This window comes from Nothoprocta perdicaria, unplaced genomic scaffold, assembly GCF_003342845.1.
Source record: "Nothoprocta perdicaria isolate Ctin4 unplaced genomic scaffold, notPer1 scaffold_27, whole genome shotgun sequence".
Classification (NCBI taxonomy): domain Eukaryota; kingdom Metazoa; phylum Chordata; class Aves; order Tinamiformes; family Tinamidae; genus Nothoprocta; species Nothoprocta perdicaria.
In genome coordinates, this window is record NW_020455499.1 from 4,074,016 (window position 1) to 4,218,194 (window position 144,179).

The 144,179-nt window shown below is 39.0% G+C and overlaps 2 protein-coding genes across 2 annotated transcripts in view; one reads left to right on the plus strand and one right to left on the minus strand.

The window, feature by feature from the left end:
* Positions 1–15,339: 15,339 nt before the first annotated feature.
* On the plus strand, positions 15,340–98,698 carry TMEM163 (transmembrane protein 163). The gene is made up of 8 exons (XM_026040891.1): positions 15,340–15,513; positions 20,615–20,734; positions 64,948–64,991; positions 66,085–66,176; positions 80,844–80,940; positions 93,227–93,338; positions 96,569–96,710; positions 97,719–98,698. The coding sequence occupies exons 1-8, from the start codon at positions 15,354–15,356 to the stop codon at positions 97,777–97,779; spliced, it is 828 nt and encodes a 275-aa protein (XP_025896676.1). The 5' UTR covers positions 15,340–15,353; the 3' UTR covers positions 97,780–98,698.
* An 8,797-nt stretch (positions 98,699–107,495) lies between these two features.
* The window catches only part of MGAT5 (alpha-1,6-mannosylglycoprotein 6-beta-N-acetylglucosaminyltransferase), a 103,999-nt gene continuing 67,315 nt past the window's right edge, over positions 107,496–144,179 (minus strand). The window contains exons 9-17 of the mRNA XM_026040847.1: positions 143,433–143,567; positions 137,400–137,533; positions 133,938–134,071; positions 124,196–124,345; positions 118,271–118,417; positions 114,841–114,957; positions 113,979–114,053; positions 111,494–111,651; positions 107,496–110,424 (exon numbers count right to left, since the gene is read on the minus strand). Coding sequence (XP_025896632.1) covers positions 110,226–110,424; positions 111,494–111,651; positions 113,979–114,053; positions 114,841–114,957; positions 118,271–118,417; positions 124,196–124,345; positions 133,938–134,071; positions 137,400–137,533; positions 143,433–143,567 — 1,249 coding nt within the window. The 3' untranslated portion in view covers positions 107,496–110,225. The remainder of the gene's footprint in view (positions 110,425–111,493; positions 111,652–113,978; positions 114,054–114,840; positions 114,958–118,270; positions 118,418–124,195; positions 124,346–133,937; positions 134,072–137,399; positions 137,534–143,432; positions 143,568–144,179) is intronic.

Genomic DNA, 144,179 nt, shown 5'->3' on the forward strand with positions numbered 1-144,179 from the left:
CGAGTGGAAGGTTGTGAGCAGATGGGAACTTTCACATGCAGAATGGCTTTGGTGACAGAAAGACACAAATTATCATTTGCGGACCCATACAAAAAATGTTAAAGACCAGGCTCCAAAATGTACCTGCCCTTGAGCTACCCACAGAACTTATATTCCATAACATTTGGATGATATGAGATCACAAAGATCGTCAGAAAGGATAATATGGACATCAGCCAAAGACTATACTTGCTAGGTCTTCTATAGAGCTGAACTAAAATGCACAGAGACTTCTTTCCAGGAAAAAGGTGGCATTCCTGAAGAATCGGATGTGCGTAGTGTGCCATCTGTTCATACAGTCTAAGGACTGCGTGGGAAAAAGAAGTGAAAAATCCAGACCACCCATTCACAATGTTTTATTTCTACATTTTAATATATTTTTAGATATCATAATTAGTTCTGGAGGGAATTTTGGTTTAATCAAAAATTTGTACTCCTTTTGGTTTGGTGATCTGGTGACCTAAATTTTGAAATATTTTTTCTGAACATTACAATAGCCAAAACAGACCAATCTTCACTGTTTCTTCAGCAATACTGATAATTTCTTATGGGGAAGAGTATTCATTGTTAAATTACAGTGAATTTGAACTGCGATTCATTTTTGAAATTCTAAGTTTGGGATGCTACACATAGATTTTGAATTTTTTTTTTTTGCAAATAATTTTTCAAATGTAGAACACAAAGGAGTGCTGAAAGTTACAGCAAAATTTGGTGGCAGTCCTTGATTCCCAGGGTTCTCCCCACATTTTCAGCTCAGGTCCATTTCTCCTTCTTATACACAGTACAAGAATCTGAATTCCATGCTGCCCTGGCTAGTGAACTGCTGCACCTCATCTTTGCATTAATAATGAATAATAGACTTAAATTTACATTTTGGTGGAATTTCTACCAAGTAACTTCAAGAGGCAAATTTAGGTGTAAGGGTAAAAAAATCTAGGAACAAATTCCACAACTCCGGATGCCTGAAAAGAACCGATCCTTACAGGGACTATAAGAAAAAGCATGTGGTCAAATTTCAGGTATTCTAGTATTACATTTGGGATGAAAAGGAAGTGAAATTTGTCCATTGAACAGCAGGGGCACTTGGCAATTTCAGCAATTGCTTATGCATCTTGGGAAATCTTTCCAACTGAGGCCCTGGAAATAGGAACATATATTAGAATAAAATCTCCATCTGCCTCAGTATTCCTATATACAGAGTATGAGTCTCCAAGAGGGAATAAAGAATTGGCATTTATTATACTGATTACAAGTCAATTTGTGTTTTTGATTATGACTGCCATTTCCATGTTTCCCTTTGTGCTTTATCTGATTATTTGCTTTTTTTTAGAAAGAAAAACATGATAAAGAGCTCTTTCAGGATAATTTTGTTGCAGACTGTCCAGACCAGAGCTGAATAAATGGAGGACAGAAATTCAGAGTTTTATTTCACTAGAGCAACAATTTCTAACTGAAAGCAGCATTAGACTCACTGCATTAAATGTTCTTTCTCAAAAGCTATTTAGCTGTTCTTCTGAAAGAATTACAGGATTTGAAATTCGAAATCTTCAGACTGGAAGTGAAACATTCGTTGTAATTGTTTGTAAGAAGACATTTCCTCATCCCAGTTGGGGGGGGGAAAAAAATGACTCCTTAAATAAAAATGGTTAAACTCTGCAGACAGCTCTACTACACATTTACACTATCAACACATACCATTTCCAAGCAGGAGTAACATAGAAAAAAGAGGCAAATTTTGGATGCTGATATTTGAAAGTGCTAATACGCTTGTGCCTGTTCTTCAGCCCTTCCAGACTTGCATGCCTTCCTCAGGCACATGTGTTTTAAATTGCATTTTTGTATGTTAAAAATGGCTATTTACACATATACACAGAATGAGAAAAAACACCTGGAAAACTCTGCATTCAGTAGCTAAGAATGTAAAGGATATGTCCTGTTACAAATGAAATAAATGTTGAGCCGAATGCTTATATTGGTTGCTTAGCAACTGGTTGTCCTTTGGCTATGCGGGTGACTATGCTGGTCCTCTGGGACTGCCATTGCAGAGCACAGCTCCTGAGGCTCTACCAGGAGCCCATCCTAAGCACGCCACATGCAGAAGTCTGTAATTCGGTTTTTGCATGGCTTCAAGTAATTAAACTTTCTCTATAAAATTAACCTGCTGTTGACAGAATTTAATCTTCCTCTAGAACGCCAGAGAAGATAGAATATAGCGGATTTCCCTTCTACTGAGGAATAAAAAATAAAATGCAGATCCCATGTAGCATTTCTGTCTGTTGAATCCCAAATCTCTTTACAAAGTCACTGTGGTCATCCTTGAAGGGAAAATATTAGTATTAGCATAGCTACACCAAAAATACATTGAATTACAGTCACCAGTAAAGTCCCTAGGTCTCCCTAAAGGGTGACATTGATATGCCCTATTCCAAAATGCCAGGCTGTCTATCCACCATGCAGATTGTCCAGCTACTTGGATTGAGGTGTCTGTGTTTTAGATGCATCTACAGAACACAGCAGAAGACATACATAAATCTCCATTCTAGAGTCAACTGCATTTGCTCAAGACTACAGCAGTGCAGGTATAATGCTCATTAAATATTTTCTTTCCATCATATGAAGACGAGCAAAATACATTTTTCATTTTGTTAATCAAAACTCTTGGCAGAAACAAATCCCTGGAAGAGCCTCTGTGATATATTAGAACTGGTGCTGGCCTATACCCAAGACAGTTTTGCCTTGCAGAGAGGTTGGGCTTTTAGGCCGAGCTGTGATGCTGAACGATGCAGCTCTGATATTTCCAAAACCTATTATWTTCGTGTGGGGATGCTGCAAGGATGCACAAACTCTGACTTCTGCTCGGCTGGTGGCCTCTCCAACACACTGTCAGTGCTGCCCCAGTTACGCCACTAAAATTTACAGTGCAAAGATGGCCAAGACCACGGGCTCCTCTGGCAGCATTTTGCACCGCGCTGTCACTGCCGGCCTAGCAGGGTTCTGCTGAACTGCAGAGGGATGAAAGCAAACAATGGCTTGCGTGCCAAGTTCCTGACAATTCACATGCTCTGTGCCATGCATGTTAGGAGTTTATGAACCCTTATTTATTTTGGACCTTCTAAAAAAATCCTAAATATTTGAAACTTAAGCAGCATCAGAACAGARATATATGATCATCTTTCAAATGATGAAAACACTACAGTCTTATATTTATGTGCTACGGCTTTTGCCATGATGGTGCTATGCGCTCATTTCAGTGAAAGGATTTTGGGGATTTCAAATCTAAATCTTGAATAGCATAAAATACCTCTAAAATTATAAAATACCTCTAAAATACCTCAAGATTGTGATATCTTCTTTTCAAATATTATTTGTAAGATTCCTGAATATTAGTATTGCATGGGTAATAAATGTCTCGGCCATTATAACCCTGCAATTTATGATTACTATGTATAAATATTGCAAATTTATATCAAAAACAGGTAATTTTCCAAAATCTGAGAACAACTAAAATAGAATTTTCCTTTTCTGATCCAAACCTTTTTGTAGATCCAAGCAAATAGAAGAGACTCTATTTAAAAACCTATCAGTCCAGGTGACGCTCTTGTTGCAGTGGGAGCAACCAGACTGATACCAAGAGCAAAAAGGACTGTCAGAAAGAAGTCTGCATCTGCAGATATTAAAAAGCCATAATTCGCAAGTTAAAACTCCATGGTTACATCTGAGATTGGTACAATTATTTCAAAGTTAGGTGTCTAAAATAAACAAACACTACCTGTTGTCTTCTAACATCTTTCCTCCTGTGCCAGATATGCATATTCCCATCTTTTATTCCAAAGGCCTCACTCTGTCACTATTTGGGGGGGCGGGGAAGGACGTGTCTACATTTGGATATTGGAATGGTCTTCTCAGAGCTTTTGTTTCGGCTTCAGAAAAGCAGCCAAGAAGCCAACAAAAACCCTACTGCCTAAATTTGTTTGTCTGCATAAAGCAACTAATTAGTACAGCTGGCTCCAGAACATGGCAGATGTGCTTATTTCTCCTCTGCTACTAGGACAAGGCTGATAAACACAGTTCCTCATATGTCCTCAAGGCCTGTTTGAACATGAAATTGTATGTTCTATGACTTCTAAAAAGTTGTGCTTCCCTCTCACCAAAGAGATCTCTTGCAAGGAACTGAGTTGAAAGCCCTGGCTCCCAGTAAGTGCAGTGAGAATTGTCAGCCAAGGATACAGACTAACGATGCCTTCACTGAGTTTCTGAGAAGCAGGAATATTGATATCTACATAATCACAGCAAGGAGTGCCAAAGCAAAGACCTTTCCAACTRTGCAGGTATTTATGATATATTTATAAATTCCAATGTTTAGTATTTGGTATGGAAACTGTATTTACTCATTCATCAGGAGGAGCGAGTTTGGCAGAGAAATGCCAAACAATTTCTACAAACGATTTCTGGAGCCTATTTTTCCTTGCTGAGTTCAGATATTAATATTTTCCTATGTTTAAGTTTCAGATTTTAACCCCTAAAAATACATTAACTCCAAAATTGATTTATGTCTCAGAAATGTTTCTTATGAAATCCACAATAGGATTTTAAAATTATCAACTAGAGTGAGAATACAATTCAGATTCTTTTGAGAGTTAAGAAAGTTCCAAATATTTAAACTTTCACTCAGTTTTACTAATTCCAGTTCTTCCACAGAAGCTGCAACAGCAATCAAAGGAAACATCTGGCCTAATGATTATGACTTTAATGTGTACATTTCACAGGAAATGCACTGAGCTGTATAAAAGCAGGTAGTTGTGAATGAGAGACTATCAGGAGATGGTAATATCACTCTCATTCTTCCATTGCTGTTGGCCCCAAATGAAGATTAGCATTATGGAAAATTATATGATGGTCAGCTTGACTTGAAGCAAATCTAGGACAAGTGCTGATATGAATGATGCAGAGGTACTAGTGTGTGTGTGGTTATAAGTGCTTTTACAGTTGAATTTGAAGGTTATGAGGTAGATCAGAGCATATTTTTATAGCACAGAAGATGCCATACCATGCGCTGCTCCTCATGCTCAAAACTGTGATTCAATAAAGGTTTTCAGAATTTCCTATTAGCAGTTCCTTATATTAGGATAACTTAATAAGCAACTGTTAAAAGRCTCCCTAGCAATTTCATTAATAAGTGTTAACCAAACAGCAAAATTAGTATCTAGATTTCTCTACAACTTTCCAGATAACTTCTTTACTTTGCTAGAATGACAAATGCTTTGACTTCTGAATATATACAATGGGACTAAGCATTTCAATTTGCTCTTGAATGATCAAGTCATTTAGAAATACGCAGCTACACATTGACACAGCGGATAATTAAGTGYAGTTTTGACAGTGTATGGGGTAGATGTTCCCACTTACTGCAGTCCTAGTGTAATAGCTGTGAAGACTTAAATAAATAACTTGAAAAGAAGGTTTAAAAAAAAGCTTTATCAAACCAATCATACCAGATAAGACAAGGCTATATATTAATCACATAGGACCACCTCTAAAAATAATGCAACAACTAAAAGAAACAGTATTGCAAATCCTGCTTACGCTTAAAATGTCTATATAACAAATCAGTATCTCATGGCCAAACCCATCATTGACTTGAAAATTCAATGATTTTGGTAGGCTTACCCCGTGACTGAATTTAGTCTACTGTTCAGCTCTGCATTATATTCTTAGCTCTGCATTATATTCTTTCCTGCTGACTTCTGTGAGTTTCAGTAAGTAGAAAAGGATAGAATACTATCCATTGAACTATTTTTTTTCCCTTTTTGGAAAGCTATTTGTTAACATTTTTAACAAGTACAAAAGTGTCACTTAAATGGATTTGAAGTAAAGATCTCTTCATTTCCCTGATAAAATACCTTCAGTTTGCCTTTCCTGGGAAGGGTTCCATCCCAAATGGAAAAATTGCTTGAATCATGTTCAGTAATAAATATATAACTTTAAAACAGTGTAGGATCACTGGAGTTAGTAGCACTACTATGCTAAGCAAACATGGATTACTTTGCTACTTTCACATCAAAACATCCTGATAATATTTACATGCAACAAGCCAAACTAAGAATTAGATGCACTCAAACAGAGCACAGAAAGTGCAGTTCGGAAAGCACTGCGGAAGGATTCCAGATCACTAACAGAGGGATCACTCTGAAAGGAGTCGTTTTGKTTCCATCTGTGCTTTGGCACTTCCTGTATAACAGCTACAGTCTCTGGACTATACTGCAAGCACATCAAATCATCTTGGTTCAATTACGAGTGTGAAGTTCATAAAAAATGCCATTTCCCAGATAAGATATATTTTATCCTTCCAGACATTGCTGCCCATCTCAACCTGCTGCTACCCTTTTTAGAAACTAAAAGTATTGTAGATGTTTTAGAAATACTCTTCTCTGTTATAATTAGAAATTTTCAGTTCAGAGGAAAGTTCATGGGGGTCTCTGAGAAATCCAGTGTCCTCAAACGAGATCTATGAAGAGATCATTTCAGATTGAAAAGTTGTTTGGAGCCACTGAAAAGACACATTAGATGAAGAATTAGAGAAACTTTGCCCACAGTCAGTAGTGAAGCGCAAGTGCCGTTGAGAGCTCCAGTTTTGGATTATGCCTGGTACAACTGTCAGTATAATACCTCAAAAAAAGAAAAAAGCATGATAAATCATAAATTTATTGATAATGTTTGCACAGCTTAGTACGAATACTAAAGGCTGCAATTTCTGAAGCATTAACTGCAGCACCAAATAGYGAATGCAATAAACACATTCACCACTTATTTTGTATTGATTGAAATAGATTTTGCCTGTGGCAAGTGACGCAAGCTAGTGCTGTCACATTCTGTGACTGAGGGTGCAATGTTAAAGTACAACTGGGATGAAGTGTGGATTTGTGATGAATGTTTTATACATTTCTGAATTTGATTCGTGAATCGTTCTTTTCCATTTCCCTTGTCTCTAGGGACGGCATTTTAGGAACACAGAAGAAGACTGTACTTCTAAACATCCATCCTTCTCTTTGCTCATCTGTGTTGTATGTTCTTAAACAGCTCGATATATTAAAATCTCTTGGGAGTTTGGAATGCTCTCATTTTGATCACTTCAAACAATAAGTTTTATATGTGAATTGCCACCATATGCTTACCATTCACCAAAAAAGACGTTCTTTTTTATATGAAAATCTTCTCATAATATTTTATGTATTTGTGAAGCTCTTAAAAATCCAGATAAGGATCCTAACAGAAATATGTGCACTTATGAAAATAAACCAATAATAAAAATACAAATAATTAATTTCTAATGCTATTAACAAGCTACAACCTACATTTAATTACCTCATTCTTAAGTGTAAATAGGAAATAATTTCCACAGATTCAGTGGAACTGGATCCTAATCCACAGCTGCGGTTTTTGTAGGTGCTTCAATAATGCAGTGGAAATTCAGTCTAATCACTTCTTAAATTAGTCTACTTTTATGTGGTTCCATAAAGTCGACTCAAAATCTCAGCATTCTTTCATTCTCAGCTCTGTCGCTGTATTTTGCGTGCACTGGCTTGTTCAAAGACACCTGTTTGTTAGTATGATGCGTAGAGCAGTCAAGAAGGAGGGCTACCACAGCAATATGGACCCTCTGCTGTGTTTCCATGGAGACTTCAATTTAATTCTTGCATGTTTTCTTTTTTCCTTTTTTTTTTTTTTTTAATCTAAAGCAAAAGTCTTGTGCACTGCAACTATCGTTTGCCCTTTGGATACGAGAAAATCATATTGTTTAGAYGTCAATCTTTGGATGCCTATAGTTAGGTTCAACTGGGGTGGAGGACACAACAACATATCCATTAAGTATCCTGAAGTAGCTACTAGATAGAAATAAATAGATAAAACCTCTCATATGAAGCTTTTCATTTAAAACCAGTCTTCAGCAATATGGCTTTACTGAGCACCATTCTTACTACTTTGTTGGAAGCCATATAGCCAGAAAGGAAGCATTTTGCAGTGCACTCACTCTTTAAAACTTAGAAGCAGTAAAAGATGGAAGAGAAAAGTGCTTTGCACACAAAATCAGATATTGTTGCTATGGCTGACTTCCTTTATTGCTTTGAGTAAATCCATATTTGATGCATTAAAGATAGATTAGGTTACTGTTAGGCAGAAGTAGGCCAAGTGATTTTTCAACCACTGTTCTTTCACTCTGGGCTACATCAAGAGCAAGCAAAATAGATCTTTCTTATTTCTTTAATCTTCAGCRTGTTTAATTATGGTGAAACCCACAAATTATCATGCAGTTAATGCATAATGCCATCTAGTGGCAAAATTGACATACACAGATGCAACAAGTCTGTACAGACATCGCATGCAATGAATCTGAGTGTTGCAATCAGTTTTACTAATGAATTAAATTTATAGTAAAAGAACTAYGTTAACTTGTTAAAAAAATTATAAAAGACCTTCACAAAATTTAAATATATTCCAAAAAGATTGTATCCTCACTGTTAAGATATGCAAATCTGCATCTCAGTGAACTTGTATTCATTATAACTACAGGTTATGAAACAAAGCTCAAAAGTTTCTTGATATTTTTTCGAATGTGATTTTACTTAGAGATTTCTTCGAAAAAATCTCTTTGAATTTTTTTAATCATTGAGTGACATGTATTTCAAGCTGATACTGAAGGCAATTCAAAGAAGTTTACTGAGGTATCATATTGAACTATATGCAATTCCGGARAGTTTCAAAATGAGTGACCTTCAACTTCAGAACTATGAGGTCTCTTTTCTATGTCCATAAACAGAAAACAGTCAGAAAGAAGACTCTCAAAAAAGAGCCTAAAAATCAAAATTGCAAAACATAAAAACATCAGAGTAAAATAAGGACCCATGATGTTCCATTAATAGCTCTTCTAAAATCAACACGAAAGGTACAACCAAATTTTATCCTTCATAAAAATATAGTATGTGACCTTTGCTCCTGAAATAACTCCCTYTACAGACTGAATTAGCACAGGCTCTAAACTTCTACACATTTGTGTCAACCTACTTTGATATCAGTTCATTTATGATTTACTAGACAAAACCTTACAATTAGTTACTTCCTGATGAATATATATTTGCTGAATCACAGAAATATGGACCTGAAGGAACTTATGGATATCATTTATTTCAACTTTCTGCTGGGAGTGGGACTACTGCCCTATGCAACTACACTTGGTTGGCTTTTTTCTATATGAATTTAAAAATTCTCCAAGAAGATTCCACACCTCTTTAAATRACCTGCTCACTGCTGCACCACTTCACTGCTTCAGAATGAAGACTGTTTCCCAACTGTTCTACCTGGGACAAATGCCTCAGGCTATTCATTCCTACAACGGTGCTTAGTTTTTCCCTTTAGTTTTGGAAAGGATATCAAGATAATGTTTCTTCAGAAAGCAAATAAAGGACAAGCAATGTATAAAGAAGTAAACCAGATTTTAGTCAGCAGACTGAAGAAAGAAGCATAGCTTGTGTGCATGAACTATGTATGTCCAATTTCTCAGTTTTCATGCCAAGCTCAAATAAGTGAGCCAAGATGGTAACAGTATGGAGCAAAGTTAGAAAAGACTATATGAAAAGCCAAGATGCAAAAAGCCAGATCTATAACTAAGTAGCAGCTATGCTCAAACACTAAGAACCTCTGACACATGCAAGCTGACGGAAGAAGTTGTGCAGATTGCCCCAGGAAGAGAAAGGAGTTGCCTCTTCCTCATGAAAAAAAAAAATGGAGGACTTTTAGTATATTTCAGATCTGAAATTGTCATGTCCAGACCTTTTGTCTTATACTCATGCCCTCAGTGCTTTGTAAAAGCTTAAATTAAAAAGCTTATTGCCTTTCCCCATTGCTTCTTTCCCTCATATTCTTCTAACACCTATCAGCATATTTGAGATGCTCCTCTTCCTTATAAAATTAGAAAATATAACTATCCATGTGCTAAGTGTAATGTAAATGTTTTAGTAGATGTATCAAACAATTGCTCTGTCAGCTTATATAAATCCAGACAGTATCACTATGGATAGGAAAATGTCAATATGCACTGTGTATTTCATCATGCCAGATCAAACAAAGATCCATTGCTTACGCCAATGCTTCATATGGACAAAAGCTCAGCTGCATAAGAGCAGAAAATTGTGGTTTTGAGTTCCACAAAACAATGGCTCCCATTTCTTCTTACAAGAGAATGTAGTAACACAGCTAATAAATTTGATTCACTATCTTAGAATTACTAAAGGGATTGTGACTATCTCCGGTTTTCCCATTGCCCACTGAAACTTTTGTCTGAGAGGATGAAAACCAACAAATATAATTAAAAAAAAATCTGCCCCCCAGTCTGAAACCTATTTAAATTGTTTTCTATGCTAGTGACATTATTTTCCTTAACCAAATGTATCTAAAGAATTTCACGATGTCCTCAACAGTGTCTGAAATTAAAAGCAAATACTCAAACCAAATTGATAGTTATAATCATGCCAGACTTGGGAAAATCAGCAAAACAACAACAAAACAAAACAAAAAAAACCATAAAAATATAGTTGGAAAATATATTCCACTAGGTACTTCAGAACTTGATGTTCACCAAAAACCTAAAAGAATTAAATGATTTCAAGTGTCAAATCTCTGTTTGAGCACATGCTTAAAAATAAAYAAATAAATAAAGACTTGACACACATTTGTAGTTTCCTAGTTATTAGAAAACACATTTTGCAAAATATTCTTTCTGGCTGTAGCTACCATTCTATTTCAAATATTTCAATATTCAAATATTTGAAATATTTCAGCAGCAATGCACAGTTTAATAGTTATAATTTAATTGGAATAAGAAAAGGGTAACAATAAGGACACAATTTTATCTAACTCGTTATCAAGGTAAATTAGCTAATCAAAACAATACATAATACTATCATATCAGCCAGTTTATGAGACAACTAAAAGCAAAAGTGAGCTGTGGAATCTTTATTTACCAGGAGAGTAGAAGTAACATAGGTATCATTAGTTTGCTGTAGAATAATAAAAAAATAATTCCCTCCTTATATACAATCTTTTCGAAAAAAAATACTGCAAGGGAAATAAGATGCATTCTTTTGTCCTGCTGATGACACTAGATGTCAAGGAAGAAGATTTTAATTCAAGTTGCAAACTATAGTTTGAAAGACTGGGAGAGGAAGTACCTGTGGATTGGCTGCTACTGCCTTTAAAACATTAAATCTATTTTCTGATCTGTAAAAGTATCATAGTTAAATGCAACTAGACCATTTTCTCATAATATCCTTACCTTCAAGGTAGGCATTACTAGTCGACTCCTAATTTTTTAGATTATTTTTGATGCATCAGGTCAAATATCCACTTTAAAACATTACATTTTTCATACAGCATAGGACAAGCTCTTTTATTAGCTAATATTACCTAGAGCAGTGATCTTTACAGGGTGGTTGTCTGCCCATACATTTGGAATTGAACTTAGTGCACGTTTCAGATGTGTGTCTTTTGAGGCTGCGTGGGATTACCATTACCTCTTGCTTCCTATGAAAGAAAGAAGCAAACATCTTCTAAATGTCAGCTCAAGGGCWCTGATAAACCAAATTAACAAACCATCCTGGCTTGCACTAGCACTCTTGATACTTCATTACAATGCTAGTGACATATACAGTATTTTGCTACCAGAAAAAGGCAGCATTTTTCTTTTCCTCATTTAGGATGTGTATGAAACACAACCCACTATTCTGCTAATTCAGGTGAAAACATTCACATTCCACCCAGTAGTGTTAAAAAAATATATAAGAAGTCCAAAATGCATGCAATGCTCTAGTTTCTAGAATGACAAATGAACACAACACTAACACATCTGAGAAAATGGATTTTATTTCAACTCCACCCAGACTGAAGGGGAATACTGCGAGTTCTGCATTCACACAGTGACCATTCTCTGACTGAAGGACTTGCACATGTTTTGTCATTGTCACTCAGCTGAGTGACACTGATTAATTTATACAATGTAATAGCATCACATTTTTTCTGCGTTTTTGCACTATGGTACTCCTTGCTATGTTGTAATAAATCCTTCTGGTAATAGGGGAATAATTTTGAGTGAAATAAAGTGAYCAACTCTGCAAAATAGGCCCCCCTACTGCCAAAACATTGCTTAGTCCCCGAGGAAAACATCTACCTTGGAAAGAACGAAATAATGGACCAAATAAAACATTCATGAAACATACCTGAAGATATTTCTCTGCCTTTGCTGAGAATTGGAGTGGACCTGGAGAATGAATCACAACCTGATAGATATTTTTCATCTGCTCAGTAGAAGGAAAAAGGAAAGGCAATGGCAAAGAATGAAGCTCTACAAATAATCAAATGGAAAACAGACCACAGACAACAGAGGTGAAGGAAAACAGAAGTTTTCTCCATCGTCCTTGGTTCACTGCTCAGGTGCTACAGCTTAAGTGAACTCCATTCTACTTGCAATTGCCTTGTTTTGGGAGCCAAAATACTAAGAAATCRCAGGCAGTTCCACTTGCAAATGAAGTTCTGCAAAAAGCAGAAAATGGCAGATTCTTTTTTTGTTTCTTTGTTTGAAGGGGGGGTCAATATCATCTCCAACAACGGTGTGTGGACAGATGCTGGCAGCATAAGAAATCAAGATTTGCCTGCATCATGCAAAAAAGCTACCTGCTCAATTTGTTGTCTTCTTAATCCCACCTGAAACACATGTTTTGATGCATTTCTCCCATCTTGCAATGCTTCATGATCCCATAATGTTATTTTGAACTCTGATCTCTTTCCTCCATTCTGTGGAAGAAGAAAAACAAAGGTACAATAAGAACAGATTAGAAAATGACAAAATCTAGAGAAGTGTTCCTGTAGTAATTTCATTAGGGAGGATCACATTTGCTGCAGCAATTTCAGTGGGCTTTTCATGTCTTGCACTAGAAACACTCTAAGAAACACCCCTGAAACTTTCCCTAAACTGACTCACAAAACATTTCTCTACTCCTGTCAGATCCTTGAAAGTGATTCTGTCACCAGCCCCTTATGTCTCACCAGGTTACAAAACTGGTTCTACCCATTTAAAAATTCTCACTTTACCAACACTTTTCACATGATGTAGAGTGACATTACAGTCTATTATTTACAGCAAGTAACAACTGATGTGTCTTTTCTGCTTTTCTGTCRTATGTCACATTAATGCACATACAGTTTTCCCACATACAGGTTTTCTCTCATATCTTGCAGGTTAATATGCAAACCGTAAGGAAAATAACCATATTTAAGGCTACCTGTTTCCAAAAACAAACAAGAAAGCTGCCGAACTCAACCTGAAAGCAAAACAATACAAGACAAACAACAAAAAAGATCACTTCCCTCAAAGCAACTCTAGTTAGTTAGTTAGTTAGTTCATGCATAGGAGAACTTATTTTGAGATTAACATCAAATAGTCACTTTGTAATATCTATTTCCTGAGGTAAATGAAAATAATTCAGGTATTATTATATTATATATCATATTAGCATTGATTTTACCAAGAGAATGAATAATATCAGTGCTAATGCTTCAAAGAATAGTAGAAAAGCTCAAGGTAAAAATGAAATCAAGAGACATGCTGATGTTTTTACATTTATATAAAATAGAGTATGTATACACAGATTATACACAAAGGAATCACAAAATTAGGAGACAAACATCAATTTTTCCCACCACAATATCTATCTCTATCCACAAGATTACCAGAATGCCAATCAGTTTCCGAAATGTTAGCTAATGTCACAAACCTTAATGTTTACTCACGTTTAATTTTCCCAATGTATTTAACATTTTAAAACATTTTAAACATTGGCATTTTAGAACACAGCTGAAAAGATTCTGAAGACTAGTATACAGGATTTAGAAGTATTTTCTAAGTTTAGGCCATTTTAACAGTAATGTTTCACTAAACATTCCCAAATAGGTATTACTGAACCACTACAGGCTTTTCTCTGTTAGGCTGACATCAGCAAGACTCCAATAGCTAATAAAATGCTATAATATATGCATAAATATTCATTTCCTACTGGCCTTTCCATAGKCTCCAAATGTGCTAATTTGTTGTAGAAAGACAGCCTGATTTTTAGATAATGTAAATGAGGATAATATACATATATATATATAAATCCTTCTGTATCATTTAAGGACTTCAATTATCTTCTGATAATTTCTCATGCTCAAGTCAAAACACAGTGGAGATTTTGCAAAATTATCTACATGCCAGTCAGCACACAACTGGGAGGCTGAATCATACATAGGAAAGCTTTATTATTTGCACTCTGGCCATTAGAAATCAGTGGCAAAGMAGAATAAGAGTTCTGGCATAGACTTACTGTGCCCAGGTAAAATTTTCCTGTTTGTTCTCCYTTAATGTTATTTTTCCTGTATTTTTAGCCAGCACTGGTAATGGCAGACTCATAAACTGAGCCCATGGCTCAACACGAGGAGGTTGCCAGCTCCAATCTCATGGCGAGCAGGAGATTGCTGYAGGTTTTCGGGCAGTGTTTTGGGCAAACGGGTAAAACCAGAGGTAACAAAATGCCAGCGCTGGGGGTGTGGGAACTCCGGGAAACAGCTATGCTGGGATGAGGGTGAGCAAACCCTGCAGAAAGCCAGAGCGCTGCCCATCTTCACCTGTGTGGGGAGGCCGGGGCCTTGTTCCACAGGCCCGGCACCTCAGCGCCCTTAGGAGCCGGTTGCTCCTCGGGAGAGGGGGCACGCGCGGCCGGCGCCAACGGTCAACGGCCGGCGCCAACCGCCAACGGCCGGCGCCAACCGCCACCCGCTCCCGCCTGAGGCGAGGGCAGCTCGTCGCCCGGCCAGAGCCTGCACAGCAGGGGGTTCTCCGGCACCTTCCCGTGCTCTCTGAGCCCCGCAACGGCGGGACGGGCAGAGCGGCTCCCCTCGCTCCCGCTCCTCCTCATGGGGACGAGCCGCCCGCCGGCTGAGGTGTCTCCTGGCGGGGCGGGGAGGAGAAGCGAAGGGAAGGAAGGGCAGCGCGGGGGAGGCGGCTCTGCTCTCCCACCTGCCCTCCCTCCTCGGCGGCTGCGAGGTTAGTGATGAGGCGGCGGCGCGGCTGGCGGCGGGGAGCTGCCGGCGGAGTTTGTTTGCCGCCCGTGCCTGTCTCCCTGATGCTCTGAGGCGAGTCTCCTCCTCTCCCCGGGCTCGCACCCGGGCTKGATGCTCCGCTCGCTCCTCGCTCCGCTTGCCGCCGCCAGCCGTTTCCTGCCGSTTCGCGAGACATGGAGCCGCCCGCAGCCGCCCTGGACAGCACTCCGGACCCCGCTATCGTGCAGCCCCCCGGGACCAGCCCGCCCCAGCCCTCCCGGGAGCGGGAACAGCAGCAGCAGCAGCTGCGAATCGACGACAGCGGGCAGTTCAGCGAAGGGCTGGAGGACAGAGGTGAGCGCCAGGCTGTCCCTTGCCCCCCATGCCCCTTTACTGTGCCATCTCCATAGCCTCTCCTCCTCCCCTARGCACCGAACAACCCTCCTCCTTTATCCTACCCTGGTTAGTTATTCCCGCATCATCCATGCAGCTGCCTCACGTCTTTCCCTCCTGCAGCCCTACCTTCCTTCTCGTTCTTCCCCAGCGACCTTTCTCGCCTACTCCAATCTAGCCCTTCTCCATCCCCTCACTGAACCCCTGCCCTTCTGACTGCCCCCCACAAACTGCCCCGTGTCCCCCGGCTGCACCTCAGCCCGCGCCGCTGCTCCCCACGCGAGCGCTCGCTTAACAGCTCCCCGCCCCGCAGCTTTCCCTTTTTAGCTCATGTGCGAGCACCCCACAACACTTCTAAAATATTTCCATAAAGTCTCTCCGCGGCTCTTCCCACCTCGCTCGGAAACTTGCTCTCCTCGGCGGAGAGCGGGCGCCGGTAGGCGGCACATGGCGCTGCTGCGGGGCCCAGCCGGAGCCGGGACCGGGCTGTGCAGAGGCGATAGCTGCTCCTTGGGGCCCCAGAGGGACTACGGAAAAGACCCGAAGAAAGTGGTGAAATCTTTAAGTTTACCAGTCGCTCGGGGCGTGCCAAGCCCCTTGCAGCAGCGTTATGTGATACTCCAGAGCACRGTCGGGGCATTTCGTTGCTGCCACGCAGCACATCTTGCCATCTGCAGGCAGTAAAATCAGGACACCTGCACGAYCCCCTGTCTCCCTTTCCCTGCCATATTAATGCACCTCAGATCATTATTTTATTTGTGTAAATGCCTATCCAGAAAATGGAAAGCTGCCTGCTTTAATAGCTGCCTGCTGTAAAAAAAATCTTAACCACACTTATTTAGGTGTGGAAGGCACTTCTCACCTAGCCCTTATCAGTGGATAAAGGCAGCTGCCATTTTATCACTCCTCATTGTCCTGTCTCTATCGTAATGCCTCTGATATCCTGTTCCATGCACTTCATCTCTTTTCATGTTTTTTCTTATCGTCTTTGTTACATTTTTTTCCTCTCTCTTGTTCCCTTCACCACCCCAGTGCACTCAATCCCTTTTCAATTTCTATCTTATCCACACAAAACCTTCATATCCTCTAGCTTCCTATATTCCTGTGTTTGGTCAGAAATCCTAGACATGATGGAGAAGGAATACTAGAAGGCCTAGAAATCCTGGAAAATGGAAGGGAAAGAACAGCCATTATTTTTCCTGACAAGTTTGAGCCATATTGGGATTGGGACCGTCCCATTTATTATCAAAGCCAATGGCAAATCACAGACACCTTGGCTGAGGGCAATTTACAGCTTCAGTTTTCTTTTAAGTAATTAGAACCAAAAATTTTGAGTGTGATCCAAATATGGAAATTCAATTACCAAAATTTTTAATTTGTGGCCAGTATGACAGAGCACAAGTTAAAACTTGTCCTGTTGGGTACTAAAGTTAATTCCATTGAGAGAACCTCTGATGTGCTCCTTTCTAGGAGGGAGAAGGGACTAAGGCTGCTGATTCCCATTGCCTTCCCTGCCTTTACATTCTTTTAGGGCTATTGCACTCTTTTCTTTTAGCCTTCCCACATGTAACAGTTTGTTGTTTGTCCCACATGTATGGTAACAGTTTCTGTCTGATTTGTATTGCCCTGAAATCCGTGTACCATATTTCTCAGTCCTTCTAGAAGTTCCAGTATACTTTTTGCCAGTTGTCCCCAGTGATAATACTGTTCTATCTCCTTTTTAAAAGGTTGTCCTTTTAGCTTGCACTTTTCCTTATGTTCATTTCCAATGAATCATGGCAGACACAGTTATAGAGATGATACTTCAGTGTCTGCTAAAAATAAAAATTAACCTAAAATTTTGGAAGAAGATATTTAGTCTTTAAGAGTCAGCTCCAAAATAAGTTTGTTTTGTGTTGGGCCCTTGAATTAACATCTCAGTTGAACATTTTTTCCTATTGGCCCCACCTCTTCCACAAATTCTAACTTGACATTTTAAAGTGATCTCTTAGCCAAATAGAAAAATACTTCTGGTAAGTCAGCATATGGTAAAGAATATCCTAGAATCACTTTACAAATATGCCCAGCTTGTGTTCTGCAACTGCTAGGCATCTTTTTTTTTTTTTAGAAAATCTGTTAATATGTGAAGGTACTGAAATATAAATTAAAAACCCAGTGGATTTAACCAGTTCTTTTTTTTTTCTCTCAAGGATATCCAATTGTTAAATTATTGGTAATAAAATTACTCAGTATATTAATTTGGGGACAGAGAGATCTTACCAGGAGAAATTAGCTTTTCATTTTTGTAGCAATGCAGGTTATACTGAAACTATCAGGTTATACTAGGTTATACTTTCAGCCTTTATAGATGCTTAAAATGTATTTTGTTATGGTCAGTGGAAAAATATAGAGGCTTATCTTGTGAACTGTGTTGTTGCATGCAAATGATTGTGCTGATGTTGCTTCTAAAATTTTTCATGCTGTGGGTATGGTAGTTATGATTGAGTTTGTATTTTTGTGAGGTGCCTCTAAGGACTCTCCTAAGAATATTATGATCTCAGGAGTGAAAACTGTTAATACAGAAAATATATTGGAATTACTTTTTAAAAGAAGGAAGGAATCACATTTCTGATGACTAGAATATGCCAGCCATTTTGAGCAAGAGCAAGATGTGCGTGTGCGCGCATGCACACACACACATACACACAGCAGAAGTGGTTTGGTTTTATAAGGATTGCAGGGCTGTTTTATAATGATCTCTGTCCTACAGGACCTGTGCTTGACATGTGAATAGTAATTACCAGTGCAGGACTAGCTGAACATCTTATTTTTCTTCTCTTAATTTAATTAGGATGTTATTTGATTTGTAAATATCAATTGTCTTTGTTGGTTTTTCTAGGGAACAGCGAGCTAGGAACAGTAGCCATGATTTTTTCGTAGGATGTCTTGAAAGAAAGAAAGAAAGAAAAAACAGGCAGCAATGGTTATTCCATGTTTACATCAGTTTTGAAGTCTTGAGGATCAAAATTGTCTAAGGAAACCTGCTTTCCTTTACATTCCAGCAGGATTTGGGACTAATTTAAGACCCTTGGGATGGGGGGGAGGGGTGGAGGAAGAAAATGCACGAAACATGAGATGTGTTTTCTCCTTGGTAATATCACTAGAAATCTCTGCCACATTTCTTGATCTATTGTTAGATGTTTTCCTCCAGRCATCAATTAAACTATGCACAATTATAGGTAGTGTCAGAAGACAGGTTAAACACTGAATGAATATATATTTCTGTACACAAATGAAAGCAGGTTATGTGAGACACGGCTCTGCAATACTTAAGTAGAGAATTTGGAGGCCTCAGAGCTGTCAGTCTGGTGGTTTTCATGCATTAAACATACCAAAGAATGCACGTACTAAGAAACAGGCATCATTTCAATATATGATTTAGTAATTCTCTTGCATGCAAGTATGCAAAATCTATTCTATTCGTAAAGAGGTGTAGCACAAAAATATAATATACATTAAAAAAGGCCTGCTACAGGCATTATATTCTCATTGCAGCTTTTCAAATTATCATGAAGATTTACAGGTGAAGAAATTGTGGTGAAAAGGGCAAAAAGATCGTTTCCCAAGAGAACGGATCCTACTGGTTATGCTGAGATTAAATGATTCTGATAGACTTGAAGGGGCAGGAAAAAATGATGGCCATATTGGTACCGTTCTGGGATGCCTACCTTTGTACTGATGAGTTACTACTCATGAAGCAGAGATGTCTGATCCACCTGTGAATTTATTCCAGAACCATTCCAATCTTCTGCCAGAATATTATAGTCATTTGAAATTAAGATTTTTAAACATTAATAAATGGTGATAAGTATGGTGTGGATTCAGGGATACACTTAAAACCAGATGAGGTATTCCTGCTTTCAAAGTGGCACTAGCCATTGGAGAGGTTAGAGATAAAASTTGGGAAGGTGAGGATGGTGACAGCATCATCTGTTATGTTTTAATTTGCATCTGACAATCTGCCAGAGTCCTTGTTCTCAACCATTTGTCTAAGACATTAGACAAATGTCTGCAGCTACTGAAAGATTATACTATTGAACCAATGCCCCAGTTTTACGCACTTAGGGAAGGCAAGTTGTCCTCTGAAAAGTGATAATCATCTAAGACTAACCACCCACGGTTTCTGGAGTGATTCGTTAACAAAGTTAAAAGCCATTGAGCCTTCTCTCTCCAGCTATAAAGATTTGAGTCAGATATTGCTGATGAAAAAAATTGTATTTTTATGTTTTAAGCTAAATGACTGTTGTAACAAAAGAATATAGATATGATGAACAAAAGGTGATTAAATTATGAATATATTTTCAAACGTGACTTAAGACTCAAGAGTGGGAGAATGAGAACCAAAGAATACTGACAGAATTACTGTCTTCCTTATTTTTGACTTGGATTCTTCTCTGCAATTTAGGATTGAAAACACTGAAGAAAAAAAACCCAAACAATCCTGATTCCCTTGTGTTAATGGCAATTAGTTCTTCATTTCTTCACAACTTCCTCATAGGGATGTATACCAAGCTCAACAGGCTTTTTTTCCGTCTGTGATAGCTTTGATTCGCAAGTATGTCTGCTTCCACATAAATTCTTCATATGTGCTCACTATGTGTACTAGAAACTTCTTGGAGACTGGTAACAAAGTTTTTTTGCTATGTCAGTTTTGTTCCAGGATCCTGAAATATGCTTATCGGCTTTGCTRTGGAGAACAATGAACGTGACACTGAGCCCTTTCTTGTGTGGATATATAGATGGAAAATTTTAGTGATGTGTATTTTGCATAGTTACCCTGCAATTGCAGTGCTCTTACAGGTGACTGAGGTGCAGGTCTTACTTTCTGAGTACGCTCTCCTTCCTTACTCACCTATTCCTGAGGGCTGCATTCGCACAATTTTAATAATGTGACCAGGATTTGAGTGTGTAAATTCTGTATGGAATGCAGAATGTGTACATCTGATCTAAGTCTGAACTAAAACAGGCGTGTTTTTAAAAAGAGCAATATATTGTTCATACTTCTTTGCTTATTGCTTGTCAGGTTTACTAGAAAGCAGTACAAGGCTAAAACCTCATGAAGCTCAAAGCTACAGAAAGAAGGCGTTGTGGGTTTCCTGGGTCTCCATTATTGTCACACTGGCTCTTGCAGTGGCTGCTTTCAGTGAGTATTGGGAATGTTTTAAATCTTCCTTTTTTTTTTTTTTTTTTTTTTTTTTGTCTCAGGTTTAATCAAAATCCTTGTGGAAGCTTTCTTATGTGTGTGTATGTTTGTTTTGTTTTTTTCCCTCTTCCCAACTTATAGAGATATTTCTCTCTAGACTGCTTGGGTCTGCATGGTGCTTATAAATTAGTAAAACTATTGGTTTTCTTTCTGCAAGGGATAGTGTTGTTGAATGTCAGAGAAAGAAATAGGAGACTTTGATTCTTGATGCATAAATACTAACAGGAACTGTTCATTTTTCAGAATAGTGTAAAAAAGCATGCAATAGATTGCCAAATAGGTCAAATAAGACAAGTTTTAATTTACCTGGGATTCCTATTTGGAACACAGTAATGAAGAATAGTGAATTACAAGGGGGAAGTATGTATATGTAATTATTCTTACATTTGACATGTACCCTAACACAGTGCTATTTTTTTGAATAAATACCAGCCTCTTTCTAAGTCCATGTTTTTCTATATGCAAATTTCATTATATTTATCTAGTCTATGCAAATAATCTGAAGAATCTGACACTTGCATAGAGAAAAAAAGATTAAAAAAATTCAAAACAGGAAAAAATGACACATTGTGTAAAGTTACTTCAGTTCAATGTGAAAATTAAAAATACTAGCTTTCTATTTTAGTTAAAAAAGGAACATTGCATAATTATAAGGACAAGAAGAGATGTGGTATCTGCATCTGTCTTTGTAAGGACATATTGCATCTGTTCAGAAGAGGGGGAAAAAGCTGTTACTGGATGTATTTTTTTACGTAAAACAAAGGAAAGCTGTATCTAGGGGACAAGGCATCTGTGACGTCTCAAAACATCATTCTTTGGCTTGATACAGACAGACTTGCATTTTTTTTGAAGCTGCAGCAGCATGTGTTTTATTATTCTAATCTGGAGTGTTGGACCTGCTGCTGGAAGTTGGTGTCAGCTCCCAGGAGAGGCTATTAGGCTCTAACCAAATGGTCTCTGAAAACTCAACATATATTACTTAGAGCGATTTACATAAAAGCACAGGCACAACAGCTTGATTCAAAAAGAAAAGAGAAGGAACACTTAAAAGGAAAATGTAACACGTTAAAGAATAAAGACTTTAACAAGAATGAAAGCAAGATATCTGAGTTTTGTTCTGATTCATGAAAATGCAATAGGTTGCTTTTCGTGCTGAAGTAGCATAAAAGGTAAAACTGTATATACTAACTTTAATTAGTTTCTCATTAACGATATATTTTTAGGGAATCTTGAGGAAATGGCTTTGTTTTCTTTTACACTTTTCATTTGTTAAAAGATATAAGCATAACATGGAATACTAAAACATCTCATTTCATTCATAAGTTATTTATTTTTGATACTTGTAAAATTGGGTTATTTGAAAACTTTATTKTTTGTATTTATCTGCTTTTATTATTTTTATCACTCAGTAGTATTCAGAAACACTATGAAAAAGCAACAAATTAAAAAGCAAGAAAGCCGCTCTAGCAAAAGCAACAGTATACCCTGCCAGGTATATTGTGAATAGACATTGATCTAGTGAAGTCAGCTGTTAATCGTGGACTAATTATTTTTAATTTATTGTCTGTTTTTAGAATGTATCTTTCCTCATGGCTTGTAGGGATTTAAATTATGAATTAAAAATAGAGCAGCACACAGATACATATCTCATTGTGTGAGATCTCTTAAAGGACAACTGTTACTTAACTTTTATGGTACAAAAGCAATGATAGGTCTTTTGATAGGCTTAATAGTAAAACCTTTTAATCCTTGAGGAAAAGGATTCTCTTAGAACCACTTTGCTCTCCCTTGCAATTTCAACACCTCTTCACAGTTGATGGTCTCGCATTCATTAGCTGCTCTCTTCCTTTATATTGTCCTTTTATAGGTTCCTCTAGCCAGACCATGAGCTGGGAGACATGCCAGGTGACCAGAGTTTGCTGCCCATTTGATATAATGATCGCTTGTCACTTTGGGGTGTCTGACACTGTCAATTCTTTGCAGCCACCTGCTATTTAAAGCATCCTGTTTCTGCTTTACCTTGTCTGTAATGGCAAATGCTCTGTTGCTCTGTCTCAGTGAAAAAATGATCTTTGATGTATGTTGTAGTGTGGGCCTGTTGTGCTAATTGTTAGACTACACACTGCCTGTCTGCCCACAGTTCTTTCTGATTCCCATATAAATGCTTCCTGTATATTTCTCTTTTATRCTCTGTCTTTATGGTAGGTTTATTTTTATTTTTTTTCTTCCCCTATGGGTACTTTATGCTACTCATTTTGCAGCTGCACATGACATAACATGACAGTAACATAATGTTACTGGGATGGGAAACTGAGACTACTTCATAACTGTGGTCACAGGAAACAAGGGACCTAGATGGTARGGTAAGAGAAATGCTGGAGAGAGTGCTTTCTCATATATGTGCATATGATTTGTGTGGAGAGTAAGGAGGTGATTCGGGAGCCCCTTCCTCACACATAGTGATAGTAACTCCCCTCAAACTAGTAATTTCTTTCACCTTTTCATTTGAGTGATGTAGCATGATCACCATCCTTCCTCTCAAGACTAGTCAAGTTCCTTCCAGATTCTTCATTTCTTTTTGGAGAACTGTTGTAAGTTGGAATGGTTGTTTCTGACTGGTGTGAGATATTTTATTCTGTTACAATAATGATGATGCCATAGCAGAACCCAGATTGTCTTTCACAGTGACAAGTTGTACTTTTATTGTGTTTTGAACACATTAAAAAGTTTCAAAGAATGTTCTGAAGCTATGGAACACTAGTTGCCTCTATTTTAAGTGTTAAAAGTGCATATATTCAAATAATGATGTAGCAAGTGTATAACATAYCTATCAGGTATATGGCATATATTTCCTCTGGGAGGGGCTGTTTTGTGGTTTGAAATACCAGTATTTAAAAGAGAAAATGCAGGTGTCAAAATGTGTTTAGTTCCTGTGTGTTTGGCAAGGTTGTGTCAGGAGAAAAAAAAGAGGGAAAATGAAATGGTCCTCTGYTTAAGGGAAAATGAAATGGTCATCTTTCATTCACTAAGATTGAAAAGTAGAACTTAGATAATAAAACCAGCTTTTTCCTTTTAAGAACAGATTTGTGACGATTCATAAAATGTATGTATTTGTAAAACACCATTTGGAAGCTTCAAATGCTATCTCTAAATACAGTTTCCTCTTCCTAAATAGAGCTAATCATTGTTGTCGAATTAGATTTGGGTGTAACTGACGGTGTTGAGTTCTAGAATATAACTGGATAAGTCTGGAGCTGCTATCAAGCTTTTATAGACTCCAATTTGTAAAATTTTTGATATCAGTGAAGCTCTATGATGCCATCTTTAGTGACTGAAAATTAGGTACTGTCAGACATTTTTAAAAAACGTTATCAGAAACCGAGACTGGACACGATAGAAACTTAAATTTTTAAACTAAAACGAACATCAGTTTTTCCCTTGGCACCCCAAGTAAGTACTAGAACACATCTTTCTAATCTTCTCTTTCTGCTTTACAATAATACAAGAAAAGAATGATAATATAAAACTAACATAATTTTTCTACAAATGTATGTGTAGTATGGGAGTGTAATCTAAATTATTTTATAATAACAACTGTAACTTCTCCTTTATGCAGTGTTACAGGTTTGTATTGAGCCTAGTTCCAGTATCATGGTAGAAGAGGAAAGACGATTACAGACAGAAGGGAGTTTTTTGTTTTCAAATCCTCTTATTTTTAGTTTGTTAACATTCCTATTACTAAAATCTAATTCTGAAAGAAAAACAGAAGCATAAATACRCATTTTGCTGGTACTATTTAATTCCTGCCCAAGCAGCTAGTCTCTGTATTGTTAAAGCAGAAAACAAGCTCTCCTTCTGTTTGGTATTTCGTGTGTAGTGTAGACTTGTGATTCTGTCTGTTGATTCATATTCCTGATTTGATTAGCTAAAATAGTCTCCCAGTACATGGAATGGTCATATCAATGCATCAGACCAAAGTTTTTGCCAAAAGCTGCCTTGTAGTCAAGGGTGGAATTGATTTAAAATGCATGCCTCCTTTGTACCGAGGGCTCTTGTGAGGCCATCATTGACATGGAACTTGTAGAGAATTCTACCTTGGCGTGTGCCTGGTGTGCCCAGTGTGTTACTACAGCACAGGAGAAGTTGACAGTGGCCTATCTGCAAAATGCCTGGGAGGTGGCAGGCAGCTTGTGGGGCCTGTGCTCAGAGTTGTTTTGGAGACCAGTCTTTTTAGAGTGGTCTAAGCAATTGTGGATGTTATCGTCTGGATGCACAAATTGATGCAATCTGTCACTCTTCATCTCAGGAATGTACTCCTAAAACTGAGCTTGGGAGTGAGTATATTAATCTATTAATTAACGTATCATTTTCCTAGTGATTTATCTCTTATTGCTCGAGAAATKATAAATATATTCAGATTTTCCCTTATGTTTGCGCAATACTTAGCATGCCCCAGGATACAGCTATGGATAATATTAGTAATGTAGGTGAAGGGTAGTGATTATGAGACTCCTTAATTTATTGAAGGACTTATTGAATCTCCAATTCAATATCATTKAAAGGTCACTGAATTTCAAAAACTTGCTGGACATTCAGAACTCTGGCCTGTTTAAGAGGATCTTATTTGAGTACTTAAAATTATCTAATATCACTGACCACATGATAAAGCCTTTGTGTTTCTGCCTTCAGGAGCTATATAGATTACATTTCTCACTTCTAGATACCTAAATGTATTTTTTTTGCAATTAAACATTTATTGTATTAAGAAAGTTATATTTCAAATCACAAAATCATGCAGATTCTTAAAACCAAGTGACTGAACCCTGAAGAGCATTCCTGTGCAGGAGTGTGCAGAGCCCTCATTTTGCTCAATTTACAGGGCATTTACTTGCATCAGTTGCAACAATAGATGCTGTGGGGCTATCATCTTGGAAAAAGCTTGATGAAATACAAAGCTTAAATTCCCAAGGTAGGATTTGGATATCAGTGACTCTTGTGCCACCCCAATGTGCTCAGTATAGCTATGTCACTACACTTGAAAATTGAGTTTGGGCCTAACCATATTATATGTAAAGTCTAAAGGACAAATCAATTGCATGTGGAGCATTGGCAAAAAAGGGCCTTTGTATAGGTCAGCATGACYTTAATAACAGCAGCATCCGCATACAAAACTAGGGGAATTTCKTGGGAGGAGAAAATAGCATATGTGTGTCAAGTTCAAGACTCATATCTGTGAAACAAGTGTAGGTCTAAAATCTGCAATGCTTCACACCTCAAGAAATCTTTTACTTAGCTGGCAAAATAATCATAGAAGTCTCTGAAGTCTGGACTAATCCATTTATATACATAAGCAGTAAACAAAATTTAACATAAAAATTGTTGCTGTGGCAAAAGGTTATTAAAACAGCTCAAATTGTATTTTTTTGTATCAATTTAAGAGACTGCTGTATTTTTCCATTAGAAAGCTGTAATTTAATCATTCCTTGAGCATGATTTCTTCCTGATGAAAGAAAACCAGATGAAAATGAGATTTTGTAGTGAGGGAAAACTAGCAATAGATTTTTTTTTTTTTTCATAAAAAAATGAGGATCACTTAAGATATGTTTAGCTCAATGTAAACATCAGGTCAGTAAAACCTGACACTTAATTCAGTATCAAAATCTTACTAGAAACAGAAAGTAAAGGTAAATAATTAGGCGGTGTTAACTAATGGGGCTTGTATCATGTATCGTCTCTTATTTCTGACAGAATTGTACTGTGCCATTGTAGGAAGACATACAGAGAGGTTGGGTTTTATATATCGGAGGGAGAACACCCGAACCCTTATTGAGGAGGATTTTAAGCACATCSGGTCCTGGAATGATGTATCCCACAGACATCTCTAGTCTGCAGTRCACAACACAAGTACACATTGGGTATCTTGACTAGAAATAGACAAAAATATTTAGAAAAGGGAGAAGTTATTATGTTTAGTGCATGTTGTCGATATTGGCTTGTATATGAAAATATATTTGACTTTTTCTGTATAAAATAGAGCTTAAATGATCCTATAGTACAAGTTGAAGTTGTTATTAGTTATTTACTAGGCATTTTACATAGATAAGTGGTGGTACATTCGCTCTCTGAAGAAACATGACCACAATCTTGTAAGTCAAATGTATTTTCAATTGGTCAACATAGTTATTGGCTCCATAAAGTAGTAACTTGGCTATCATATTCTTAGCTATGGTGAAAAGTTGTGAATGAGTTAACAGATTTCTTTATGAATGCTTAATACACTAGTAGAACTTAATATTCATAAACAGTGAGAAATTTTCTCTGCTCCCTCTCCAAATTAAAAAAGTACTAGTTATTGGCAAAGAAAAGACTTGTAATTATCTGCATTTGGAGAAGAAATATCAATAATAATGAAAGAAAATGCATTACTTATGCCAGAAATTTTAAAATACTAATAAAATGTAACTTAGTAGACAACAAAATGTAAAATTGTATCCAGTATGAAACCCAAAGTAATGTTATAACTTTTTTGCTTAACTGAGTTTGATAGTTTTTGGGATGTAGTCTTCATGATTTTTCATGTGTTTCAGTTCCTTCTGGAGCCAGTTAGACCTTAATACTTTTTTTTGAACCAGAGTTTTATATCTGGATGACTCAGCTTGTTTGGGGTTGTATTTAGTAGGCTAGTGCTGTAGGAGGAACTTACTAACAGTGAAAATTACTAATGTATTTAGTATGGATTAGTATTTACTATTTATGTAATTACTAAATTACATAAATAATGCCACCTCATGTGGCATTACATCATTTATGGTAAAACACCGTGGTTGGTTGCCACACGCGCTTCTGTGCTTCCATCACCAAGGAAGCTGTGGTAGTAGTAGAAGAGAAATGGGAGYGTCTGGGAGTTTGTGGGTATATATAGAATGGTAGCGGATAAAATAGATGATAGCAGGGAATTATGTTGTTTCTGTAGGTGGCAATGCCCTGCTGAGCAAAAGGACACTTTTGCTTCTGAAAATCCACCATCAACAGCCTAAAGCTAATGTCCTAGATACTTGTATTTATTACGTGCTGTGACACTTTTTGAGAAAAGTTCTGTTAATACTGGTATATTGTTCTTCGATGACAGTTTTTAAGGATGCTAATCTTATGGCCAAAGAATGGCAGTATTTTTCACAGATCTTGTGGGAAAGATTTATTGTCTTTCTGTGCGAAATTTAATAGAATGCAAATGTAGCCTGTAGTATTAGATAGGATGTGTGGCTGGGTAAATACAAGTAATTCCTTGCATTCACATTCTAGTAGACCTGATAAACAACTTTGGTTAAGATGTAATTGAAGTACTGAAGTATAAGTTATTTTGCCTTGATCAGAAAATAATTTATGATCTGTCTGTAATAAGGATTTTGTATGAAAGCAGTGAATGGCTCAAGATATTTCATAACAATTTGTGGTGTTGAAATACTAAAATTCATATATAGTGGGAGCTGAGTTAATCTAGAAATATATTTTTAGTTTTTCTTTAGAAAATGTAGGACAGAGCCAAGCAACCAGCATCAGACCTTTGATTACCATTGTGGAAGCTAACAACAAAACTATTAATGGTTGCCCTGGTGGAAGGTAACTCCTAAAATACCGGACTAGGACCTTAAAAGAAAGCTGCTGAGCAGCAAAGTAAGAAGCAAGACAGCTCTTGCTATCACTGCTAGATGAGTTGGTGTATAAGTGCCTGCTGTTGGGCATACACAGAGGCAGGGGAAGGCACCAGTATTAGCTTGTTGTTTTGTGAGGCAGAGTGAATGAAGGCTGTGTGTGCCTYGAGGATCGCTGGCTACCTCCTGACTTGATCAGCCTTGCTGTTCTGTGCCTTGGTGCCACAGCCAGCGTTTATCAGACTATAATGCCTAACTGTGTGGAACTAACAGTACCCAAATGAGCCAATTCATTTGTTCTTCTTTGTGGTGCATTAGAAACTAACTAAATGGATATTCTTTTTATTTAGCATGACTTCACATTGCTATGTGTAATTAAGTACAGAAAGGAAAAGACAGATTATTTATCTCTCCTAACATGAAAAAATAGGCCAGCAAATTAATTTTACACATTGATAGGTAAGAAGATAAAATTCATTATTACATACCTTTTACCATATGAGTTATGATTATATGAAAACTGTTGTTATTGCTTGTCCATGTGTAAAATATAGCTCTGATACTGAGATGTGAGCAGCTGAACAGTCCCAGTTTTTAAATTTTGAGTTCTGTAAGTGCTCATTCAAATTGTACTTAAAGGGAGATTTCCTGCCACTGCACCGCTAAGAGATATTCATTGGGTTATCATGTGTACATTTCCCTGCYGAGGAGCATCTGGTGGATGAAAACAAGACTTGGAATTAATGTGTAATTTTGGAAGTAATGTGTAATGGCTTATAAACTTTTGGGGCTTCAGATGCCATAAATACATTTATACAAAGGGACAAATCCTCAGTTGGAATAATTATACATATGTTTATTGACTTTCATGAGTTTATTTCAATTTAAAACAGATGAGGATGTAGCTCTAAATCTTATAGTAGCTTGTTGTCAAGATTAACTAACATTAGAGGAGATCTTTTTTAAAATTATTTTTCCTCCTTTTATCATTTCCTTGTTCTTTTGCTGGTTACTATTCTTGCTGTAGGTCTCACTTCTGTGAGAGAATTCACTTAAAACAGACTTTTCAAACTTTCACAAGCATTTTTAAAAGGCCGGGGAAAAATGTAAGTTAATGGTTTCAGATCCTGCCGGATTTACAGACCTTAGGCCAAGAATTTGTTCTAGGAATAATTCTTATTCTGGTCACAGTCCAGGCTTTATTTGTAACCCCCCAAAACCTTTTTACTTCTGTAATCCTGTTGTCCATCTGCACATATCAGTTTATGATACCTGAGAAGGTAACAGAATTTTCTGCCTAAAGTTGTAGTGTTTTACTCTACAGTGCTTGACACATTGATCTGTCTCCAAAGCCATTGTTTCTGCTTAGTGGAAAATTCCCYTGAGTTTGTATTTACAATTCTAGGCAGGTATTCCAGACTTCTTGGTCTCATTGCTGGACTTAGTGCTTTATGGGATTATTTCCTGGGTCTGTTGTGGCTTACCTTGTGCAAGGTATTTCAAAGACATGGTTTTTAGTTTTTTTTTCAGTGGTAACGGTTGTGATTGAACATACGAAGGTGTGTGACTTCTTGTGTGCTGGGTACTGGTAATTTTAGAATGAGGTCACCACACTGTTGAGTGACTTTCTTTGGTTTGCTGGGTTGGTAGATTTTGAATGTGTTCATGGTTTTTTTAATTTATGTTTTGGTGATGCAGTCATTMTACTGGCTGTTGACAGTGTGTATAGTGGTGACTGTATAGCAGTGACTTTCCTTGAATGATCTTCACGTTGTAAAGCAGCTCTCTAGGTTCATGAAGCAAATATTGCAAGGTCAGGGAAGACTCTACTGAGATGCAGTGCGTGTAGGTCATCCTGTAATAGCCATCCCTTTCCCCAAAACTGGCAGGGAAGCACAGGTGGAGCTCTGAAGCTGCCTTCAGGTTTTCCAGCCTTCATGGTTATCTGTCAATATGTCACCATCAGAGTTGACCATTGCAGCTCTTTTGTTCAAGTTGTTCACAGCTGTCTGGAGGGTTCTGTTACTGCAAGTTTTGAGGCTTTGCAGTCTCCTGGAGGAAAAGTGTGCTTTTGTGCTCAGCTAATTGATCAAGCCTGTTATTCACTCTAATACCTGGATTTTGARTTCATATATAAAAAGTAAATTTCTCTTGTGCTCCAAGGTTTGATAAAGTGGTAGCTTAGCCAAGGATGATGGATATTATGATTTTCACAGTACTTAAGTACCTTCTCAAATGAGTACTGTTGAAAAATAAAGGAAGATAAGGGAAGCTGGGAAATACCTGTCTTGAGTTCCAACTACATGATGTTTTTTGTCAGCAAAGAAGAGCTCATTATGCAGATTGGCAGACAATTTTGAAAAATCTGAAGTCTCTTTGAGCAGCCAGTCACATACCTTTAATCCTTTGAAACTTGTCAGAAACTCATTAGTAAAGCCCTGAATATGTACTCTCAGGAAAGAAGCTAATTCCTTTTTTGGGTGTTCGACCTGATGTTCTGTGTAACTTTTCATTTCAGCACAAGTCTGATGTTATTTTTTACAGGGCTATGCTAAATTTTTTTGCAAATACTTTTATTTTTTGGGAGGAAAAAGGGAAATGAGCCCGAGGTTTTGAATATGGGAGCTTTTTTTTGTAAAAGGTAAGCACTTCGCAGTTCAAAAGTAAGTTTTGCAAACTGTATCATAGGTGCAGTTGGATTCTGGCTCAGGTGTGGCTATGTAAAACCAGGTAAGTTAAGTCTTTCACAGAATATGTGGACAGGTTATTCATTACATTTGATACTCTATAAGAATCTACTGATATTTACTGAGCTGTGAATACTTTTTCATGACACCATATAGGATTATGAAACAGTAGTATAATGGGTCAAATTAAGGCATTTGTGTTACTGAAGATTGTTGTAGTGTTGGAGGATGTGTCCCTAGTCCACGTGACTGAAAAACTAAACAAGAATGTATTTACGAAGGCTGAGGATGTCAGCATGAACATTGATACTGTTCACTGGAATGGTTTCCCTGATGCTCTAAGTTTGTAGCCATTTATTTTAGAATGGAGAAGACAGTCATGGCATGTGTTGTTATAACAATAATAAACATCTTTGTGCATATAAAATTCCATTTTATATCTCCTGGCACATGTAGAGTTTGTTGAGAAATAAATGCTGTTTTTCAAAAGAGTATTAGGCTCTCTGGGGTTTAGTTGTTGGTGATTTGCTGTTGCTTTTGCTTGTATTGTATGTATTTTCTAAATAACCTTACTGCTGCAATGCAGCTTTCTGCTGAGGTGAAAAAAATCTTGCTAAATTTTGCAGTTAGAAAAAGCAAACCAAGATAATGTGTGAACCAAGGAAAGAAGCTTTGCTAAATGTGGTCTTGATTTAAAGCAAATCAAAAAGACCACCACAAATAACGTGACGCTTTAAACATAAAGACAGTTCTTATCAGACATACTTTTTCATGATCAAATGCACTTCATGTGAAGTTTCCACATGTTTCCATGATCATGATTTGTTTTTCTTAGCAGGGTAGAAATGGCATTTGAATACTTGGCATAGAGGAGAACTTTTGGGAGGTTATTTGAGGAAAAGCTATAAAAGAATTACTGTCCTGTCGTTACAGAATAGGCAATTGCAAACTTAGATGTCATACACAGCCTTCAGAATGGCAGTTAGGGAAGAATTGTAAAGGATTTCCTAGGGGTAGACGATAATATGCTAACAGAAATCCTGATGTCTGAAGGTCATTCTCAAGAAGGTTTCACTTTCTTGTGCTGCCTGTTTCCTGGCTGTCAAGTCTATGAAATAGACCTTTTAGCAGAAGTTCTTTCTGTCCAGGTGTCTTCTCTCTTCTCATGTGCACTGGGAATGCCTGGAGTCCTGGAAATGACCAAGTCAGTTTGATCTTTGTGTCCAGTGCCAAAATCCTGCTTAGCAATGACATATGCAGATGACTTGAGTGCTTTTAAAGATGATAGGTTTTTTGATTCTTTGTGTTTCTTAGGGCATTTTTGTATCTTTGATTTTACTGTGATATTATATAGCTGGGGCCCAATCAGCCTTTCTCTTGACAGTCTTAAAAATATTAATGGTGGCCATGGTGATTTCCATTCACATCACACATTTGTCCAACTGGACGGGAAGAGTTGAATCCAGTGATGTCTATGCTAAATTCCAATGGAAACAGACTCTTAAGTAGGTGGAAATGCATACAATTTGACTGCTTACCACACTATAAATATGGAGATGATATTCACTCATCCTGTCCTAAATAGCAGAGGGCACCTGGAAAAACAGATCGCGCAGTTTGGTTGCAAAGGGGCTGCAGGACTAATAAACTGTTTTGGAAATCTAATGCAAACGTATAAACATAAGTATGCAGACACTGTGATTTCAAATAGGAGCATAAACTATGGTATCTTGTTCATATCACATGTATCTTTTTCATACCTTATTACAGTGCTAAGGTAATTTAGGAATGTCCAATAAGGAGTTTTTTGTGGATGCAGTGTTCTAAAAAAAGCACATTTTTGGCATCAGAYGAAGCTTTCAAGAGACTTGGTCCAGTTAAGAGGCAAGGGCTATAAAACCACCCTTACAGTCTTGTATGTAACAGTCAGTGACAACAGATCTCTTCCCTCTTCTCCCGTGTTTGGTAGCTGCTTGGTGTGGGGAGGAAGGCTGACACTGGCACAGAACTGATTTAATTCAGAGTGTCCCATGCTGTTCATGCTGTTAGTTTTTTGAAACACACAGAAATCTTCAGAGAGATGGCGCTTTGAATGTAAAGAACTGCATTTGCTGATGCTCACTGTGTTGAGTGATTGTTGAGTGATGTCTTTTTTTTTTTTTTTAAAGAATTTCTCAGGCAAGTATAAATAGGTTATTCATCAAAAGGTAGCAGACACATAAGGACCTGACCTTTGCTTGTGATGGATCTATTTAACTATCATGCAAGCGATACATTTCACAGTAGTTTAACAAGTGCTGTTGCCTCTGCCTCACAGTCAGTGTCAGAGTTGCAGCTCTAATCTGCAGAACAGCAGATTTGGTCTTCCAATTTGAGAACCTATCTGAGGTCCAATTATAAGTGAATACAAATAGTGCAAATAGTGGATTTTTCTTTTTCTTTCATGGTCATCTCTTTTGAGGTGAGGAAGAGAACCTGACCTCTGTAAAGTCAGCATTAAGTTTTTCTTCTGTTATCAATAGGTCCAGAATCCATCTGCCAGTAATGCTAAGCATTTTAAGGAGTATTTGTTTTTCCTCACAGAAATGTTCCACTTGATTTGCATGGCCTTTTTGCAATGTTTTTTTGCCTCTTGTTACTTTCGTGACATCTATAACCAGAATATACATTTCTGCTTGTGAATAATTAATCTTGSTGTGCTCAGATTCTGAGGCTTTGTTCAACTGAAGGTAGAAGAACTAAACTCAACCCTTGATGCACCATCTTTGTATATAATGGTGCTTTATGTTTCACTTCCCTCTTCTGTTTCCATTCTTATTTTATATAGAGTTTTTTCTTTTTTTTTTTCTCTTGGTGTCTGGAAGGACAAAGGACTAATGCATAGATGGACTGCATGTTAGTGCAGAAGCAATTCTGTTGTGTGTTACCTCATCTAGAAGGCAGGATGTGAGAAATCCCTGAAAGCAGGAGTTCAAACTCTGACAGGAATTCATATAGTTTCTAATGGGTTCTTGTTTTAGGGAATATCTAAAAAATTGTGTGTATATATTTCTTTTTTAACTCAAAGCGATATTGATATATAACAATGCTGTCTGCAAAGCAGTTGAAACTTGAGGAAAAACGGCCTTTGATTTTTAGGCTGCAGGATTTTTAAGTGCTATTTTGAGCCTGTTTAGAAAGGCTCATAATCTTTGATGCCCAGTGGTGTTCATCTAGAACGAGAGAAAAAGCAATAGCCACTGTTGAAAATGTAGCTCTTCCATGTTATATTTTTATATGTACAGAATAATATAAACAAGCCTRTTTTCTTTTTCAGACTCAATAAGACTGACTGCCTTGTATGTAAGAACAAGCATCTTATTTCAGTCGTATGCTTCACACTGGAACACTCTGCTTTCTRGGACAAGTGCCTACATCCTTTCTTCCCTTTTTCCTAATAGTAGTTGTTAATAACAGTGCTGTAATTCTATTTAACACAGGTTACTTACAAAACTCCTGTTACTAACTAATTCACTAAGTTAACTAACTTAATTCACTAAAAAATAAGTAACATTCTTCAGATCCCTGGGTAAGCAAGAAGGCTATATTCATTGCTCTACAGCTCTTAGTTCTATATTTTCTCCTGCCAGGATCACAGCACTGCAGCTATATGCCATTAAAATAGCATAAGGTGCTGTGAAYCAGTGCATGTAAAATGCTGCAGGAAGGGAGAGAAACAGCCTAGACCGCAGTTCCCGCTAGCGCTGGCCCAAGGGAATGGCCTCTCCGCAGCGCTGGCGGTCGCTGAGCTGACAGCTTGCGCCGGGGCTTCTGCTGCGAGTTAGGCAGGTGGTCCCTTTTGCTGTATGCCTCTTGTCTGGTGTGGCACACAGCCTTCGCTCTCCCTTGAAATCACGTTTATTTTTCCGGAGGTTGGTATTTTCAAGAGTTTCCAACGCGGAATAAGTATGTCATGGTGGAATTTAACCTCTTTTAATTGAACTAATCATATTTTATTAAAAAAAAGGGACTCTTCAACATTCCTATTAATAACTTTCAAAGCTTTAATATTTTCTAGTAGTACAAACTGTGTGATCTAGGTATTCCTTATTACTATTATTTATCCTATTTTGCATATGAAAATATCTATTCGAGAGCAGAACATTTTTATTAGTTTAAATATCCACCTAACGGAGAAGACAATGATCTCTTGCAGTGTTTAGTGGCATACTGGACAAACCTTTCATTTAAATCAGCATTAAGGAGATTAGGTATCCCATGCATTTCTRTTTTCTTACCTCCTCATGTGCCTTAGTGCATCATTCATTTACATAGGTTGTTTGAAACTCTAAGCATGAAAATACTGCTGGCTGCTGGTTTCAGTGGCTGACAGGGAATACAGAGGTGTGGCTGGCCTCATTTCCTCCCAACACCRTAGGGACAAACTCCGTGTGTTCGTCAGGTGGAAGGAGATGACAAAATGGGTGGTCATTGACAATTATTAATGTTACAGTTTACTTTCCTTCACCTTTCTGTTTGCAAGGTCTAGTGTTTTTTCTATCATATTACACATAGGTTGTGATCCTGATTTAAAGTCTGTAGTGCTGTGCCTGCTTCTACAGATATTGGTGAAGGATCCAGAACATCATGTTACTTTTCTGTGTTGTAAAATGATGATTAAATTTGAGTYGGGTTAGAAAATAACATAGTGATTCATAATGCTGCACGCAGTGCATGTTGAATTTTGTGATCAGTAAAAATAGCAAGGGTGGCTGCTTTGAACAACTGTCAGGTTTGAGAGACCAAAATTAATTGACAATTTCTTTCTTTCCTGATTGAAGAGAGGAATAATATAGCTTGAAGGGATGATGGTGAGAGGAATGAAACCTGGGCAGATAAATTCCTTAGATATTTCTGCTCTCACCTATCAGATGATTTTTTTTTTTTTTTTTCAGTTCAGGAAAATTTCTTTGGCATTTTTTTCTCCATAAAGAAAGGTCTTGGGCAGCCTCATCTCTTTTGGTCTCACTATACAAGTAATGATGTTGCATTTCTGATAGTATGTGGTGTGAGTCTCTTTAGATGATGGAGTTCGTGTGGTTAGTAGTTTTCATCTGGAGCTGGGTCAATGAAGCTGGATAGCAACTAGCAGCTGAATAACTTGTTACCTTCAGAAATTAAATTGGTGTTCCAGAAGTGCTGGAAAAAGCAGTTGTTTTGTAATTGAGGTTTGAAGTTGAAAAAAGAAAGGTTGCAGAAGGAGAAACTTATTCTGGGAATGAATGAGATCCTGAGTGCTGTTCATTGAATGTGAGATTCCTGTCTAAGGACAAGAATTGCTTTTGCCGGTACTGAGACCTCAGGAGYAAAGGAGGAGGGTGCTTCTACTTTCTTCTCTGGGTATTGTCTCCTGAGCGTGGAAAATGATAATAGAGATTCAGTCAAAATCATAATATCTTGCTATGCTTCTTATTTTATTTTTTTTCTGTGAGCACAAATCATCTGCAAAAAAAAAAAAAAATAGGGAAAAATCTTTCTCTTGCAAAGAAATAGTCTCTAGAATAAAAGTTCCATTAGAATCAAATTACAAAATAATTTGAGGTACGGTTTTACAAGTTATAAAACTCAGAAGACCTTCATGCTGCCTTTTTTTCTTTTTTTCTCTTCACTCTCTCTTTGTCCCTATTGCGCTGCTTTCTTTTTTTTTGTTGTTGTTGTTGTTGTTGTTGTTGTTAAAGTGCCCATTTGTTCAGGACCCCAAGCAATGGTTAGGTCAAGTGCATAAAAAACACACTTTAAGCCATTCTGGTCACTGACTATTTTACTCTTTTATTTTTTGCTCTTTTATTAAGAGTAATTTTACTCTTTTATTATTAAAAATGATTATTCCTATCATTTTTAGGTGACTTGCTCTCTAGGGTGTGTGTGTGTGTATATATATACACACATATATATATACATACATATATATGACACTGTGTATATGTGTGTGTGTATATATGTATTCATATACATRTGTATAAATACACACACACACACAGAGTGTCATTGACTTCCATGGCAGACATTTGTACTTAGACAGGATATTATCCCTTTTTAAATAAATAAGATTAACACTGATAACCTTGTCATGGTTTCAGAGGCATATTAATGAGATCCTTTTTGTTTCTATGGATTCCTTTGATTTCAGTAAGAAATCTGTGACAGAATGAAAATATTATTTAAGAACTGTTTGTAAAGCATGTTTAATAAACATATTTGGGAAAAGATAAATATTATTTGAAACTACAATCAAAGATGGAAAGCGAAAGAAACTAAGAAGTATTATTAATGAATTACAAATATTTACAAACAAATGTTTAGTCATCAATATTTAGTTATCTGATTTGAGCTCAGATTTGTGCATGTGCTGATTTTCGAAGTGTAGCAACCCTATAATTATCAAATAGAAAGTGGAGGATGGTAATAGTGCTCATGGGTACTTCAGTAATAAATGTAATTGAGTTCACTGAATAGCARCCCTAAATGTGCATTGATTTTTTTGAAAAAGAGGAAAAAATACTAGCAAAATTATTTCCAAATAAGTATTTATTTTATTTAGTACAGAGGTTGAAAAAGAATATTATACATATCTGTTTTTAAGCCCTCTAATAGGAAAATTGCAMATTTTAAAAATACCCCATGAATTAAATTTATGCCAACTCAAAACACTAAGATATTTTAGCAAGCTGTGTTCTATATACATGAATAGATTAAAGCTGTGTTTGTGTCAGAACCTAAAGGTGCTACCACTGAGGAATTCTACACCATCAGCTTTCGCACATTGCGTGTCAGCTGCATCAGATGCATTGCTATTAAAGCAGCCAGAATGTCAAAGCAAGTGCCCCTTGAGGTATCTGAAATATTTCATCTGGTAGTTGAATGGTAATCATGCAACAAATCAATACTTTTTAAAAGTTTGGGTAAGACAGTGTTGGAAATAAAGAACTTATAAAGTAGAGACTTCTTTGGGGATACTGGGTACCTCCTTAATGTATAAAAATGCACATATCAATGAAAACATGTGCACGAGCCAGTAACAGAAAAGCCTGCTGGAAGAAATGATCTGGAAGCTTCCAAAGTGACATTGATCTTTCATGCTGTGACTATGGAGAAACATCAAACTGTTGTGTCATTGCTGGTTCAAACCCCTAGCATTTAAAAAAAAAAAAAATTAAAAACTGCATTCTTTAAAACTTCTTGTTACATTAGGAAGGATTTTTTTTTTTTTTTTTTAATCAAAAGCTGATTGTATAGAGCAAAATTTGTGAAACTTCTCCTGCAGATGTTTTGGACTGAGATGATACAATGCACAAAGACTGAAACTTCCTCTATTAAGAAAAAAAAAATTACAATCTTTATACTGATTGAGTAATCTGTAGAAATATATTTCCTCATTCCTCCTTCAGGAATGTGAAACTGTTTTGCTATAATGAATTCCATCTGTTCTTGTCTTCCAAAAGCAATGCTTTTTTCCTGGGTAAATTAGTACAATTTTTTTTTTTTAATACATATTTTTCAAATTACAGGCCTGTTCATAATTTTAGCGTTAGAGTGACAACATAAAATTGTGTACAGAGGTACACATGCTGTTCCTGTTGTCTTTAAGAACAGTTAGATATGCTTACCTGGAGGAAGTATATGGATTATGTGCTTTGTCACACCGATGTCACAGCATGAGCTGTTCTGGTACTGATTTTGCAAGGCAAAAACACTTSAAGAAATTTGCAAATCTCACTTATATTTTTGGTAGCTAATATTTTGCCTAAGGGGACTAGTTCCTTCCATCTCACATAGTGATTGTTTTCTATTCTGGAATGGTACCTTATGATGTCTTAGTGTTTGGAAGTACAAGCGTGATTTGATATAAATTATTCAGTGTCCTTGAAATACCATCTATAACATAGCGCAGTGTGGTCTGACCAGGGGTTGCAAGACTTAMTTGGCTTAGCGGGTAATTTTGTTCAGTTTTGAACCAAAATTACTGGAGAGAGCAACAACACAGTAAATGGAGGTGGTGCTTCCTTACCATTCAGCTGCTTTGCAGCATTTTTTGGGTTCCGTTGTATTATTTTGACCGTTAGGCAGGAGAGTAGAGTGGAGTTACAGTTGTCATCCACTCTTGGTAAAGCAGTGGCTTTCATTCAGTGGGGTGGCTGTGCAGAGCCATGGTTTTTTTGTTCCTTTGCTCCAGTTGAACGCATCACTTTATCCGCGAGGGAAGTTTTGAAGCATCACTGGATTTTTTTTTTCCAGTGGCTCTGTTCAGTAAATCACATATTTTACTAGATTCACAAGCACAGATGTTTCAGATTTTTGTCATATATTTGCTTTTGTGCATTTCCCCACATACAGGCACAGAAACAGGGGTTTGACTCGGTCTGTCTGCTTTGAAGGAGTCTCAGGGGTTTGTTAGGCTACTGCAGATTCTCCAGCCCTGCCTTTGGCAAACATCAGAATTTAGGAAGTAGCAGTATTCGAAGTTTTTGTCTTTTATGGAATAATCTGCTTTGCAGAAACATGTATAGTTGTTGATCAGTGTGTTTGTCGTATCTGAAAGAGTAATGAATTTAAACCTAAGATATGGGTTTAGACTATGTAGCCTGATGAACCTGAGTAGTTCTCAAGATTTGCTCTCCTGAAATATTTAAACTCTTAAAAACCTGAGGAATTACATATGGAACCCCTATCTGCAGTATGCAATTTGAGGATCTTGGCCACCAGATGCTTTTTGATACTTGGGCTTTATATTTTTGCTAATGGGATATGAAATGGATAATGGGATTTATATGAAATATTGTTATTTTTATATTTCAAGCATTATATCTGGTTGTTAGTCTTGGAAGAGGCTGCTGTTTGGAAGCATAAATATTTTCTGCCAAAAAAAAAAAAAAAAAGCAATACTTGGATATCACCTTTGTTAACAGACAGCTGACAGAATATAGCAGAGAATTCTAAGATCTAGCTGGTATCTAGTTGAACTGCACGCAGAAGAGTTAAGTGAAGTTACAGTATCACACRACTGGTAGCACTGAGCACTTCGTCTGCTTCCCTTCCCTCCGCCCCAGCTTTAGCATCCTGGCAGTACTTGTGAGTGCTCTGGCATAAATAAAAATCGCTGTGTGACTTGCTAGCGTACACCATTTACTAAAGTCTCCAAAAAGCAGAGAATTGGCATGTCTTGTTAAACGCTTTCATAGTAGGAGAGATGAGTACTGTAGTACTGCCTTTCCTCCTTCCTACTAGGGATTTCCTTCTACAAGATCATCTACGAGAAAGCCATATAACCACATATATTTTAAGGAACAGCTATTAAATGATTTAGCACAGATAAGAGATCCTCTTTGCTCACCTATGCAAAACTCCCCTTCTAACTGTATAGTTTAATGATGTTGAGAAATCCCAKAAATTACAGTTATTTTTAATCTTTCTCTTTTTTATATCTTAGTTATGTAAAAAGGTTTTCCAGACATAGAAGATTCTAAATTATTCATATTACAGTCATGCATCAACACACAAACTGGTCCCTTGAGGAACCAGTGTTGTGTATTTTGCTGTTTGTTATTTTGGGCTTTGCTTTGTAAACATTTTGTAGTGAGGCCAGCAATTAGTAAAGCAGCCCAGAACTGAAAACTGCTGCCATAATGGAAGACATAGAAAAGCTAAAGTGATCTGACCCATTGGAAAGGATTAGGTCTAAAATGTATTTGGATTCTTTTTTCCCTACATTTTTACTGAATTAATTTCATTATTGTTACCTTTAAAATAAAATCAACTGTAATAGGCTTACAGATGCATTTAAATATATTTTTGCTGACTGCTGACATAATGGCTGTTGCTATAAAAAGCAGCCATGTTACAAACTGAGGATATACTAATGACTCTTGGTGGCTTATTGCACTTAAAAGAGCAGTGCTCTAACAAATGACCATGACTACAGTTTCTTTGCATTTATTAGACTGTGGACCCTCTCTCTGTACTCTGTGAGAACAGAGAATTATGAAAGCCTTTAAATGCTGAGATACATTAGTACAGTGATAGGCTGGMATGAAATGCGTAGGGAGCTGTAAGATACCTAAAAGCACTGCTATTATAACTGGAAGTGCTGTGTGTCCTGGAGCTCTCCATACACGTTATAGCCTACAATTGGACTTTTTAATTGTAGACATCTAGACTATTTAGGCAATAATAGATTTTAACTATTTAGGAAGCAGTGGCTTTGGGGTTTTCTCCTGCAGTTGCATTGAGTTTGAATGTTTGTTGTAGGGGCTAAAACTTCTCGGTTCATGTAATTCAAATTAAACAAGGATCAAAATGATTTATTGATTTATTAATGACATGTTCTGACTCAGTAGCCAGGAAACTGTGTATTCAGGTTGATTAGCCGTAATGATGATTATCAGTACATAAACCACAGTATTAGTTGCAAAATATGTGGCTCGTGGTTGTCATGGTGTTGGTTGGAATGGTTAGTTTTGGGCTGACTCTCTGTAGACAGCTTTGGGATGTTTTATTCATACACACTATTTACACTCACATGCCTATCTTAATAGCAACTCTTGCCAAGGTGATTTGCCAAGGAGGTGAGGTAGGCAGACAACTGCATTTGCTTAATGCTCTCAAGCTGCCAACCGGCTGGCATCGGAAGGCTCCTGCTCTGGTGCACTCTAGATTTAATTGCTTTTTCAATACCATATTTATTCCAAAGAAATAGAAGCCACAACAGAAAGCCCAAGAAACCACTACAGTGTCAAAGATGCCTTATCATTAGAACCAAATTCTTTCGAGATTCTGTAATGGGTTCCTTCACGTCATATGTCTTCACATTTCAAAAGGCTCTCAGTAACCAACACCAAATTTCTGGGTAATTGTTCCATCTGCTAGAAGTTTTATGTCCTTTGCTTTCATCTGCCTTCTCACCAAGTTGATTTTTATAGTGCATCCTAACATTTTGTTCTCTCAGCCAAGGAATCTGAAAGTTTGTCCCTTTTTATGGAAGCGTTTCAAAGACAGATGGATGGTTCTTACTCTCTCTTTTGTGAATTTGTAAAGAAAAGCTCAACTTATCAAGTTGCGACTCTTACAGGGATCTTTAAACTTCCCATTTTGTACCATACTCTGTAAAAGTGACAGGGTCAGTCAGAAGAAGAGCTGGAAATCGGACCTCAGAGTCCTGACTGCTCCTTCCAGTCAAAGCAATGATCAGAGACACCTTTGCCTTCTTATCAGTCCCAGCCTGCTGAAGTTATTATCATGTTTAAAATATGAGTGACTGAAAATATTATGAAGAATATAAATGTTGTCATTTATATTCTGTTTAATAGACATATATGTTTCATTTTTTTCATTAAAAGCCTCCAAACATTTTTTTTTACTTTCCATAATAGCTTGAAGTTTAGCAGGCTAAACTTCAGATGTATTTGATGAAAGACATGCTAAAATAGAGAAAAAAAAAAAAGAAAAATCAAAAACAAACGACAACAAAAAACCTCAGATTACAATACAGAATTATTCCTTATTACAGAATTATTCCTTATTAGTTCTTTGTCTGGAGGAATAAGAACTGTAGCCTTCAGCATTTCTGGTAACTCTGTGAGGTGTAAAAGTTGGCTTAAATAAAAAGCTGAGTAATTCACTCAGAAAACAGTGAACAGTATGCAGATTTTTTTTCCCCTTAGCTCTGCCAATGTATGTTATRGGGAAGTGGCTAAATGAGGAAACTCATGAAAACATTTCCTCAATTCACACTTCCCACTCAACTGACAGTTCAAAAGCTGAGTCAGAAGGGCTAAGAATTGCTCAAAAGTACATCTTGAATTTGGCATTGACTTCGGAGCCAGGATTTCATCTGTGCTTTTTGCACAATACCCGCTACTGTGACCAGCTGCCTTAAGGTTTGACCAGTGAGGGTCCTTTATCAAAAATGAATAGTTATTAGTAGATTATTTTTTTCTCACCTCTTTTTCAGGCATTGATGCTTAAAATCCATTAAGGTCCAGAAGGGTAGCAAGCTGATTTTGTCTTAAGTTCAACTTTCTGTACTAATATAGATTGTAACTGCACTATTTAAGACCAGAGCTATCAGAAGAACTGAAATACTAACAACTTGTCCATGTAATAGTAAAAACTGAGAAAATGTTAACACTGTTAGCATGAGGGAATGTTTTTAATCTTGGATTTATCTGTTTCATAGTCTGATATCTATGTAGCACCTGATTCTGCAAAATGCAGGAGCTCTCACTTGCCAAACTGACTATTTCAAGTTTCTTTCAGTATTTCTCTGAAACTGAGAATTTCAGCAGTGGGCAATCAGTCATTGGCRGGGGATGAACTTTAACTACCATAGACAGCTCTGGTCTATCATAAAAGAAATGCTTGCAAAAGTTGATAAAGGAGGGTCTGGATCATCAGATTTATATGGTGGTTATGAAAGCTAGGTATAGTGGGGGAAAGAAAAAGAACCTTTTTCGTAGTAGTACATTTCTTGACTATTTCATTGATACATCCAAGATTTACTGGAATAAGTAATTTTACTTACTGGAGTAAGTTTATAAAACTGTAGAGCTATTCTACTCTGTGGAAAGAATGGGAAAAAGGAGAGGGATTGAGAGAGAGGGAAGTTTCAAAGTAGGCAGGTGTTATTTTCTTCTTTGTTTGCATTTATTTGAATTTGTTTAAATTTGCTATAAATGAGACTGCCTCTGCACATGTACTAGAACCTTAGACTGATGAAGAATTGAAGTCTTCCTTATTTTCAGATGAATTATGTTAGTCATCTCCAGCATGGTCTAAGATGGTTAGCAAAGGTATTCATTAAATGAAGTTTGCATCATAACTTTCAGTGACAGTGAGGGGGAAAAATAACTACCTGGAAAACCTGGTATGTTCAGGCGTGCTTTCTGCAGCAGAATTGATACTCAGTGATTCCAGAGAAGAGAAGTGTGTGTTCTGTATTCATGTGGAAATTTCACTCTGGTCTTTTGAGACAGTTTTTCTTTAATGTATGATAAAGTCTGGTCTGTTTGAACAAGCATGGTTACTCATTTTGCTTGGGTAAACGGAGTTGGTGTCATGTAAATTAAGTGCAGAATTTCATTCTATACTCTGAATAACTTAGCTTTGGTCTAAGCAAACGCATATATTGCAGCATTAAGCCTTGTATCAGGGAAAGGACTGAAAATGACAACGGAGTGATTCTAAAAATACTAGAATATGACATATTTATTAGGAGCATAGTATGGAGTCATTCCCAAAAAGCCATGTATATGTGGTAAGTATTGATATGATTTTTAATACTCACTATTTTATGGTAGTCTGCAGTATCTTAATTGATGTCATTAGTTGAAAATATTTTTCCCCCAAATAGGTATAAATACAATTGCTGTGGTTAATATTTGGGTTTCAAGGTTTGCATTTGAAAATGGAAGTTTGTTGGGACAGGGCAAAGAAAAGATATACTGCATGACTGCTYATTTTATGTATGAAACTTGGTACCCATTGTTTTATTCCAGTAACTTAAAAACAGAAATCAGGAAGATTTGTTTTTTAATATGATGTGTCTTGGATTTGATGCAAATTCTTGTAGAATATATTAGAACCCACTGGGGGAAAAACATGAAATTACAACTGCAGATGCTGCTGGTTTTAATGTAGCCCTTACAGTTCACTTAAGGAACTCGAGAGTTTAGTCCAATGCCAGTGGAAATATAATATTTATGTATAAATTTACATTAAATGCAGTACATTCGACAGTTTAGAAGCAAGTTTGAAGCATYGCAGGTGAACTCCCAGGTGAACAAATATAAGGGGAGTAAATTTGGGCAGTGAATGTGAATATCTGAGAATTTCAAATGAAAAAGATGATTTTCACAGTGTAAATGCAGAGATTAGTTATATCTTGTATTAGACTTTCAGGATACTAAGGGAGAGGAGTAAGTGAGCAAGCTTATTGCTGTGGAGGGCTGTACTGCTGGAGTGTATTCCTCAGGTGACTTATTTTTTGACTATCCCTTTCTCACTTTGCTGTGCTTGCTCTGGGAATTCCATAGATATGATTAGAGGAATATTGAAAATCRTATTAAAGGAATATTGAAAATTGTTGAAGAAAAAAATATTGTTAATTTTTGAAGTTAGACTGTCAGAAGTACCAGAAATGTGATGGTGCTCAGAGACTGAAGTCCTTACCCTTTGTTGCATATAAATAATATCTGTGATGGGAAATATTTTTCATTGGGATGCAGCACAGGCAGCTGTAATTTTTTTTCATAAATATTTTTTCTGTAAGGTGTACCCTCTAGAGTCCAGTTATTATTTATTCATTATATTATTATTCTCTTGTAAAATTCTGAAACTTAAATGAGAATGATTTATTTACAGTATACATATGAACATTAAGTTTGTAACAGTAACAGAATGCCCTTTAGACTCCTGGAGTTCATATCACATGGACTGACATGCTGAATGACCTACATGACTCTCCAATGGTGGGTTTGTAAACAATTATAAAACCAGAACTTTGAAATACAGCACATGTTAGCCATCGTGATTGTCTTGATAATTAAAATACCACTGAAGTACCTTGTATTTCAGTATTTAACTTCAAAACTAGTCTTACTTTTAACTAAGAGCAATTCATCAAGGAAGGTTAGGCTGCACTGGGCTGCACACTCAAGCCAGATGTCTTGAAAGTGTTTCAAGAAAGCCCTGCTTCCTTGTAAAGTGCCAGCTGTTTATTAGTTTCTAAATTTTTTCCTTTGCTTTATGACAAGTTGAAAAATATTTTTGTTATTTCAGCATGGGAATGCTATATAAAAATGCTAGGGAACACTAATATTTATCTTCTTGAGTATACCCATTCAGAGTAACTCGAGACATAAGCACTTTTCAGAGACATAGGAAGTGTCTATGAATCTGCTAGAGATGACAATTAATATTCTTTCTTTAAATCACCAAAAAGACAAGGCATTTTTTTCCACATGTAGGCATGCACACAACATTTTTGGTTTTTTTTTCACATATTTGTAAGATACTCTGGCTCTGCAACTGCATAAACCACCTTCAACTTGTTGTGAATTAATTCCCTTGACTTGGGTGACCAATTCTTATCTGCTAAATACATGGAGGCAAATGAACACAGATCATGTCTGCCTTAGCATTTTTGTGGCTATGCAGTTGCTGAAAGGACCTTTTTGTGCTGCTGGAACTTAAATGCACCTGGCTGTGCCTGCTGACATCATATATGCTGTGAATGGTTGACTTTTCAGAAAGCAAAAATCTGAATTGCAGATTTGGCTGAGGTATCGCTTGAAAAGATGTCATGTCCCAGATGTATCAAACTGTGTGAGTGCAGGTTGCTGCAGAGAGCTTGGTRCTGGAGCTCCTGGCACTCTGCTCTCCGTGCGCTTCCTTAGAGCTAATGGAGGAGCATGTGGCAGCAGCAAGGCAGAGCAGCCAAGAGCAGGAGCAACCAAAACCATCTGTGCCATGTTTTGGTTAGCTGGGAGAAGATAAAAAAGTAAAACTCTCTTAGCTACTGCTGGAGTAAGTCTTGACAGTTACCTCTTCTTGTCTCACCTTTTTTTTCTGTGTCTAATTTGTCAACTGGATATCAGTTTGGGAAAGACTTATTCTCTGCGGATGCAGTCCCCCAACATTTGGTGGAAACGTAGTAAATCAAAGCGCAGAGTGTGTCAGGTAGTCGCATGAGTATCAGGCACTTAAACTGTGGTTTAACTTTCTGGAAAAAAAATGAAGAACTGTGAAAGAAGGTCTCTAAAGTAGTTACAGTTGTATGTCTGAAAAAAAGAGGATTTCTTGCATGCCCCTTCCATCTAAAAGTGCTTGTTTGCTTTCTGGGAGTCATTGTTTTAGACTTTAATAGGAATTGCAGTTCACTTGCTTGATTAGCTCATTTGAAAAGTATATTGARCTATCTAAATGCTTTTGTTATATGATATTGCAGGAAACATATAGACAGCAGAAGTGTGTAAAAACTCATGCTAACATCCAAATGGTGAATGTGAAGAAGTTGTAAACACATCCTCAAATTTGCATTTCTGTCACATACCATTTCAATCATAAAATAAAAGGTGCACTTCTTACTCTCCCTACCATAATGCAAGAAGTGATTCTCAAATTACGTGTCATGGTATGTGCTAGGGCTTGAGCTGTCTCAGCAGAAACATGTTTACATTATGTGAATGTATTTGCTTATTAATAAGCTACATAATAATATGCTTCAGGTCTGGCAAAAAGTTGCTCATTTCAGACTGCCTTGCATTAGTAAGGAAGTTGAGAGTGATGCCTTGACTAAGTATGCTATCAAAATTAAACAGTACAGGCAAAACTGATCAGTACATGCTCATTCAAAAGAGTTCGTAATAAGGAGGTTTAAAGGGAAAATTCCAGCCCAAGCAAGGATTCCTGTTTGGGAAGGCAATGTTTGGTAAACTTGCGTTTTCTAAAACTTGGTCCTTGTTCTTAATGAGTGCAAATATCTGACTCAACTGTAATACAGCCTGGCTGTAGAGATGAAAGCAGCCTACAAGGATGCAAGGATGACGCCGAGTTGTCTTTCCTTAATGGATTTCCAGAATGTAAGGTGATAGGTCAGAAAAGCTCCAAATCTTTTTGTAACTTACAATTAACTTCCAATCTACTAAAATAATGTGTGTGTGTGTGTGTGTGTGTGAGAGAGAGAGAGAGAGAGAGATACTTATGAGAATTTCAGTAATCTTATCACTTTTAGTACGATGATAAATGTGATTTAAAATATCAATTTCTTGGATGGTATCGGAATCAGAGTGACTATTTGATGCATATTTATTGATTGCATTCAGAAAGATCCTTTCCTTAATGCATATTAGAACTGATTAATCTATCACTGTTGCCCTTAGAGTCGTGTACCAGTTCAGCTATAAGTAAATGCTATGTTCATAGTAAACTTGAAGATTTTAATTATAATTAACTTCGAGATGTGTATATTAATCTCAAAAAAAAAAAAAACAGGATAATACTCTGATTCAAGATTTTAGTCATTCAATTAATAAAACTTTTTATTCTAGTGATAGTAATTAGCATGCTTATCTTGAATAAGAAACGTAGCACAGGGAATTTAAATCTGCTTTCCTAGCCTCAGGTCCAGCCCTACCCAGCACTCTTTTATAACCTGCATATTTGTAGTAGGTGCATGTTTTCAGATGTAAATTGGATAATCCTTATTAGATGAAAACTGGACATTGCATTGCAATTTTTAGAATAACCTTATGGCCTTTTACCTTCAATCCAAATCATATTATGGTGTAGAGAGAGACTGTCACACTGTTCAAACAGTAGAAAATAGCCATATCTGATGCAGAGCCACATCTTCTTTATTCCAGAAGGAGCAAGTGTTGATTGAACACATTTGCTGAACATCCCTTGAGCCAGGCAGTTCTGTTTATAGTACTTGCCTTTGCTCTGGAGGGAACTGATTAACTCTATTTAAATGCTACAGCAGCTATGGAAAGTGAGCCTACAAGAAAAATAAGAAGATGAAATGCCTATCTATTTATCTATCTATAAATAAAATAGAAGGAATAATTAAAGATGAGCCTAATCTCATCTCATGAATTTCCTTAGAAGTCATTACAGCATTGCTTTGTGTTTGCAAAGGAAAAAAAAACCTGTCCCTCAGTATCATCTTATTCTGGAGCAATAGAAGATTTATAYATATATTGTAAGATACTAATCCCTTCTGACTGCCACAGTCATCACTGGAGGGATATAAAAGAGCAATTTTTGTCCTGTGGGAGGAAAATGTCATAAAACAAAGAGCTCACACAAAGAGGTTTATACTCTGTGTGTGCGCACAGAAACCTGGGGTGTGGGTATGYTAAGAGCAGTGACTTGACTTGCTGGCTGTCGTGTTAACAGTGGCTGGTAGGTCATGTGCACTGCCAGAATGAGGAGCTGCATTCGGTCCTCAGTGAAATCATCCCTGTTTTGTACCAGTGTGGACAGAAATTACCATTTCTCTCTGCAAACAGCTGCCTTTATCCCTCCCACTTAAGAGGAATCTCAGTTGCAACAGCTGATGGGTATTGAAGCCAGGGATGTGAAGCGGCAAGAATGAATGAACTGGCAGCTAGTTTTGTGTTCTTATACCTATGTGAACATCTTACTAAGCTTTTGCAGAGGAAAAGCTGTTTTTCTGGAAAAGCTGGCTGTTGAGTTTTCTCTTTCTGCTACTGTACRCTTATTCTAAAACTTTTAATTGATTATTATGAAACTAGAAAGATAATTTATTTCCAGGGTTATCTCAAATTCTTTTCTGAACACAAAATTGAAAACAATAGCATTGCTTTGTTAAAGATTTACATGTGAGTGATAATAGAATCTGTAACYCTCTTTTTCAAGATTTTTTACAGATTCTCAGAAGAATGATGCCCCTGAAGGAAAGCATGACATCATTTGTGCTTGGAAACTCAAGTAGGAACAGATGGGAGTGTTGTTTTCCTAACAAAATTTGGTTTATAAATATTGTTCAAATTGACTTAAAAATTTAAGTCTCAAAGGCTATTAATTGAAAACATCCCCAAAATATTCACTCTGAAAGTGAATGTTTCAACATGTTTGAATTTTTCAAGTCACAAAATTTGTTGAAACTGACCTTTTCTGCCATCAGGGTACAGAGGATCTTGCTTTATTCTCTACTTCTACTTTTCATAAAGAATATTACATTTATGCTAGGTTGGTGTTTCTCATTACTCAGTGAATACAGCATGCCTGYTTTTTTATAGTATTTCTTCCTCCAGCAAAACTAAGAGAAGGAGTACTATTCTTAAACAATAGCTGCATGAAAACTATGAAAGATTTATGGTCATTTATACAATATTTAAACTAAAAGCACTTCACAGAATGAGGAKATGTTAGTGTTGTCATGGCAACGGCTGAAGATTTATCCTACATGGACAGAGCAGAAGTCTCAGATTTGCCTGGGCTTAAGTCAACACCTAGGCTTATTTTGTTGTGCTCTGACGGAGCAGGAGCTRCCTGTGCTTTGCCTGGTGATTTCTTCATTTAGAACCAAATTTTTCTCTATTAAAAAAAAAAGTGTATAAAGAATGCAGAGAAATGTACAGCCTGAGAGGCCAAATGCTGCTGCTTTCATTTTGCTTTAGCAAGATATCTTTTATGAGGGAAATGAGAGATGGATAAGCTGTTTTGGGGTTGAGTTTGAAGACTTTAAGCTTGTCTTGAATGTTCTTTGCTTTCTCATCTGAAACATTTCTGTTGATGCCCCAAGTCTGGGAGCTGAGGCAAGTACGACAAGAGCACATGAGTGATGACAAGTGCAGCTCCTCTTGCTCTTTATGTTGCAGGCCAACTCTGCTACTGCTTCCATCTTATCACACGGGCTAGTTCAGTACTGGTGTCCTGTGTTTTTGCAAATCTGTTGTGATGTAAAGCTGTCTTTTAAGAARATGTGAATCTGATCTCTTGAACTTAATCTCTTCTGCAGACATTGATTCACTTTCACTTCTCTGAGGGCATATATGCCTATACACACAACATGTAAACATAGGCAAGCACATTTTGCTTCATTTTGCTAAACTGATGGGKTTTTTTTTAGTTAAGAGATGTATACAAATGACTGGCTTGGCTTTGTTTGGATTCGATATGAAGTATGCTTTGTAGTAATTCATAATTGCTCTTGGAATTCTTGGTAAAGTGTGGTGGCTGATTTGCATTGCCACTTGTTTCCACTGTGTTTGTTATCACTGAGCACCTTTAGAGGCAATGCATGTGCTGCAACAGTTCCCAAAAGCAAAGAGAAAATAGCAGTACGATCTTGTTTAATGTCTCTCATTTCTCTAATTACATAGTTACACATCATAAATACAGATTATACTAAAAACAGTAATAAAGAGAGGACCTGTATATTAAGAGTAGCATCATAGGTATATAATTAGSTGCCCAAATTCATTAGGAAATCAGTTCATCTTTTCTGTGGGAATTTCTGTATAGGCTTTTCTTTGTCTTGTACTATTCCTATTAATCTGTGTAGGTCTCTGTAATGTCAGATTACAGATCAGCTGTAATAATAGCATTCTTTCTTTGATGTTTTTTCCAGATCTTTTCATTAAGACAAATTTTGTAAGGTTTTGAAAGAGTTRTATTAACTACAAAGCTGCATTAATGATTACTCCTTCAGAAGAAGGGGAGGGAAAAAAAAAAAAAGAATATACATGTTATCCTCAATAACCTCTTGGGTGACTTTCATTATTTCTTAAGTATTTCTTTTGAAGATCTGTCATGGAATAACTGGGATAAAATTAAGATCAGGTCACAACAGAAGCAGCTTTTTACTATAACTACAAGGGAAAACACAGGTTGACAGGTCACAGCTTAAGGATGAACCGGTACCTTCCTGAGGTACTTCAGTTTGACATTTTCTTTTTGCATATGGATCACAGTTTATTGTTAGAGTGAATTTTATAAAGAATTGAAAATATTTCCAAGTAAGAAAAACACTTGTTTTGAGATGTTGATCTGARGTGACATTGATAAAATATAAGTGCTTCCAAATTTGTTAGAGTTTCTTAGCATCAAAAAAAAAAAGGCTTGTTCTTTGGAGTTTTTGGAGTTCTTTAAATCTAGTTCTTTCTAGTGGACCACTTTGAAGAGTGAGTTAAGAGTCRTTGATTCACTTTTAATGCATTTCAATGCATTTTTATAAAAAGTAAAAAATCCTTTTATGTAGGTGCATGTATGTTTTGCATTGCAATGAATAGCAACAGAWTATATTTCAAATGTGGATCTGGTCCAGTGTATTTGAAGATCAAGTGGTTCCAGTGATTTTGTTGTGCCATGTGAGAGCTTATGTTGAGCTTATGAGAGCTCAATTCACTGTCAAACTCTCTACTAAAATGCCTACAATAAATAGGTATACAACAAGAGGTACAATTTGTAGTTGTCTAAAGTCTTTCCTTTTCCAGTGGCAATGCTTTGTTTTCATAATCTCTCTCAAACTCTACGAACCTTGAACAAGTACAGTGAGTCATTGCAAGTCAGCAAGATTGTCTAAATTCTATGGTATAGAAAAAGGTGACAAACACGGAGTGATTAACCTTTGTTGCCATTGTGGGCATTTACTCTGAAAACGGTCAAGAAAAAGAGCTGGTTTAGTATTTTATTAAAAATGCTTCAGGGTACACAGGAATAAATACATATTTTTTTCTAGCCAACACTTACATAAAGGTAAGTTGTTGCGGCTGTTGATTTAAATCTTTGTTCTTACAGTAAGATTTTTTAATAGCAAGTAGTTTTTTTTGTTGGGAGCTAGCGGTGCTGAGAGTATGCAGATGCCATACATCTACTTTAGGTCAGCTTCAAGATAGAAATTTAAAAAATGGTAGCACCGCTGAAATGACTTTTCTGGCAGTTTAACTGGACAGCTATGTACTCGCACAGTGCTAAAAGCCTAGTAATTTTAACATACCTTATATAAGATGAAAAATAACAATAAATTCTTATTATAAGGCAAAACCCAGAATCTGTGGATTGCTGTAGTAGTCATTCTTACAGACCAGAGTTCTTTCACATTCCCTCTCTAAATCTGACAGATAAATTGGATCAATAGATGATAGAGAAAAATTTAGATGGGGGAAATTGGATTGGCACATGCAATTAAGATGGAGATATTTTGAATTAATTCAAAATAGCTTATTGTCTATTTATGAATTTGTTTCATGCATATATTCTAGCTACATCTCAGTGAATTTTTCTTTTTGGCCTGAGTTAGGTGGTATTTGTTGTGAAATTATCGTCTGATCTGTATTCAGAACAACAGTTCCCAGATGTCAGTGCCTGTTTTTACAATTTCTTTCACAGTAAAACTTAAGAACTAATTTATTTCATTTGTGTCAGCATAAAGCTGCCAACTTTTGATCCAGAATTTATTAAAGAACATCAAAGATATGGATAAAATAATCACTGCTGCCTATTGCTCCAAGACACAGAATAGTAATAGTGACAGCAGTTGAAAAAATCATTTCCATTGAGCGATACATAGCATCAGCAGTCATTCTCAATTTTAATTAGTTTATTACCATCATACTAACCTAATACTCCTGTTAAGCATCTTTTTCTCCTTGATCAAATTTGCTATTGAGAAAATACCTTATTTTTAACAAAAGCGACCACTTCATAGAAAAAAAATATAATGACATTAACRAAGTGACTTATTCTGGGCCACAGTTTACCACTACTCATACCTCAGTAAGCTAGTATTGATTGAGAGTGGTCTTTTTWAAAAAAAAATTAATTTAAATCTGTGTGATTAAAATGTTGTATGAATGGTGATTTAGTCATCATCAGATCGCCATCTGGAAACCATGTGTGAGGGCCCAGACTTCGACCGACTTGGTCAAAAAGGAGAAATGATGGATTTTTTAAATGAAATACGTATGGGTTTTATTTGTGAAAAGAAGCAGAGTATAAGCTAAAACCTGATTAGAAATAATTAAGTAGATCTGAAAGACAGAATGTGTTGCAGAGTACAGAACTGTAGACCGGGCAGTTAAAAGGAGGAAGTATGTAGAAATGGAAACTAGCTTATCTACTTTGTAACTAGTACCCTTCTCAGGTTTATCGTGTGGGGAAGAAGGTAAGTTTGCACAAATATAAAATTCTCTTTAATAGCTTTGGCACAGAAATAGGAGGGTAGTAATGACACTTGATATTATAGATATGTAAAACACCGTTGAAAAGACTGGAGTATTGTGCTGGACCTTGAGCACTGGAATAATAGAGATTTCTGTTGCAAACAGGAGGCTTTAAGGGGGGGACTGGGTCCTAGCTTATTACTCAGTGGCAGATGGCCTTGAGACAGTAGTGTGACAGCATGTTGTGCAAAGGACAGCATTCTCCTTTGATGTGTCAGACAAGATATTCCAGAGAGGGGCGCAAAACATTATTTCAATTGCCTGAGCTATTGGTGTGACTCTTATTTGGAATGTGTTGGAGTGGCTTAGGCCATCAAAATCCAAGAAAGACGATCTTAAACTGAGTAAGATACATAGAATGATAATCAAGGAATTGGGACACTGGTGATAGCAGACCGAAAGAGTCTAGCTTGTTCCATCAAGGAGATCAGAGATGGAAATCTGTGACAACTGCTGAAACTGTGGCCAGCTCTGGGCTCCCCAGTACAAGCGAGACATGGAGCTACTCGAGTGAGCCCAGTGCAGGGCTACTAAGATGACTAAAAGACTGGAACATCTCTCTTATGAGGAAAGACTGAGAGAGCTGGGACTGTTCAGCCTGGAGAAAACTTGGGGGATCTTAACCACTGTGTGTAAGTATCTGAAGGGAGAGCCTACAGAGGATGGGCCAGACTCTCTGTGTTGTCCAGCAGTAGGATGAGAGGCAAGTGGGCACGAACTTAAACACAGGAAACTTYCTGGACAAGAAAAATTCTACCTCTTTTTATCTAGTAATGTCACTGATGAAGTTCCCTCAATAATTTTTGTGGAAATTTTTAGATTTCTTTATCAGTCAATATTCAGAAATGGGAAATTTGGAAATTTAGGCTGATTAAAAGCACTTACTAGACATGAGTGAAGGCTGGATATTCAACAAATATAAATAATGATATTTGAAGAGCTTGATGTTTATCCAGTCTGAGACTCTGACCTTTCATACAAACCATCAGGTTGCCTTAAAAGATCCTGAGAGGTGAATTTACAGTACACCAGAAGTCCTCGCCTTTCCCACTGATGTATAAGCTGCCTTGCTTTTATGATGTATGTTATTTTATTCTTCTAAAGTACTATGTGAGGTGGTAAAATACCCTTTTTTGGACRTTAACAATAGAATTGTCTGACTTGACAGAAGTTGACCTGCTTGGGGACACAGGGAAAATAATTGTCTCTCAGGCTGTTCTAAAATATASAGTGCAAAGATGTCCGAGTCCTGTGCTTGTACAAACTAACTTCTAATCACTTAGTTTTGTGATTATTATTTTATTCTTTTTCTTGAAAGTGTAGTGAAAAGACAAGTGCAATGAAATTGCTATAATGTATGTTACTGGTTGGTGCAAAACAAACCTAACGTTGTAGTATGATTTGAGTTTATCAGGCAGCTAGGAAGAAGAGAGCCTAATAAGAAAAAGGAAGGGAAAACAATATAACTTGTAAACTTTAAAGGATACCTTACCTGGAAAGGATAGCTGGGAGTCATCAAGAACAGTGAATAAGTTAAGAGAGCTAGAGTTGTAGATGAATATAAAATACCTATTTTGACTTGGCAAGCTTTGCCAAAAGTACATGTTCATCAGGAGACAAGCAGCTGAAATCACTAGGGGCAGTGGAGTTTACATCATTGAGGGAGTCAGGGTGAAGCTGTATTGATTCATCAGGCCATGCGAGTTCAAAGCCTTTCATCACCAAGAGAGGAAAACAGCAGATTTGGCACAGTGAAAGTAGTGAGCAAGACACCCTTAGTCAATATAACCYGCTACAATAGTGCTTTCATCCCATTAAAAAGCTAACAACTTCAGTAGATTAATCTCAGGCTCTGGGATCAGGATTTGTGACTATAAATTAAGACTATTGAACTTGACTACAAGCCCAGTTTTCCACTGTTAGTAATTCTAGGTTTATAATGAACATTTTTTTTCAACCTGAGTTATAAATGAAAAAATGAAGCATAACTTGAGGCGTAGAATAAAGAAGTGGCTAGATAGCATCTAGATATTTTCATGCTGTGTCATGCTATGGTGTAAGCATATAGTTGATAATGTGCTGTAAACTATCTGCCAATACAGTAAATGTAAATAAATGTTGGTAGGACAGTATGCTGATTCTCAATTACTGTTTTTTTTTTTTTTAAAGTTTTATTTTTTTAAATAAAATTGACCAGTGGAATTTACTGTGTAAAATTGCCCACAATTTGCCAGTGGACATTCAATTCCTAAATAAATGTGACTTTATTGCAATATAATTATTCCATGCTAGAGTTTTGCTATGTATCAAATACCTCATATAGAGGAGTTCTTAAACTTACATCCTGGCAAAGGTATTGCAAGTGATTTTACAAGACTATAAATATATATTCTTAGCACRTAGGAACCAAGCTGGGTGGAGTGGCCGACACTCCGGAGGGCTGTGCTGCCATCCAGAGGGASCTGGACAGGCTGGAGAGTTGGGCAGAGAGGAACCTCATGAGGTTCAATAAGGACAAGTGCAGGGTCCTGCACCTGGGGAGGAATAACCCCAGGCACCAGTACAGATTAGGGGTGGACCTGCTGGAAAGCACCTCCACGGAGAGGGACCTGGGAGTCCTGGTTGACACTAAGTTAACCATGAGTGAGCAGTGTGCCCTCGTGGCCAAGAAGGCCAATGGGATCCTGGCCTGCATCAGGAGGAGYGTTGCCAGCAGGTCAAGGGAGGTGATTCTGCCCCTCTACTCCGCTCTGGTGAGGCCGCACCTGGAGTACTGTGTGCAGTTCTGGGCACCCCAGTATAGGAGGGACGTGGAGCTTCTGGAGAGGGTCCAGAGAAGGGCAACCAGGATGATTAAGGGAATGGAACRTCTCTCGTATGAAGAGAGGCTGAGTGAGCTGGGCCTGTTTTCTCTGGAGAAGAGACRGCTCAGAGGGGATMTGATTAATATGTATAAGTTCAGGAAGGGAGAATGCAGGGAGGAAGGGGACAAGCTGTTTTCACTGGTGGCCAGCGATAGGACRAGGGGTAATGGCCACAARCTGAARCAYAAGAAGTTCCGTCTCCAGGTGAGGAGCAACTTCTTTACTATTAGGGTGACAGAGCAGTGGAACAGGCTGCCCAGGGAGGTTGTGGAGTCTCCTACTCTGGAGGTCTTCAAAACCCRCCTGGATGCCACCCTGTGCCACATGCTCTAGGTGTGCCTGCTTGAGCAGGAAGGTTGGGCTAGATGATCTGTAGAGGTCCCTTCCAACCTTAAATATTCTGTGAATCTGTGAACTCTCCTGATGAAGTTTCTTAAGTTTAAAATGTTATGTTGCAAGAATCTTTTGTTAAAGTTGATGACTAATGGAGGAATATGAAATAGTGTGTATCCTGTCTAAGATATCACAACAGAAGCATCGTAAGAGGCAGTAAGTAGAAGTACCTGGCATTTCCAACACCATGTGCTCTGTGCCTTGTGTCTTTCCCTTCTGGAAACAGCCATCAGGCTCCTACCTGCTGAAACTGGTGCTGTGTCTGCAGCTGCAGAAGTCTGAACAGATGTCCTCTCCCATGTCAACAGGGGCATCTGAAGYACTTTATGCCAGAAAACAATTTAGAATTGAAATTTTGTTATTTAAAAGTGTGTGCAAATCCAGGCTTTAAAGTTTTTCTGCTAGCTCTCTGAGGTGTCTGAGATGGTTTCCATTCTAAATCTCACTTTGTAAAAAGAAAATCCCTATAATATTGTACTATATCCTAGCAGCCTGCTTAATTGTGTTTGGCAGCCTGCTTTGGCTCTGGAGCAGCTTGCTAGCCATCTAATTAAAATCTGGGGTACCATGCTATGTGGCATGTCTCTTAAATTGATAGGGATGATGAAAATGGATGTGAAGACGACTAATTATTTTTCAGTCACCAAAGCTTTCCAGTTCAAATCTTCCTTGCTTTTTGGATTCCTAAGGTTATTAAAATGTTCAGAGAATGAACTTTTAATAGAAACCAAAATGTCATGAATGTAAATGTCTCCTGGTCTTGTCTTTGTATGTCATGTTTCATTTTTTGCATATTCATGAATGCAATGTGTAAAGAAATAAGCCTCCTCCGTTTTTATTATGTTATGGAAGAACTCTCAACCTTTGCTGTCATGCATAATTCCTCTGATGATAGAGGAACTCAGTTGTGCCATTAGTCAGGGGCTAGTGTAGGAAGTGTTGAGGAAGGCACCAGTCCATGCAGAGAAGGACAGTTGGCTCCAGAGATGAAGCCTGCTTCATTGCTACGTTGGACTGATCAGTGGTAGATGCTGCTCTGTTTTCTCCAGCTTCTGGGTTAGTGTGTGAATCAGGGTCAGTCACTGAGCTGCTCCAACCACAGCAGCAGGCTCAGGTTTCCAAACCACAAATGCAAATTTGCAGGGAATTTATTCTAAGTATCCTCCTTAAGAAACTGCATTTAAGGACTTACCACCTGCTAGCTGAGGGAGGAACCAGACAAAAATACCAAGGAAAGTGCCAAGCAAGTATCTTAGTTTACCTTCATTCCTTCTGACAGATTCCCCATCGCATTTATGAGATTCTTGAAAAAAGATTTGAACACAAGCCAATCCATATACTAGGAACTATAAAAGAATATGTATGGTGTCAGCTTATTTATTCTTGTTTATCTGACTTAGAATGTCATTTTGAATAGCTGTTTCTCATAGTTATTTTGTGTATTTTTCATTGTTGGATGACAAAAATTTTACCCAGACTGTTTTGTATGAGGCATTCCAAATTTAGAACCTTTTAAGTGGTATCTAAACCAAGGATTCTGGAAATAATCTTATTTGCRTCTTTGCATTCATTGATCTCAGTACATTTGTGTTCTAGAGGCTTCAGCAAGATGAAATAATGAAAAAAGATGATCTTATAATAAGCCATAAATTAGGGACATATCTTTCACATTGTGTATTGGACAATTAATTTCATTAATATGTACTAATGAAAGCTAAGGCCAATGCACAATTATTTTCTATATATGATGTGTTTTTCTGGGACTTGATACRCTTCTTACTGTTTTCTACAGAAATATAGCACATTTAAGTTATGAGTCTGTTGAAATACCTCTAGTTCAAAAATAGAATGGCTTATACTGTTAAACATAAAGATCATGGGTTACTAATTTCAGTAGTTAAGTTTTGCATTTTAGAAATTACAGCAGTGCTTTGAAAATGTGAAATATCATAAAAGTACAAATTATCATACTAAACAATTCTTTCAATTTGTTAAGCTATTCATGGTGCCTGCTGTCATTCTTTGCAGGATTACTAGATGCTTCCATATGGTAAAAAATACCTTTCCTTTCTATAACATTTCTGATCCTGTTCTATTTTCTTGTCTGTGAAACAGGGATATTATTCTAAGTATGTGTTTTGATTCTTTTAATAGATACAGATACATAATTTGAAGTCACCGAATACCAATATGTGTGCATAATGATCTCAAAAATATGCTTTTCTTCACACACATACGTACAGACTTAAGAAGTTAAATTCCATTAGGTAAAAGCTAGGCAATCTTACCCAAATCAGCCAAGTTCATACATATTTAAGCCTATTGCAACATCCAGTTGCAGGTGATTGCGTGTTCTTTGATCTTACCAATCAAGGTGGGAACAGCTCGAACTCTGTGGCCAAGCACAAAGGTCACCGTGACCATGAGCTTCCTGGAACAAAAAGCGGAGTCTGATTCTGAAGACCCTTTGACAGCAATTTTCCTATCTTAGCTTTTCTTGATATTTAAACTAGAGCTTAAACTGTAGCTTCCATGCAATATAATCTATCATTTTTAGAGTCTCTCTCAGTCTTCTTTAGGTGCTACTGTGACCTGAACTTACCAGAACCTGGGAAAACTAGTAATATTTTTCCAAACATTTAGAGATTGGGCATTTCAATAAGCAAAAGCTTGGAACGCTCATGCCTAAGAGCTGGATGATCTATAATGGCTGGTAAAACTATTGTGGTTGTATAGTTATATTTGGAATTGGAGCATCAGTAATACATAATTTAATTAAAAGACTATTTTACTTAATGGCAGGTTGATAGGTCTTTGCGCTGACTTATTTTGTGTGACTCAAGTGGTCCCACTGGAAAGGCATCAGATCAAATTATACACCTGTGTGTGGAAATTCAGAGAATTTGCATCAGGTGCGTGGAAGGATAGCTAGTATGCCTTCTACAGACCTTTTAAGTTCTATTCCCATTTTTAAAAGCGATTGTGTGTATTCAGTTTCCTGCAAAACCTCAACCTGAGAAGACTGGAGTATTAACATATGGTTTATCTTCCTGTTCCAACCCCCTGCAAGGCTAAAAAACACTTTTTATTCCTTGAACTTCATATTTGTGGTTTTGGGTTTTTTTTTTTTGTGAAGATATTGTTTGAAATCAGAAGGTTGGCCTATGAGAAAGGAAGAACTGGAGTGTGTGAAGCAGCAGGATGCTGGGCGGGGTGGGGCTCCACTTTCTCCTGGAACCATCTTGCAGTATCTGGCCAGTGCTCTATTCACTATAATACCACCCCTGCTCAGGCTTTCATGTGGCTCAGGACGCTCTTAATTCTGCCTTATTGGAGTTCCCTGCTTGCAACTTTGCTTTTCAGAAAGTTTTCCCTAGGTGAATGTTTTTTCATGTAATTTAGACTGGCTGTGACACATAAAATTGGCTATTCTGGTATACTTGGCTGTCTGTATTTTAGTGTTATAACCACCACTGCAATGTGGCAGTGAAAGTTATTTCAACATATATGAAAAGTTCTTTCAACAAGTGTTAGAAGAAGTCCTGCCATTATCTTTTTCTGAAATCAAGAATTGATCTTCTTTCAGTCTGAGTCTTTTTATTGTTGCATACTTGTCTTTTTCATGTGTATATATATATATGTATTCTTCTACTGTCATCGACTGTGTATTATAGAGAAAAATGATTTGTTGTTTTCTTTGTGTGGGTAATTTCTTAATCATTCAGTAACTAGTATCTTGGTTTAGAATGGGACTGTTTGACATTTTAGGATTGCATAGCCCTGCCCAGTTGCCAGATCCGTTCCGTTCTTTTGTGCAATATGCCAGGGAGGTATGGCTGCTCTACTGGCAATAAATGGGGAAATGAGAGCAAAATATAATTGTTGCCTTTTAGTCAAATTCACTTGTTTGGGTGGACTTCCTCTTCTTTCTTGAGTCTTCCTCTCCAAAAAGATCTCACAAATGGTCCCCTTTCCTGCTACAGATGTTGAAGTAGGATTAAGTCACAAAAGTCAGGCTGAGTAGAGTTCCAGTTAGCCTAAAAATTCAAAACCTATTTTCCTGAAGAATTAGGTTAAAGGATCTTGATTTTAATATTAATATAAAAATAGCAAGTAGAACCAGCAGCAATTTTACCAATACCAAATAAAAATTTGCTAAATACCAAAAAAAGATATTTACCCCTTAAAAACTGAACACTGAGTGTTTTGTACAAGTAGCTGTGCTTCAGTTTTGCCCATGGCTTTGGGATAGAAATATGGGTGTAAGAACATGATGCTGAAGGATGGCACTRGATCTCCTCATGTAGATGAGATGTCTGCTGCCATGTCTGGTATTTCCATATGTTCAGCAGTCATTTGTAGCTACTGTGTTGATTGCAGAAATTTTGGACATATGCATAAAATTCTTAAATTTTACTCTGAAATTGCAGTGTGGTTATAGATTAGCTTTCTGGGGAAATGTGTGTGTGTTAATTCTAGTCAGTATAATACAAGTATTAGTGGTATCAGAGTCATATTTCTTTGCCTTCAATTGTTGTGAGGCATTTTTTGTGGATTTTTAAAAATTATTACTCATTTGGTTTTCTGTGCTTGGAATGGATTTATTTTGAAATACTTTTTGTAACATTAATTTCTGATGTTTTACCAACACTGGGCAGTGAAGACAGACTGTATTTCAGTTTCAATTCTGGTTTAGTACAACTTGAAGTTCCTCTGGCTTGTCACTGTGTACAACCTGCAAAATATGCATGGCAATACAGGAATAAACCTCATATTTTCAGTCATATTGAAGCCACCTGTCTGATTTCTGCTACCTGCAGGTGATCACTTTGAGACAGTGATTTTTTTTATGCTGATATTTATATGTGTCTCTCAGAAGGCTGACTTCAAAGCAAACACTATGAAGTGATTGCCCCATTGAGGTGATACCTGGAAATAGTTTCCTTTTCTCCAAGAAGATAAGATGTGATTTTCTGACTGATGTAGGGCCTGTTTTTATGTGCCGTCTTTCTCCCTGGTACGCAGAGTTCTGTTTGGGAGAGCTGGAGACAGAGTTAAATTGCTGTTCTATTTCTTGCTTCACGTATTTGTGCAAAAATGGGCCTAGCCATCTGCATTTTCTGAGGTTTATGGGATGAGAACAAAAATAACCTTATTATGCCAAGGGTAAAAAATGTAGCAAATTGGGTCTTTTTCTTTATTTGGCATTACTGTGAAGGAGGGGAATGAATTACTGCAAAATCTGACCTATAGCTTGGCAGACTTTACAAACTGGTGTTGCTGTACAGGTGGAGACAGTGGTAGCTTTGTGGCTTACTGTGCCATCACTGTTTTTAGTTTCCGACTGCTTGCAAGTTCCATTAACAAATGCCAGGGAGATGCATTAGGATTATCTGCTTTGCTGTAGAGCTAATAAAATGTTGTCCAGTTTAGCCAATAGAAAGCTAAAAGCATGTCCCACATGTAGCTTCTAACTGTATATAGCAACACCACAATATTATTTTAAGAGACCTGCTCTGTTCTTTCCTCACTGCTTGTTTCTTATCATTGTTGTGGTTCAATACAGAGATTAGGAGTTACAGTCTTTTCTTAACATCAGACTGTCATCTGGGAAGAACAGAATGTGCATTGAGGAGAGAGGAGATGAGGGTTCAGCAAGGCTCCCTGCTCTGTTCCTGCAGTGCTGCACGCTGCTCGTGGTGCACGGCAGCGATTCTGGAGACCATTCAGTAGGACCGGTGGTTATCCATCGGGCTTCTAGCTGCGGTCTCAAGTGCTTGGGCTCTAAAATGTGTTTCCCTGCAAGTCARCTTCTTTCTTCTTTAACCTATTGAATGGTACTCAGTCTCTCTCTTTGCAAGAGGTGGTCAGGCTGTGTCAAGCTGTAATAGCTGGTCCCCTGTAGGATGCTTAATCTGTTTTAGAGACGAGAATCATGGAGAAATATTGCAATTAACTTGCTCTCATTTATTGGAGAGCCTTATAACATTATGTATGATGATTAAGCATTACTGTGCTGAAGGCAATGCTAAAGGTGCTGTAGCATTGTTACCTGACTTGGAAAGAGAGACAAATGGGTTATTATTTCTGTTAGAAAACTCTTAAGTGATGAAGGAATGTAAAATTACATCTTTCAGCTGCTTACGTTGTCATTATATTGTCATTATTTATTATAGTCTTTTAACTTGCATCACTGCAATTTGCTGTCCTCRGGATTTCCAAGGCTCCATAGTCTACCAGTCATGCTAGCTATCAAAGAGGTTTGATCAGGCTTTTGATACTGTTGGTCCAACAATTAATATTTGTTTTTAATTATGGTTTCAGATAGTGCAAGTGAAACAGATTGTGTGTTTAGTGCAGTGCATATTCGCTGTAGAATATATAAAAACAAAGATAGTTCTTACAGTGAGGACCTTATGCTTTAAATACACCAAATGTGTCCCTTAGAGGATTCTTAAGGCCCGGCTGTCTGTATGTGCTTATATCTAGAAACTCTATTTTTAAGCAGAYTATTGAGTAAATTTATTCTAAATCTCGTCTACAGTGAAGGTGAAAGCTGTCGATTTAGCACAAGTAGAGGAGATAATTCCACTAGAGAGGCAGTCTGGAAATAGGAGTCAGAGGGGGAAAAGAAAGTGTGGCTTTGAGCTTCCTCATAGGAAAACAGTGACTGCAGAAACAGCCTGAGCACATGTGTGCGTATGAATATCTGTGTTTTGTTGATGCAGTTTATGCAGCTTTGGAAACTCTGTGTCTCTAAGCAGTAAAAGACAAGCAATGTGAATTTGATAGGTAGGACTTTGGGATACATTGCAGTGTTCAAATTTGCATTTGGAGTACTCTAAGTTGGCATCTACCTGTCAAATGTAGCTCTTGCCTGGCAAGTTTGACCAAGGGGTACAGCCTGTTTCTTCATCTGGGAGGTGGTGTATAGAAAATGACAATTTAACAATGAGAGAGAGGTGTTAATCCATACTTACCATTTGTATACACTTCAACTGTGAGAAATCTGGATATGGATTTTGTAATGTTTCCTAGTCCAAAGAGTTGTGATACTTTTGTGATATCTTAAGTAAGAAAAGGGCTATTTATTTTAAGATTTTAACTGAATGTTTATACAGACACAGAACAGTAGCTCACAGTTTCTGAAAAGAACAGTCAAATCATAGTAACTCTCTTCTGCCAAGCTGTTCTAATGAATTCTGAAATATGAAAAATCAGATATTGCTTTTGTCAGCTGAAGAYTGACAAAGTTGTTAATGAGTCTAGTTTCGTAGAAGTATTTTTATGTTTTTCTGAAATGTATTCTTACCAGATTAGCTGATCATGATCTATTCATGAAAGAGTAAAAAAATTATTCTGGTTATGCTTTATTCAGAAACATCTTAGATGTTAAAACTGGAGTCCTTTTTATGCATTTTAGGCCCTGCTCAATGAGTCCTTTTTTCACTCTACAATCCACAGACAGTAGAAAGTGTTCAATGCTGTTCCATGTTATGAGTTTGCTCATAAATACAGTATTACTATTAGCTTATGACACAATTCATTGAAGTCTCAACCATACTGCTTGATAATGCTTGAATAAACACAGTAGGGACAATGAATTTTACTGAGCTGACTGAGTTTTCTTCTGAGTTTTTCCCCTCTCAAAAAGCAGGGGAAAGCTTTTCAAAATATAAGGCAGGGAAAGTATAGCAGGCTGTCTCATGCCCTCATTTAAAAAGTGTTAGGATGTTACAGACTACTATTTGAAATTTTTGCAGTTCCCAGATGAGAAAAGAAGATCTAAGACAAGATTTTAAATGATTCTAAATAATATTTTCTTTCCTTTAGCTGTCTCCGTAATGAGATACAGTGCATCATCATTTGGATTTGCTGTAAGTAGAGTTACAATTTAAACATTCCCTTTAATTTTTATCTTGTGCTATTTCAGATTTTTCTGATTTTTTTTCTTATTTTAAGTTCATGATAAGGTTGCAAAATAGTGATTGTTCAGGAAAAATATTTTTGAAGTCACCTCTTGGGAAAGGATAAAGATGTTTTCATAGTCAAAAATGGAAAAAGTATAATGAAATCTTATACTGAGTTAATATCACTGTTTGTATCTTGTGATTGATAGAGACTATCCATCAGGCTTAGCGCTACAAAATTTCTCAGCTTTTCCATTTTTCATGTTGAACTTGATCCAAATTCTGAAGTTCCGTTCTGAAATTTTTGTGATTCTTTTCTTATTGGAATCTATGATAAAACTCCAATTCACTTAGGAATGACAATTTTGCTCTCTGCAAATTGCTGTGATTTTACTGTTCTGTGCAGAGCAAAATATGTGAAATGWAAAATAGCTGAGCTGTGAAATATTTTGGCTCATTTGACTCTGTARAAAGTTTGACTTGAATATGGGGTACTTATGGTGGGACAAGCCAATATTTTGAAGAATTTGTAGGTGTTACTTCACACCGTCATTTATGTAAAATACAAATTATGTTGATTTCGATGATAATATARAATAATAGACCATCTTATATAAACTGAGGTTTTGAAGTAATTATTTCTTTACTCTGAAATAAAATCTTCTATTGAAGAGAATTAATGAATTTCCAGGGAAAATGAATGCTTGTCTGGTATTTTAAAACATTTTTTATTTTAGAAAGAATCTCATTAGTGTTTTAACTCTTACGGCACCACAGCAGCAGGTTGATTTTTTTTTTTTGAACTTCCCCTTAGGTGATGGCTTACAAGCATCAAGTTCTTAATCCCTTGATTGATTTACTGAGCTCTAAAGCGTATTATTGTGCAATAATATATGGGAAAATGTGAAGATCAATCAATTTAATGAATGTAAATCCTACTTTCATTAAAATGATATCTCTGAAGCTGCTTTGTGCCTGTGCAGCATGGTGATGATAAATGCGCTGTGTAAGTGCAAGGCACGTTAATGGCCCACAGACCAGCTGACTGTATCTCTTTCAGTTCGATGCTACGCTGGACGTTTTGTCATCAGTGATYGTCCTGTGGCGTTACAGCAACGCGGCAGCTGTGCATTCTGCACACAGGGAGTACATGTAAGTGCACTTAATTACTTTGGGCTTTGATAGAGGCCTGTCAAGCTGTGATGTTGCAGATTCCAGACCTGGGACAAAAGCATTCTGGCATGTCAGCACGTATTCATCCGTTATGTCCATTTACTGCTTGATCTTGAATGTCAAGCCCTTATTTGGGCAGACCTAACTGTGATGGGGATCTTTCTCAGCCAAGGTGGTAATAGGGCATCTGTGCAGCATCTGTATCAAATGAGCTATATTTGCAAAGCAATGTGTAAGGAATTTATGCATATCTTACTTCATGTTTTGCTATATTATGCCCACGAGACTATGCTTTTCAAATACATTCTTGTAATATACTTGTGCTTCCCTTAACAAGATGGGACCATAAATTTTCATGTTGATTCCCTTCTCTGAATCTGAAAATCTGAATCACTTCAGGTTTTAGTGATCTTATTAGAAGTTGAGGTTGTAGGATACCTGACAAAATCGAGCTTCTGGTGGTGATATGATAAATGGTGATAGTTGGATGACGTATGTCTATTACAACCACTGTACAAAGAGAGAGACAGACAGACTTTTTATTATGGAGCTATTGCTGTTTTGGTAAGTAAGGGTATATCAGTAATTCCATGTTTGCTATATGGTCGAAAGTATATGCTTGCAAAGTAAGCATATTTAATGATTTTTATATGAATGATATGGGAAAAAATCTTCTTTAGTCTCCTGTGCAATATTTATCACAGGAGAAGTTATATCCTGCACCATGTCATTTTGTAGCGTTTCTTTTGGCAATGCATGGGAGAGCTGAGAAGATCTGGTGGAGAGGCTAAGGAATTGTTCCAGCTAGTGCCTAAAAAGGAGCTTTACCTCCTACACAAATTCAGAGTTTATCTAGATGGAAAATTGTAGTGCAGTGTGGGCAGCCTATAGTTCAGCATAATCTCAGTTTTATCTGCTATGTGCTGCCATAGCCGGCAGTACCCCATCTGGCCTGTTTTAAGGTAACTCGACTACCTCTCTGGAATAGACTGTAATTTTGAAATACAGGGTGATGCAGTAGCTTTTATCCTGAAACATCATTAAGGTAGTCCCTTCCTTAAGACGGCAAATATGATGAGATTGGGCTTTAATAAAACTCATAAGACAAAAAGATAAAAAGAAAAAAGGACAAAAACTTGTCCTCACAGTCACTACCTAAAACTCAAGAGAAAGAGAAAGCCTTTTTATAAGCATTATTTTTCAGTGTAACAGCTTGCCTGTCCTGTGAATTCCTCTCTGGCAGGATTCCATACATAATAGTTTGGAGTTAAAAGGCCACAGCATACTGATACAGCATCGATTCATAAAAATAAAACCAGATATATTTGATTAAAATTAGTTTTCCTGCACAAATTTGGACATATTAACAGATATTTCCTGCATATCCGCTTTTGTGGGCGTCCACAGAGATTCTCATCAACATTTAATTAACACACTTTTGAAATCTCCTTCTGCTTGGCTTTTTCAAATGAACCTTACTTTATGCAGAGAATAAATCCCAATACAAAAGAAGAATCAGCATATCCCTATGGCTAAGCCAGCAAAGTGAACAAGCARAGTGGCAAACGTATTTTCCTGCTTTTTATGCTCATTTTTAATTTTCTTTCATAKAATCCTGCTGCTTTTCATAAGGCTAAATTAAGTCAATGAATTACTTGTCATGCCCTCTAGTCGAAGACAGCTAAGGTTACATGATGAGCTTGGTACTGAGTGAAAGAACATTACCATATGCTGAGAATATTAATCACTGCTTGGGCAATCTGCTTGGGTTACCTCTTAGTTTCTAAGACTGACAAGAGAATCATAGTATAGACAAGCAAAGAGCTGATTGTATCTGCTAAGACTGTTATTAGTTGTGTCAGATTTTTGAGGGAGGTGCATTTACAATTTCCTCTTGTGTTTAATCTATCTTTCTTGAAAGGCTGCATGTAATTATTTTTCATCCGCTTCAGGGAAATGTTGCATGGCTCCTCTTGGCTGCTTTCTTATCTTATAAATAATCTTTATATCATATGTGTCTGTAATTACATCTGTTCTTTCATAGTCCTTGTTTTCTGTGTGCCAGTGCCTCAGTGGGGAAGTTTGCTCTCAGACTCCTGGAGAGTTTGGTGGAAATCCATGCAGGTGCTTATGTCATGCTGCGCATTATTCTGGTTTTTGTGTGCCCAGCCATACTTGGCCTTAGCATGGGAGCTACATGCCCGTGCAAACACGAGTTCTGTCTATCTATCACTGCAATTTACTACAGCAAGGGGTATCAGTGTGTTCAGTTTAGTTCATTATTTGTAACTCTAGCTTTTACTGATTTAAATACTACATTTGTATGTGTGTTCTAACATACCTGAAAGTAACCCACATCCCTGTGCTCCTTGGCAAGAGCTAAGTGCAATTGCCAATAAATTACATATTGCAAATTTATAGAAATTCATATTTTGTACACCTGACAGCAAGAAATCAATCCAAAATCTTTTAAAATCAGTGTAAAGCCTCTCAATGAGGTCAAAGTTGACCAAAGAATTGTGTAGTCGCTCTTGAGCATATAGTCATATGGAAGTTTAGAAATGCAACAGTTCATAAGCTAGTACTGAGACTGAATAGCAGMTATCAACTCTATGTGCCAATTCTGTTAAGCTGAACACATGCAATTGCATTTGACTTCAGGAGGATTGTAGTAAAGTGACTGACATGAAAATTTGTCCTACAGGGTTTAACTGATGTAATTTCGTTTTTACTGATTGAACTCCATTAGTATGTTACAGAGCTCGAAATTCTTGAAAYGTTATGGTCTTGGAATGCTCTGTGATAGAGGCAAGGGCTGATGCCCTTAGCATCCACAGCTCTTAGGACTTTCTGGCTTATGGGTTTTGTTTGGGCTGATATTTTGATATTACAAAAACTAGCTCTGTGCAGCATATTCAACATTGTCATTCTTGACAATTGCAGCTGGTGTTTATTATGTATTATTTTGTTGATGATACTGAGCTAAATTCTGTGTTTYCAAAGAACCAGGCTGTTAACATCTTTTTTAACCCACTGCCAGAGTAAATAGGAAACCTTACTCATAATCAGCATGCTGCCATAAAGCGAAGAGCAGAAAACTCACATTTCTTGAACTGTTTCTAATTGCACATGTCAGAGTTCTACTACAAAACTGCATTATAACATGGGGAAGTAATTCATAATGAACTCATAGCAATCAGTGTTGCTATGACATTTTACCTAATGAGTGCAGATAAGTTTTATTCTCACATTTGTGAAGCCATCATCCAAAACATTGTCTGTAGTATTAAAATAAGAGAAATTAGATAGTTGTGTGTGTCAGATAAAGGTGCAGGTATCCTTCGTACCTTTACTTGCTGCTGAGAAAGGTTTTATGAGGTGAAAATAAACCTTTCTATCSTCATTGGGGAAATATTCTGGTATGTTCGTTCTTTATGATAAGATGATACTTTACTTGGAACAGTAGGTGGCTTACATTATCTCTGTTCCTGTATTTATTTTGCATAGCTTTTCTTGCCTTATGCTGTATTTAAAAACAGTGGATCGAGAATTGGGAAGGTCTTTGCAATCTTGACAGCTTTGCTGTTAGATGGTATTTAAAATCCTCRCTATATGTCAGCTTACCTTTCATCTTCATACATTATGCCTCAGCAATGGCAGCTGGATATGATCTTATCAGAGTTCTTGTATCCAGTGGTCAAATGAAGAATGCTTCCACTGAGGATTTGATTCTTAATAGGTTCTTGAATGATACGGTTGGAATAAACTAGTATTTTCAGCTAGTTTGACATCTGCAATAGCACAAGCTTAGGAGATTGATCCAAGAATTCCCAGCTTTAGCTACAGGTAAAACTAAACTCTTAGAAAGGTACTTGATGCTTCCTCAGGGTTTAAAACAATCAGAAAATCTCTCACGTCCTTTACTATTCTATTCCCATATTTAATTAAGCTCATTGTTAAAAGAAATATATCTTATTTGTAATCTGAATATATCTGACTTCAGTTTATGAGCACTCAGTTTTGTTGTGCTTTTTTTTTTTTTTTTTAAATCTGATGAAAGACCAACCTGCTGCTGGTTCATTGTGATTTTCAGTTATCTTTTTTTTTTTTTTTTAAATCTGATGAAAGACCAACCTGCTGCTGGTTCATTGTGATTTTCAGTTATCAGAGAACTTCCCCAGGAACCCTATGTAATGAAGGGAGGAAGGAAAAGAAAAAGAGTATTCTAGGATTTCAGGTAATAGATATGAAATTTTTCCTAGTCTTCTTCTTACTGCTGATGTATTTGTAGAAGCCCTTCCTGTTGTCCCTGACATCCTTTGCTGACATGCTGACATCCTCCCCTATGTTGAGCTCCATACATTCCAGTTGCTCTGTCATGTAAAGAGCAACTCTGCCACCTCGCCTTCCTGGCCTGTCCTTCCTGAAAAGCCTGGAGCCCTCCATGGCCACTTTCCAGTCATGGGAGCTGTCCCACCATGTCTCAGTAATTGCARTGAGATCAAAGACCTGCAATCACACACGCTTGTACAATTCGCCCTGTTTTTTCCCCATGCTGTGTGCATTAGTGTTTAGAGGTATTTTTGTTGGGCAGTGGGGGCATGTTCCCCCACGTAATGCCATGGTTTTAGACAAAAGATAGCAGATAAGACTTGCACAAGCCTCATAGTCAAAATAGAGTCAGCCTGACTGAGATAGGCTGACAGATCCCATTTCCAACAGAATTCACATGTTGTACTTTGATACATTCTTTAAATTTTCTTCCTTAAATTTTCAAATTCCTTAAATTTTCACAGCTATGTTAGCAGTTTAATATTTTTCAGACAGATGAAAACTGTTTCAAAGGATGTGAGGAATAAAGCAAATTAGAGCAAACATAAATCACATTACTGTAAGGATTGTGGCACAGTGGGAACTTCGGGTTTCTACTCAGCCTAAAAATGTGTGAGTAGTGCTAGTAGTACTTGGAAACCCTTCAAAAATGGGAAAAAAAAAAGAAAAAAAGAAAAGCATGAGTTCTAATTCCCCAAGATAAAATCAGGGAAAATTCAATTCCTCATCTTGTTTGTCTGTGATGAGCAATGGTTTTCCCTAAAAAGTACTGAGTCTGTGTAGAAAGCAGAAAGCATATTTAAGGAAGAATAGTTAAGTAAACAGCAAGAATAAAATACTCAGTACAGCTCTACATGGACTAAGCAGACACCCACTCTGAGAGTATCTTAAGCAACTGCTCTTTGCCGTAGTGTTTCCATGGTCAGTATGGATATCTTATGGATAAATATTCCTTTGACACCTCATTCTCCTGAACTTATTTGCTAGTGCATCTCATTTCTTTTTAGCTAGGGGGAATACAGATAATGGGCATAGCATCCTCCTTTAGTTCCTAGGGAAAAATGTATGGCTTAATTAAATGATACTTAGTACTCTGTGCTGCATTACTCTTTCTAATCCTAAACCTACCTTTGTTCCATTGTCTTTTATGTCCAAATCAAGGACACTCCTTTGTGATACCAGTGACTTTAGCTTTGTGGATGCTCACTGGAATTGTCTTTTTTTAATCTCCTCTGCAAACTGTATAACGAACTATCACCACCACCTCTTGCAGTGCCACATCTGCTGGCTAAGGGAAGCAGGCAGGTTTGTGTGGCTGGTGAGCAATGTGAGGGCTTGGTGGATGCTGAATTGGTGTGAAGACTTCTTGTTTCCTGAGAAAATGTGCTGACGGGTGGGAGCTGGAAGAAAGTGAACCTCTCTTTCTAAAGTGATGGAAACCTCTTTTCCTCTCTTGCTTACGTTCAGACAATGCTGCTTAAGAATATATTCCCCATTTTTTTTTGGTCATGGGCTGTTGGTCATACCTTACATAAGTTATATTAAGTATATGGACATTATTTTTAGGCACACAGTGTAGGGATCATTATATTTCTTCCTTCTGTACCTTAAGCTTAAAACAATTGGAAAAAAACTTTCATGGGGAAAAAATGGCTTCATTATGCTGCCAGGTTGGGTAATTACTGTCCCCTTTTTTTCCCCCTCTGATTCACAATACGATACATACTGATCTGTATGATTGCAAGGTGTTTTCTATCATGGTTCACAGTAAGAAGAAAAAAATACAAATTTTAAATATTTTAACTGTATTTAAATTGTTATTTGCAAATTAGCTCTGCTGTATTGGTTAGCCCTTCTAAATGAGCATTGTCTATTCAGGTAGTGTTGAATGAAAATAATCCTCTCAATTCAGAGCCAACAGTATCAATCGCATCTGAACAAACTGTGGATAATTTTATCCAAGCCTTACACAGGAAAGAGTTTTGATGCACAGATGGCAAAATCCGCACTACCCACAGCTCAGGGCAAACCTCTGTGGCTGGAGGAAAAACTCTTTTGTAAAGAGTGAATGGAATAAGTGATCTGGAAAAATATCAAACGTGTAGAGATAGCCTAAAAACTGTGAATAGCTCTGAACTGGACTAGCAGTTCTTGTTCAGTTGTGAACCCCCATGAGTGGGACCTTGTGTGACACATTAATGTCTCTGTTACAAGTGGACTAGAGTGTGGAGTTTGCAAAAGAAGTGTTCAGCTAGGCTTGGRTATCTCTTTTATTGAAGAAGAAATACAGCTTCTTTTTAACCTTTCTTCAAATTTCTTATGCAATTTTTCTCTGAAATGCTTAGCCAAATACTGTATCCAGGTGCAGTAATGGGTACAGGTTTTAGAGCTGCATTCCTGTATTTTAGAGCTGATTCATTCAGCTCCCTCATTTCTACATAAATCTATTATCCTACATACAGACGAAGAAAAACAGTCAAGCAATTGTAAACTTTGCTCTTACCCAGGCAGAAATGCATGTGTGCATACATTTATATACACACACACACAAATCCTCACACATAGAATTTATATTAAATATGAAATAGCAAATGCATATATTTATACCTTCTAAAATCTGTTTCTAAAAGTGTGGCATCTGTAGACTTGGCAATGATTTTACTGGAGCTAGATCCAAAATTTATTGAATTGATGAATGTCTTTTGGCTTCACTGGGAGTTTATTAGGCAATATTTATGTATATTGCCTAATATTCACAAATATATACTCAGGAGTATAGTGTTGACTGGTACTGGAATTTAATCATTATAGAAATTACTATTACAGAAATTCTCATAAGACTTTAATTTCCATCTGCGGAGGTATGAAAGAAACTCTGATAACTTCTTTCAGCTGCTCAGGCGAGGAACATGATCATCACTTCACAAGCCCTGAGGATGATTAAGGCACGTTGTACCATAAGTGCAATTGCACAGTCTGTACAGACTAGGAAGCAAAAAATAGGTCGTAAGAGTTTTCACAATCTTGTAAGTTGTAGGCATTTCAATAAGCTCTTATTGGCAGATATTTAATACCTAGAAAATCAAATTATTTATGGAAGTGTTGCCCTAGTTCATCTCTGCATTTTTAGAGGATGTAAATACTCTGGTTTTCAGCAAGCAGTGAAACTCCTGAGGATAATAGAAGTTTTAAAAGGTCTGTAGCATTTGCAGCATGAAATGTATCTTCACCATATCTCACCTGAGCCTTCAGATATAAACAGCATTTTCCTTGCATTTTGTGGAAGATGCGGTCAGGCCATGTGACAACATTTTCTAATACCAAAATTGTGATATTTTATTAAAAATAATTCTTGAAATATTATTTGAATGCATCCTGTTTGTTTCATAATCTGTTTTTTTTTTTGTTTCCTCCCCCATGTCAAGAAAAAAGCTATGTCTATAACAGCGCGGATCCAGATTCTAGCAATGGGAGGTAGATTATGRAACATATGCAGTGAGCACTGAGCCACTTATTTCCTGTGCATTTTACAGTAATGCTGTTCCCTCTTCACTGTGCAGCAGGCAGGTGCACGCACTGTGGACAGCCGTGATTCTGTATAGTTTGATGTTTAAACCTTCAGCAGTGACTAAACCTGGTAATAAATAAACTACACCACAATAATAAGCATAAACAAGCAATACAGCTGTGTTTAATTGGATGCAGTTTCAGCTTTAGCTCTAGAGCACAAGAGGAAAGTAGGGAAACTTGAGACTGAGGCTGACATTGCATTATCTTTTGCTGATGTAGTTCAGTCGTACACCACAGTGGCTAATAGTTGTCCTTTTTAATTGAGTAAGTTTTTTAATGGGTTTTATGAAGTAGATTTTACTGACCGTGGATATCCTAATTAAACCTATGACTCTCTTCTCAGTAGTACTGCAACATGGGCAGCAAGGAACAAGTCCTCAGGAACAGTGGCATCATAGTTCTAGTGTCTATTTTAAAAACAATTGGCAGCAGAGCTGTGTTTATGATATACAAGGTGCAGTTGTTCTGAACAGGCCATGTCCTCTTCCCACTGAAGACAGTCTTGGGAGCGCAAAGGTTACAGCAGGGATTGGGGAAAGAGAAGGCAAAGAAAGGCTGTAACATGCAACATCCCATCCTACCCTTAGCTCTCAAAATGCCAGTAAAACAAAACGACCACTCTCAGCCCCTTCCTTCCAAAATCGTATCTCACTTTTTTCCCATCATATCCTGTTTATCCACTGACATTTCTCAGTCCTCTTTTATTATCTCTACCCTGTTCATTTCACCCCCCGCCCCCGCCAGAACCTACTGACCTGCCTCTACAAAAAAAAAGTTTGTTGGTGACTGGAAGATAAACTTTGCTCCACCAAGTTTTCATCCTTTGAGTATCAGCATTTAATTTTTCTAGGGCTGTGTTCTTGTGCCATGTGACTTCCCATACAGGATCCCATATATGATCACTCAGTCTGTCACCCACTAATACTAAAATCCTTTGAAATCATATGGAAAAATGAATAAGCACATTTATGGTTTGTATTAAGTTAATTAATTAATGTTTTTTTCTTTTTCCTTTAAACCCCAGAGGATTTATTAACGGGTTTATACAGAGATTAAATCCTGTATCCTGCATAAAATTGATTTTTATAATGAGCTGGAAAGCTCACATTATTCCTGGGCCTAGACCTCATATTGCACATATTGGCCTGCTGTGCATTTTAATGCTGATGTAGTTTCTTGCAAAGTAGTATTTTTAACACTACTTCTGAACTCCAGCAGTGAAAACAGCCTGTAGAGATTTTAACATTTCCCTTTCTTGGGCTATTAGGAGCTATTACTGCTGAAATACCTTGACAGAGCCTGCAGAGAAAAAGATTTCATGAATAAAAATTCATAGGATCATAGTAAAATTCAGGTCAGAAAGGGCCTCTGGAGGTCTTTAGTCCAATCGCTTGCTTAAAGCAGTCAGCAATGAGATCTGAGCTCAAGTCAAGTCTTGAAAGCCTCCAAGAAAGGGGACCACACATCCCTTCTGAGCAAAGTGTTCCACTTGTTCTCCTGGCAAAAAAAAAAAAATTTTTTTGAAAAATATGTTAAAAAATGCAGAATTAAGCTAGAGTATACTGGCTCTTGGAACATAATATAAATATATGTGGTGAATARGAGTATAATTTATTTGTAGTATCATAGCAAACAGGGAATTGAATGAGGGACTGAAGCCTGTTTTGCTAAAATTTAAGAATATTATTTCTACTTGAAACTGAATGTTGTTAGAAACCCTAGTGTTTGTAATTACTATTTTGTTGTTGTTCTGTCATCTTGCACTTAGTAGCTTGACAGAAATTACTATAATTGCCTTTTTGTGAATAAGGCAAGCAAGGCTCTTTACACTGGAAAATGTAAAAGTAATCAGAAAAAAAAAAAAAAAAAGGTTTTCTAAGGTACAGAAGTGGATGAAGAAGATTGGTGAGCAGAACACTGGATGAAAAGAAGAGAGTTGTATGGATTGAAACATTGAGTAAGTAATAAAGTTAAGGAAAGCTGGTTCAAGTTTAGGCCTGATTCATATTAACTCTAAGGAACTCTTGTAGTATCTACACAGCACCAGTAGCAAGGACCACAGAATGCAGATCCTCAGAGTAGTGATGKAGGATGTGAAACTCTATTACTGGGGAAATTAAAAATGAGATGAGATGAGGTAGCAATAAGAGCTGACTTGTAGATATTGAAGGATGCATTCTTTCAGACAAACACGAAGAAATGTAATAAATGTGGTGTTCTAATGCAATCCAAGTTAGAAGATATAAGATACAAAAGGGGAGAGGATGGATGAAATAGAATTGGCCACGGATATCTTGGATTTCTTTGGTCTAGAATTAGGAATCAACTAAGTCAGTGAAGATCTCAGTAATGTTATTAGAAAGATCTCTTGAAAGAGATTTCTTTCTAGATGATTTCCTTCTAGAAATTACGTTTCTATAGAAAACTTTAATTTCCCAGTTTTAACATGAAGAAAATGCTACAGGGTGTAAATAGACTCAGAGGTGAGGCTGTATGARAGCATGGAGTATTGCTGTCTGCTGCAGACATTGATCCTTGGTCCTCTATTACACCTTTAAATCTCAACTACAAGCACTTATAAATTTGAGGAAATTTTTATTCTGCTTCTAACACTGAAGCAAATGCAGGACCTTTGTGAGCAATTCCTGTGCCTTCAGCAATGATAACAGTGAGAGACTATGCAGCATTTACTATCAAGGGTCATTTCAGAAAACCTACATCTAACAATATATCCAACACCAAGAAATATTTTGATTTTTTTCCATAAATATCTAGAATAATTTTTAAATCCCATAAATGATATTAGGAAAATGAAATACCTGAAACTCGTGATTCTAGTTACTGCTTGTTATATTGTTCAGAGCCAAAATAATAAAATCATTTTATTATCCATATCATTGTTAAATAGGAAGGGAGGTTAGGTTTCTAATATTGCATTTTAGATGGAATAGAACTGGGAACTAATTAGATTGCTGCTGACAATCTTCTTTTATTCCACGTAGCATCATTAAATTTCATTGACTATTTTAATGAACTGGAAGTATGCTGGTAAAAATTGTTCCAGGATGTAAGAGACACATTACCAAGTAAACAGAATCTTTTCCCTCCATCCCCCGGCTCACAACAGCCATGTCTGTGAGCTGTTAAGTGAAAATTAAAACATTTTTACAGAACGTATTGATATGCATCACTAATTTGTTCTCAATCCTTAATTCTATTGCACTGCTCCTGCTACTATTAGAGCAGATTGACTGGAGAGGAGTAATTACCCAAGGCTTCATTACAGACCCTCACTGGCGCTATATTATTGTGCTCCCTTTGCCAGCAAGATAGTGGGMTAATAATTAAAAAGTGAGATGTGTTGCTATGAGTATTTTTTAGTAGCCAACTGATTGGAAAAAACTGTTCTCAGTCACTCTTGATAAGCTGAACCAAGATCTCTCTTGAGGTAGTTTGTAGTAGTTTGTTTTTCTCTGTAGCTATGTATGTAACTTTTTATTAGTTTATTTATTTTAGAGAATATTATAATGTTAACATCCAAGTCTAAATCTGCAGCCTTGATTCGAGTTGAACACTGCTTACACAGAGTAGACCACTGGCTCTAATGAGTCTACTCAAGAAAAGAACACAACAAGAGATGCAGAAAGTAGAATTGCTTTCTGGGCAAGAACTCCGTGTTGGTATTTAGTCTTTGATTGAAATAATTTTTTTTTCTCTAATCACTACCTACAGGGAGTCCTAATTTTTACTTTTTATTTTTTAAATTTTTATGGGCAATTCTCAGTTGTCTTGAGCTTGTCTAGAAATGGCAGTTGGCCCCCCAGTGTGATAGACTGTGATTGATGAAGCTGCCTTCGCCTGGATCCCTGGAACTAACACCCTGCACTTGCAGCTGCAAATGTTTTACTTAGTTACAGAATAGTTGAAATAATTGTTAGCAGATGGCAGTTAACAGGCTCTCCTGAAAGTTTTTGTTGTCTAATGGCTTGAAAAATAAAGCAGAGTTACAACAATCAAGTGCAATTTGGTTATTATGTGCTGCAATTAAAAGTTAAGACTAATTCTTGGAGATTGTCTTTTTTCATGATTTTAGACTGTATACCATACAATTTTTTTTTTCTGGCAAACAAGGCTAAAAGACARCACAGTGCAGTATTTTTATAGAAGTTGATATACTTATCCAGTATTAGGATTACTGAGCAAAGAGGAGACATACACCTATATGCAAAACATATATAGGTGTTACAGTACTATGCCATTACTCATGAATTTTGCATGGCTCCAGATTCCAAAAGCCAGTGGATAAAGGAGCTGCTGGATTTGCTGATATGATGACTCAGTTCCAATTCAAGCCTCACACTGCATTTCTCTCTGCTATTAATATTCCTGCCACTCTGTCATTAACTTTTTTTTTTTTTTTTGTATTTCTTCTTTTAGCTGTTTCAGGTTAAGTAGGTGTATGGGAATTCTTTTGACACTGTAAAAGCTCGTCTGGGAAATAGGATGCACTGCTCAAGAGAGCTGAAGTCATCATTTGTCTGCTGGCATAAGCAGAGATGTCAGACATATGCTGTTCTGCTTGGGTGGTAGGAGGGTTTACAGGGATTAGGCTTACCCTAAACTGTACAAACTCTGTGAAAACTGTGTCCAGCCAGTGGTCAGAGCAGGTGCCTGAAAGGGAAGTTCACCTGTCTCCTCTGATGCTACACAAAGAGAAGATGTGCTAAGGAAAGGTGATGATGTTCATGTTCCACTGTTTTCTCCACACACTTGGCATTAAACAATATATTTTGACACAGAGAAGTTTAATCTGTTCTTTCCAAACATGCATTTAGGGTCTGCTTGGTTTCAGCTAGCTGGGAATAGTAGTACAAGTTTTTCCTTTAGTATTGATTTTAAAGGAAATGTCAGTATATTCTTGYATGAAGTGTATGTATCTTGTTTTTACCTATCACTGGCTCAGCAATTGGCCTAAGGCAACTCAGCCATGTTCTGCGCACCAGTTCTGTATTCTAACGAGCTCATGCTTGCACTGGGCCCAGGAAATGGGCAGAATTTTTGCTACATGCTTCTGCTCCCTTATCTAAGAAAAGTGAAACAGTCATTAAAACAAAATCTACCTCAGAGGGTTGTGCAGAGAATCCACTCCGCCAATTCCACGCACAGGTTACGGTCTGGACTTTTGGTTTGATTTTGAGTCTAGGGGTAGGACTTAGGGGTAACTGGACTGTTCGGAGCCTCTTCTGCCCACCTGTTACAGCAGGTTATGTTTTATATGACAAAATGAAGCACTGCTGCCGTTTACCCGTGAGAGCAGGCAGAGCAGTCATGCCAAAGTGCAACGAGTAGCTTGGTCACAGCGGTACTGGGAAGGGTGTGCGAAGACTTCCATGCATCTGTACTCCTTGGAGCTTCTTTACTTGGAGTTTGCCTGTAGGATTAGGTAAATTTTCTACGGTGTGTTTTATATTGCTTGAGCTGATGAGTAAAATGCCCCAGTGCCGAGCTGCACCACTGTTCACCCTCTTCTTGGACCTAGGCAGAGCAGCACCACTCGAGCTGCACTCCCTACGTTGAGCTTGGTGCGAGCGGGACACGTAGTGCCAACCACCAGATGGCCTGATGTCTGAATTGTTAAAAATAGTAGTGTGCTACTGGGATAATTATAGCACCCTTAGACTGAGTGAACAGATAGGTAGTAGATGATGAATAGCAAACAGAGAGAAGAGAAAATGCATTTATAGAAATAATTTCTTTAATATTTAATACTTTAATTATTAAAAATGYTCTCGGTGTTTTTCTGTTGAAATTTTCTATTTGCGAGCAGATTTTTTATATAAAGTGCTATTAGTAAAATGGAGTTATAGATACATCAATACTGTAATAGCCTAGCTTTAATTGTTTATAAAGTAGAAATCAAAGCTTTAGGACTTAATAGCAAGAGGCACTCCATCTCAAAGTAGTAGTGGCAGACTGGTATGTTTGAATCAAAACCAAAAGTTTTTTAACTGTAAATTTCTTAATATGCTTTGTAAGCTTTGTAGTCCCTCTCTTACTTCTCCTTCCCCTTCTCCACTACTTCATCTTCAATTCACTTTCTCATTTGTTTCCGTTTTGATTTGCTTTTTGTAACAGCTTCTAGATTCTCAATTCTATAGCGCAGGAACAAGGCATCTGATTCTGTACAGTTCTTAATACTAAAGGACTCTGATCTTTGTGTCCTTCACGTTGAGAGACCCTCAATTTTTTTTTTTTTTTTTTTTTTTTTTTTTTTTTTTTATTACTATTAACTGCATTTTAAAATTCTGTTTCTTGGAGACTTGGGAAGGAAACCAAGGTTTCATGTTCTGTTAAGTTTCTATTAAGATTTACCAAATATCTGCCCTGGTTGAGTAAAGAAAATAGAGTTCCTTGGTTATGTCTAATGCCAGACTAGCAAAAGAAGCAGAACAGAGAATGACTCTTCTGGAAACTTGATGTATCATCAGGAGCAGAAGAGACATGTCTTTCCCTGTTGCTGTCACCCAGAAATATCCATATGGTCTGTCCTACCTTTTCACTTACAGTCCATTTTAAGCAATGGCAAAGAACTGGAAAATTCTCTTCATTGTTTTACAAGTCCCTGTCCTTATCTCCTTAAGCTTTTTGATCATTAAAATTCTGTTGTGTGTTATCCATTAACAGTGAGAGATTTAACAACTCCAAATATGTTCTAACGTTTCTTGGTCTCTTTTTTTTCCCCAGAGCTTGTGTGATCTTGGGTGTCATATTCCTGCTGTCATCTATATGTATTGTGATCAAAGCCATCCATGATCTTGCAAAGAAGGTGCTTCCAGAAGTGGTAAGGTGATTTCTGTTCTTTAAAATGTTCCATTCCTCATACTTCCAGTGCAACTGAGGAAGGGCAACATCTTGCAGTGAGCCTCGTTGWGCTCAGTGGAGTTGTAGCAAGTGTCAGGCCTGCCTTGGCTGAACCTCACTGCAGGTCGTTGTCTTGAATAAGTCCTTTTTTTCTCATGTGAGGCTAGTATTTAGGGATCCTTAATCCTTAGGGATTTTGTAAGGATGGTGGTATGCTTTCTTCTCCCGAGTTACTATTGCAGACCAAATCTTTTTGAACATAAATGCTTAAAACTTCTATACAGGACAGTAGGAGTTCAGTGACACTGAGAGGTATTTTTGGACTATATATATATATATTTTGTTTTCCAGCTCTTGCCTCTAATTCCAGAGCCATGTACAAGTAGCAGGAATAAAACAGGTGAGGAGAGCATGCTGGGTGAAAGAGCTAGCTTTTAACTGGCTCACAATGGAGCATTGCCTAAGGCTTTTTTCTTGCTGTCTGCTTTCTTTTGGTATGGAAGCCAGCCGCTACCTGGCTTATGGAGCAGATCTTCCCAGCAGCCTTCCTCTCAGYGCTGCTCTGTCCTGTCCTGCTTGCTTCCTTTCACTAGTGGTTATTAATTTCCCTGAGCTCTACTCATCCAAACCAGTTACTCACAGGAAGAGCCAAATGGCAACTTTTTGTCTCCCGCGAGACTCGTCTTTATTTTCACTTGTTCCAATGTACTCAGACGAAATGAAGCTTCAGTTCAGTTGTAGTACGTACAACCAGACTTCAACTTCTTTTGTATTCAGCCTTCAGAAAACTTGGTCCATTTGTAAGCGTGTGCAGACTCTAGCATCAGGTCTTGATCTTCAAGGACCATTCCCCACACAACAYTGGAGAAAAGCCTCAACTACTTGCTTTCAGCTGGGAGATGGAGGCATCGAGCGGACTGTTCTCATTCATATATGTGCTCAAGTAATAACAGCTGGTGGGAAGATATATCTGGCAGGGCGCAGATTGAGGCTGACTGGTGGCAGGGTAAATGCCACATGTGCACACAGAGACAATTCGCAGGTCTTGGAATTCTGCCTGGAAAGTAGGCTAGAAGCAGGGAAGGRAAAAGATGGTACTTTCAGTGTCTCTTAAAATGACATGGCAAAGCCTTTGCTTTTCAAACCCTTGCCATATTCCACTGCCTCTCACTATATGAAAACGATACAGGTCAAGGTTGCATGACAGGTGAAATATCTCTGTGTAAACCAAAAATAACATTGAAGAAAGGAGAGAGAGAGAGAGAGAATACTGTTACAGCAAAGACACTGTTGTCAGCAGTGAATTACTATGCTAAGAGCTACTGCATAAAATACTTGGGGGGAAAAGGGTGTTGTTTAACATGAACTCTTTCACTTGTCTGAATCTGATGCTGATTTCTATTTGCTCAGCTTAGCTGCTGTTTCTCAGTCAAAACGGCCTTTTTTCCCTTGCCAGTTAAGTGTGGTCTCAGCCGATGTGCAGCTGCCCAGACATTATCATTGGTGTCTTGGAGGGTCAGAAATCTGATGAGTGCCCAATAGGGGAAGAAGTTTCTGCATCTACTCTCGTTCTTTTTATAGGGTAATGGCTTCTATTACATGCAACACTAGTGAATAAATAGCTAATATAACAAATTTCTACAATATATGGAAATATATTGATTAGAACAGCATTATGTCATAATGACTTTTTGCATAGCACTGTATAGTCAGTTGTGCATCAAGTTCACGACCTCAAATAGTTTCTGATGGTGATTCCTGTAATTTTGAGATTACTCTAATTCCAGGGAAGTTATCCTAGAGGAGGAGAACTGAGGAAAGATTAGAGTAGTTCCACTGGTCCTCAAACTAGTTTAAATCTGTTGTTAAGGTTTGAAAGGATATATGTGAAAGCATAATTTTTATGTGTGAATCATAATAGCAAGATGGTGCAATTAATGTCTAAATTACTCTTTCTTGAGGCAAAGGTCATTAAAGATGTAAATACTTTTCAAAGTATTTTGAGAAATTTTAAATGTGTAATTCCTATTTTAAAGGAAATGTGGTGAAACCTTGCTGGAAAATGTTCCTGTTAGTACTTACATGTTGAACACAAAGCTATTGTTGTCTGCCTGTCTGAAGACAGCTTATGTTTGGACTCAGTGATCCCAAAGSTCTTTTCCAACCAAAATGATTAGGATAGAAACAGTTTTGAATGTGTTGCTGTACGGTTATCTGGAATTCAAGACTATCACGAAGACGTAGAGCAAAGTGACTTACTACATCTTAGTCAGAACCATGGGTATCACATTTTATAACTTATTTTGTGATTAACCCCAAGTGATTTCAACACAGTTAATACAGTACTTACAATACTTACAGTACTTACAACTTACAAGTAACACAGTACTTACAATTTTTCTGAGCTCATTTTGATTTACTTAGGTTTGGGAGAAAATGATTTATAATATGGATATGTTTTGTAATGGATAAAACAGATCAAGTATCTTTTTGTTAAATATAAGCTGCTATGGTTAAAATCCTCAAAGAGTAGTCTGTCACTTGTGAATCATTCTGAATCAGTTATATGAAGCTCTTCATATGCCTTTCATGAGAGAAATGTTCATTTCCCATTTCATGTGGGTCATTTAATTGTCATTTAATGTGTTGTGGAAGCTATTTCCTTAGAAAGAATTTCTGAGATCTTTAGAGATTTCTTTGTCCATGAAATGGCTCTCAGAAGAGTTGCTACTAACATACTACTGATGAAAATACTACTAATAACAAAGGATATAAAATTCACACCACCAAAAAATCATTTAAAATGCCCTTCAGATGTTTTAATGGAATTTCCAGCTTTGGTATATRATTTTTCTAAGGGACTTGAACGCCCACAGTATATTACTAAACTGCAGAGAGGAACTACTTAATTTCCAGCATCGGAGCTCATAGTCCACTAAGTCAGGCTCTCTTCGCTCACATCACTGAGTTCTCTTTTATTCCTTGTCCAATGCAATTTAATTGGAACAAGCAGAAGGACAGCACTCCCACTCTGCATTGGTGTAGAAGCCGAGGAGAATTAGGGCTGTTGACTTTTGCATTTTCCGATCATGCCTCCCCATCCCTCCTTTGTTTGTTTCCCCCTTCCATTGTGTTGAGTAACAATAAATAGTGTGTAGTGTACGTCAGTGCACATTCAACGCACGCAGTGCTTTTAATAATTCTTCTTAAYGCTTCAGGACCTTGGGAAAAAGAGAAGTGCTCTTTTCCCTTCCTAGTTGCCTTGCTTGGTAGGCTATGGAATGTAGTTACCTTGGAAATGCTTATAAAGTAGATGGGGGTAGATTAATCATTTAGATCCTGGTAGTTTTAAATGAGAGCTGTTTGTGCAGTTTTACCTCCTGGTAGAAGATAAAATTTTGTATGTGGCCTTAGAGGCACCTTGTCACCCTTGAATCTCTCAGCAAACTTTTCTTTCTTTCTTTTTTTTTTCTTTTTTCTTTTTTCTTTTTTCTTTTCTTTCTTTTCCCCACTAAAATTCTTGCCCTGGAATATAGAATTCTGAGTCCTGTATTCACTATAATCCTTGTACTGGAAGAGGTACTTTGCCCTAATAACCTTCCTTCCTTCCAGGAGTTTACGTCCATTGCAGGCCTCAGCTTCTAGATTGCAGGGAAAAGCTGTTTATTTAATCATACCTCCCATGGAGATGGTCTTTGTCTTTCTTGGTACCTTTCTCCTTAACTCTTTTCTTGGTACCTTTCTCTGTAGCTCTATCCTCATTTTCAGATGGGAAACCCTAAGAGCACGTAGACTTCAAGATACAGGCATCACCATGGGCTTGCACAGTGTCATGTTCATTTTTTACTTTTGAGCATTGAATTAATATTTTTGTAGAACTTTTCTAACTGTGATTCTCACTCCTGTACTTAATAAGTTAAGTTCAGAATTAGTCACCGTTATGTAAAGTTAGACTTTTCCCTGTGTGCATTAATTTAGATAATAATTAAAAAAAGAAGCCTGCCCTGAAAATTGGCATGCTCTATCAGGAGAATTGGCCAGTGAATTAATTGTATTGTTACTGTATAATCTATGCTTGTGTTATTTATACACTTATTAATATCATGGGAAAAAGACATTTGTTTTTAAGTAATTGAGGAACTTATTCATCTTAAGCGTTCAAAATGGAATCGCTTGTGCTACAGCAGTGTTTTCAGTATCTGTGATATAGCGTAGTGGTTTGCAACGACTGCACCATAGAATTACATTGTGCACTATGTTTTTTAAATTAATTAATTTATGAAGTCATGAATTACACAGTTAATGATGAGGCAGAGCTGGCTGTAGCTACTACTGCCGCTAAAGACCAGAAACCACCGATTTTGAGTATATGAGAGAGAAGCATAATGCATTTTTTTTCTCATTTATGGCAGTATGAATAATGAAAAGAATCCTGCAGCTGAGCTTCCTTACATACTTTATTCAAGTGTTGTCCTGGCTGGGGATGGATGTACAATTCCTGCTGTATTCTGCACCTCTTGTGACAACTTGTATCAAACCAAAAAGTCTCTGTGTGAATTGGAGTTTTGTTGTTGGAAGTTTGGAAATAACTTTTGAGGGGCACCAAAAAACTCTCTGGTTTTTAGTCATGGGAATAGATGATAAAAATAAAGTTTTCCTGCCCCTTCAGGGAGGATCTGACTGTCAGCTGACCTTAGATTGCTTTTGCAGAGATGGTTCAGTTTCCTTTGGAGACAAATTTGTGTGGAGGTGTAGATGTAGTTCCTGGAGGCATCACCACATAYGCACAAGTCTCTATCTGTCTGTGACCTCCTTTCCCGTTTGTCTGCAAAGATTTTAATTAAAGCTTTTATATTTTACCAATTTAGAAATGTGATGACATTTTACACTTGCCTTGGAAAGTGTTGTTTTTGATGGAAATCTTACTGTTTCTTTCCTGTTCTTGCCATRTAGCTAGTATGCTTAAGCATTTGGGTTAAATTTCCTGCAAATAAGTAGGTGTATGTGTGCTGTGCAAAGTGCTCTGAGTGCACCAGTGCTCATCTAGAAGCATTAATATTATTTAAGTGCTAACAGGTCTCGGGCTTTCCACGCTTGTGCTGTACTGTTGGTCTGCTCAACCACTGTGAGTAGGTTTGTGATGAAGAGCAGCTCTGAACAGGCTAGTGTGCACCAAACAGAGAAAGATTGGAAGGTCCTTGAAAACAAAATTTGTAACCCAAAAGAGAGACTCACCATTAATATGTAGTAAACTTAAAGCTACAAGTTCCACTTCTTTCTCYATTTTTATTTCTTATACAGCCATGAATCTGGCTTCACTAAGTTAATCAACGCTTGACATTTGCAATATAAAATCTTTGTTCTCTTTGCCTTTGCGCTTAATTTTGAATAAATTATAGTCTGATTGTGCAATTTAAGAATTTTTTCTACATCATGCTTTTCTATAAAAATTGTATGTGAATGTTGAACCTAACATAACATCACTTCTTGATTTCAGATGAGTTACTAAACCTTTTTTAGCTATCAGAAGCAGACTATTTTTCCTATCGTTATTCATAACATTTGTTTTCCAACCTCTGTTGGCCATGATGAGACAATTCCCAGTAGGAAAAGGGATTGCCATTGCTTTATTAATGATTCTGAGATCTCTATCCATATACTGACCTGGAAGATTTGGTACAATACCAAATTTGGTATTTGGAAGATTTGGTACAATACCTTGTCTTCACTAATGGAGAAATAGTAGCAGTCCATAATGTTGACAGCATCATGTTTAGATTTCTGGGCAAGATTTAGTAATTTCTTTGTGCTTTGATATATTGAGAAAAGAGTTTAAAACTCAAATTAAGCTTAGATTTCCAGCAGTGTTTTGTTTTTGGATTTGTTAGTGTTGACCCTTGACATCTCTCTGATAGAAATCTTTCATTTGCTTGCTTACCTTCTTCATGTCAATTGCTATATACTCTTGAATAATGTAAATACTTAAATGTAAAATGTTGCATTTTGTTTGTACGCTTCCCACATTTTGCAAAGATTTTCCTGTTTATTGAGAAAAAGACTCTCCCAGCAAAACTGAGAGTCACTGTTTTAATTTCACTTGGGGTTGTAAATCAATATCCATTTACTATTCAGTTACTGCTTGCATTTCCCTAGATAATAGTATAACAYATGTAATGTCAATGCAGTTTGGCATTTGTCCTCATTAGTATGGCAAGGGACACTTTTTTGTTCAGGGTAACGAGGCATTCTGCTGTGTTTCTGATTTCCTGCAGCACAAAAAAGGAAAAATATAATCAGTTTGTATATAAAAGATGTGAAGCGTATCGAATGTAGCACCTCCCATTCTTTTATAAATCAAATCACTTATAAGATTAGTCAATTGTATCATGCACTATTGATTGCAATTGAAAAGAGAAGCTGAGGATGGCAATATACAGCTTTTTGTCTCTTTTTTTGCTTATTTAGTTGTTTGCAATAAGTACACTGTATATTTAATATATATTATATATATTTAATATGTATTTAATATATTTAACATTGTCAATAGATGAGTTATAGATCAATAACAATGTAGCAAATAATATGTGATATTATATACACTTACAGATCACATTCTTTTACATGTTGCCCTATATATGTAGGACAAGAAGTATATATAGATATACACACACACACATATATCAACTTGAAATGTAGGTAATTTTATTTGGTAGGTACCTATTACCTATATGTAGGTTATATACWTATATATATTATATATATATATGTTTATATATATAWAAAAATAAAATTACCTACATTTCAAGTTGATATATGTGTACATTATTGTATGTTAGAATATTCAGTCAGTGTCCTGTTTATAATTACTGCAGAAATGTTTTGTATAGTTTGGTGTTTAGCCTTAAACAAATAATGTACCCTAGGTTATACACAGTCTCATAAGAGATGCTTCCAAGACTAGGAGCAAGTACTGTAATAAATTGTGCTTTACAGTACTCTGATAAAATAAAGGAAAATGTGACCAAGGAGCTCTGAAAGTTTTAAGCAGACCCTTTGCTAGAGCCCTWGGCTGGCTTGAGATAATTCTCTGGAGTTTCTGGGCCACCATGTCCCCAGCGAGCAGCATTCACAGGACTGCGCCTTTGTTGGTTATTCCTTGAGCAGTGTTCTCCTCGCTGGCATTGCTCTGTCACAGCACTTCAGCCCTACAGATACAAGCTTAGACGTTCACAAGATTTTTTKTGTGTGTGCTAATAATAGATCTCTGTATCTCCATGTGAAGAGAACGTATCTCCTACTTGAGTCAGACACTGGGCTGTCGGTTTTGTTTTCTGACAGTGAAAAGCAATTAAAACTCTTGTCCCTTTTGAAGTTAGGTGGTGACTCTCTGGCTTCCTAGAAGCTCCCTCTAGACAGATTCCATGAACTATTTATTACGTGGAGAAAATGTGAYGGAGATTTGGATTTTTTTTATATGTGTTTGTATTAGAAACATCCCTTTTTATCTACAGACCCAATCCTCTGGAGAAAGAGGAGGAAAACCAGCCTTTCTGCTCGTCTAACATGCTTCTTAGAGTGATGACTTAGTGGTGCAATAGCCAGTGATCCCAGATAAAGATAAATGAGTTTCTGAGAGACCTGGTGAGCACGAGGCTGTGGACGAGAAGGGGAAGAGGCTATGGGGAGCAGAGGGGGAAGCCTGGCCACCAACACGGTGGTCACYGACAAGCTCCATGTTGGGGATGGGAACCCTGAAGGAGGGTCCTCATCAGGACCTGTGATGGATTGTGGATTATAAAGATGGGCAAAATTAATATGTGACAGCACAAACTATGTACAGTTTGGGCTAGTCACATCATTGCTTTTGCCAGTAGCTCTGGTAGTGTTCTGAAAATGCATCCCTGCCTCCTCAGTCAAGGTGTTTAGTTTTATTTTATCCCTTCTTTCCTGGGCTAAAGTCAGCAGAGATCTGCTACTCTACCATGGAACACTTTCCTGTCTGGGATGAGAAAAGGTGGTGCCTGTAATTCTCAGCTCCTGAGAGGGGGAGTAGGTGCTGCAGCTTTTTGCAAGTTTGAACAGAGAAAGCTAAGGAAAGGGAAAAGATGCAAAAAGAAGCCTGCAGCTGCTAGGGAGCAGGGACCTCCAAGGTCCCTTTCACTGACCAAGGGAAAAAAGGCTTATTTTGGGATCCCCATAGATTAAACTGCCAGGAAGGGGAAGAGAGGATACAACATAAAGTGAAATGGTAGTATTTTTGCATCTCAAAACTAGGAATGAAACAAAAAAAACCAAAGTGTGGGGGGGAAAAAAAGGAATGTTGTAGAAATAGATTAAAAAATCAGGACAAAATATTAGGGAGAATTAGAAGGATTCTAAGACTAGTAACACAAATAGGCTAAAGTTTAGTTATTAGGCTGGGTTTTATATTAAAATATCTCCACCTGCTAATCCAGGTAGTGAAGTATCCTCTGAGGCTTTTCTTTCGGCTTCTCTATTAAATCCAGAAGAAATCAAAATCACAAACTTACTAACAAATTTTCCTTATGCAAGTAAGATCACTGCTATTTCTGGTGAGATCACTGAAAGCAGGGGACAGAGGATGTCGCTTTTTCAAAGACGCTCGTTCACTGAGGTGGCCATTGCATTTGGATAAAATGTGAGGTGGCTGCCTTCTGCCTTTGATTTATTCTTTCTGTAAGACCTAGTAAAAGACCTGCAGTGTTTCTTCATCGTAAGAAAGCTTTTGGGGGGGGGCAAACCTGTACAGCATAAAATCTTGCATAAAATAAATATTAAACTGGGACATTGCAGCTGTCAGTGGTGTGTAATGAGATGGCAGTCCAGAATGAGAATCTACCTACCTTTATATGCAGTGTTGTTTAATACATGAAGCTCTCTCTTAAGAGATAGATGTGTCCATTAATTAAGGTCTCACATACAGTATAGTAGTAAGGAGGGAATATGATTAAAAGAAATGGAAAAGGAAAGAGCTTTATATACCACACTGCTAAGCCTTTATCATATGGAAATGATCAGAATTTAAAATTTTATCATCTGTCACAATTTGCTGCTGTAATTAAAATAACACCACGAATATATAGAGGGAGTCTGGCTAGATTTGCCTCGTTCTCTTAATGACTGTCAGATGCTAAGGCAAGGGGTACAAAGAGGCCAGGACTGAGGGAAGGTCCTGAGGGAGCTGGTGCCAGATGGTCAGGCTTACTTTATTAATTTAGTTCTCCATTATGGCTTCTCTTTTCTTCATTTCTTGAAAGGATGAGTTGTTATAATGGGAATCAGTTCACAGCTGCAGCGGGCCATGTTTAACTCTTGGGTCCCTGCACTGCTGCAAGGGACGTGTGTGGGTCACAGGGGCCGTCACCTGCCACCAGCCCCGTGAGGCCTCTGCTCACGCTCCCTATGCTTAAAACCCCTGGTCTTAAAGCCCTTCGTGCCATGGCTCTGAAAGACTTGGGCTGATTTTCCTTTCTTTTCTGCCTCGTGTACCAGAAATAGCCCAGGAGGTGCTGCCCAGGCCCCCAGCCTTGTGTGCAGCAGGTCACCCCGAGCGTGTTTTGAGCTCCTCACGTTCATCTACCTCCGTGTTAGCAGCGAGGGCCCGACTCTCCTGCCAGCTCTCAGCGCTCTGGGCATCCAGGGAGGGTAGRGAAGTCTGGGGAAACAGAATTTCAAAGAGGATTTTTTTCTCTCTCTCTAGTTGTAGCTTCTCAGCTCGGGTGCTCCCTTTCTTAAGCATCTGCTGCCGCCCGGCGGCTGCTGCTCTAACTGCTCGGCCCCTGTGACAATTTGTATACTGTTAGATTTAAATAATATTTAGATTTAGGAGGTTAGATGGCCAATAAAAAAAGCACCTTCTGCAAAAAATCTACATAGTGTAGAACAAACTTGTAGGGGAGGGTGTGTGTATTAAGAGCTTTAAAAAAATTTTTTTCCACCATTTGTATATCCTTTGTGCCTTATCAAGTGTTTTGCTTTATCAGCCATTCACTGRAGTAATATTACTGATTCTGTTCTCTGGTGTAATGAGAAAAAGATAGATTGTGAAGAATTTTTGGTTCCTGAAACCTCCCTGAAAAAAATCCTGTTGGTTAGTTCACTTTTTGAGTTTATTTAGAAAACTGTCCTGCATTTGTGATGTTCTTGCATCCTCCTAACCCACCTGGCCTAGCTGTGATAGAAACAGCAGAGCTGGCGCAAACAGCAAGCTGCATTTCTAGGTATCGTGAGTTTGGTAACACGTAGAGAAACCAAAGCAAATTCACCCCAAAAGCTATGGCTTTCACGAGATAAACAGGAACAGCAGCTCAGTTTATGTGTAAAATRTAGGATATAATCTTTTAGTGTAATAGAGGGTCTAAGATGCAAAATTTTAAAGATTAGTTTTTGAACAACTATATTTGCAAATTCCTTCAACTTGGGATTGTTAGGATATTTTTCAGGTTACGTGACTATTTTTTTGCAGTCTCATCTCCAGTGGCTCTGAGTGTAGAGAAAAATTGCCTTTTGTCAGCCCAAGGTTGAAAATAAAATCAATTTTGATGTCAGAGTAATTTATGCAGTTTTTTCTCTGGATAGAGAAGAGGTTGGGAGGCCTGGGAGCCAGCAGTGAGTGTGGGGGTTCTGCGAGAAGTAGCACATCCCTTCTGGAGGGACAGCCCTCAACTGCCTGCCTATAAATTAGTGTGAATCAATCAGAAGCATRAATTGGACCAGAATCCCAAGTATAAAGCGCTTTTTTGCAAAGTTCATCCGGACTTCTGGARCTTCATTTCATTTCACATCTCCTGAAAGCTCCCAGCTTTCATGAGACCAAAGCAGGTGAGCAGCTTGTCTTATCCTAGCATTGCAGATACTTTCCAGTCATTTTGTTGGAATAATTCTACAAGTATTTTTATCCTACCTATACCCTGTGTCTTTACTTCTTTGTTCTACTGCTTCAACTCTATTTTTTCCCCTTTGGTGTATATTTATCTTAATGTAGAGTATTAGAAGAATGCACTCGTGAATGAGAGATAGTAAAGTAGATAATATGATAGAAAAAAATGACAAGGAAATATATGCTAAATGCTTTATTTAGTTATGAGAATACATCACACGAGTAATTTAATCCCAGTATGTTCTCAAGCAGCCTTAAAACCTCCCCACTTTTTCTTTTTCTCTTTTATTTGTTATTTATTTATTTATTTTAACTACTTTGGGTATTGGTGGTTTCTACTACTAAAGTAATGAAAATGGATGGGGCTGATGATGAATCATTGTGACAGTGTTTACTATCAGCAGGGATTTTTGCCAGAATATTTTAATCAGTAACAGCATCCCAGTGGCACTGGCCCACTTAGACCTGTAGATAAAATAATCATACTGGCGCTTTCCTTTATTTGTACTGAAGTTGCAACAGCTTAAATTAAAGCATCTATTAAGAGTAATAAATGAATCCATTCCAAAGCTGTGTGTGAGGCTGAAGGCAGCACGGCAGCRCTAGCGTGGCTCTCTCCAAGTGGCCCATGGGATCGCACACGTCGGAGTGGGCACAAGGCATAGAGAATCCCCTGACGTCCTTCCTTTCATAGGAGGGCACCTTTCTGTCCCACCGCCACCACCAGCCACTTGGAGAGCAGGTTTGTTAAGCAGTAACTGAATGCTCTTAATGACCTCGCACAGCCACGGGAGCCACGGGGATGTTTCTGTAGGCGTGAAGTGAAACAATTTGTGGAAAATCTATTTGCTAAGATATATACTTTGGTTTTGGACATGGGTAGTGCATTCTTACAGGTGTAGCTTAGGCTGGATTTTACCCTAGGAAAGAGGAAAACCAAACAAAATGGAGCCAAGTGCAGACTCAGAATCACTATTAAAGTATTAGTTCCCTCCCCAAGGAAAGGTAACTGACTTGCTGCTCTCAATCCTTTATCCTGCATTACTGCGGTCAGGGACTTCACTGATAATGACATTAGATACTAGGTTATTAGATAGCTTGCAATGAGCCTGTCGAATCTTCAAATTCTGAGGAGTTTGTGTCAGTTCAAAATTTGTTTTTTGAAACCATCATTAATTATGTTTGCAAAAGCAATTTCAGACAGCAAAATAACTTATACTGCTGTGGAAGTGGTAACTCAGGAGGTCTTTTACTCAGATTGCATATTTGAGTGTTACCAGTAATTGCATTATAACTGTACTATTGGGCATTTAATATGTAGGGCAGAATCATAAACTGTACTAATATCTGCCTTCATTTCTTTCAGGATGATTTTCTTTATAGTGTCTCCGTTTTAAGTGGAATCCTTTGCACTGTCTTGGCAGTGATCAAGTTTATGCTGGGAAAGGTCCTTACAAGCAGAGCACTGATAACTGATGGTGAGTCTGAAGATGATCCTATTCCATTTACAGTCTCCAAGTGAATACTGCAAACACAGAGGAGCCTGTGAGTCTTGAATGAGGGCAAATGTGGGAGAGCGTTGAGATAAAAAGGTCACTGGGAAACAGAAAAGAAAACCCCAGAACACTCTGTGGTACCAATAGCATCTTGCAAGGTACATCAGCAAATCTGTGTGTCTGATGGAAGTCAAACAGTGAATGGGTAGATAGAAAGCAATTATAGAGACGGAGTTAGATAGAGCACGTAACAAATAAGGTTTGGGTTTGACAGAGAGATTAGACAGATTAGATTTGACAGCGATTAGATGGCAGAGGAAGAATATGGCACTAAGTTTCACAGCTTTGGTTTGCTCATATCTGTCCTTATTGCCAGCATTCAGAAAACAAATTCATCCCAAGGCTGTTACAGAAAATGCCCTCCTGTCTTGAGCCGGAGTCACAGGCAGTGTTTCTGCACAGCTGCTCCAGGTGTAGCGTGCCACTTAGTGCTTCCCAGTCACCGCAGTGGAGCTGGGGCAATATTGCATCTGCAAGCAAAGCCTTTGCCTGCCTGTTGTCACACGCTCCTCTGGCCCCAACGCGGACTGCTGGGTGGGCATCTCCCCCACTGCTGCTTCTGCTGTGTTCATTCAGGGGCGTAGAAAACAAACTAGTTGTTTTTAAAGGTGTGTTCAGAGACTCTTTTTACTGGCAGGGCTAAAGCTTGTAATCCCTCAGAGAGCCACAGGGATCTACTCTATGGCAGGTGAATCCACAGCCATGGCTGAGACTTCACAGCAGCCTACAAATCACTGTCAGGTTTTATCTGCAAGCAGGAGGCAGTTTGAGATGCTCTGCACACATACACAGCAGGATGTTAATGATTCATGGATTGTGATACATAAATTATTTTGCTGCACTACAGATTTACTTTAAGGACCCTAAATTTTCAGCTTACTCTAGAAGTRCATACAATTGTTTTATATTAGGTATTCTAAACCTACCCAATTTATTTTTGTTTGAGGTGTAATAATACATATTAAGCTTCATGAGTATTTATATTTTAACTATGGTCAACTATGTTGACCGTTTCAGAAAAATTTCTAAGCAGACAACCCATTAACCATCTGYTCAAAAAATGTAGCTTGTTTTTAAACAGATCAGCTTTTTTTCAGACAAAATATTAGCTAAAAAATTCCTGAATAGCTCTAGTTGAATTGGTCTCCAGCGTGACAGAGAAATCTCTAACCCTATAATTACATCCTTGAGCTAATTATATTGCTTCTGATCTGCAGATTGCTCATCCCTTGATTAAAAGAATTAGAGAATAAAATATACAATTACTTTGGGCTATTTTTTTCCCTCTATTTTCTCTCTTATAGAGCTCTTTTAGAAAATGTAGGAGGCTGTTACTACCAGCTATAGTTAAATTAACTTCTTTCACAAAATATATTTATATATGTACTTAGTTTATTAACAATCAGCAGGAGACAATGTGATTCAGCAGCAGCTAAGACATAGGTTTAGCACTCCCTTCCATAACTGGTTTTAGTCATTTTCTTTTTTCTAATAAATTGCCTCCTGCTATCACTTGCTTTAGACTAACAAGCTGTTTGGAGTAACAAGAATATACAATCCTTTTCCTGGAAAACAGTGTTATTTTCATAACAGCAAATTCTCTCTCATATATGTCAACCCCATTAAGGTTATTCTTTTAGAACCATTTTGCTTTACAGTAGAGTTTGCCAATTGCTCTTTAAAGTCTGAATTTGTTAATTGCAAAAAGTTATTGATCAAGTTTGCGTGCAGCAAAAGCTCATGACCTTTTTGGATGACAAAGCCAGCGATTTCGTATCTTGAATTATGTAACATCTCAGAGGACACTTACACAATGTCAACCAGCTTTTCTGTAGGTTTAGGTACCTTTGTCTCCKTCCTAAACTGAGCCACCAGTCTTTTCCTGTTCTAGCCTTATGGGGGCTTTAGCCTTAATACCTGCAGCTATTAGATAGCTTCCTGCCGTATCAGCAAGGAAAGGTTTGACTGACAGTTAGGAAGAGAAAGTCACATCCTTTATAAGATGCTTTTTGGAACCAGCAGCCAGTAATGGCAGGAAAATATATTTCTTTCCTTGTACAAATCATGCTTACATATTCTGACATAAGCTGGAACATATTTACATGGGAAGTAATGCTGGTATGAGTTTTAAATTTATATCTGATTTATTCCATAGATGCATATCGGTAATATAAGCACTATATTGCTTAGGGGAAAAAAGAATCAGGCTCTTCCAGAATGAGAGTGGTCAGATGCCTCTTTTGGTTTAACTGTGATGATACAATAAATTTAAATGTAAAGCCTTATGGGCTTTTACATCTGTGCTTGATGCCTCTGTTGGTTTAACTGTGATGATACAATAAATTTAAATGTAAAGCCTTATGGGCAAAGCCTATTTCCACTCATGGTGGAGCTGTGACACTGATTGTAGGATATGCTACCCATGTACAAAGAGCAGGTCCTCTGTGTGGAGCTGGAAGCCTGAAGCCTTTGTAGGCCCCATTTTGCCATGGGCTTGTTAAGTGCCATGTTCTCTCCTGTGCCAGGCTTTCCTTTGCATTTAAATACCTACAGACAGGACTCTGGTGAATCTTAACAATTACAATTTCAAAAAGTGAACTGGAAATAGGAACAAGCAGGAACAGGAAAACTCGGAGCCTCTGTAAGTTTCCTTGAGCMACAGTGCTCACCACCAAACAAGAATAAGCTTTTCCGGCTGTTTTCCCTCTTTGGTACAGCAGAACAGGGCTAAGCCAGGTAGGTTCTTGTCTTTTTTGTTATCCAGTTTCTTGGTGCTCTGACTGAAGGGTCCAAACTGCCTCTGCTGGTGCACAAGGAAGGAAATAAAGTGTGTCTTAGAGTGTGTTGAAGGGCTAGGGAGGGCTTTCTTACGAATCATGGTCAGACACCAAGTAGTCCTAAGTGCGAGTTGTRCAGGTGCAGCCCCGCACGGAGCAGCCCGGGGAGCAGCCGCACGGCTCCCGCTGCTGCCTGCAGCCCGGTGGCACACGGGCCATGCTGGCGGCCACCAAACATGTCCTGGGCCCACTCCAGGGGCCGTGCTGTGGTAACAGGGTTCTCCCTAGGGATTTCCTCTTTGTAGGTGGGATGATTCTGGCAACTTAAGGAAGATTTGGTTCTTTTTTTTTTTTTTTTTTTTTTTCCCCTTCTAGGTTTCAACTCTCTTGTAGGTGGAATAATGGGATTTTCCATCCTTCTTAGTGCAGAAGTTTTTAAGCACAATTCTTCTGTCTGGTTTCTGGATGGCAGTATAGGAGTATTAATCGGACTCACAATATTTGCCTATGGAATCAAGTGAGTATTTTCTTATTTTTTCCTCTGTTAGCAAAACACAAACATACTTGTGCATTCATTCAGAGGCAACAGTGTTAATTTGTCTTATTTGTGAATGGGAGCAGTGAAACTTCCAAATGACAGGCATCCATCTGTGCATATATTCCATATTCATGCTATATATGCACATACTTTTCCAAGTTCACTACTGTACCAAAGTTTTGCAGCTCATTAGTTACTGACTATAGTGTGTCCTAAATCTGTTTAAAAATACTGTTATATCAAAAGAGAGGACAGATGGCTAATTTCAAYGATGGGGAAATAGAAATTTTAGATATTTTGGAACAATAGAAAAAAAGCAGTAGTTTAAGAACAGAGATCTTTCTTGTAGCTCTTCTGTATTTGTTTTTATTGTATCTTCTGCTTATATCAAATATGCTGCAGATGAGCTGCATTTTAATATAATAAGCCATYGCTCTTAAAGGCTTATAGCTCCAGTAAAATCAGTTCCTGGATGTATCTATACTCCCCAACAATACTGAAGCACAGTGTGTGGAAAAGGACTGTCYGTATCACCTCAGTGGTAAAAAGAAAGTGGAATCATTTCCACTTGCACACATTAATTTTGGAATTCTGTTAAGACTAAGTAAAATATTTTTGCTTTTGAAATACTTAAAAAAGTTACTATAAATCTAGAATGGATTTTTTCCATGAGGGTTTTATGGCAAATTTTAAGCACTGTCCTTTTCAAAGAAACTGCTTATTACAGATAAGATGCCTGAGTTTTAACAGCTTGACAGCGAATGGTCCCCTAGTCCTAATGTATGRCAGCATCGGGCTGCAGTGTTCCTGCTGATTTTTAAGGGAGTAGCAAGATGACTTCCTAATTTGTAACATCACTTCCACACATTTCATTATTGCCCAGATTTCATTCAGCTACCTGGAATGGAATCTAAACAGGTTCAGAGAGCCCAATTTTACATCTTTATTTAACTGTTCTGCCTAATTGCTCTCGTGCTTCCTCCACAGGTTGCTTATTGATATGGTGCCCCGCGTAAGGCAAACACGCCACTATGAAATGTTTGAATGAAGATCACAGCCTCGTCTCTGTAAGGACTGTGAAACTACAGCACCATACATTTTGGCAAGTGGTGCCAATGGTATTTTACTAAATATGCAGTTTCCCGTGGTCTGTTTTTGTTAAAGTTTGTTTTAATGGGAGATCTCTCTGTAAAACTGGCATATGTGCACACTGCTTGCAATTCAGCAAAACAGCAGCCTTTTTTCCAAGTATGCTATTGATTCCTGTGGCAGTAGAGAACATGCAGTCTGCAGTTTTAAGCCAGCAGCCATGCCGTGTGCTCCCGAGTGCAAGTGTTCTTCATGGTGTGATAAGCGTGTGGGTAAAGAAGTGCAAGTTTCAGATCTTTTTTTTYCCCTAGCCTGTATTTTTTAAACACATGCTGTAGCAGAAGTACAGTCCTTGCTCATCTCTTTGGCTAACAGTCTCCTATATAGAGTATGCCAGAGTATCCTATAGAGACACCACAAGCAGTGTGGCTTAAAGCACTGAACTAGCTACTTCTCTCCCCCTTTTAAACAGACCTACAGAATAAGCACTAAAGACTTTTTTTGTGATGAGAGAGACAATTCATTTAAATCCTAAATTACCTGACACCATTCCTCTTTAATTGAAATCCTGTTTTTCTTTCCTTACAAGACACTGTTCATTGCTTTGCATGGACCAAAAAAGCACACACAGTGCTCCTGTACAGACCAAAGCCAAAAAGACGTGCAAGGAAGAGGAGCTGCTCGAGGCGGATTCCCATCCTCTGTTACACTAGGCACAGCTGTATCGGCGTGCGTGACTTTGTGGTTGCTCTGTAGTMTGATGATGGCACAGCAGTGGCTCAACCTGGTGGTGAGATATAGGTCTATTTATTAGATTTAGATTGTTCTATATAATGTTGCTCACCTTCCATCACACATCGTATGTATTACTTAGTGCAGGTTAAATTATCAAAGAATCATGATGTATAATCAATAAAACTGGTATCTATTTTATACAGTACCTGTAAGTAATGTTTGAAAACTATTTCCAGAATGTATCATAGAACAAAGTCTTCCTGTATAGCAGCCTATTAAACTAGTTTCTCTGGCCATTGCCATTCCCTCTGTATTTTATATATTCCAGGTTGGCTTTCATAGGTTAGAGCCAGTGTTGTGATAAGCAGAAGCAACAAGTGGAGGAAAAATAGCAGGCAGTCAATTGTAGAAATTGAAATACTACCATGGTAAGTAGTCTAGTAGCTAGAAATCTCCCTTTCTAGCTATACTAGAATAGATGACAGACTAGAGTAGATGTAAAAATGAATGCACGGATTGATTGATGCTTAGTGTTATCTAAAATTGTATTTCTTATCTTACCTGTCACTTCATTTCTCAGGCAGATCTTCGAGATCATTATTAAAAGCAAGCTCCAAATGACACATGTAGGGAAAGACTATGCAGGGGTTTCAGACAGGATCTATGAGCTGCRCTGTACTTGGGAAAGTTTTACTCACTTCCTCTTGAATCATAGAATGGAAATCTCTTCACTGAAAAAATGAGCTCTACGCTGCTRCTATAGTTAGTTTACCTATATTTTAGCTCAGTTAAGTTTGCATAAACTTGTAATAACTTCTTAACATACTGTAACTTTATAAGATAAGTACTGTGAGTACTTGGGTGCTTGCTGGCACGAGAGCGTTGAAGAGCATCATGTCACCCGGGGATGAGATGAAAAGCAGCACTGTGCTTGACAAGCTGAAGGGGATACCTTGTAACTTAGTGAATGCAGCAAGGACTCTGGAAAGGCCACTGGTCTCTGGTTAAAAAGTGGACACTGCCCTCATCACAGGTGACGTCCAACTAAAATCCAAAACAAAACCTTCACTTCCAAAAGTTTTCTTYACTGCACGACTTCTTAATTTGTTACACTTTGGCACAATGCTGGTATTTTCCCATTATGCTGCTGCTTTAACTCCAAGTTCCCTGAAGAGATGCATRGAGACATTTCTCTGCTGATAAACTAGCACTTGTCAAGCATCAGTATTTTGTGAACAGAACCAGAGTCTAAAAATAGCTATATTCTGCATTTCATTTTGTTATTATTAGCACTGTTTATCCTTTTCTGCCTCTCCAGGGGCTTTATTATTTCTCCAGGCCCCTGYTAAGTGCAAAGTGCTAGTGCTAAGAACAACTCTAGGGAAATACTGGAAGTGCTGCTCTTTRCCACTCACTCCAACAGGCTGTTTCTAACAGTGGCCAGTGCAGCTGCTTCAGAAAAGAATTGAGAGGGTAAAATTGGCTGTCACAAGACACTTAACTACCAATGTAGCCCTCATGGTGCAGAAGCCATGGGCCTTCGTAGTACCTAGGGCATGCAAAATAACAGCCAGCTCAAATGGAAGCAATACTGTTAAATAGCCCTTGTCATAAACAGGAGCACAGGGACACAGAATAGCCATTTCTGGCATCATTTATTTGCAGGGCAACATGTGGCGGTCCTAAGTCATGGAGGAAAATTTAATAATACCGTAAAGCGAGTGTTTGTGCCGGTTTTGGCAATACATTTTTTTTTTTTTTCCTTAGAGTCAAAGCTCAACTCAAGCAGTGCCTTCACTGTCCCTTTTCTTTGGACGTCTCTGAGGTGGCAGTGAYGATCGCAGCAGGCTGCAGCTCCAGCAGCAGAGGTAGGCACTGGAGCTCTCAGAGCAGAGCTTCTCCTTGGATACAGAGCTGTCAGGGCAGCCTCACCTCGAGGCTGTAGGGCCAGACACCCGTGTTCTGCTCACAGCACCTTTTCTTCATCAGCAAAGGGTGCTCAGGTCTGTGTGTGTTGCAGCCAGTGCCCTCAAGCGGTGCCGCGGCCGAGCGCAGGCGGGCCCGGCGCGCAGCGGTGCCTGCGCAGGAGCAGCGCCCACAGCCACATTCCTGCGGCCTGGCCCGTGGGCCCAGCGCCTACGCAGCTGCAGAACAGCCCAACAGCAGCCTAGCAAGGCCTGTTTGCTCCCGTGTTTGGGAGCTAGCTGTTTTTGTTTTCCTTGCAGCCACAAGAGCAGGATTTGAGGAACCACTTCTGCAATTCTTGAGTGTCACCCACTTGGTGCTACCGCTTTCCCCCTCTGGGCTGTGGGCACTTGTGGAGCACATGGCACAAGAAAAACGAGTGTAGAGCAGGCCCAGGAATGGGCACCAACCAGAACAATCAAGTGTAGGAAACCTGAAAGGAGAAGCTTTGCAGACCCTCCCATAAAGGCTGCTACTTTGCCCATTACTTGGAAAACAAATTTTAAAAAATCCTGTTTTGTTTGGTAACACTTGCCACCAATGCCAGCATTTTTCTGAACCTGAGTGTTTAAAAGCCAACACCTTAGAGAGGTGTCGCAGCTCGCCTCAGCCAGCCGTGATGCTTAGGGGTGCAGTGACAAGCTGCAGCCACCTTTCGGGATGGGGGAGTCTGATCGACTGGCTGGCAGGCAGAGTCCAAGTGTGCGGCGCTGCCCGGGGCTGGTCACAGTGAATCCTCCCACGCGCAGGGTGAGTACAGAGCTAGGACGGGGTAGACCTGACTTAGTCCTGGCCTTTACCTCAGAGGTCGGCTGGGCTGGTTACTGGAAGCAGCAGCCCTTGCTGCTGACACGCCAGAGGTTCTTACCTTGCTACATTTTCTTTAGAAACAGTGGGGTTTAACCACCTTTGTCCACCAGTTTTTGTTTTGGCTTTATCACAGATGTGCCTGAGGCAGAGCCTTGGGGTCAGTCGCCAGCACAAGCCTGGGCATTACAGACCTCTGAAGGGAAGGCTCCACAGAAGAGAACAGGGCACATGTGAGCCGGTCAGAGCTGGAGCCTGCTCAGTGCAGACAGCATCTGATTTTTTTTTTTTTTTTTTTTTGGCAGTTAAGATTTAGTACATTTAAGTAAAATGCATTACTCATAATCAGTAAAATAATAAAGTGCAGACAAAGGTCGCCCTAAAGAGGCACCACCAAGAAGGCAGCCGGGCTGCTGCCCATAGCGCAGGGAGTCGGTGGCTCGAGGGAGGCTCCTGAGAGCAGCACGAAGCCGTCGCGACCACGTGGAGCCCTCGGCGGCCCTCCTGCCACGTGGAGATGGACAGAAACTGCTCTCTGTGGGTGAGAGTTGGAGTACTCTAGATTCAAACTGCCCCAATGATTTTCTTTCCAATACAGCTGCATGCTGTGTACCTTCTTTATTCCAAGTTCCTGTACATTTTTTTTCCCATTATGTGGCTGCAGCACAGCCCACGTGTGACTTCAGCTGCTCCGCAGTGCACAGGATTCTCCTTACAGTGGCAAAGCTGCACACCAGTGAGGGGCACAGAACTGAAGGAAAACATTTCCAAAACTGACCAGAACAAAGGACCGAAAGAGCAGGATCCCCTAGTAATTCATTCTGATGCTGGAAAACACAGTTCTCTTAACTACTTTTCTACCCATTTTAATCTGAGGTAAAGTATGGCAAAGAAACTTCCATAAAAGGGGTGTGCGCTGAGGAATATTCACATACTTTGTTTCACTGCAAAGGAAATAAAAGCCTCTTTGAGTAGCACAGGCAGAACCCAGGCAAATCCACCCTCAGGTGATTCCCAGTGTGCTGCTCTCCTAATGCAGCTAGTGAATACAGCGTGCAGGGGGACATCCACAACCCCGTGACAATCCCTCTCCTCACCTGCAGACCTGTTGCATTCCTACTTTGACAATTTTAGTTTATTTAGACCCTGACTAGCATGGTGTATCATTAATGCGAATGGAAAAGAAAAAGCCCAAGTAGGTATTTACTGATTTCTATACTATTCAGATTTTCTGTTACTCACTTTTGTACAACCTTGGAAAAAGGTGTTAGCAGCTACAAAATAACCAATTGCTTCTCTCCCATGTAGCACTGAAAAGGATAGTGTGAATGTCACAGACGGATGTTTTTATAACAGGTTAAAACCCAGGCCTTTAACAACCCCTTCTAATGGACAATTTTGCTGCCACCTGGATGGCTCTGTTGCTTTTGGACACCTCCACCAAACCTGTCAACATTCATGGTGGATGCTGACAATGAGGGGCCTATTCCTCAATCTCAGCGGGGTTAAGCAAGACCAGTGTGGCCAGAAACTGCCTTTAGCAGAGCAGGTGCAATGGCAAGGTGCAAGTTTGGTGCAAGATTTCACTTCATACGTATTTATCATGATCTGCTTTGTAGATACCTGTACTTCCAACTCCCAATTAAACGTGGCACCTCTCAGGTGCCCTGGCTTCACGCAGCAGCCCCTTCAAGGCACAAGGCTCTGGTGCCTGGATTCGGCAGCTCCAGGTTCGGCGCCCGGAGCGCTAGGGGCAGCAAGGCGGGCGCGGGACCCAGAGTCTCCCCTCTCCTTCCACATGAGGACATTTCATAAACATGTGAGCACTTGACATTTAAACTTGGCTCTTGAAAGAGAACACTCCTTAAAGCTCCTGTTTTGACATGGCATGGCTTTATTTTGGAATACATGCTGTGTTGTGCTGGTAAGGCTGGTATAGCAGTGTCTCATTGAGCAATTCCAGTGTCTGGCCTGTGTGTAAAGAACTCAAGAATTCCTAACTAATTCCTAATGCTAATTGCTGTGGCCAAATTGTCCACCTAAAATGATGCTTGACATTTGCCCCATTTATGTTTTGTTACCTGTTTTTCACAGACTGAAAGAGCTAGTTTTTCAACCATTAAGTCAGCATGACCCACCTGCATTAAAAAAAAAACAAAGAAACACCACTTGCCTGTTTTCCTAGGGCCCCGATGTGGGAAGCTGGCACTGTTTGTTCCATGGTTTCCTCACCTCTGGTGGCAGAAACGTCCTGCGGGTCTGCGGCTGGGCGAGCCACACTCAGGCACGTCCTGATAAATGGCAGCTCACCCATTTAAGCACAAAGCAATCATAAATCCAAATCACACAAGAAAAAAGTTTATTGAAAAATAAAGTTCTCCCTAGTATTTTCTACAACAGTGAAAACAAAGCATTTTTCTATGCCATTAAAGTACAGACATTTACTTTTCTAAAAAAAAAAAAAAAAAAAAAAAAAACCAAAAAAACCCAAAACCAACTCCCCCGCCAAAGTCAACCCGGTTGTGTTGAACCCCAGGAACGTGACAACGTCGGAGCCAGTGCGTTCTGTTCATTCTGAGCCAAACTGCTTGAACTTAATATAGTGGAACACAAGCTTTTAAATAAAACAGAGAATTGAGCTTCAGAAGAGATTTCAAACACATCGAGTGCGAGCCTGACGCTGAAGCTTCACGTACAGATAAAAGCTCCTGTTGACTTCAAATTTTATATCTGCAAAAGGTGATTTATTTTTCACTCTTACATTTTTCCCTGGTTTATAGAGTGTTGCAGGGAGTGTTCACAGAGTTTGCTCCCTTTTGCCCACAGAGGGAGTCATTCAGACCAGAAACTTTAGCTACCTTGTCCTCTTAGGCCTGCCCTCCGCGGCCAGGTGAGCGTAGGGAGCGCGTTCTCACACTCAGACGGGCCCAGGAACATTCCGGTTCTAACCCTTCTCTTAGCATCTTCAGGGTAACTTGCCTGTTCTTTTAAAAATTACTCTTTCTTTTCTTGTGGTAAAAACTGCCATTTCCCCCTCCTGCTCCTCTGCTATATTCCTTTCAGGGAAAAAAAAAAAAAAAAAAATGTGACTTGTTAGAAAGGCTCCTCGGGGTCCCTGCCACAGAGTTGCCAGTGAGCGTAGCAGGCAGTTACGGGCAGAGCCCTGTTGAAGGCCCTGCCTTCGCGCACCCGCTCAGCYTGATTCACGCTGCACCTCTTGGGTGTTTCAGCATCCTGGCAGGCGCTGGCGTGGGCGGGAGGCAGGGGGAGCAGGGCTGGGGGCGGCGCCGACGTGGGGTTCTCACGGGGTGACGGAGCAGAGCGACGCCGCGCGTTGGGCTCAGACACGGGGCCCGCTCGGGCTGCACGGGCGGCGCGAGCAGCTGCACCCGCCCCAGGAGCGGGGGCGCCGCGCAGTGCCCGGCCCGCAGCACGGAGCGGCGCCACGGGCAGCACCTCCACTGGAGGACCTGCCTTTATCCCTTCAGAGACGGGAGGCTTCGTGCTGCTGAAAGGCCTGCTGAGCTCGGGCATGCCCCTTCTCTAGCTGCACRAATACAGAGACTAAGCCTGGAAGCCCCTCGTTACATGCTGTTTGCCAGGTTCTTTCTCTCTGGAAGCAAGAACAAGGACCGGAGCTCGGAGTGGAGGCACCTGGGCCACTGCTGCACTTCCCAACACGGCCCTGCCGTAAACATTTCCCACCTGACACGTGGAGCGTGTGGTCTACACATTCTGCTTATAGATAATACTCGGAAAATACAAACGAACTTAAAAAGCTAACTGCTGCTTAAAAACGTGAGGACAAGATTTAAGTCACTGCCCACAGAACAAYGTTTCCATGTTACACGTATAGCAATATTATTAAGCGCCTAAATGAAACTCTCTGTGTCCCGGCCGCTGCAGCCACGTGCCTGTCAGAGCGGGCCCAAAGGGACGGGGCCAAGGGAGAGGGCTGCAAACRGAAGGGGTCCCGTGGGAAGGCAGAGGCGGAGCAGTGCCGGGGCCAGCGCCACCGAGCGCCACAGCAGGCAGCACCCCAAGAACGAGGAATAACCATAAAAACAGACTGTGGCGTTGGAAAGTGATCATTAATACTCTCAAAAAAAGAAAAAAGATACAGAGCAGCCCTATTTAATCAAGATTGCAACCAGCACGTTTGGGTTTAGCCTGCAAGACACAGCGCTTTACACTTGCTGAAAGAAGGGAGAGCTGCTTTTTTAGTTTTAACAAGAATTAGCGCAGGAGATCCACAATCACTGAAGCCAGTGGGAGTCATAAAGTTAATTAGACTTGGATGAGATTGGTCCCAGCCTGATGCGTCCCATTTAATTTATTTTACTAGGAGCAAAATCTGGTCCTGAAATGCACCATGAGCAAAATATGTACCTGAGAAAGCAGTTTGGCTTTTGTTTGTGTTAAAAGAAAAAATGCTGCAAGCTTGTAAATCATCTTTTAATTTAGAGRAGCCAGGCGTTTTTGGAAAGAGAGGTCATGTCCCTAACATCAAGGATAAACTAAGGCTGTCGAGTAGGATTTTAAAGGATACTATCAAAAATGCATGATTTTGCAAGGAAAAGAGACATCTGCGAACAACCTGATTTGCAGCTGAAGCCAACAGCAGCTTTCAGCAACTCTGAAAGCTGCTCACAAAGCAACTTCCAAAACTGACTGCAAGGGAGCCCACGGAGGAGCCTGGCTCCATCCACAACCACTCAGCAACATCCCACTGAAAACCGAGCCACAGGCAGCAGGCAGAGCATCTTTCTTGCAGAAAACCAGTAGCATAAAAAAGAAAAACCTGCAATAATCCAGGTATCCAGATTCCCCTCAGCGCTGTGAGTCCTGGCTCAGACAGCGGGAACGGGCTGCGTTCCAGTGGTCACCCCGTGCACTTCCCCGCACGGGCGTCTGTCTGAGACCCACCCGAGCTCCTCGCCAACGCTGACCTGTCTCTGATCCAGGGGCTCCGGCTCCCTCCCGAGGAGCACAGCGGGTTTTGACTCTTGCTCTCGTCATTAAACTCACGCTCCATCCCAACTGGAGCCCTTAAATTCAATTACAGATATTCCATAAAGGACATGTTGTTTACAGAAATTACACTTCTGCAAGAATCATTAACATTACGGTATCTGTTATCCTCTTATCTCTCACCTTCTATTTTTAGAACAGATTTTCCCACTATTTTTTAAAAACATTCTAAATTCACACCACTAATAGTTATGTAGCCATGAGGTGTTAATTCCACCTGGAATTAGTGTTCCATTATACTTGTTCAGACAGCGTTCATATTGCAAACACCCATCTGACACACCAAAAGAAAGCGAAAAAGGCACATAAACATTAAATATTTGTAGGAGAAACATAATCCAGTATTAACAAGCAAACACACAACTGCAACTATAAATTACAAAAAGAAACAAACTAAGCAAAAAAAATGCAAAAAGCAACTCTATTTATACATGTGCAAATCAACTTGCATATATGAAATAAATGAGGTTTTTATTGGCATTTTAAACAGTGTGTATTTACCAACTTCACCTTTCAAAGGCAAGCCTTTTATGTTAGTTTTAATAAATATGTAAATGTTTCTCTCAAGTTTTCTAATCTCATAGGAACAAGACTTTTGCAAAAATTAGGTCACATACAAAAATACAAAATTTTAAAACAAAGAATGTCTTGATATGAGAGATATGTTTAAAAGCTTGTAAAATGTTTTTACACTCAACTTTTGCCATTTTTTCCTGTAATCACTGATCAATGTATTCAAATGCAAGCCTTGCAAAAACCCAAATTCTGGGTAAGGAAGCTGCAAGCTAAACTGTTAGACTGAAAAAATACCAGACATTAACAGGGTCCCATCTCTAACACCCTTCTTTAAGTGCAATATTTGGACCGCCCGATTCTGCTGTAACGGGGAAGGAGCAGAGCTGCGGGAGGCGGCCGGACGGCTCCTCGCGCCCCGGCCGCTCGCGCTGCGGCCGCTGCTCCCAGCGCTGCTCCCACCTGCGCCCAGGAGCTTGCRGCTCCGGCCCGGAGCTTCCTCTGCACAAACACAGGCCCAAGCTCTTTCCTTACCAGCACTTCTGCAAGGACAGCTCAGCTGCTATGTCTAAGATTATAACATAGGCCTATGAAGTCACTGAGTTGATCCTTTAAGAACTCATTTCCTATAGATTTCAGTTTATTTTAGGATCGGACCYCGTTGGGAAGCCAATTGACACGCTCTGTCCGCGGCCGAAACGCAGGCCGAGTCGCTGTTCGCCGTTTCACTCTTACCAGCGTGCGGTAATTCAGTTCAGTAGACTAGAAAGAAACAGTGCAACAGCACGAAACAAACCAAAACAGAACAAAACCCAAACCCAGAGCTTGTAGTAGACTCTCCCTGCTGCCCTAAAGGCAGACTTACCATTGAGCAAAGCGCTAGACCATAAAATGTTAAAATAACAAGTATCAAACCCCCATCTTTAAAGTTTCAGAGGCAAAATAAAATGCAGGATGCCAGGTGGTCCATATAGCAGTGGTGGGAACAAGCAGATACCTATTTACAGCAAAGGATTACACTACAGCAAAAACTATGTGTTTTGCATTCTGTAAGTGCACACATACAAATGTTGGTTGCCAATGCAATTCCATAATAGCTCACTCTAAATTATTAAATTCCTGCCTGGAGAGCCTCGGGCTGAATTGTCAAAGATAAATCCTGTTACTTTTGCTTCCTGCACCAGGCAGCAGTGTAAATGCTCTCTTTAAAGCACAGGGTTTTCCAGTTGCACAAACGTGCGCGAGGAGCTGGGGAGCCCTTGAATTAAAAAAAAAAATAAAATAAAATAAAATAAAATAAAAAAAAGCTGCTGGACCTGCTCACACCCACTTCCAATCCTCCTCCTGGGCATTAAAACTTGCAAACTACCTTTGTGGTGCGAGAACAAAATGCCTAGATATGCAAGGGCTTCCTACCAGGCTCTGCTTGTTTTCCTTTTCACACAAAAACCTTAGCTCCCCATTAAATAACCCAACTGTTCCGTTTCTGGATATTTACTCTTAAAATACAGGAAATTTTATTCTTGTCATCATTTAGTCACTGGCAGCAACACTGCTGTTGAATGTTCCCATACAGTCTTTTTGGATAGTGAAAAATCTTTTGAAATTTAAGTTAATGAGCAGGCTGCAGGGCCGTGGGGTGGTACAGCACAGCGACAGCCGGAGCAGGGAGCCAGGAAACAGAACATTTGGAAATGCAAATTCCTCGCTTTTAAGGGGAAACTTTAAGCTGCTTCTTTTCTGTTAACTTGCCTTGGGAATTCAGCCGGAGCTCCCCAGCATTCTGCTTGTTTGGTTTGTGGCAGGTCAAGAGATGCATCAAAACCCACAGGCAGATAACAAGGGTCGGGTACGAGAAAAACACGAACCTATTAGAGCCAGGAGCAGAGACCTTGACGTTTCTATGGGTTTCATTAGTTCTGGTGGCCGTGAGGCCCTTCAAGCCAGCTGGAGGCCCTTCAAGCCAGTGACCTCCAAGCCAGTGACCTCCAGTGTGGTCACTCACACACGAGGCTTCTGCTTTCAAAACCCACTGCAGACTCTTGTCACTGAGCCCAGGCCGGGGCTGCCGCGGCGCTGCGGAGCATCCTCCTCGCGCGGACGACAGGCACAGGCCGCCCGACACAGCGCGGGGTGTTTGGGAAGATTCAGCTGGCTGTTCCGAGCAAAAGTAGCCTTGAGGTCCAAACTCYTGAACTGCTTTTTTCTAAGAAAAACTAACTGGCATGCTTGGTAAAAAATCATAAGCACCCCTTCCCCGAAACAACCAAGGAAGCCGTATGACTCATCAAGACTTTTCTTAGAAGTTGCTTGTCTTCTCTTAGCTGCTCTTCAGAACAGATTGCTCTTTAAAAACCTAGCTAGTTATGACGACATTTTACATTTCTATCATACAATAATTATAGCTAGCTTAGTGTAACCTTTCTATGTCATTCAGCAACGCTCTAACTACTGGAAGGCGCAGCAAACTGAGGCTCTAGCAATACTAATGCTCCAAAAACGCTGAGTATTTTTTGCTTCACACAGTATTTCTAGTAGACAGACTACAACAGAAGCATGGGCACATCCCAAGGACTACTCTCTAAACAGGTCCGGTGGCCTCGGACAAGTCCATCTAGAAATGGCAGCTCCGTTCCCGGAGCTTTTCCGCAGCGGAACGTGCCGCAGGGCCAGGCAGCCGCCAGCCCAGCGGGACGCGGCGCCCCGGCAGCCGCCTGTGCTCGTCGCGCTGCTTGCAGGGCTGCCTGTATGCAGAGTTGGGGGGGCTTCTTGAAAAGGAAGAGAAAAGGAGAAAAGAAGAGAACTGGGCCCAGATAACCTGGGGCACGATATGGAGCTACCTCAYGATTCCAGGTGTGCGGGAAGTTTGTGGCTGCTTGTCGGCCGCTCGAGCCAAAGCAGAACCCGAAGCCTCCCCACAGCCCTCCCGCGAGCCCCTTGCCTCAGTTTTCTACTGGAATGAAGTCGAGGTCCTTTAACTAACCACGATGAGGGACGGCCTAACTCATTAGAAAACAGAAACCCCTCGCTGCACCCAAGCAACCAAAGAAGTTTGATGGGTCTGATTGGCTACAGACTGTTCCGTGCAGTTGTCTTGGAACCGCCACAGAGCGTGAAACTCGCTTCTCTCCTCAAAGGGACGAAGGATTGAAGGGTTACGCTGCAAATGTCCTCACAGGAGAGAAAAGCAGTTAGAGGTTCCTTATGAAGCCCTTCTCTCTAAGTAGATAMTTCTGCCCAGCAATGATAGCTCTGCCTGCAGCAAGAAACCTGGACGAAAGTGCAGGAAGTAACAAGTAGCTTCTCTCAGAACTACTCAYGTTTTGTCCCCACCGCCAAGGAGCTCTGCTGCTGCTATAGGCAGTCCTTGCAGAGCGCGACCTGTCCTTTGATATAGTCTCTGCAGGGGCAGATCCGTCTGTGCGTTGGGTGGGATCCGGCACAGCTGAACAGCAAGAGGTCCCCTTGGAAGACGCAGTGCTTCCTTCTGCCGTCGAAAGAGGGGACCACAATGTCGTTTGCAGACTCCACCGTGTGACATTCAATGTGGTGCCTAGAAAGCAAAGCACACGCTCTAAATCCCAGGGGAGTCTCCAGGAGCTCAGGGCAGTTTTTCCCCCCTCGCTAGCAGTGCAGTGAAACGCCTGTGTTCACAGCTCTGCGCTTGCTCAGGGAACTCCCCTCACCCAGATTCTAGCTGCAGAAGGTAGCACAGCGTTTTCAGCTTTATTCCCTTTGCTAAAGACTAGTATGGGAAGTTAAAAAAGAGAAAAAGGCTTCTGACTGCTCCCTAAAGTCTAATATTTTAATATAATCTGGATCTCTGGCAAGACAGAGCCCAAAGAAGCTGATATGCAGCAGAGATCAATCCAGCCGAGGYGCAAGCAGGAGGCCACCGCGTCCCTCACCAGTGCCCAGCGCTCATGGGCAGCAGCTGGAAAGGAAAAAGTCTAATTGCCGTTTTCTGACCACAGAGCTCAAGGTGCAGGTAGCCATTCCAACTTTGCTCATTCTGGAAACCTTGCAGGCTTTCAGAATTCAACGTTTTCTTTTCTCCCAGAAGCATAACTTTGTCTGGACAGCTAGAGAAGCCACAAATCTGAAAACACTTYATGTGTTTCTGAGAGCTGCTTCTGAATGTCACTGAAAAGTACACCATTTATAAGCAAAACTGAAACCCCCAAACGCAACCTTTAGTGTATATTTATTATTATTACTAAAAGTTAGCAGATGGGGTCCCCAGGGGACATTTGTGGGCACCTGGCTCATTTCTTACTGAAATGAACACATTTCAGCACATCTGGGAAGCAGCAGCCCTCGCTCCCTGCGCCGCTGGCACACGCTGCAACTTGTCACTGACGTGTCCCATTCAAAGGACTCTAGGAATCTGCAGCTGGGACACTGCTCTGACAGCAGGTCTGCAGAAACTACCCCCTCACTGCCAAGGAACATGGATATTTCCAAATGGATCACGGCCAAAGAGTGCTGAACAAATGATAATAGCTAAGCAACACCTCACAAGCAGCGTGTTTGGGAGCAACCGCTTCCAGCACACGATAAACACTGAGGATTAAGGAGCGCAGCGCGGAGCGGCAGCGCTCGGGAGCGCCCTGGGCACTTACCTGAGCAGAGCTTTGTCCTTGTTCAGGTGCTGGAAGAAGGAGGGCTCGCAGATGAGCTGGCTCTCCTGACAAACTTGCTTACAGGATTTTCCAGGTTCAGCAATTTTTACTTGAAGGGCACTTAGTGGGGGCCACATGACCTGCCCGTGGCAGAAATCCTGCGGCGGCAGAACAGACCTGTTAGGATGCAGCCTGCCCCCTGCGAGCGATTTTCCCACTAGCGAGATGCCAGTGATTATCATTAAGCCAAACGCTCATTCTGCAGCTTGTATTAAAATAACTCAAGCACAGTATTTTTAATTATATTTTTAGCACAGTGGAATTATCACCTTTGATCACTAGTTCAACTCTGGTAGCATCTAATCCCTAAGAAGCTTCTTTCCTACTTGCAGCTTTTTAAAATACGTAATTAACAACTCTAGAAACTCTCATTATGCACAAATACCCAATTTGGTCTCCTCAGCGACACCCTCCTTCCTTAATTCAGGCCGCAGGACCCAGAGCAGCAGAGGGGCTGCAGGAGGAGCCGGGGGGCCAGGCTGCACCCTGGGCCCCCCAAGAGAGGTGTCTGCTCTAGGGACTGGACTTGGGCTGAGCCAAAGGGCTCTCCCTAACCTGGAAGGAAATGCGGCCAGCAGGGAGGGGGGTCTGAACACACCTGCTAGCAAAGACTGTGCAAACACTCGTTCTTACTGTCTTGATACTTAAAATGAGAAAAATTGAACACAGAATTTGAATCAGTGGCTTGCTTTAAAATCCCACACTACTCAACCAGCATGTTGTTATTCTCTAACKGTCCTCAAAACAACTGGGGTCCAGTCCAGCAAAACTTCTTACACAATCAATATTTGTATCTTATAAAGCAAAGCAAAGAAAAAAAAAAAAAGTACCTGAATTTTTAATGAAGTGTTTTTTTCCCTGTTTAGACTTTCTCTGCAAGGTCTACACATAAATTTTAAAAAATTCTGCTAGTATTTATGGCCCAGGGGTAGGCCTGCACTGCAGGACTGGTGAACAGTAGCTGGTCAGGGGCATTTTTTTAATGAAGTCCTTTCAAAAAGGCTCTGGGTCAGCTGGGCTTAGCTACCCCGCTTAGCAGGTCATTTGAGAAATCAATACCTAAAATACTACCTAAGGGGAAGAAACCTACCTATGCTCAAAAATTAGTCCATTGCTAATGTTTAAGATTTCCATTTCAGAGGAGCATCCATTCCACAACAGATATAACAGATACCACACACTAGATGAAGGCCACTTGCTAGTCCRCTACTGCAGCACTGCATTAACAGGGTCACCTCTTACTCGTGAGCTTCTAATGGACTGGGGACCTCTTTGGGAGTCCTTACCCGGAGCAGGGCCCGGGTCAGGCACYGGCTGCGTCCGCCCCAGCTCCCGCTCCAGCTCCCACTCCTGCTGCTCTGCCATCTCCCTGCCAGCTCCGCGCGGAGCGACTGTCCCTCACAGTGACACTCCTGGCAGCTGGAACAGCAACAGGGCTGACAATTAGCCAAAATAAAGACCAGGTGACACCATAGGAGCACTTGGTAGATGTTGGGACAAGGTGCCCCTGGGAGGGAGGGAGGGAGGGAGGGAGCAGTTTTGCCCCACAGACACCATCTCTGCACTGTTATTTTGTCTCCCTTCTCCTGAGCTCCACTTCTTCCTTTATTGACCAAACCTCTCAATTACGGCTAAATCAGAAAAATCAAAAGGGGCAGAGAAGCTTTTAGAGGCTGTTATCAACACAGCGGCAAAAAGCATGAAGGTCTATGGGCAGGAAATTGGAAATAACCATGTTATGTTAACTACGCTTTGAAACTGAAATGTTCTTTTTAATTGCTGCCTGCAATATTGTCAGTGCTCAACAACACAGGCTAGGGCGCCCATCCAGCGCGTTGGAAAGCTCTCCTGGAAGCTGCTGGGCACAAAAGACAACCAGATTATTCCTGCTTTTCTGCAGAAGCCAGAACAAAAGGTGAAACACAGGCGTCTGCAGCAGATCTGGCCTCAGGCAGAAGTCCAAGCAAACATATAGCTTTGAGGAGGCAGGATCTCATTCAAGCCTCTCCAGTTATTGCTCCAACTCAATACTGCTGAGCTGTGGTAATAAGGCATGGGGACCAACAGTCTTTTAAGTAAATGGTTTCCAAACCATGTAAAGCTTTATTGATTGACACTAAATACTTGAAAATCCATCCAGATGCTTCGACCTAAGTGCAGTTCTACCACAAACACACTTCTCTATATATGTGGCGTTGCAAGATACAAATATTTTGTGTGAAAACATTTTTAAAAATCCTCGAGAACCRAGCTGCCCTTTCTGCTCTGACACAAGAGCAGAAGAGGGAAGGCTCTTTGCAGAGGGCCCCCCAGAGCTCTGTGCAATGGGCGCCACCCCAACAGGAGGCTCTCGAGCCCCACGTCGCCGGGGGCTGCTCACGTGGGAGCTGCAGGGATCCCCCCTCCCTCCGCGCGCGGCTCTTACCTGCCGTTCGATGAACGCGTTCATCCTCTGCAGCATCCCCTCACACGTGAACTCGTAGGGCAAATAAGGGTCAATCTGCAAAAACATTGCGCATTCGGGTTACGTTGTTTGGTTTGGACACATTTTGTGGTAGCAGCTYGTATAGAATATAATACGTAATAGTCTAACTAGCAAAAATAAACACAAATATAGTCATTAACTAATCACCCTTTTGCAAAGCCAACAGTTTAAGCTGATTTCTTCTTCTTTGCAATGGCAATGAAAAAATTGCTCGGTGATTATCTTTGAGGAGATGTTAAATGAAGGAAATTCATGGTTTACTGCAAAGTGACAAAGCCTCCGACACCGCTGGATCCAAAAGCCTCCATTTTAAACTAAGTGCCAATTAGTGCTGGATTTGCAATAAAAAAGAAACAATATGACAAAAAAAATGGTACCGTTAAAGATGCTTTCAAACTGGCTTGCTTTTCCAAGTGCATTCACTGGAATTGCACACCATAAATGCACAGTACTTATGCTAAGGCTAGAAAATCAGCGACAGGAGTTGAGCACATATTTGGACAGGATGCAATGCTCTAGGAATCAGCTCAGAAACTTCCTCACTGAATGCACCGAAAACACAGATTGCTCTATAATTTACATATGAAATTCACATTTCTTCACAGACTTTTTTTTTGCATGTAACACTCTGACGTACCCCCTACTAAATCATGATAATCAGATCCAGAGAGACAGAACAGCAACATTTTATTTTAATACCCTTCTGGAGCACAGCATTATGCTCTGCTTAGAGACCCCACTGCACGCAGTGCATGATGTGCTCTCGGGTGCTAAATACAGCTGGAGAAAACACTTTTCTCACCTTTTGGTTCAAAATTGCTTTCACCGCTTTCTCAACTTCAGAATGATCATTGATGTCTACGGTCCAGACATGAGGCTTCCCAATGTAAACTTCAGCATAGGGATGCTGAGACGTCAACTGAAAGGAAGAAATGATACCATAAGAATCAGCGGCAGGACGCCCTTCCCTGGCTCGCTCTCTGCCAGACCTGCGGGATGAAGCACGCAAAGATAATGCAGTGGTTCAGCTGGAATTGCACAGTCAGCATCAATCCTTCTAAGCTCTATTCCACATTTTCTGGGTTTAGAGAGGGAATTTGGTCAGCAAACTGCAAATCAGAAAATTACACCGACTGTAAGTAACATCTGTGGCTTTATTCTCACGATGACAAATACAGCACAGTGTTTGCTGCTCACTGGAAGTACTTTCACCTCCCAGAGCTGGGCTGAACCTCATCTGCAGAGCAACCCAGTCCTGGAGAGGCTCAGAGAGAAGTCATCGCTGCCCTGCGCCACCTTTGCCCGGCCCCTCTCTGCCTGGAAATCTAAATATTTCCAAGTTTCTACAAAGAGGACAGAGCAAAGCACCATTTCTATCACCCCGGATGAATTCTGATTCTCAGTGCAAGAGCGATTTGACCCCAGTGACAGCATTAAAAATGATTGCTCACTGTCTTGTCAGACAATTTCAATAAAGAATTAGTTAGATCAACTCAGAACAGGGAATGCTTGCTTGCAAGAAACGCTGTAACTAAGAGGACAACATTGAAAATAATTTTTTCTGACAACTTTCACAGAAATAAATGAAATAGGCAAATGGACACACTAAAAGGAAGTGAAAATTGCAAGAGAGAGAAGTAGGTTTCACAGTGACCTCAGAAGAAAGCTGCTTTTTGAATAAATACATGATAGGAAAATAATGGGGTTTTTATTTATACATACACAGCTGTCCCTTTGCATAATACAAAAAAACTCCCCAAAACTCGAGAGCAGAAAAGCCCTGAGGCAAAGAAACATGTTCGCTGGAAAGACTCCTCTCTTGACCTAGGTCCCTACCACCCTTGTTCCCTTGTGTAAATGAATGCAAAGCAAAAGTGCAAGATTTGTAATAATGATGATGATGATAATAACAACAATAACAATAAAAAGGTCCCTGCTGCTGAGTTTTGTTTGCAAGAGCGGCCTGCAGCCTGTGCTGTGATGCTGCCCAGAGCCGGGTCCCGGGGCTCGAGGCGCAGGGCAGCGGGGCCGGCTCCGGCCGAGCGCCCCTCCGGGGGGAATCCCTCCGCAAGCCCCGGCCTCCCACAAGACCTGCACGTTCCTACCCTTTCTGACAGCACTTGCATAACCACCCAGTCCATAGGTACTTAAAACCCTGGACTACCCACGCTGCCTGAATTGGAGGGCACTTAAGTCCAAACTCTGGGCTGCAGAAGCCGCAAYCCCAAAGCTTCCCCAAACAGCCAAAAACTTCTACTGCACCTTCAGAACATGGACACGGCTGGCACCCCAGGCTTTAGGGATTATGCCTTGGGCCTGACTTTCTCTCACCATCTCAGACAGCAGCACTAAGGCCAGATTTGGAGGTGAACCAGTGGACTGCTYAGTTTTGAGCTGTGTAAGCAGCAAGAGCAATTAGCAAGATATTTTTATTGCACCAGCTATTCTGCACATACACTCTCCAAAAACATCAACTCCTTCCTCATATGAAATGCTTTAATCAGCCAGAGTTTACTATTTTAAACACTCATGAGACACTCCCTCAGTCTATAATTAAAGCCTATAAAAAGTTCTATAAATTTTGAATTAATTTATGATTTCAAGTCTTTTTCTTCCCAAACACAGAAAATAAGTGCTGTGGGAAAAAACACCCACATGTTTTAACTAGATTTAGCACACAATGTTTTCTTTCTTTTTTTAAGAAATGGAGATGAAACGCTGAAACCCTAGTACAGACCCAGCAGTTTGATGCCAATTAGTTTCCTTTTTTGCTTCTTGTCCCTTTTCCCATCAGAGTGATGCTCCAAGACAAAGCAACTGTTGATCTAAAATGAAAATTCTAATTTCTTGTTTTCAATTGTCCTGCAGGGTTTTTATTGGGGGATCTACCCTGAGGGTTGCAGGGAGAAAACAGTTCTCTAAACAAGAGAGAAATAGTGACTTGCTTAGCAAGGCTGCTCTGCAAAGCAGCAACCTTGGCAGACTTTATCCCCACCGCCCAAGCGGTGCCTGCGCCAGGGCAGAGGGGCCGGAAAGGCACAAACAGCCCAGGCAAGAACAGCTTCCAGCGGGGCCCAGTCCAAGCCCAYGGTGGCTTTTCCTTCTCCTTGTTGTGCCCTTTGTTAGCAACATTAAACTATGAGAAAGGGCAAGTCTGGACTCGGTGACCTGAACCTACCATTTGTGTAAGGAGCAGAAAGGCAGTTATAGTCAAACCCTATGGAATTTGTATTCTTGGTTTCCAGTGGGAAACTGCCCTTTGCTCCTCAACTAGTTGGAGCTGCTCCGTGCACAGTTTAGGCAGCTGGAGCATCGCTGCTATGACAGAATTCTGCTGTGCAAGATTCCCGTTCTCCAATTCTTACCACAGAGCTTTCCTGCAGGGAAGTACGTAAAGAAAATACATGKACACGTTCATTAACAGACGCCTGCAATAGCAATATGTGCACACACGTGCCTAGGAGAACAGATCACGGTCATAAGCCAGAGGGCTGGTGTCCAGAACGGCTACAAACCTGCTGAATTCCCACAAGTGGCCCAGGCCTCCGGTCACCTACCCTGAAGCTGAACATTCCCAGGCTAGAGCCAGGCAGAGGGCTTGTTTACTTAGCTGCATTTTTCCCCTAATAGAGGCTAATAGAGTCCTAGCTGTTTGGAAACTTGGAGTTTTGGTTTTCCTGTTCTCTTAAAAAGTTAGTTCTCCAAATGTATTTAGTATTCAGCCACAAACACACTGGGTTGGGTTGTTAACATTAATACCAGAGCTCAACTGGGCCTTGAGCAGATCTCTTCTGAAGGAAGGGAAAAATAAGCTAAGAGCATATACACAAAAGCCCCCATATAACTTTTTTTAATTAATTAAAGCCCCTCTCTTACTTCCTGCACAGTGCACAGTAGCGTTTGTTTGTTCAACAAAATAAAAAATCCCCTCAAACTGTCACATCATATACAGCATGGCAGGATCTGTTCCTGGRCAGAACATTGGGTTCTCAAGGGAACCTTAAGTCTACGATCTGCCTGTAAGATGTSCATATAGATACACAGAGCCAGAGCTTAACAGCACATCCTATCAAAGTAAAGAGTGAAAATCCCATCCAGGGCTAAAGAAATAACAGACGATTTTTGCAGTGAATTGTGAACATATATGTGATTTTTTCTGTCAACTTTACAGTGGTATAAAAAAGAATCCCATAGTGACATGTAACAGATATTATCAGCATTAAGCAGCTCACCTCTCGCAGTGTGGGCTTGCCTTTGAAAAATTCTGTATTCTTGCTGCTTTTTGGTGGGCTGAATCTTAAATTCAGGAAAGCGCATCCATTAGCAATAGCCTCCAAAGGAGCAGGCCCTTCATATGGGAATCCAAGACCAACAAACAGCTGAAAAACAGAAAACAAGCATCATCTTCATATTCGTTCTTTACAAAATTTGAAAGCTAAGAGCTAACCTAACATGAGCCAGGCTGCACTTCTAAAGGCACAAGCCTACAAAATGCAACATGACCAAGAAAAGGGCTCGGTCACATTCTCTTACACTCTTCTACCAAATGAAGAGAACCACTGTGCCGGATGCTGCAAGGGATTCGGCCGCTCCCTCTCCTTCCCCTCACCTCCAGCCCAAGCGGCACTGGAATGTCCTGCACACCACATTTGACAATAATCTCCTGTAAGGAGCTGAGAAGGGTTTTCATGGAGCAGAGGCAACARCAGCCCCTTTCAGCTACTTTTTGGGGAAAAATCCCATTCAGTGGTTTGACCGCGGATCAAATGGGAAGTGCTGGGCTGCTGAGGAGCAGGCAGAGGGTCTGGGGCAGCCGCCTTCCCGGGGCCACCCCGGTGCTCCCCAGCCCTCCGGAGCCGCTCCGCTCTGCCCRTGTGGACACGGTCCTGCCGAATACGGTAGATGGCAGCAAACACCAGCAGAAGACCCTGTGCGCAGGAGATGAACGGGACTCGATGCCTCCAGGGGAAAATGCACCACGGAAAAGCACCATGAGCTACTCCTACCATGAGCAGAGACTACAAGTGCTCTAGAAAAGGCAGCATTTTTTCCTCCCATGTAAAGAAATCCCGTATTTTGTCATAGATGCATGGCAATTATTTATTTAGATCTCTACCTCTTTCCTGTACTAGTCCAGTACAATTAAAAACACTGAATTAGAAACAGGGGGTTTTACTTATAAGTCTGAGTATAATGACAGAATGAGGAGCTCTGATTCATAACAACTGTGACTACCACAAATTTCCCAGCACTGCTAGATGACTTCACATAAAGACATACATAGCTAACTTCCCCCCCCAGAAAATAATGACCAAGTTTCCTAGCAATTAGCATTGTGTATCCATGATGTATGTAGTCAAGGAGGCTAAAATGTACTATTCGATATTAAGTTTTCACCAAAATGGAAGTGAATCTTAGTAATAAGGAATTGAAGCCCCCTCCGCCTTTTTTTCCTCTAGAAACTTAGGTAAGGCATAAAAACTAAAACAATTATAATATTAAYGCACAAAATTCTAGTGACTCTTGTTGTGTAAAGGCTTTGCAGCGTTAATCCTCAGTCCGACGGCAACAGCAATATGAATTTTGGAGGTGTCTGTCTTTAAAAATTTGAGGTCATTCAATTTTTACTGCATCAGATAAATGTTGATATTTAGACTAAAACAAATATTGAGGTTAAAAAGAGTCACCTATCTGCAGAAGCCATCTCAGTAATCTTGCAGATTTAAATCTTACAGGAAACTCTGCAGTGCCTAATAGCAGAGGATCTGAAGCTCTAGCTCCACAAAAGCCAGGTTATGTAAACTGCATTTGCTACATATGGCAAAAGAGATAGGGCCTTCCAATCAGCACTAGTACATACTAATTTTTGTCCTGAAAGAAGCTTAATTTGAAGAAATCTAATCTCTTACAGATAAGAGCATTTCATTCAACTTGCACACAGGACGCTGCTGCTCTGAAACGCTCCTTGGTTCAGGCAGAAAACCACTGGAGAGCCCGCAATTAAAACCATGGGAAGCATCAGCCCTCCTATGATCCGATGCTCTCTGTTGTGCAGAGAACGCTGGTTTCTTCGTTTCTCACTTTGCTTTTACAATAAACCCTGCTGCTGAGTGCTGCCGAGCAGATTTTTGCCAGTTCTGAGTGGTCCATCTCTTTGGGAGGGGAAAGGAACAGGTTTCCACTGCCAGGTCATCAGCACCGCAACCTCGTCCTGCCTCCTGCCTCCTCCTCCCCAGCATTCTCACCAGCCCAGCTGGGGTCAATATCCATCCTGTTCCACAAATCTGCCTGACAAAAACTGCCAGGTTACAGAGATAATGCTTTTTTTATGGCAAAAACAGCAAAACTGAGGATAATCTTGATCAACTTGAGCATGTGGTAGGCCCTGAGAGCAAAGGATCAGCAAACACGTCTCTGCTCAGCTAGCCCCACAATATTCGAGTCCTCTGAATTATACACAGCGTGTTATTTCTCAAAAGGCCAAAACAATCTGCTCCTAAAAGTGTAAAGTAGAAGTGCTCAACGTCCCTCTCTTCTGATTGCAGTGTGTGCAGTCCCGAGACAGACACGAATCTGAAATGACAACTGCTTTACCACTACTTGGAGGGTTGTTTTCTAGAAAAAAACACCAGCTTTCAGGCAACACTAAGGAATTCATCTGTGGAGTTTGTGGCACCAAATTAAGCTGCTAATAAAATGAGTACTTGAACAAACAGTCTTTATAAATTACAGCCCAAAGAAAAAATAAGTTCTACTTCACTGATGGAATAGTTCTGACTGACTGACTATTTAAGAGAAATATTATTTAAGAATATTATTTAGGAGAAATATATTTCATATTCCAGAGACTATTCTAAGTATTATCATCCCATAACTCTTGTGATCATCACTCTCCTCTTTCTTACATTAGCATATTTTATCTCATTTATTCTTTAGAGTTGATAGTTCTATCATCATTTTTGTATGCTTCCATACAGAACTATTCTATATATTCTTTTCCTAACTACTGAAAGAAAAAGGTGGCAAAAACTATTGGGAACAATTTTGATAGATTTTCCTCATGAATATAAGATGTTTTTTGAAAAAGTCTATCTCTTTGTGACTGAAACATCTGTGGAATAGATTCACTAAAAGTAAATGACTATTCAGTTGCTCTTGTGAAGTGTTTGGAATTAAAAAGTATATTACTTTACAAAAGACAATGGGGGAAAAAAAGATTGTTCAGTTTCCTATTTCTGCTTTTCCAACACTGGAATAGGATTTGTCTGAACCATCTAATCAACATATTGTGCCTAGCTTTATTAAATGCCATTCAAAAACTGTAAATTCCATTTACTAGCAAAAAAAAGAAATTGCTTTATGCAAAGCTTGCCTGTGAATTGAAGCTAAAATGTTCTACCTGAACCTTCGCTAAAGAAAGGGTGTTTCTCAAGCACCCAGAGCCGGTGCTTCCAGGATGTCCTGGTCCGAGCGCTCCAGCTGCTGCCTGGCAGGAGGCCGCGGAAGCGGCAGGACAGCGGCCAGCTTGAGTGCCCTGTTCCCCTCCAGCACCATGAATGGGCTCCCATCTTCTCCCTGGGGACTGTTGACACGCGCAGCCTCTGTCCACACCACACAGCTGAGCTGGCCATGACGAATGTAGAACAGTCCCCTCCTGTTTGCGAGGCACCTTGTGAGGCACGTGTAGACTTCGTATACACCTGAGGAGGATCCCGCGCCTCCACGGWTTGGAGTTTAATTGTGCCAACTATCAACTACTTCAGGGAGCAACTACTTCATTTTGGGGATGCAAAGCACTGCTCCAGACCCACCATCTAGCTGTTACCTACTGCTGCTCTAATGTCCGAGGACAGAGGGCAGCAGGATGAGACAGGCCGACCTCGCCTGGGCCAGATGGCGATGTCCTCCTCACAAAGGGATCCCTCGTCCACTGACCTAACAAAAGCTTGCAATACAATGTTGAAACCCCAGGCAATGAATCACTTGTTTAGAAAGAGAAAAGCCAGAGTGTTTCTGGAAGCTGAGGGTGAGGCCTGTAGCTCAGGGAGGGCGAGGAGCAGTCCRGGGCCTGCAGATGTGGCCGCCGGGGCACCGCGGCTCCTGCCGCTCACCTGCTCTCCCGGGAACGCGATTCCCTACGGACAAACTAACACCTCCCATAACACCCATTCATTGAAAGGTGTGACCAGGTTGCCTACTGATTGAAGTGATTATGAGTTTTTTAGAAGAACTTATCATTTCAAAGTTTTCTACCCGTGTCCTTGTGTCCTTGAACATCAGAGAGGCGAGCACAGACACACAGAGCTGCTCTGCCTACAAAGCTCCCGCTCCAGCCAGCTTGGTTTTCATGGAAAACTGCATTTATTTTTGCAGCTCAACCGTGGGAATTGATTCTTTCATGACTGACTCGATATAAACATGATCAATCCACACAAGCCATGCAGCAGTTGCCTGAGGGAGATGAGTGAATGATAAAAAGGTGTTTCTTTTTGCCTTTTTTTTTTTTTAAAGGAAACAACTTCAGTCATTTCCAAATCTGCTAGCAAAAGTTCAAAAATAAGCTATATGAAAGTATTATTTATACATTTATTTTAAAAGAATAAAAAGAGGGTTTATGAAGGAAGTATACCAAGCAGATTGATGAATTCAATAGCTTTCTGATATGGAGGGTTTTGCAGGGCCAGTTGCTAATTAATAGAGCAAGTTCTAAAAGGATTTTCCCCAATGATAGAAAGAAAAAATCATAGATGATGTATAGCAACAGCACAGAAGATTACTAAAAATCACAAATGTTGGAAGGACCTAAGTGCATCTTATTGCATCTAACCGCCAACTCTGTCCTAAACTAAGTGCATCTGTACATTGCACCCTGGAGCAGAGCAAATACGACCAATAAAAACTGCATGAACTAGCTACTTAATATTGCAAACCGAGAGGTTTAATAAAAGTGCTGATAAAGAATTAGAGATTAAAAAATATTCAAATATAACTAGTATTACAGGCTGCATTTTGAAAATTATAAGGGCGTCAGTAATTTTATAGGAAGTTCCTCAGCTTACTTTGCTAATCCAGTGAATAAAATGTCTTTTCTCAGAAAGACGCCACTGTTTGTACTAGGGGTTCTTACASCGTCAATATTCTGCCCACGTTAGTACTATGATTAACACAGTGATTTCATACTCCATGCAGGCAAAAGCTGGGTAGTCTCAATAATGCCTATGATAAAAGTAAATGTTGACCTTTTTAAATCTGCAGCATTATGTGTATCTGTATGACTTGAGTACATACAAACAGTAGTTGCCTTTAAAAAGTCATAATTTGCCAAGAGCTGTCACACAGTCTTCAAATAACCATTTTCCCCCAAATATTAAAAAAAGCTCTGCAGTGGTGCTGGATAAGTAGAAAGTACTTGCTTTTTTTTTTTAAAAATAGGTTCTTATATAGAAGTACACAGCAAGAAACCCATCAGCAACAGGGAGTACATGGTTATTCTCCATACCTTTTGCTAATTTTAAACATGCAAACCATTCCTTTCACCAAGTTAAACATTTTATTTAAACGCGATCTACTGAAGTGTTTTGATAATTTAAATTGTTCCCCAAGGATAAGGGAATGGATAGAAACGCCCACAAAGCATTCTAACTATGGGAGCTGCAGTTAATTTATCTGAATGCATACTCACTGCCCCTTGTCTTGCKTTCCCTTGACGATGGAGCTGTGGTCAAAGCCCCCCTCTCTGTCTCCCTCTGCACGACTGGAGCAGAGGAGGCAGGTGAAGGGCACAGCAAGGGTAGCCATGCAATAGCTGTCAGAAGACACCTAACTTCCAATTTAGGAGCTAAAACAAAAGCATGTTCTCAGATGATTATCTCCAAGCTGAGTATTACACTTAGGAAAAGAAAAAATGCATTTATCTGTTTTTCAAGCTGGTTGTAAAATGTCTCTCCTAGATTGTAGCTTGTAGCCTTAATCTTCTAGAAATAGTCAATCCACAAATTGAAGACATAGTGAAGAATTCTTGAAAGCAATTTAAACTCCTTTTTATTTGGTTGTTTGTTTTTCCAATTTAGGAACTCAAAATCAGAACTCAATCACAGCAGGTGAAATGCACACATTTCAGATACCTTTGATCCCTTTCTCTCTCCCATCAAACTTACTTTGGTCTCTCTCAGCAGAAACTGCAAATCACGCCCACTGAGTATACCATGGTTTTTCACGTAGCCAGGCATATGAACAGTGCTTGTCCCATGAACAGTTCCATGGACTTCCATATATGTGTGAATGATGTCCAGATAGGCCTTCTTATCCTGTAAAAACAATAACATGTTACATTGGTTTCAGTCCTCACACCTTTCAAACAGGAGCGATCTGTCAGAATTGGTTTTTGGAGAGGCCTCCTGTGCCAGAAAGGGAAGTTCCTCTCCCTTCATAGAGCTGCGCTCTTGTCAACTGTACCTAAGTATCTGACAAGCTCCATACAAATATTCATGTACCTGAAATATCAAAAGGATTTGGTAAGGAGTAATAAGAGACAACAAGAAGAAAACAGTAATGGATTTTGTTTTGCATGAAAATATATAAATACAAAAGAACCTGTGCAYTATCCTCACCCACAAACAAGAATTATTTTGATTTTCAATACACAGCAATATGTGTACACCAGCAATTTTAATGAAGTTCATTTAAAGGGCAAGTAGATCGGGAAAATTCTGCTGTTGCAAATCCTGAAGCAACAGGGTATCAGGCCCCGGGGAATAAATGTTTCTTTGCAAAGGATCTGTTAATACACATTCGAATATGCAGGGCATTTAATGACAGGTACCAAGTGGCTTCTAGCTTTAGCTTCCTCTGTGGTGACAGTGCTTGTGATGAGGTGGATTGCCAGCTCTGTTACTAAATCGCACTGTTCTGGAAGCTACACCCAAGACATATATATGTCTATACAGAGAATGTCCTGGGCTAAACACCACATAAAACAGCCAACAAACGRAGACAAAAGCTATTTGATGAGGCTATCTGATACCTGGAATACCCATGTACAGACTGTCAAGTAAATAATTTTCTTCTAGCCTAGAGGAGGCAGGAGGACAAGGATGAAAGAGCTACTGCAGTGTTCCAACAACACCTTGAGTCCACAGAAAACAAATGTTTTTGACTGAGACAACTTCAGTGTCTATCTCAGAAATCAATAACTTTCATACGGATGGATATTATTTATTCTCGTCCTCTCGATTCAAACATATTTTCTCAGAGTGGAAGGTGCAGAAAGGCAAGGTGCAAACCAGAAGCTTTTGCACATTTATTCCAGTGGATGCAGTACAAGGAACTGATATCCCAGAAAATAGCCGAGAGGGGTCTGTGTATAAACACAGAGGTCTGCAAAGTGAGTTTTTACATTCGAGTGCCCCTTGTAGCTGCTGATACAACTTTCACTTCATCAAATTGCCCAAATATCTCAACTACCACTTTTAGTTTCCAAAYAGATCAGATCGAGCATGAAAAGGTGAAGGGTTTTTTCTCTCCCCCATGACCATTTAGCAAACTAACTGGTGAGGTCCTGATTCCAAAGTCCTCTGTTTTTACAGTGTGCAGTGCTAAGCTCASGACACTCAGATTAACTCAAATTGTTTTTATGAAACCAGGAAAAATGCTTAGGAGGTCAGCTCATCATTGCAAGTAAACAAAAATCAAAATCAAACGTAGCACAAATGGCTGCTTGAAATGATGAGGCAGTAGAAAACATGAGCCACAGGATTGTYCTTTGTCCTCTATCTTTAAGTGAAATATTAACACTGTAAATAAAGAAGGAACATCAGCCCATCTCTCTACAAATGGCACCCTATCACTCTTTTACTTCCCTATTTTTAACCTTTAATTTATAGCATCATATTTTTTTTTATAGCTCATGCTACATTTTGTCTCCAGAAAAAGTTGCTTTGGGTAAATTATGTTTCACATACACCCTTTTAAATAGGGGTCTCCTGTCACAATCTTTGTTAAAACCATTAATTGAATCAGTAGCATCTTGCTGGCCACCTTTCCTGGAAAAGAAAATGCTGTGGAAGCCAGATGATTCCGGCTACTGTTAGGCTCAAAATTGTGCATTACATTATTGTATCACCTCAGTTTCAAAGATGAACATATATATAAACCATCCTCTCCTCTATAGCACCACTTACTTTCCACAAAATAGAGGATATTAGATTAAAAAGCAGCAGCAGCAGACGACCAAGATAGCACGAAAAGAGCAGACATCATTATTTATAGCGGCAGTTCTGGAGGGTGGATTTAGGTAACAAATACACGTAAGAAATTTTTCATAATAAATTCAAATTATATGAGCAGCTGTGTGACTGTATTTGCAATTCAACATCCAATCAATCAACACTATTTAGGAAAACATAGCAAAAACAGTGACAAAATGGTGCATTCTGAGCATTTCTGCAAGCACAAACAAAATAATAAATTAATTATCCAGAGCCATAATGGGGACCATTAATTAAGCATACAACTGACTTATTTCAAGATTGATAGTCTACAACCATAGATTAAAAAAAAAATAGCGTCCAAAGTAACATTGATTTTTCCATCCATAATATTTAGCAAAATAATGAGACACTTGCATGGTGGACATTCGCAGAAGACTGCGCCATCAAGGCTCTGCCCTCACAGAGCAAGACTTGGAGATAAACAGGCATGAATAAGGGAAACTATTTGTAAATGTTTCATGAATTGGTTTTGAAGCCACAGAGTAAAAACTGAGTAAAAAAAAAAAAAAAAAAAAAAAAAAAAAAAAAAAAAAAAAAAAAAAAAAAAAAAAAAAAAAAAAAAAAAAAAAAAAAAGCAACCCTCACATTTTTCATCAAATAAAGTTTTTAAAAAGCAGTTGGAAGCAACTGTAGCATCTTTCCTTTGTTTCTTCCACATAAAAAAATTGTCTTTATATCCTTCACAAGTCTTTCTCTCTCAAACAAACAAGATACTTGGAAAAAACAATCCATCTTTTATCCTTCTTCTAACCTAGTCAAAAGCTCTCACTTTCGTAATCATCTATAAAATATCAGAAAAACAACATTACCATTTTATGCCCTACAGAAATCTCACTAAAATGTGTCCTTTTGCTTTTCAGAAGGTCTTGAACTGACAAATTCCTCTTAGAAAAAGTGTAATTCCAGCTCATAAAAGTATGTATTTTAATAGTCCACTTCACATCTATGGTAAGATTGTCCATTCCAAACATTAGAAAATTTGAATGAAAGTGAGAGAATCTAAATATGGCATTTATAAGCAGAAAGGCTACAAGTAATCGAGCAATGGGGACAAATATATTATCAACATTCCTTCAGCTCTGTTAAGCTACTCCTGAGTTTGCCTGCTTAGGTGAGGATATAAGAACTCCTTTTCCTAAAACAGTTGACATTATGTCCCAATTTTTTAATTTCTCCAAAATAAATTCAAGGAGAAAAAAATACGGGCAAGAGGCTAATAACACCAACCCAGCAGTTTGGATCCATTCACGCTGTATCTGCTGCCCATATTGCGGATCGAGCCTTGCAGCAGGAAAATCCACCACATCAAAAAGGACCAATTATTTCTCCTCAGACTCCGAATGAAAGGGTACTAGTCATACAAGTCTTTTCTGAGGTATTTTTTCCAGCAGCAAGAATAAGCTTGCCATTCAGGAAAGACATTTTTGTTGATCGCTGACTGCAGAACTGTTATTACTCTGTGTCAGTTATTTCCACCTACTTTAAAAGGCTTCACGATGAGGCCTTTCTCCTCAAAGAAATCAAATGACAACAATCTGACAAGTCTTTCCCTAAGATAATATTGACAGGAAGGCACAGCCTGAAGGGCTGAAGCTTTAAGTTCAGTAGATGAAATTATAAATGTCATCAACAACTTCGTTCTCCCATCAGTTTGGCAGCCCGAGGTTATCTTTGATTTTCACAGTTTAGACCACTCAGATACCTTTGCAGAACCCTAGATATTCACTAGTGAAGGAAACCAAACCCTGGGGGTGCAGAGCTACAGGGCAATGAGGTTAGAGAAGAGCCCGAGCCAGCGGCCTAGCTGGCTTCAGCCCTGGTTTACGGGGCTGAAGGTCAGGCTGCCAAGTATGTGTAAAAACAGCCATCTGCTCAGACTCACCCCCTGTTCAGAAAGCCAGGATACAACAAGTGCATAAAACTTGACAAATGTTTTTCAGAAAAATAAGAATTACTGATATAGACCTTTGTGTATTTCCTAAACATGTGCTGATAACGCTACTGGTCCTAACATTTGGAGCAGTATTTGCCAGTGTCAAGGTAAGCAAAGCCCAGTGCAATAGAGCGTAGGACAATTATAACTCCAAAGGGAAACAGGACACAAATGAATATTCCGGTAATGTAGAAAAATCTCTCATTTAAAGCAACATCACACCTTCAAAAGCTCTTTAGATACCCCTAAGTAATGGAATTCCAGTTCTATGGAACAGACTGAAAGAGAGCACAAATGCTGGCAAATTCAACACTATACAGTGATAAATATAAATAAATAGTGATATATATCACTTTTGATATATATCACTTTATAGTAAATATATAGTGATGAGTCACTACAAACAGTAAATGTCTCTTGGAGATCTAATACAAAACACTTGAAATGTTAACTGTGGAGTACTTCATGAAGAACACTAAATTTAAAAAAGCATTTGGTGATGATATATTAATTACAGATTAGCAGAATTAACAGAAACTATTATGGCTAGGTAACCGTATTAATATAGAGTAAAAATATGCAATTCTTTCAAATTGTTAAGAGTTCTCTGGAGAAAGGAAACATGTATAGAAAAGAATAACTAAATCTGTGCAGTATACTTGATTTTCAAAGAAAAAAATCATTAAATGTTCTTAAATTTAAGTTTCTTTGGGAGAGAAGGGGATCACTCCCTAGAAGAAATAATAGGTAAAAGGGAATAGGGAAGTGACATGGTGTGGAGCTGATTCACGCCACACATTACTAGTAATGTAGTGGTAAAATAAAACCAACTTGAAAAAGCTCCTTTGTAACTTAAGAGACTGAGTGATTGGAAATAAAACAGCAGATAAATTCAATGTAAATAAATGTAAAGTCATGCAGGTGAGGAAAAACAATCCTAGCTTCACAAAGGAATGACAGACCTGAGCTCACTACTGCTGCTCAGGAATGAAGATTTTTCGTTATGATATGGAAAAAAGCAGGCYAGTAGTTCAAGGGACTATCATTGCACCTCCCTCCAAACACAGAGCCCTCTGTGTCCTTCAGTACTGTGTAGGTTTCTGGTCCTTCTCCACACGAACCTAAGAGATGTGGAAGGGGGCAACAAGAATCCAAGCTACAGAATAGAAGATAGAAGGCTTTCTATCACAAACTACAGAAATCTACAACCAATTCAGCTAGGATTCTTCAGCTTGGAAAAGGCAACTTGGCAGAATATAAAGGAGGTTTGCAAAAATACCATTGGCATAAGGCACGTGGAGAGCAACAAATCATTCCTAACCTTTCCGACGCAAGAGAGGCCCAAACAAAGCCTATAGGAGACAARTCTGGAAGAAAACAAGTGTTAATGTGACAAAGCTTGCTGTGGAGGCAACGAAGTCTGCACAGGTCCCACATTAGACAAATGCTTTGAGGCGCCATCCAACTGAGCTCTCCAAAGTTTGTCAACAGGCAGTTTATCAGTAGACAACTAGACTCAGGAAAAGTGACAACAGCCGGAGGGAGAGTGAACATGCAAGGGAAGCATTATGTAAACTTGCCATGCTCTTGCTCTTCCTTGAATGTCCATTTGCAGCCTTGCAGATACCTACCAAAACCTTTGTACCAAATATACATTATCATATACATAGTATTTTTTGCACATAAATAATCTTCATTCATTAAAAGTCTTCAGTATAAATTGGTGTTCTTTGCGAGCTGCTAGAATTCCTGCTCAGTTTCCCCTCCTGAACTTTAGCTATTTGAATACTTACTGCAGCTTTTCGTATATGAGGTTTTCTCCAGTGCTTTCTGCAATGCACTAAGGTTTTTGAAAGCTTTGCCTAATTCACTGCCATCACATGTTTGTATAAGGAATTCCCTGTCCTTTGAACATGAGTTTCCAGGACTAACAACGGGACAGACTTCTGCCCTGCAAGAGCTGAAGCAGATACTGCAGGGGTACAGGAGAAAGCAGGAAAGATCAAGGGAACAGAAACAGTTGGGTTATTTTTGTGGCAATCAAATAGCAGTACATGACTGTGTTAACTACTATTCTAAGATCTCACTAATTCATTTTGTAGGTGCAAAGTGCTGCAAAAAGAATAAAGAAGCAAACAGACCATCACTGGCCTGTCCCTTCTTTAAGGTGGTTCTTAAAAAGTTATTTCACAATAAGTGTTGAAGAAAAGTCCTCAAAAACGTACATGTAAGGCCATAGCACTGCAGCAAATTTGGAGGAAGGGACAACAAGAAGACATCAAGATGAGCTTGTGTGCCCTGACTGCCCGGAAGAGAAGGTTAAGGATTTTTCTTCTGCCTTCCCTTCTGTACCTTTTAGCTGCAAATGTGAAAGGAACCATTCAAAGAATGTTGCTGAAGATGAAGTGGAAAACACAGTCGTAAGGAAGGGGGAGGTATCACTGGCTGAAGACATCAATCCACCAGTTACAGGAATATCCTAGCAATTTACTTTCCCTGTGCAACACGGCATGGAATGGGGAAACCACATATATGCCAAGGACCTATGAAGTGGAGAGGTTCAGCAAGAACAATCTCGCTTGTGTAACTCCCTGTTAAGAACAAGCTAAAAAGTAATAATCTCCTATATCCAATTCTTCCAAACTTGTTATGCAGACATGTATATTACATATTCACGGCTATTTTCTGATTCAAGTAAAATTCTGTCTTCTCTTATGATATTCTCTTATGATATTCTGAATAAACAAGCACAGCAAATAATTTAAAATGAATCCTGACTCACTTTTTTTTTTAATCAAGAAGCGAAGGTAGAAAAAGCACAATAGTATAATGGGGAGTTGCATGAACAACAAAGAAAATACTTCTATTTGAACAGGAATGGAGAAGACATGAAAGGCTTCAAACATTCCCTTTTAATTGAAATGTTCTGTAATTAAAGCCAATTTTGATAATGGGCAGGATTATGGGTTTCACTCGCATTTTATTCATTCCATTTCACTCAGGCAGACAGAGGTCGCTAGTCATTAAGGACTGCCAGAAATCCCAGACAAAAACTCAAACCTTTGATTACCACAAACACATTCAAAGCCTGGCAAATGCTGTCTTTGACAGCTTACCTGTAAGGATAACCCTCAGAAATGCACTTAGTGCCTCCTGCTTGTACTCCTCAACCCACTTAAGGCTGATATAATCATCAGAGCAAAACAAGCAAGATGATCTGGGTTCTTGCAGTCTCTGCACCTTACATATTTCTTGATCTCCATCAAAACTTATCTGCACAYCCTCTCTGTGAAATGAGATTAATGCCACTGGTCTCAGGCCATGGGCTGACATCTTTCTCTATCCAGCAGAGTTGTCAGGAGAGCTCACTGTATTCCTCTCGCTCTTACTCATCATCTTCATACCTTACCCTCCTCAGATGATGKGGCAAGGCAGGATGCTGCCTGCGASCAATCCAAAACTCTCTCTAGCTGCAATAAAACAGGTTACTTCAAACAATTTAAACAAGTGGTGGAAATTGGCCAATTCTGCYCTGTTGTGCAGCATGTCAGCAGATCTGGGGATAGAGGGATTTCTAGCAAAGGCAAAATGAGAAATKATTTGAAATCTTTTTCTTTTCCTACAGGCCAAGCTGGATGCAGAAAAGGACAGAGGTCCATAACTGCACGAAACCTTGATGGCAGTTCTCTCTCTTGCTGTCGCCCTCTTAAGTGAAAAATAAAATAAAAAGATTACTCTGAACTGAGGCTCTGGTATCCTGTGTGTATCTTGGTTCTATTTCAGTTCTGAACTGTTTAAAATGAAATGAGTTACTTGTGATTCCCCTTAAAAGCCCCTCAGTCTGAGATTCAGAACATTCTCTCCTCCACACTGGGCTTCTCTTCTCTTAACCACTGATCAGAAGCAGCAGTGACACGTGTATTTTGTGGCAATTACACTTCTGTTAATTAGCAGTATCCAATAAAAAGGAAAAGGAGCAGGATAAATAGATTAGCCYGGGTTCAGTACAAGCCATAGTGGCAGATGAAAAGAGCATTAAACGAGGGAAAAGAAGGAAACATGAAATAAGCAAATTATGCAGACACAAGATTAGTTCAAGCTTTCTGTTGATGAGAAGAACTGCATTTTTATCGCTCTCAGCGAGACACTCCACACTGTCGCTGATGCAAAGCCTACCTGCARTGACTGTACCAGTGCACAGGAAGCTTGGCCATGCCAGGCTGCATGTTCCAGTTACGATGTGCTTGACAGTACAGGCATACAGTATACATTTTAATACGCCTAAATATTAACTCATACATCTTGGAAGAAAAAAAGGTAGGCGATATTTATAGAACAGGGCAGTGTCATGRAGAGTAGCACTTAATCATCTTGATATAAGTTCCCTCTGCTGAAAAGGGAATATGTGTAAYAAAGCATCCAGTGCTTCTTTTGGTGCTGGTATGGGTAATGTGTCCCTTGCTAGCATTCACATTTCAAGAAGATAGTGAACAATCTTGAGAAGGTTCCGAGAAAATAAACAAAATCCTGAGAACACAGAGGATTAAAAAGTACAATGCTTTTGGCAATTCAGTAGAGGCTTTTCAGAAATCTATGTATTCCTACAGGATAATAGAAACATTATCAATGCTGTAGACAAAGCACATAATTGATGCRAAGCATGAAAACAAAAGGTTTGACAATCTGAATGAGAAATAATGCAAAAATTTAAGAGTGAAGGCAATTACTTAAGAAATTCACCAGGGTAAACAGTGKGGTTTCCACTATGTGCCACTTAAAAATCCACAGTGGATATTCTTTTCCAAAAAGCCATGTCCTTGTCTGAATCAGCTCATGTGTATCCTGTGCATCATACAGAGCCTTGCACTAGACAGTTACAGGGCTCTCCTCAAGGCATATAAGCTATTAATTCTTATTGCTGAATTCATGCAGAATGAATAAACTGATAAAGACATATATGTAAGCTAAAAAATCATGGTGACTAAGTCACAACGTGGTTCTCAGTTCCAAGCACTACTCAGCAGGTGCTGATCCCTTCCTACCACCAGGCTGGAAGTCCAGATGCTCATTACAACTAACCATTCCTGAGAGGCTGCTAACACAACCAGGAACTGGAAGTACAAGAGCCTCAGCCAGAAGACAACTTGGATTCGGGATTCCAGCTCTATTCCAGGATTCAGCAGACAGAAGAACAGACTAAGGCAACTGGGAGATACTACATCATTCTACAACACAAACTAAACATGCACTCCTCCACATTCCCATTACTTTAAACAGTTTCTACATTTTCAAATATTTTTAGCAATGTAAAAATTTTTATTATTTTAGAGAGACAAAATAAGCCTCCTAATTATTTGTATGTAAATCAAGCCCTTTGTCAAAAGGAGGGAAACGGTATTTAGCTCTTGAAATACCATGCACTTATTTTTTGCAGCTTTTCATCTGTCAGTGAAGAATGCTTTAAAAAAAAAAAAAAAAGGCAAAGCATCCAACTCAATCAAGGCAGACAGTTGTTTCCTCATAAAAAGGCTCCAAGATGTTTAGCATAATTCTATAAATATGAATATTAAAAACAACTCCACAAACTTCATAGATTTTCTTAAAGTATCCTTGCTCTTGAAATCTATAAGTCATGACTGTGACTCATTATATTGATTAGTATACATTTGACCACGTATACAATGATGGAACACTCACCTTCCAGAAGTTATCCACTTTGCCATAAACTAGAGACTGATTCTGCCTTTTGATGTCATTAATGTGCTTAATGTCACTAGAATTCAGATGCTGCTCCACCACAAATCCAAGGAAGCTGTTATCCGGAGTATGAGCTGTAAGAAATAGAGCATACTCAAAATCATTTAAAGTATCACTTAATGCTATAAAAGTGTGGCTGTTGTCAGAAAAGTAGTTAAAAAAACCATAATATTCAACAGATCACTTCTTTACATACTGACTGTGCTACACATTTGCTTGCTATGTTATTATTAATAACTCTTATTAACTTTAAGTCCTGCTGCACACATCTACTGAAGTAAGCAGTTATTTTCTGGCTCATTTCCTGTCTACAATAGAGATTCTGTATCTGGATCTAGGCCAATGATAATGATTTTCTGTGCGCTCAGCTTTATTATTGGAGATAAGAGAACCAGAGGGAATCCAGCTTGACAATCTCAGAGAGCACAGTACCAACAGTTAGTTAGAAAAAAAACCCCAAATGCATACATACATATGCTTTAAAATAAAGCTGTAGGTTGATGAAGAGCAGTATAGAATACTATCAGTAGCAGCTGATGGGGTTCATTTCAGATATTGAAAAGGCTAACCTCAAACATACAACTCATTATGCATCCACCTTAATTACTAGCCTATAAAATCATATAAAACAAGAAATCAAAATACAGTTTTTGGATATCTGTGTGTGAATTRAGCATCATCATAAAATACTAAAAAGGGCGATGGCTAAAGAGGTCAACAAAAGTTCTGCATTAATGCAGTTCCCAGACATAACAAGTGCATGCAAAGGATATGCAGTTTGCTCTGAAGCCATACCTGCTGTGTAAAAACTGCCCCACARCGTGTGGAGGGGTTTACACCTACCTAGAGAGTGTTATTGCCTGCACTGGAATATGCACCAATAAATACTAGCAACTCCTTCAGAAGCCTCCCCTTTTTTAATCAAGTGTGCTTGGGAAAGTGAAAAACAAAAGCAGCAAAAGTAAACCTCCCTCCTCTGCCTCCAAGGAGACGTGACACATGCYGTGCTAAAGCTATGTTCCAGGATATCTCCAAGAAAAAAAAAAAATCTATTGCACTTAGGAATTCTTTTTCTTGGCAGTTGTTGAAAATCARCCAGGTGGATAATGCAGGAGAACAGAGAAATCACACACAGAGCACGTTCTCCTCTGTCATTAAATTTAGTCTCTCTAATGACAATTCCTCTTTTTCACCAAAAAATCYTCAGCAACAGCCAGGCCCTCTCTCAGATCCAGGGCACTGGCAGGAAGACTCGGAGAACATGGTGAAGCCCTTTGCTAACACATCACCAGGTCGGACATGGCTTGCTTGCTGCTCACTAAACATCTGCAGCCCTTATAAAGACAGTCCTCAAAACACAGTAAGAGTCTGTGGATCTTGGGAAGCTGTTCAGGGTTCCAGTCTAGGATAAAATCCTTACTGATGCATAACAGACTTTTTAATCATAACCCAATAAAGATTGTGCTACCTCTGCAACAGAKGGATGGAAATTAAATCACAAAACATAATGACTTTTTTGCAACTAGTACAAAAAGAAGAAAGATCCTTGAAAAAAATCTATTACACTGTAATCACACTTCAGAATAAGTTTCCTTGCTACTTTTCCTGCAGGGGAGAAAATAGTCATTTCTATTGGTAGTCATTTCTAGCATCGAAAACCTGAAATGGTTATTTCTTCAAGTTCCAACACGGTCTTACTGTTTTGATAATTCATTATRACCTGATTTGCTCTGAACAAGAATGTGGAATATCTATCTACGTAACAGTCACCTGTAACAGAGGTGACACAACAGAGAATTTCTTTATTGGAAAAGTTACCTTCTTGCACACCCCATGGAGCAGGGTTGAGGACAGCAMCCTCAGAGCACAGAGCTGGGCCATGGTCCAGCCTGGGCACCTTGGGTGCTATTGGGGGCAGGACCTCACACACACATTTCTGAACAACTGGGCTGCTTTAGCACAGCACAGTCAAATCCATCTTCCAGCWATATTAGCAAATATTAGCTATGGTCCAGGAAGTAAAAGGCAATTTCTGTGGATGTGGAACACATTCTGTGGCTGGTCTTTTACCATCCAGGCAAAAACTGTGTAAGCCACATTTCCAAGCCACATTTCATAACCCTGCTTTTTGTTACCTGCTTTTAAACAAGTGTGAATGCAGTCTTTTATCTGCTGAACAACCTCCACTTATATTTCTCTGGAAAAACTCGCACAGAAAATGTTGACAGACAAAATACACCTCTTCCAAGAATTTTATAGAGCAACTCAATCCACAGGTGTGTCAACCAGGCATCGGTTTGTGTATCCCTCTGTTATGCAAAGTGAAAAGTCTAAAAGACTTGTGAGGTCTGTTCAGAGAGAAGTGTACTTGCCCTGACCTTGGTTTTAGATACAAAATCCCATCAAACTTCGTGGATCATGCTGGGCACCATCAAGAGTTTCTTTATAGACTTAGCCCGAGAGGCTGCTGCATAGAACACACACTTTCCTTGTCCCTAAACATCACTCTCCTCTAATTATGTGTCTTTTTGCAGTGAACCTTTTTGCACCTTCTAGAATAACTAAGTCTATAAAGCCAAAGAAGGCCAGAGTAGGTCACTGAAAACATTTCATCAGCCTCAATTCATACACAATTCTGGGACTTTTTTTTTTTTTGCATTTCTGTTTTAATTCTTCTATTTGGAAGATGTTTAACGATTTTTCAAAAACGCAGAGCAATAATGAAAGACACTAATCCACTTTTGAATTGTCCAATTATTTAGTTTCTCTCACATTCTAATTTTTCACTGGCTTTGTAGCTTACTGGGATAAAAATCTGCATCAGTTCACTTCAGGATAAATTCCAACCAAAGGAAAAAGTTAGATGATAATCTTGACAGTATCTGCCAAAAAATCACGGAGACAAAAAATCATTTTTGCTGAGTACCAGTTTATGAATCTTAAAAATAAAGAAATAGAAAAGGAATTGGGCTGCCTGGCTGTTGGGAGAAAAACGGTAGAAATGCAACAACGCAATCATAATCTTCTGTTTAGTATGTCTACATGTAATAACCATGCAGTTTATTAAAATGTGATCACGCTAGCAAGTGTCTCTAAAACCTGTCACACAGTGGAAAAATAGAAAAGTCAAAAGTAAGAAAAGTGAACTCAGAGACACTCGAAGGAAATGTCTCAACGTTTCTGTYGGTATCCTGAGATGCCTACAGGATACCTTCCTTGCCATTACTTACAGTAATCTCATATTGTGCTCTTCTGATCTCTGAATTAAATTACTACGGAGAATTGTAGAAAWTACAAGAACTTATAAACCAGCCTTTAATAATACAAACAATTAAACAGTCTTCTCATTCAGAACATTCTGTTCTCAAGTGYGAAATTATTTTTGACTCCAGGGATACTTACGGAACATCGTATAAAACTGCTGTGGATTCAGGTTCCATTTTCCCCAAGGTGTCTTGTGGCCTTTAGATTGGGCATAATGGGCATGGTTAAACTCTGGTTCCGTTCCAAAGGAATCCAGGACTCTCAACATGCACCTGAAAGAAAAGAAAAAACCCTCTAGGTATATACATACAAATATAAATGAATACCYGTGGTTACAATAATTAGTAAGATTTGTCTTGTTTGGGTTTGTAACTATGCATGATGCTTAAAATTCAGTGACTTTTTAATTTGAAGTGTTTCTGTTCATGTACCATTCACAAAGACATTTTAAAGATCAGAAAGTTCAAGGATATATCAGACATTTAAATAGCAACCCTGGAGCTGATTTTGGGATTCTTTGTTCCTACGGAAACAAGCCATGCTTGAAAACCTTAAGTAGAGGTTCTCGGAACGCTACAGTGATAATCTTCATTTCTGAAGCTCTGCAGGAGAATTCAGACACAAAAAGGAGCACTCGCCTTCATCCATTTCCTACTGTTCTCATGCACAACTACAAAGTCACTGCGGCAGCCAAGGGTCATGTGCCAAGAAGATCAGAGCTCTGTCTTCAGAAAACTGTATTTTGTCTTGCAGCTCTTACTTTTGGGTCAGTTAGACCTATTGTGGAAGTACTGAAGAGTTTAATTTGCTAAACACTTTCAGTCAGACAGGACCTTTATTTGTTTTTGAATTGTTTTATAATGCTTCTGAAGAAACAATACAGAGGCCAAATGTCTAGAACAGCCTGATCTAAAAACTGAAGGCCTAGCAGTGGATTATGAAAGGACTAGATAAGCAACTCACACTAAATCCTTTACTTGAAGTCCTATTAATCCCTTATTAATTCCTTCAAACATAATTTTTTATTTACTGATGACTTGTTCCTTCCAACAAGGGTCTAGAAGACATGAAAGTTGACAAAATTCTCAACACAAACAGCAGGCTCGCTGCAGCAAGCAGGTTCTTGAACTGATGGTCCAACACCAGAGATCCTATAACTTTTAATATTCCTTAGAAATTTCCTTGGTGGCCATTATACTGACCACTAGTTTCACTGTAAGGGATCTGCGCTACATGTATTCCAAGTTTTTGTCACTACCATTTTTCCACCTCCACAAGCAAAATCTGGGGAAGAGATTTACATAGRATGTGCAGGGTCATGTATCACATTGCACTAGGCTATGAAGACATGAACTCTATCACTACAAAACATATCATTGGGCTTGTATGTGCTAAGAGAGTCACATGGGTGACAGGAAAGGGAGAGAATTGGAAAAGCTCCTATTAAAAATGATTGTATTTCTTAGCCTTCAAAATTTCCCTTGCTTCAAACCCATAGACATTYTCTTTACTAAGACATTATTTTTGTGGCTTCAAAATGTAAAAAAAACTTAGCCCCAAAGATACACTTACAGACTTTTTATCTATTGTTTCGTTCATTTAGGTATCAGTTAAATGGAAAAAAAGAAAAAAAGGAAGAAAAAAAGAGCCTTAAAAACTTTTAAACTTCAGTATGAAATGCCACCTTTGTATTTGAGAATACAAGAGAGCAAATTTACTTAATCTCTATGAAGATCTTTCAAGAAAAATCAACGCAAAATATACGTTACATTATGATTCACCAAGCAAAGGAGCTGACAGATCAGTTTCTGTGTTGTGTAATCCAATGTTTTATGTCAACTATTCTCAGGGAAAATATTTTACAACTGTGGCAATGATCTCGGCATCATACAAAATACTCCAGCAGGACCAAAACAGCTTCTGCAGTGATGAATCAGAGAGTAATAAAAGCCCTCATTTCTTGGCTGGCCTTAAAACAGAAATCCTAACAAATACACAGCTTTTGGCCAGGTATATGAGTGTAGACAAATGAGAAAATTGGCACTAGGTAGTGAAAACCTGCAAAACTACTGGAATTCATCATGTATATAAGAAGCATTAAGTTGCATGCTATCATCTCCACATGCTTTGCTTCCTCTCYGATTTTTGCCCTGCATTGAGATATAAGATGTGTAGCTTACTGGCCATAAGGATRTAGGTAACTACATGCAAGAGACACTGAGTCTCTGAAGCAGCAAGGCAGGAAACACGAGGGAAGCTGCAAAGGGCACCAAGTGAAACCAGGAAGCAGGGGAAACAAAGCACATGTTTGAACGACCRGGGCATGAAGTAAGTCAGAAAGATAAGAGAAAAAGATCAGAGCAGAAAGCCCATGGGCAGAAAGCATATGAGACATCAAAAGTTTAAACTGAGGAACTGAGGAACCCCTCMAATGATGCAGAAAAGTAGGGCAGTACCGTATTCTCTTTTTATTTCACRTGGCTATTTAAATCTTTTCAAATTTAACCATTTAACATATCATATTTTAGTATTTCTAAAGTGAACTCTTTATTTTAAATCCAAATGTCAATTCAGTGGGATTTTTACTTCAGTTTTTCRCTCAGTTTCCCCTTCCATCCCAGGATGTCACCCTGCTTCAGTGGGGAAGTTGCAGAGAATTACAGTGTGCCTTGGAACTGGTGCCAGCCTGGTAAGACTGTTCAATGACATGCTTGGCTGAATCAAAACAGATTTAAATTAAAAACCAGACAGTCAAATATCTTCCCTGTAAAAATGCTAGACTGAGCCATATTTAAATGTTAAAAAATAGCTAAAATACTGAGAACTRGTGTGTGAATGTGTGTGTAATGACCAATGAGTCACAAACTGCTTATATGAAAATCCACATTATTTTTTTTTTATTCTAACATACTACAAATGAAAACATTGAAGTTTATAAGAAAAACAGACAAAAGTAACCCAAGATTAGCGCTGTCCTTAAAGTAAGTGATTTTCCAGAAGCCTTGGACAGAAGCACAGTCTTAACTRGGCAGCCTCCGTGGCCGTGCACGTAACTTCTAGGCAACTCTGTACTTGATTTTCAAATGTAAAAACTTAGAAAGTAGCCTAAAACAGATATATTCTACATATAAGAACATATAAGAAGCAGGAAGGTTGCTCATTTTTCATGATACCCATCATGTACATTTCTTTCAAAAATAAACCCAGGGAGATTTTTGGCATATGGGCATGAGTCACTCCTAGAAAGACTGTAAAAAAAGGAAAAAGAAAAAAAAAAAAAAAAGAAAAAATACCAGATTCTTATGTACTGTATGGAGGATGCAGGTGCTAGGAAAGGCGATGAGCTGTACTTCCCAAACTATATTAAGCCACTGATTTTTATTTTTCCTTGACAAGATCCTCCAGATTTTTTATGGTCCTGTTGCTTCACTGCAAATAAATTACTCTCAAACTTCCAGACTTCAGAGCTGAAATATGCAGYAATTCTACACAGTCCTCTGTTTGAAAGCAAGGTGCACTCCAAAAATGAGGTCTGTTTTGGGAGCACTCACGCTATTACAGCGCCAACGAGACTACAGAAAAAAAATACAAACTGCCCAGAGTCATTGGTGCTACAAACTTCAAGCAGATAAAAGAGTATTTTGGTCGTTCAGAAACAGTCACCTCTCACAGCAGCAGGGTCACTCTTTTTTGAGCAAGCAGTTCTAGAAACCTGACTTGCAATCACCAGCAATTTCCTCCAGGCTCGACTTCTCTCACAAAGAATCCATGGCACTTAGTACCAAAGGGCCTCTCTTGAAGGCAGTTTTATTCCACCACGCYATTCCAATATGAAGTCAGCAAATAATAAATTTTAATTTATTTACATTTGAGTCTGGCCTGCATAAAACTGAGCTAATCAGTATGTTTGCTGAAAAAGTATCAGGCATAAAGGAAAGCACATCTCTCAAGAGAAGAATTATTCCTATTGACATTAAATATTACTGAGGGAAGCAAAGTTGGTAAAGAACTAGCTAGAAAGGCAGCTCTATTTATGATATTGGTTTTTTTTTTCTGGAATTAAATCAATAAAATAAGTAAACAGTGGGTTTTTTGTACTGGACTTCCTCAGTTTAATTTGCAAATTCTTATTACTGTCACCAAGTTTATGAGGTAACTCATGATGCTGAGAAGAAAAATCACTGCAGGAGGATTCTTGCAAGGAGACAGCTTGCATGAAGCTGTGCCTTAGTTTTTCTGCTATAGTCAATTCTGATAAAGTCTCTGCAAGAACACTGGATCCAGCTTTGCACCCTGAACTTCAAGAACAGTATCAACTAATTGAAGATAATCCATCTAGGTGCAACAAGTGGGATCAGAGATCTACAAAGCATGATCTCTAAGGAGCAATCCAAGACCCTGAATTTGTGTGTTTTGACATCAAAATAGAAGTACTATAGAAATTGTTCTAAAGGTTGGTAGAGAAATGGAATATGTATTTTTAAGACCCTTGTGGGAGCAAGTAATAACGGGCTTAAACTGCAGTTTGCAAGAAATCTGGCCAAGAAAAACATTTTAAAGGAAAAGTTAAACAGTGTAAAACAATGGCCAGGGAGAGCTTTTGAAGTCTTGTACAAAAGATTCAGCAAACATCTCTCAAGAAGAACAAACACAGCTGATAACTCTTTTCAGCAGGGATATGGGCTAGATAAGGTCCTTTCAACTCCTAGAAATCTAATGCTGTGAAGAAAAAAAGGGCATCACGTCTGCTTTTTTTTTTTCTCCTTCTTCTTCAAAAGTCTAACAAAACCTCCTATACCCCATAAAGCATTTGTTTAGAGCTAAATTTAATTTTACTCCCTTAAACCAGAAAAAGTCAGTCATTACCACAAATTAGAAATCAATGAAAACTAGATTGACAGTTTAAAATCTAATGATTTAAAAATAAGCAAGAAAAATTGAACAACTAATTGAATAATCTCAGGTCATGGCATTCCATATTTTCATTACAGAACATAAAGCTAAGGGAAAGAAACATTCTCAATATATTTTATACCCTTCTGACAATATTGCATGTGACCACCTACTGGCAGTTACATCTGGCAGACAGACAACCAAGTGTAGCTCGGTAGAAAATAGGATTAGATTTATTAGCAGGCTGCTAAAACAAAACATCCATTTATTTCTTTGTTTCAGAAAAGAGACTAAGAGTAATCTCATCTGCAATGTCGATCATAGTAAAATTACACTGAAGAGATGAATTGCTCTAGAACATCCTGAGGTAGGGACAATTTTTTTTTTTTTCTGCCTTCAGAGGACACCTTCTGAAACCTGCTAAAAAGTAGGATTGGGACATCACCAATTTGACTAGGTACAGAAAAACCAAAGCCAGTGAGTTAAGATTTCTTTCCATTTGCTGTAGACTTATGTTAGAAAAACATGTGAGGCTTGCTGATTTATGGCTACTGACAAAAAAGAAATGAATCTGGAAAACTGCATTCAAAAGGAAGGTTATACCAAATTATTTCTACTGAGTAGAATTTCTACTGAGTAGGTGATATCTACTTTATTTCTCCATCTTCTCTTCCTAACCAAAGGAGGCTTGTAGCTTATATAACCAACAACTGCAATGACCAGCAGGTTTATTTTTCAGTCCTATCCCTGAAGATGAGTCCCTCTCAGCATTTTATAGGAAAGGACAGAAACTGTGACAATTAATTACTACCCATTATAACAGACACACTGCCACAGCCATCACTTTGCATTTCWGTAAGACTACAAGCAATGACTTACACGTAGTATTGCAACTAAAAAACTGTATCTTTCACTTCATCTAAAACACAGGGGAAAAGCTGGGAAGGGGGATAACAAAGAAAGGGGAAAAGAAAACAATGACGATTCAACATGATAATGTAATATAATAGTTTAAAACTACTTGAAAATACTATCATGTATATACTATCATGTATCTGTACATACTATCATGTATCAATACTATCATGTATCTGTACCACTGTCTTCCAAATTAGGCAGAGGGAGAGATGGATGGTATGTAACAGACAGAGATACATTTTACTTTCAAATAAATACACTTTCATAAAGATGTACTCACCTTGGTATTTTGTATCCTTTTGTATTTCACCTACTGTTCAAAACAGGCTCTTTAACAAAGCAAATGAGTGTCATACTTACTGGTAATGCACCCACGATGGACCAAGAGTCTTCTTAAACTGAGTGAGTCCCACGATATCAATGTAAATGAGTTCTACAACTTTATCCCCCTGCGTAGGGCAGCCAGATCTGTTACCTACAACCTTTTTCATAATTCTAAACAAACAAACAAAAAGAAGGGAGGAATATGTGAAAGTATTACTTTCCAAATAGCTTGAAGTCATGCTAAAATATTATTTATAGTGATAATTCACCTTTGAAAAAAAAACTGACCCCTATAAGTGCATTTAAATGCAAAAGACCTCCAGCATTTGCTAAAGAACTGCTCGTGTATGAATAAGATGATGATTTTCAGTTAAAAACCTCATCCAGTCTAAACAAAAGCACAATATAATTGAAATGTTAAAAAGAATATATTTTTGAATGATCTGAAATAATTTCTGACTTATACTGTCAGCTTTATGATACAAAACCTCTCTATAAGATGATGCAGTCGTATTTTCTATAAAAATGAGAGTTATCTAAAAAGGTAGAAGCTTAAAACAGATATATTGTACAGGACTAATAAGCAAGACAAAGACAATGGAGGTTGAAATTCAACCAAACATAAACAAATAACTTTGTCAAAAGTAATATGCTTAAAGGATTTACATTTTTAATTTAAAACTAGATACCGAGTGAAGAACATCAGAAACTGAAGAGCAGCAGCACAATTAGGCTGCTCTAACAGCTCTTACTGCACCTGCTTAAATACTCATTATGTTGCTT